The sequence below is a fragment of the Diabrotica virgifera genome, chromosome 7, assembly GCF_917563875.1.
Source record: "Diabrotica virgifera virgifera chromosome 7, PGI_DIABVI_V3a".
Classification (NCBI taxonomy): domain Eukaryota; kingdom Metazoa; phylum Arthropoda; class Insecta; order Coleoptera; family Chrysomelidae; genus Diabrotica; species Diabrotica virgifera.
In genome coordinates this window covers 245,415,003-245,559,181 of record NC_065449.1, presented here as the reverse complement: position 1 = coordinate 245,559,181, position 144,179 = coordinate 245,415,003, and the positions used below count along the sequence as shown (strand labels likewise).

The 144,179-nt window shown below is 33.2% G+C and overlaps 1 protein-coding gene across 1 annotated transcript; it reads right to left on the bottom strand.

The window, feature by feature from the left end:
- Positions 1-25,824: 25,824 nt before the first annotated feature.
- LOC114329568 (transcription factor Sox-10-like) lies at positions 25,825-105,105 on the bottom strand. The gene is made up of 3 exons (XM_028278722.2): positions 104,806-105,105; positions 72,365-72,511; positions 25,825-32,106 (listed from the first exon to the last, which is right to left on the bottom strand). The coding sequence occupies exons 1-3, from the start codon at positions 105,027-105,029 to the stop codon at positions 31,371-31,373; spliced, it is 1,107 nt and encodes a 368-aa protein (XP_028134523.2). The 5' UTR covers positions 105,030-105,105; the 3' UTR covers positions 25,825-31,370.
- Positions 105,106-144,179: the final 39,074 nt, after the last annotated feature.

Sequence of the window (144,179 nt, the reverse complement as noted above, 5' to 3'; positions counted from 1 at the left end):
ACAGTTTGATGCCAGTGATTGACACTTCGAACTACCCTCTTCTGTTGTTGAAGCGAGCCAGGATCTTTGGAAGTTGATGCTAACAAGACGAGAGTTGGTATTAAACATGTGGTAGGAATTAAAAATAATGTTATGCGGTCTTTTTAAGGGTAGTTTGACTTGCAGTGGGATGTTTTAATCCGACTAGTGTATGATAACCAAAAATAGCTGAAGATATTCTTAGCACAATATAACTTCCTCTTTCATTCAGAAAAGCGAGGACGACTTTTTTTAAATAAATACTTTTAAAAATAATAATAAAATACTGAAACAAAAACGGAAAAAATCTATCTCGCAAAAAATCGAAGATTATCAGGCAGAATTTACCCTCTAACAATACATAAATAACCATATGTATAACCACATATACATACATATACACTCTAACAATTAATTGAGAAAAAAAGAATGTGTGTGTACTTTGTACGCACGTAAGAAGTTATACTTCTATTATATGATTATATGATTATAAACGAAATTAATATACTTTTTATTTATATTTTATTTAAATATTAAATTAATTTATACTTACTACTTCTCAAACATTTTTATTAAAACAGTGCCAAAAAACACATTAAAAATGCCACAAATGATTTCTGAACATTAATTGTCGGAAATTTTTTTAACTAAATACGTATTTTCTGAAAATAAAATTATATAATAAATATACTTACAATCATAAAATGTATTAAAAAAAATAAAAAAATAAAAGTTTCTATTGGGATTCGAACCAACTTACCACGCGGCTGGTATTTGCGTTGTATTGGGATTCACCCGCATTAAAACTTCGCCACAGAGACAGCTTGTCATTATGTGCGAAGATCGTCTAACTAAACAGATTAACCTTTTGACATTTTTAACTTATGTAAATCAAATTATTTTGATTTTGAATTGAAATGATTTAGAATTGAAAAAATACAACAAAACATAGAGTAAGAAGACAATATATTAGGTGAATATTGATAGAAATTTTGATGGTAATCAAATTATGTAAATAAAAGTATTACATACTACTTATGTATTTTGGTAGGTTCAAGGTAGGTATCGGAGCCCGTATAACGACTAATAAATTTCGCAATCACTTGCGTCGTGCAAAGTGGCTATGTTCAAATATCATAACAAAATTTGATCAACTATTTATAAAACACTTACCAGTGAAAGATTCTTTAGCTTTGAATAAGCGAGATCTGCGGCACTCATACTAGGCACAGTTTGATGAGCTTTCACATTGGCATGCAACAATCATCTCTTCTATGTAAATAAGTCCAAAAATATAATATGAAAACTATTTAAAAAGGCAGTATAACCATTAACTAACTTTTTGTTTGTTGTTTCTCTTCCTACAAATTTTAAAACGCAACAAGCATACATTATAACCAAACCATGCACAGTCCCACAGCTGTGCCACAGCTGCCATATTGGATAATTTTTGTCATGTCATTTGAACATCCAATCAGAACAAAGTTATAATGCGCATGCGCCCGGTCGCTAGGTTTTCCCATATAAAATTTCACCGTCATTACGCCTGTAAAGAAGTATAACTTCAAAAATGGCGAAAAATAGACCGGTACACATAGCATTCATTGATTTAAAAAACGGGTATGACATAGTTCCCGTGAAACAACTATGGAAAATGATATGAATGAACTGAATATAGGTACAACAACAACAGAGTAAGAGTTAAAAAGACAATAAATACTCGAACGAATTTAGGACCACAAAATACTTACAGAAGGGATGCTCTACATTAGGGTGGTTAAAAAAAATCGACATATTTTTTCTTTTGGCCAAGCCAAAGAAATTGCGGTATTTATCGCTTTTTGCCTGAACGAAATAATAAAATTCATATTTCTCGTATTTGAGTGCCTTAATTTTTTCCGCAATTTTTTTTCTCTTTGAATATCATCAAACTGAATGAAAAAAATCTTTAAAAGGGTCTAGGAACACCTATATTTTTTTCGGGGGCCACTTTATATCGATTTTTTGCTAATTTTAAAGGGATTTTTAAAAAAACTTCTGGGTATACCAAGGGTGTAAAAAAAATTTCTCGTGGTAAAATTACTCTTGAAGTATGCAAAAAATGCGAAAAAAAAATGATATTGAATAGGCTATTAACCACGTATTAAATGGAGTCTCTTAAATTTGATAAAATTTTATGTGTCATTTTTTTTAGAAATTGCAGGCCTTTGTGCAATAAAAAAATATTTTCGTTACTCTTTAATAATTGGTATTACATTTTTATTAAAAGTTTATCAGAAATATTATAATTTTAACAAACTGAAATTGACTCAAAACACCGGAATCATAAAAATGATTTCAAGGCTAAAAATGTCAATGTAAATATAAAGGGGCCCTGAATAAATGTAGGTGTTCCTAAACCCTTTTAAAAAGATTTTTTTCATTTAGTTTAATAATATTCAAAGAGAAAAAAAAACGGAAAAAATCGGAAAAAATCAAGGCACTCAAATACCCTGAATATGAATTTTTTATTTCGTTTAGGCAAAAAAAAAACGAAAAATAACGCGATTTTTGAAAAAAAAAACGTTGTTAAGCGACCTCTAAAAAAATGTTTAAGGGCTGAAACTTCCAGGATGTTCTTTTTTAAGAACAAGAAAATAAAAAAAACGCTTGGGCAAAAGAAAAAATATATATCGATTTTTTTAAGCACCCTACTATACTCTACATCTCTGACATTGTTTAAGATATTCGTAGAACAAATGTTAGATCCATGGAAAAGGAAACGTGAAGGTATGGGCATACTATTATATATTGGCATAGATTAATTATTTCGTTTAGCACGTTTGCATTTGTTCTCATTCCGCCTGAGTTCCAGGAGGTTATCCTCAGGTATCCCCATTGTTCAGCGTTATTTTAACATTTTTGATGGGCTTGTTGATCCTTTTTGCGATCAACTCTACCACCATCATGGTCAGTCCTTTTTGTTGTTCTTCTATGCTGTTGTGTTTTATTATTAGTTGTTATTTGTCTGGATTCACTCCAGGCAGGTACTTTTCGGGATCCCCTGTAACTTGAAGGGTGGTGTCCTTTGCTATTAGCAGGTGTCGCTGGTTACATAAATTGCTTTATGCTTGCCCCCCTTGCGTTTTTGTAGCATGAATTTTAGGCATGGTGGAAACCATGATAGTTAAAATATTGTGTTGGTTCACTAGTTTTTCTGAGGTCTTTGATACTCTTCTGGATAATAAGTTACTAATTTTCTTTGCTTTTGGCAGTGGCGTAACAAACTTCGTCCGCCCCCCCCCCCCGCAGAATTGGTAATGGGCCCCCTTTAAAAAATTGTCTAATGCGACATGTGTGACAAATACCTATATGTGTTACAGCCCAGTAAATCAACGTAAAATATGGCGATACCGTGTAATTTTCAGTGTCACCACCGAAGTGGTCAACTCAAGATTTTTCGAGTTATTTATGAGTAAAAATGTTTATTGTTCAACAAAAAAACCACGATTTTAGGCGATTTTTGGCAAATAGTTTAAAGAGTAAATATTCGATCGAAAAGAATATTGTTAGCAAAAATGTATCTAGCTTATAAAAAAAGTGAAACAAAAATGAAGTTCATCGACTCAGTAAAGGAAAACATGTAGCTCATGAAAAGTTTTTCTTATTCGTCAAATTTCAAATCAAATATTTCAACGTGAAATAACCAAAAAATGAAATACTGTTCGGGGAGACTCATTAGAACTTTTTTAAAGTGTTTAAAAGAAGCTTTATTTTTTACAAAAGTTTCTAGCATCAAAACTAAACCAGTTACGCTCAAAATGCAGTTAATCCCATTTTTTGGTAAAAAATTGTGAAAATCTCCCCCTATTTAGCACCCCAAATGAAACTAATCGTTATCGCCTTACAAATTACCTAACTGTTTTATACGACCTGTAAGTTTCACCGGTTCAAAGTGTTTATTTTTAAAAGGGTTCTAGGTTAAGGGTTAAACGAGTCACTAATCACGACTATATGCAAATTTTAAACAGCCATGTCTTAAAAAAATTTTGTCTTACAGAAAAACAAAATAAAGCCAAAATATTTATAAAAGCAAGACCTACCTACATTTCTTTACTCTTTGAGATTTTTCGTATCACCAATACTTTTTAAGTTATTTTGAATAAAAAAGGCATTTTTCCAAAATAAAAAAACTTTTAATAAATTTTTTCACAAAAAAGAACTTCGAACCGGTCAAACTTACAGATCATATAAACAATAAATATTTAAAGTAAATGGTGAAGCGCTACTGATAAATTTTATTTGGGGTACGAAATAGGGGCAGATCTTCACGATTTTTTATACCAAAAAAGGGGCCAACTTTATTTTGAGCGAACTCGTATAGTTTTGGTGCTAGAAAGTTTTATAAAAAAATAAAAACAAAGCTTTTTTTGAAACATTTAAAAACAGTTTTAAGAGTTTTTCCCGAAAATTGCTTCATTTTTGATTATTTCAGGTTGAAATATTCGATTTGGAATTGGACAAATAAAAATAATTTTTCATGGGCTTCAACTATGCTTTCACTGTGTCGATAGACTTCATGAATAAGTACACTATTTTCTGAATCTTTTAAACAACATTTTTGCTACAAATATTTTTCGATATCTAATATTTAATACGATAAATACGTACTTATTTTTGAGTTATTTGTGAAAAACCCGTCTGAGAACGTTGTTTTTTTAATAAATATTTTCAATCGCAAATGACTCGAAAAGTATTAGCATAGATAAAGAAACTCTATAGAAGAACAAAAGTTGCTTATAATTAGTCAATTTATACATTTCCGGACTTATTTTAAACGTATGTTTTTCACCCCAAGGAGGGGTGTCACCCCCCGAAGTAAAAGCAACCAATGGCATAAATCCAACTTTGAAGTGGAGTGTAACTAGAACCTAAATCCAAATTGTCAAGCAAATACGTACGTCGTGACGCTGATAATTTCACTCCAAAACTGTCATTTACTGAGCTATTGGTGTATTCATGCATTGTTTATGACGACTTATATTTTTCATCTTTATTGGTATAGAATAACATAGAACAAAAATTACTAAATGATTACATTAGTATTATTCTATGAGATGAGCAACTTTCTTCGTGCACTATCTACTATCCGCGAATATATCAACAATTTTATTAATTCGGATGGACTACTTCATTTTCAATACTGCACTGCTTAAAAAACGTATGTATGCAAATAATATAAAAACACATTTTTACATATATTAGACAACAAGATGGGGCCCTTGACATATTGGGGCTTCATGTTGCGGGGCCTCTGTTACGACTCTGGATAATTGTATCGAAATACTAAACGTAGGTAAAGATTAAAGAGAAAACCCATTTCGGCAAATTGCAATTCTCAAATCTTTCAATAGTACACCACGTAATTTATTGCCGTTACCATAAAATTTCGGTAGGCCGGAAGGGATTAAGTTTCTAGATATTATGAGATGATTAACTTGGCAAATACGTCTATTTAGAAATTTAAGTTTTTAATTTTAAACACACACCGTAAAATAATATAACAATAACAGATTTTTACATAATATCAGATGACAAGATGGGGCCCCTAAACGATTGGGGCCCCCCGCAAGCATCATGCTGCGGGGGCCTCTGTTACGCCCCTGGCTTTTGGCATATCTTCTTTGTTGATTGCATAGCAAAGTTAACATTGAGAAGAAATCAACGAATGTTATTTCGGAAGAACAGTAAAAATTGGAAAAGTACTTTAGCCTTTGTTTCAACCAATGGTATACCTATTAAGTTTTAATATTTTGTATCATCTTTACGTCCTTTATGTACATAATATATTTAAACACTTTGTGTGTTTTGTGTATTATTATTAAATGTCAAAATATTGCCTAATTATTTCGAATTACTAAGAGGAAATTGACTCATAAATCATTCAAATAAAAAGTGTCATGGACTAGATAAATCACTGGGAATAGTTCGCGTATTATATAGTACAGTCACATAAGGTAAAAAAGGCGCCAACCAAAGGCGAAAACGAAAGATATATCCTATCATTGTTTTGTTTTGTGTCATTCTTTCTATATGTTGCTTCCATTTTTCTTTTTTTTTCCACAGGTTTATTTCGTCTATTCCATATCTTGCTCTTATTTCCTCTCTTCTTTCTCCATCTCTTAGCGTTTGGTTTGATATTTTCAGTAAGCCTTTGATTTCGGATAAGTTTGCTTAATACTCTTTGTGTTTTGGACATATTTATGCCCTTGTTTTCGCTGTGCTCAGGCCCGGCCCTAGAGATTTTGCCGCCCTGGGCAAGATCAGAAAATCCATACTTTCATCTTCAGCCTTATGGCCAAATTGTCTTTTCATTTTCCTCTTTCTGCCTATTACTGTGCATCCTTTTCGGGTTCTCAATTTCTAAATTTGATGAGCTCTTTTGCGTCTGTCAAATAGCCCTGGAATTTTAAATCACTTCTGAGAGACTTAAAATGGATTTTCGATTTTTCTAATAAACTGATAGCTTGATACGCTCCCATACCAATCCTCTGCATACGCGACTACGTTGATGTGAAGTAAAATGTCATGCCATATTACCACAGAGCAAAGAAAACTAAAATCACGGATTGGATTTGCCAAACAGCTTGTCTCATGAGCAACCATTTTATCGTTGTTTTTATTCACAGGGATTTCTACAAGAGCATCGTAAATTTCTTCAATTTGGTATCTAATGGGAGTAATTGCGTCAATTTTTCTACTCTACCATCTAGTTTCGGACAGAGGTTTCAATGTTAGGCTAGAAATATGATTTTTCAGCAAAGTCCAACGATGAATAGATCATGAGAAAAAGTTGTAAATTTTTGTCACTAAGGAAAAGAAAGAAACTGCAAACTGTGAGGCTTTAGCAGCATCGTTCACGACTAAGTTAAGCGAATGGCTAAAATATGGGACAAAAAACGCTCTAGGATTCATTTTCAAAATTCTGTTTTGAACTCCCAAGTTCTTCTCTTCCATGTTTACCCCATTATCATACCCGTATCCTCTCAAATCTTCCAAAGGTATTCCCAGTTCATTCTGGGACTCTGTAACTTCCAAGCCAGTGGTTTTCACTACAGGCACAAATCCAAGAAAATGTTCTTCAATTTTACCACTTTGTGAACAAGAACCTAAATCGACAGATACAACAATAGTTATCTGTTCCACCCCAGCAATATCAGATATACAATTTAAAATTATGCTATAATACTTTGCTGATTTCAAAAAGTTTAAAATTTTATTTTTGATTTGGTCATGGAGGAGCTGAATAATTTCGTTTTGAATACGTTTTCCCAAATAGTGATGCTGCTTGTTACTCCCATTAGTTATTCCCCTAATGTGCTCTTGTAAAACAGAATCAAAATTTTTAAAGAGCTCAAAAACCTTAAAAAATAATCATTGTTTTGATGAAAATGTTTATCAGAATCGCCCCTTAATGAAAGACACTGTTGTGCTAAGAACTGTATTATTAATATCTATAAGTGGTTGTACTTATTACATTTTTCCAATGACCAGTTTCTGAATTTAGAACTTTTTGTATTTCTTCATCTATGATTTTGCCCGATTCTAGTCTAATTGCTAGTTCTACCCACTGTCGCTGTGACTGTAGATGAGCTGGAGACTTACCGTGGCTGGACAAAGCTTCAGCCATATGTTTCTAATAATTATTATTAGGTATGTACATCCATTTTCAGTAAAGTTAATTTTAAGTGAATTTCATTGAATTTAGTTTAGTTCTAATCCTACTGTTATTATGTGATGAAGAAGAAGGCGGTGTTGTCGATTTTCCGTCGAATGAAGCTTGCAATTGTTATTGTTTCACTTACTTAATTCTCGTTTTTACAGTTGCATTTTTGCCGCTTTTGTTCATAATATTAATTTTTTATAATATTAAAAACATAAGTTATTATTTATTCAATTTCAAAAATTGGCTTTCCTCTAATATTTGCCGCTCCTGAATTTTCCGCCCTGGACGGCCGCCCAGTTCGCCCACCCCTGGGGTCGGGCCTGGCTGTGCTGCTCTCAACTTACAGATGCGTATGAATATTTTTAGGAGGTACTTCTTCTTCAGTGCCTTATCCGATCCGGATGTTGGCGATCATCAAGGCTATCATTGTTTTGTTGACTGCTCCGCGAAACAGCTCCTCTCCTGCCAAATACTTTGCCCTGCATGACAAATTGAAGAACTCGATATTTTTCTTCTTTCCGCACCACGTGGCCAAGGTACTCAAGCTTGCGTTGTTTTACTAAATTAAGCACTTCTTTTTTTTTGTCATGCGCTGTAGGACCTCAATGTTGGTGACATGGTCCACATAAGATATTTTTAGTATCCTCCTGTAGATCCAAATCTCGAAGGCTTCAATCCGCTTTTCAGTGGCTTGCGTCAGTGTCCAGGCTTCAATTCTATACAGTAGCACTGGAAGAACGTAGCACCTCACTATCCGCATCTTGGTTCCCAAACTGAGATCACTGCAGCACAGCAAGGATCTCAGCTTGATAAATGTAGACCGTGCCATTTCAATTCTGGATCTAATCTCTTGAGCGTGGTCCCATTGTGAGTTGAGGGTAGTTCCGAGGTAAGTGAATCTGTCGACTCTCTGGATCTCTTCGCTATCTGCCATTTGTGCCCCGGGATCTAAATTTACACGGCTGACAACCATGAATAGTAGGTACTCCGACATATTATTATGAAGTCACCTAGGGCTCGATAACATGGAAAGAGTACCACCAGAGCTCAATGCTTTTGATACCCTAAGAGATAAGAAATACTCAAAAGAGAATCATAGAGAGACGCTGAATGGTACCGATATTCATCAAATGACTGATAACTACGAGAACTATGTACCACATAAGAATAAAAATAATAAAACAATAAACCAAAACTACAGAACTATTAGCCTGTTAGATCACCTTTATAAATTATATACACGCTAACTCACCAACAGGATGCAAAGAAAACTCGATTTGTGTCAAACTCGAGAAAAGGCTGGATTTTGATCAGGGTATATTACAAATGTCTCAAGACTTTAATTGAAAAAACTATCGAATCTATTCTGCATTCCTCTGATGCCTTTAAGATAGCGCAATATCCACTGAGTCAAAAGTTTTTCGATAGTCTATAAAAATTAGCACAAAGGGTCTGTTATTATAACAGACCACTAATTTTTTTATCCTCTGAGACTTTCGACTCAGTGGATATTGGCGCTATCTTAAATTCATTAGAGGAATGCAGAATAGATTATCGCTACTCCAACATCATCAGAATTATTATATGAAAATACAACAGTTACTATAAATCTTCACGAGCTCACCAATGAAGTAAACATCAGCACATGAGTATGGCAAGGCGACACTATGTTCCCAAAATTATTGTTCTCATCAGTATTAGAAATTTGGACATCTTGGATTTTAAAGCACCCTATGTAACGCACAGCCGGCACAGCTGAATGTATCTGATATTTTATGTTTGTGCATCACAGTGTTGCCCTGCTGTTTTCTATATATTTCTTTCATAATTTCAATCAATGTTAAATGTACCTACAAGAATAATAAAATAATAACATTTACTTCTCCGTCATTATACTAGGTACAATGACAAATAAGGTGTCAAATTAAAGCTTATAATCCAAGGATAGTACTAAAGGTAAGAAAGTAGACCTAGGATGTCTGTACGTCTGTCTGTCTGACCGCAAATATAACTCCTCCGTTACTATACCAGGTAGAATGACAAATGAGGTGTCAAATGAAAGCTTATAATACAAGGATCGTACTAAAGGTGAGAAATTTGACATAGGCTGTCTGTCCGTCTGTCCTTCCGACCGCGAGTATAACTCATCCGTCACTATACCAGGTAGAATGACAAATGAGGTGTCAACTGAAAGTTTATAATCCAAGGATAGTAGTAAAGGTGAGAAATTAGACCTAGGTTGTCTGTCCGCAGGGCCGTAACTACCATTGGGGCAACTGGGGCAGTGCCCCGGGGCCCCCGGCCAAGGGGGGCCCCGCAGAGGCCCCCTTTTGTTTGGTCGTGCATCGTGCATAGATTTTAACGAGGAAAATAAAAATATGTAATTTAAAAGCCGATATCAACGAAATATTTTCCAGTGACACAATTTTAAAAAGATAGCAACATAAAGTCTTAATTTTTTACTGGGGAAATTAGTCTTTTCGACTAAAATGCAATTGGAACAGAACAGGGGCCCTGAGGCCTGAGCTAAGCTAGGACCCCCGAGACCTTAACATAAAAATTTTAATTATTAGTTAGGAAATTAGTTATTTCGGCGTAATAAAACCTAAAATGCCATTGGAAGAGGGGACCCGAGCTAAGCTGGAGCCCCCGAGACCTTTCGTAAAGATATAAATTGTTACTGAAAAAATTAGTTATTTTGGCGAATAAAAATTAAAATGCAATCGGAATAGGGGCCCCAGGTCCCAGCCCAGCTACTTTGTCTTAGCAATGTTCCCAGACCACATATTGGTATGTGAAAGGAACCACATGGTACCACATTTTGAAAAGAAGGGTAAGGGTAAGATAGAATGAGCACATTAGGATCAGTCCCACCAGTACACTGACCAGCTTCACTTAGTGTGTTTGGCTCACACTGCAGTTGCTTAAGGCACCTTAAAGTGCATTTACGTTTGCTTGGTAGTTCGCTTGGTTATTCGTTCGCTACAAAGTAAGACCATTTACATTGTAGCGAACGAACGCATTTGTTGATGATCCGTCCATAATGTCAGATACAGATGAAGATGTATTCATTAGCGCTGCTAATTTTATAATTATTGCAGGACATGCTGAAAAAAAAGAAAGAAGAGAGTGTGGTGTTCACACAGGAGGGAAAATGCGTTTTCAAGGGGTTAAATTCAAACATTTTTCCGGACCCCCTTCCGCTGGGGTAGAGGGCCCCCAGATTACGTTTGCCCCGGGGCCCCCAACATCGTAGTTACGGCCCTGTCTGTCCGTCTGTCTGTCTGTCCGCGAATATAACTCCTCCGTATTTGTCATTCTACCTGGTACAGTGACGAAGGAATCATAAACGCGGTCGGGCAGACAGACGGACAGACAGCCTAGGTTAAATTTCTCACCTTTAGTACCATCCTTGGATAAGCTTTCATTTGACACCTCATTTGTCATTCTACATGGTATAATGACGGAGGAGTTGAGTTTGCAAACAGACAGACAAGACGGACGGACGGACAGACGGACGTGGACAATTCAATGTTTTCACATGTTTTCAAAATTGGTGAAAACAACAACATAATAACATTAGGTACACAATATTACAAGGTTTCTAGCAAGTTAAACGTTACAATGATTTAAAATAATCAAGTAAAAACCTATATATACATACATAACATATTAGAACATACCTAAAATACACAACAATGATACATTTCACACACAAATATAATATCACAAAAAATTGTAACGTGATAGAATGGTGATAGTATGAAAAAATAGAGGATACGGCAACGGTGTTACATGTGACGGTCGGACAGAGTCGGATTCAATGCCAATATCTACACAGACATATTAGGGTGCTTTAATATCCAAGATGTCCGAATTTTCTTGGTCCACACTGGCGGTTGTCTGTACTATTCAAACCATTTTTAGAAACGTTTTCGGCTCTTATGAATAGTGTGGCCACGTTTCTGGTTATTACACCAATTCTAATCTTAGCTACAAATGCTTTTTTCCTGGCCTCAGCTCCGCTGAGTAAGGAAGTCTTGTAAGAATGTAAGATTACTAAGTTTAAGAATATAGTACCCATTTGATTCCACTAGGGTAGGAGGTAACGTCGAAGAAGAAACAGGCAATTTACCTATTTAAATTTATAACAAGATGAAAAAGACTTTATGATGCAATTTTTTTTGGTTTTGTTTCGATTGATTGCATTTTTAATCGTTATACATATTTGTATTTTTATACATACTTTCGAAATCGTTCTGTATTTAGATGTGGCCCTTTGCTGGTTTTTTAAATAATAAATATGAACTTTTTATAACGATTTTTTTCAATAATTTTTTTTTCATAATTTGTTTTATAATGACATTTTCGCTAAGAGATTGGCCTTTTTTGACCGTACTATGGTATTAGTGCGCGTAAGTTACGCAGTGGTGGCAAAAGCAGTTTACAAATCAACGCAAGGCAATTAGCTGTTAGTGAGTTATCTTCAAAGAAGTGCAATTTGTACAGAACATTGGTCCAGAACAAGTGGCTTTTGTAGGAAAGCGGACGGACGCTGATACAGATGCTTGCCAATGGTTTATGCCCGTTTTCCCGTTTTTTACTCGTTTTTGTATTTAGCTTCTTTTTCTTTTATTCACTATTCGGCTCGGTTCGAGGAATGCGTTTGTAATATCCTGAAACTATGTCAATTATAATTTGTAAAAGCGACAATCTGATTTCGATATATATGTTATAGTCAAAGCCCGAATTTCAGGCACTCCTAGGTTTGACTAGGCAATCCTCAGGTCTGACTGACGGTCTTAGTCAAAGCCCGAAATAAATTACAGTTTCGGCCTTTGACTAGTCAAACCTAGGAGAGACTAAGTTGGTCAGGCAAAGGTCGAAATTTAATTTTATGAAATCGGGGTTTGACTGGTCAAACCCCGATCAGGTATTAAAATGTCGTAATTTGTTAGATTAGGTTTAATAAAACGTCATTTTTTAATTATAATGTTTATTACTTGTTTTTATATTGTCGTAATTCAAATAAAAATATTAGTGTTTATTCTTACATGTTGAGGCATGGGCATGATGGCATTTAGAGTTACACAATACGTTAGACCTTTTACATTTACCCACTAGGAAGAATTTCCTGTAGCTGGCTGTATACCATTAATTACAAGTAAAATTTAATAAAAAATTTTGGTCTTGGTAAAAGGTATATTATTTTAAAAAGCCCTATAGGGCTACAAACATCGAACAGAACGTTTTCGCTCTAAAAAGAGCATCATCAGTGTTGCCTAAAATAAGTATAACCATATTAATTATCAAAATGTTGAACTTAAAGTGATGACCAAGGTAGAATCAAAGTTTGGTTATACTTACAAGAACATGGTGAGCCAACCAAAAAATACGAAGGTCAAAGCCTTTCAAAAATGGACTAAAAGTCACATCAAAATGCTAACATAGCAAATTCCAAAGGATGGATATAATCCCTAAGGATATGGCCCTAGGATAACATATGACTCCCACACGTTGTAAGTGGGTCAAAGGTCACCTTTGACCCACTTACAACGTGTGGGAGTCATATGTTATCCTAGGGCCATATCCTTAGGGATTATATCCATCCTTTGGAATTTGCTATGTTAGCATTTTGATGTGACTTTTAGTCCATTTTTGAAAGGCTTTGACCTTCGTATTTTTTGGTTGGCTCACCATGTTCTTGTAAGTATAACCAAACTTTGATTCTACCTTGGTCATCACTTTAAGTTCAACATTTTGATAATTAATATGGTTATACTTATTTTAGGCAACACTGATGATGCTCTTTTTAGAGCGAAAACGTTCTGTTCGATGTTTGTAGCCCTATAGGGCTTTTTAAAATAATATACCTTTTACCAAGACCAAAATTTTTTATTAAATTTTACTTTTACATTTACATAATTTTGAAGAGCATTTCTTATTGCAGTAACATTTTATAAATCCTTGTTTTCCAAATTTAGAATCTTTTGTACTAATTTCTCTTAGAGACAGCTTAACGTCTGGAACATCTTCGAAATTAAGGAAATTTTCTTTGCATTCTCTAATTTGATTTCTTGAAAAAAGTGTGTTTATTGTTCCGTATTTCCGTAATTATAATTTGTTTACGCTAAAACAAATGATAAAATTCTTCTTCTTCTTCTTCTTCAGGTGCCATCTCCGCTATGAAGGTTGGCAATCATCATAGCTATTTTAATTTTTGATGCAGTAGCTCTAAATAGTTGTTTTGAGCTGCATCCAAAATCCAAACCATTATCTCAGGTTCTTCAGCCATGAAATTCGTCTTCTTCCGATGCTTCTTCTGCCATCTATCTTTTATACTTCTCGCCCCGCATCACATGTCCGAGATACTGTAGTTTTCTTTCTTTAATTGTAAGTTCAACTTCCTTCTCTTTGCCTATTCTTCTCAGTACTTCGTTGTTCGTAGCTCTATCTACCCAGGAAACCCTCATAATTCTTCTATAGGTCCACATTTCAAAGGCGTTAAGTCGTCTCATTGTCTCTACATTTAACGTCCATGATTCCACTTCATAGTATAGTACACTGTATACGTAACATTTTGTTAGGCGTACTTTAAGAGCTAATGTTAAATCTTTGCTATATATAACCTTTTTCATTTTCATAAAATTAGAACGTGCTTTTTCGATTCTGACTTTGATTTATGCAGTGTAGTCATTATTTTCTGTTATAAGTGTTCCTAGGTAACTCTTTCGATCTGCTGGCACTCTACTATCAAGATTTCGTTAGTATTATGGTTGTTTTTACTAATTTTCATAAACTTCGTCTTTTTGATATCGAGAGAAAGTCCGTACTCCCTACTACACCTTACTATTTTACTCATGAATCTTTGCAGGTCTTGTAAACTATCGCCTATTATTACCGTATCATCTGCATATCTGATGTTGTTAACTTAGACTCCATTTACTCTTATGCCGATTGCTTCATCTTCCAGAGTTTCTCGCATGACCTCTTCAGAATAAGCGTTAAATAATAGAGGTATAGTATGCAGAGGTGATAAAATTATTTATTAATTAATAATTATTAATTATTTAAAATTATATTTTGAGGAAATAGGTTCCACAGAATTGTATGAGTTTAGTATACACTCCCAATATTTCTAAAAATTCTTCTTTTTTTAATGAAACTTTATTTGTGTTAATATTTTGAGGTAGGAAATTTTGTGTTGTACGTTTTCTACTCTGAATCTGTCAAAATTCGTCTGAGTTGAGCTAACGGAGTTTGATTATAATTATTCACACATAATTTGGTTTGACTAAGTATGTATATGAATTTTATTTTAACATAAACAGATGGAATGGGAATGCCATCGTCAACTGTGAAAGAAGATATTGCAATCGGAGAAATAACTAAGGATCTCCATAATACTAACGAAGCCCCTGGACCGTCACTAGGAGAGGAAGAAAATTGTCAAAGAATTATATTTGCCAAAAAGAGCTCTGACGCACATACGTGCATAATTTTTAATCAGATAGTACATATTGTGTGTGGTGACAGCACACTTGGTGCATACTATGAAGGTTTTGAAAGAAAAGTTACATGCATGCGTTGTGCATAGACAGAAAATATTAAAATAAATAAAGGAAGATATTCATGCCCAGGCTAATGCTATGAAACAATTAAGTAAAAAAAATTTCCTCCAATTTCGATCGGAAAAACTGTAACAATACCTATCCCCAGATTTGACAGAGCAAAAGAAGATGCTCGAAATATTATGGGTATCATACAAGATAAAACAATAATTGGCGGTTTATATAAGTTAGTACAAAATACGGAACAATAAACACACCTTTTTCAAGAAATCAGATAAGAGAATGCATAGAGAATTTTCTTAATTTCGAATATGTTCCAGACGTTAAGCTGTCTCTAAGAGAAATTAGTATAAAAGATTCTAAATTTGGAGGACAAGGCTTGATAAAATGCTACTGCAATAAGGAATGCTCTTCAAAATTATGTAAGTGTCAAAGGTGTAACGTATTGTGCAACTCCCATAGTGCCTCAACATGTGAGAATAAACACTAATTTTTTTATTTTAATTACGAGAATACAAAAATAATAAATAAAAATTAAAAAATGACGTTTTATTAAAACTAATCTAACAAATTACTACATTTTAATAGCTAATCGGGGTTTGACTAGTCAAACCCCGATTTCATAAAATTGAATTTCGACCTTTGCCTGACCAACGTAGTCTCTCCTAGGTTTGACTAGTCAAAGGCCGAAACTGTAATTTATTTCGGGCTTTGACTAAGACCGTCAGTCAGACCTGAGGATTGCCTAGTCAAACCTAGGAGTGCCTGAAATTCGGGCTTTGACTATAACATATACATACCTACAGGGTAGAGCAATATGTATTTTTGATTGTTTTGTTTGTTTTCTTCTTCTTCTTCCTCTTTATAAGCAATTTTGCTTGTTCATTGGCGGGTTGATGTTGTGCGAATTGGCGTAGTTTCCAGAACCTAGTCTTTGTGTTGTGGCTGTATCGGGCCTTGTTTCTGATGCATATATCATTATTATTGGTCTTACTGATTTTATAAATTCTTGACATCATCTCATTGTTAATATGTCGGTTTCGCCCTATATTATTATTAAGGCATCCTGCAAGTCTACGTGCTTTTTGTGCTTGATTTCTCACTTCTTTGTCCAGGTCTCCGTAGGCGGATAGTGTAATTCCGAGGTATTTTATTTCCATTACTTGTTCAATACTGATACCATAAATTTCTATTTTACGCCTTATTAACTCATTATTACTGATTGCTATTGTTTTAGTTTTCTGAGATGAAATTTTCATATTGAATTCTTTTGCTCTTTTGTAAAAACTGTGAACTAATCTTTGCAGACTATTTTCATCTTGGCCATCAGTATTACGTCGTCTGTGTACCAGAGTATTTTTACTTCTTTGTTTCCCATTCTGCATCCTCTTCCTTTGTTGGTGCTTTTGATGAATTAATCCAGATTAAATTGAAGAGCATGGGGCTCAATAAATCCCCCTATTTTATTCCTGTCTCTCTTCTTATGGTTCGTTTCAACCCAAGCTATTCGCTTCTTTTTGTTTTAGTCACCATGTCTGGTTTTCTAAACCACAGCTGCAATTCCTGGTTTCTTCTTAATCTCTAAACTTCACCGTATCTAGCTGGTCCATACAGTTTTCTGAGGATTGTTTCTCCTACCTTCTGAGCGCTTGAAGGATGCTTCTATACATCACTACTGGATGGATCACGCTTTGTATTTCTTTCTATTAACAACTCTGGACTTAAGGATTTGTAGTAGACTGAAATAATTTTTGTTAGCCGCTGTAATCATGGATTTAATCTTTTCTGTCAAAGAATTGTTTTTGGGAGACTACTACACTACTAAACTTGTCATTGTCTCCTACCTGTATCCAGTTATGGTCACTTCTTGATCTTGTGCTTCTTAGTTACTTGGCGTGAACCAGATCTTGTTTTTTCCTCTGAAAGTTTTCACATACTATCTGTATAAACGGTTTGTTAAATGGAGTTTGTTATTTTGTAGTTTTTTGGTCATTTTTTTAAACTTACCTATCTTGAACGTTGTGAGACATGCTTCCTTTAAGTTGTTGATATCATTGTAAAATTCCCGGATATTGTTTCTATTTGTATGCTTGTTATTTTATTTTCTTTTTATATGCTTGTTATGTTTTTATTATAGGCTTCTCTTTTTCATTCTTGTGAGTTTTCTTGTCTAAGCTATATACGTTGAATTGTCAATTTTTGTTGTTTGGGTATTGTAACACCCTCATTAGGGCTTTGTTTTTAGTATCTAGCATTAGTTGGCATTTCACCGAACAAAACCAAATCACATCGAAAACAGTAAGACAGCTTCTCAGAACCAACATATGGCAGTAGCCCTCATGACAGTAGTGTGCATAAATATTACTTAATTATTACAGCGTGAATAACTACGAAAATTTGTAAAATTAATAAAAAATGTACCGAGGAAAGTTATTCCCAGGGATGTATAACACATGTTCTCGGGATATCCAGCGAGTCCAAATAACTAATGCGAAACCCTTTATGCAGCTTACCATAAACCCTTAAGAAACCGTCGACTGCAGAGCAGTCCTACTTCAACAGCTGATCCAAGCTAGAGAGGAAAAATGGATCGAAAACCTGGAAAAAATTGACATGACACATAATAGCAAAATAGCATGGGATCTTGCTAAAAAATGTAGCAGTGATCCTAAACTAAGGAACATAAACGAGCTTTGTAAGGTTACAGAAAACCAAGACGCTACTTAACTTCTTGTGAATGGAAGATGGAAGAACTAAGAACCGATATTAAGACCCAAACACTAGAAGACTGAATCAGAGAGACAAACCACCTAGGAACTGGTGCTAGTATAACACTGTATAAGCAGCATTATTGCACTATAACAAGCAGTGGCGGCTCGTGACCTCAGTATACGGGTAGGCTACACATATACTTCGGGTAGGCGACAAAAAATATCCTACAGTTTGTAATACATTTTGAGCCGTCTTGCAATACTAAATGTAATCTATGAGCGCAACAATGTGTAAAAATTGCTTTTGGAGCATCTACTTTAATTTTTGATTGTAATCCGTTTAAAGAGCCAGCCATTACACTTGCACCATCGTAAAATTGAGCAATTAATTTATTTTTGTAATCATATGGCTCAAGAACGTTTGAAATTAAACTATATAGAGCGTCTGCAGATCTATTATCGCTAACATAAAAAAACCCTAAAAATCTTTCTGTTACCTGACCAACTTTGTTAACAAAACGGATTGTTAAAGTACACTGTGATTTTTCGGTTATATCAGTAGTATCGTCAGCTAGTATAGAAAAAAATTGACTTTCATTAATTTCTGTTGAAATTTCATTTTTTACGTAATCGGCAAGACAATCTATTACATCTTTTTTTATTGTTTTTGACAAACCCGTGAACACCCCTTCTATTTTTTAACATGATCCTGGATTTCCTGATCGCGTTTAACTACTAAATTAAAAATTTCTTTAAAATTACCCATGTTTGAAGAATTATCGCTCTTATCACGACCGCGAAATGTAAGTTCTTGTTTTGCTAAAAGAATTGTAACATAAATTTTTTCAACTTCTTCAATCTTTTTCAACTTCTTCATTATATATCTTATTAGATAGAGAAATATGTCCAGCGAAAGCACTGTCAGTAGTTTGTTTATTTTTTTCTAACCGTTTTAAATCTAAGCAATTGTTTAAATGTTCTTTCGAAGATTCATGTTTTTTTACACTAGCTGATAAATTTTTCAAATCTGAATATCCCTGACTCACCCAAACATTTTGCTTCAAATTTGAGAGCAACAGACAAGGCCAACAGAAAAGTGAATTTTTAAAATAACTTCCGCTTAGCCATTTATGATTTTCATACCATATTATTTTAAACGATCTCGAAAATGGTTGATTGTCTTTTATCTTATCTGTGGATAAAATTGTTAAATTTTGTAAAGGCCGGCCCATTGAAATAATTACTAATCTTTCTTGATTTTGGCGCCTTGAAAAAGGTGTCTCGATCAAACTGCATATTACATCGTTTAAAATATTCATATTCGATGACTAAAGTTTTTCCACCAATAAAACTAACACACCTACGTTTCAACAACGTCAAATATTACTTATTTTATTTATGTATCAAATAATAATTTACTATTCGAATAAATTGATAAGTTAACAATTAACCTCGCTTTAAATTTTTAATTATCTATATAATCTAATAACACATTATTCAGTTTTCATAAACAAATTTAAATTGTCCGACCTAGTTTTATTCAATACTAACCTACTAATAACAGCCAAAATCAAAACACAATTATTTTAAAACAGTTTCACAAGACACAAGAGAAGCAACTGATAACATTTTGTAGGTCCGGCTATAAGACTCTGTGCCTATCCGCCCGTTCAAAATCCGCCGGCCTGCAGCAGGCCTGCTCGCGTAAATAGAGAGAGATCGCACGTCAATTCGGTATTGGCGTCGTTCTATTTCAGGCTACGTTCCCGAGTGCCTGACCAAGGAGAATATATAGAATCTATACAGTACTATTGATACTACAAGGAGCGTACAATAATTATAACTACGGAGAAAATTTTTTGGATATTTTTAAAAATAATTTGGATAATTTTTGCTATTTTATTGTAGATATTGTGTCAAAATTTATAAATTACAACTTTGAAATAAGTAATTTATATTAATAATTTATATTATTGTACTACATTTGAAGAGGGTAGGCGGCGCCTACCTTGCCTACCCCGACGGGCCGCCCCTGATAACAAGTGCAGTACAGCTTGCAAAATTCCAACATAATAGACAAAATCTAAAATAATATACTTGTTAAAACTAGGGAAGGACCCAGAAAATCCCAGTAGCTTCAATTTTAAAAAGACATAAGTAACCCAATATAATTTGGTTATACATTTTCTCAGAATTTTTTAAAATAAGTAATCTTTTTTGAGAACGATTTCCTGAGTAGATATGGAAACCAAACGCCAAACATTAGTTAGTTAAAAATGTAATTTTCAGTAGTAATTAGACGAGAGCTCTAAAATTCTAGATTTGTATCCCGAGTAACACTACACTTTGATAGTTTTAATTTCACGACCCGAAGGGGAGTGAAATTATGTCAAGGTGTCACGAGGGCAAAACAAATCCATAATTCGAGCTCGAGAGTAATTCGGTAAGATTATTTCACAAGTAAAACTGTCTTTTTAAATCATTTTAACTAATATTTTTTTGATATCTTCGCCTTACTATTTGCTAAACGTATTCATGGTATTCTATTTGACAAGTTGTAAAACATTAATTGTCATTAATGTCATTGAATGTTCCTTTTTGCGTAGCAACGACGTGGTATTTGACGCTGGGAAATTTTCGAAAAAAATTACCGATGTAGTTTTTATTCTTGTAGCTTTATATTGGTCTGAATCTCTATGAATGAAATAAACATTATAACCAATCAACCAATAATAAGGCGATATCTCTTTTAGCCTGGGTAAATCGTATATGATTCTATTCTTTACTTTAGTCCCTCCAAAATATTATTAGCAATGATAATAATTTCACTATGCGGACACTTTAAAAGTTTGGCTAAATTGTTTATTAAACAATTTGTGAAAAAATTTGAATATTTTTCCTTCGTTTCGTTGCTAAATTTCGGCAGATATGCATTTTAAGAAAATTTCGTGAAGACAAAAAAATTTTTCAATTAGTTTAGACTTTTTTTTTGATATTCGTCTTTTTAAAAGCACATAGATACAATGTATTATTTAAATTTTTGTTTATGGGTCACGGAGGATAAAAAGCGCAACTGCAGCAGACAAATGTTTTGCATTACTCGATTGCAGCGTTAATGGTTAATGGGTGGGTTGGTCAGCAACAAGCAACACTTTTCTGTTTGTGGCCGGAAGTGCATCAGATAAGAGATTCTCTGAACTCGAGCCGCACTCACTTTATTTATATACGCGAATCGTACTAAACCAGTGGTCGATTTAACTTTCAATTATCACGTAATTGAAGACGAGCCCTATGGATTTTTCAATTTTATTTTTTGATGAAATGCAACTGCCAAAAGAAAAAAGAGAAAAAATGTTGAGCCAATTTTAATTGGTTCTTATCCATGATCTGTTTACAGGGTGTACATATACATACTATATCAATTAGAATATATTATTATTTATTGTATTTGGTATATTATATTTAACATAAAATAATAAATTTTTCCTAAGAAGTCTTATTGCAAAAGTAACTTCCTATAACTGAAGCAATATTTTCTTTTTCTTCTCCTTCTTCTTATACTTGTTGTAGATCTGTGGATCTATTAATTCCGACGTTGAAGTATTTTTTGGCGGACATAACTGCGGCCTGCGTCCTTATTTATTTGTCCTCTTAGGTCTCTGGCTGGATCACGATAACTTTATAAATCTACACCTAGATATTTGAACTGATTTAGCTGTTCTATGGGTTTTCCCTCTACCACGAGCTTGCATCTAATTCGAGTCGTCTATATGCTTGGTAGAATCGATAACATTGTCTTTAAAGTTCATCCTTATCCTCTGCAATGAGGGCTGCATCATCCGCATAGCACACTATACTGATTCTACTGTGACCGAGTCTGTATCCTAGTTGTAGCGATTACACATCTATTATTTCATCCATTAGCACATTGAATAGAAATGGGCTGAGGCTGTCTCCCTGCCTGATTTCCCTTGGTGTTAGTACGTTGGCCGTTGTGGTGCCGTTTGTTCTTTTGTTTTATGACTTCCACAATGTTTTGATACCACTGGTATCCTTTTTTTACTTCATTTTCTGTATTATATCGCTAAGTCTGACTCTGTCAAATGCTTTTGTTAGGTCCATGAAGGAAATATATGCGGGTTTGTTATATTCTATCGACTGCTCTTGCACTTGTTTCATGACAAATATTGCGTCCGTCGTCGACCTGTCTTTTCTGTTTCCTTGCTGTTATTCTCTGTTCTTTATCGGTGATTCCAATTTATCCTTGAGTAATTGAGTATGCCTGTGAATAACTTCATAGGCGTATTTAAGAGAGTTATTCCTCTGTAGTTATCTGGACATGTTCGTTGTCCTTTCTTAAAAATCGGTATTGTGATACTGGTGTGCCAATCTTGTGGTATCTCTGCTCTGTCTAAGATTTTGTTAAACAGTGTTGTGAGACAATTAGTAGTTTCAAAAATATATTTTAAAGAAGCAAATTAGGAAAAGGCCTAAGTGCCTTAGCTTTAATGAGATAAGTTTTAAGGAGTTTTTTAAGCATCTTTTCCAACCTGAAGCAGCTGTTTTATAGAAAAGTTGGTGTTCTGCTTCTTTTTCTTTTCGGGCACCCTACTCTCTGGTGTCGGTTTCATTACTGTCTGGGAAACTTTTTTGCATTTTTTGGGGTCCCAAAATTGAGATTATCAGCAAAATTCAGTTTGTTCGTCTCATTTTTAGAGATCAAACCTGACGACTGACTGGACTATGTAGCCAGTTATAACTGATTAAACTAAACTGTAATACCCAAAACAGTGCAATTTCATATTGACATTAATAATGTTACAGTGTTACAGTACATACGTTTTTATAATCTATCTATAGGGTCTTGTTTGTATCAGAGTTCAGAGTATCAGTATTAGAATCTATACCTTATTTATAATATGCACTTGTGGATGTAATAATAATTACTGATTTGCATATGTCAATTCCGTTTAAAGAATTACATTGAATACACCACCGCCTACGCCACTGATTAGAGGCTATATAGTATCTGTCAAAGCTGCGAGGTGGTATTAAATCTCAAGTAGAAATAAAACTTAAAATGTGAAAGTCATGGCGACGAACTTATGGCATCGCTTCAGTCAAAATACCGCCGTGTAAACAATCCAGAAAAGTCGAAGAACGGTCGAAGGTATAGAAAATTTAACCCACACACTTGACCCTCCATATTCATGTCACTTCATCAAATCTCGAATCATTCTTTGGCTTAAAAAGTGTTGAATACTTAATCATCGATTGCACTGATTGGGGTGCCAACGTCGAATTCTTCGGATGTTTAGAGGAACTAATTGAAGAACACACCTTCAAGATGTCTTAGCGAAATTTTATTACACGTATTCATTGGCTCGACAACTCTTTTTGAGTCTTGGCCTAATCAAGAATTCTTCTCCATTACAGTCAGAAAAATGAAAGAATACCCATGAACGAACATATAAAACACGTTGTATTTTCCTGTCACCGTGTCACAAAGAAATTTTCCCAGCTCAAGTACATGTAATAATAATTATTACATGTAGGAACTTGCGCTGGCCAATTTTTTGTGTGACACGGTGACAGGAAAATACAGCGTGTTTTATATGTTCGTTCATGGGTATTCTTTCATTTTTCCTACTGTATGTAGGTATTTAGCGCTCTCTTTTTACAATGATATACTTTTAAAATTGATATCAGTGGTGTCAATTATTGTTGTTTCAATACCCATTCTTTTCCCTATTTCGTCATTTCTTTTTCAAAACATTCTGTCATTTGTCAAACCTCAGCTCCATAAGTTGTGATGTTTTCGACTAAGGTCTTGTAGATTATGATTTATGATTTTGGTATAACTAATTTATGTAAGGAAAGACAGTTTTAGATTTAATTTGATTCAGGGGTTTTTAGAGTCTTCAGAGTTATTCAGAAGATTCTAAGAAGAAAAAACATATGTTAACCGATGGTGGTAGCCCTTGAATCAAATTAAATCTAAAGCTATATTTCCTTATTTTGTTTTACTCATATTCTTGTACTAAAGGTGCAGGATACTGTTAGATTTTTATCTAGATAAGCGGGCAGGTGATGAATGTATACTATAGATTCTCCCATGACCGCTATTTATCGGCCTGCTTGCTTTATAAATTGTAAAAAGCTCATGCAATAGATTGTTACCAAGGATTCTGCATTCCGGCCTAAAAGATAATTTTCTCTTTTTACTAAATTATGTGTTTCACAGAACGCAAGTTACGTTGTTTTGTTACCATTTCAGGCTGGACGGGGTCGAATTCGCTCCCAATGGTAAGAATTTTACCTGAACTAAAAAAGGTAGAGTCCGAATTGGCTCCCATAGACAAAATTTATTTTACCTAAACATGTCGAAAATATCACCCAGCGTTGTCACTTCTTTCAAATTTTCTCTTTTTGTTAGAAACAGGTACCTTCCTAGAAATATCTATGGGAAAGGAGGAAGACCTAACCCTTCGGTCCTAACTTAACTTTCGGGTATTAGAGTGTAGAGCGCAAACCGGCCGATTTCAGGTAAGAGCGCAAAACGGTCGAGCGCTTACCGGCCGACACCGATAATTTGTGTTAAAATTGCCACATATGCCAATGTTGAACTAAAACAAACTCTAAAAGTATTTGTCTAAAAGTATAATTTTCCTATAAAAAGTCTATATCACTATGTAAATTTCCTAAGCAGTATAAATATTACACGATTTGGCAACAATGTCTAATGTTTCCACGATTATATGAGAGCCTACCCGCATTCATGCGGGAGCCAATTCGTACCCTTCTAAAATATACCTGAACGAAGCGGAGCGAACTCGACTTCACCCTTCAGGCTCACTAGAGTCTTTTTTAATAATTGCAGTACTTGGGTGAATCAACATTTCTAATCTAGTGGTCTACGATTTCACAGTGATACAGCACTAGATTATTTCGATCTGCTCTGACAGCATTTAGATATTCGGTCTTTTCCATATTTATCGTCAAGCCCCAAGCTTTATATTATTCATCTAACTTTTGTCATATATCTTACATCAGCCTCATAATCAGCTAATATGACCTGGTCGTCAGCAAAGAGCAAAATGCAAAGTTTATCGTCATCTATTGATAATATATCCTTGTTAAAACACGTGCGTCTCCATCTTCGTAGTGCTGAATTTAAATAAATTTTAAATAAGCTTTGACCCACTGCGCAATCTTGTCTTAATCCTTTCATCATCATTAACCTGTATTCGTCCACTGCTGGACATAGGTATCCATCAGGTCTTTCTATCTGCCTGTGTCTTGTGCGTCTTGCATCCAGTTACTGACAAAACGTTTCAGTTAGTCAGTCCATCTGGTTGGTGGAAGTTCTCCTCTTTGTTGTGCTCCCTGTCGCCTCCACGCGACAAAACGTTTTCTCCATCGCTTGTCTGATAATTTGACAACGTATCCTGCCCAATTCCACTTAAGCGACGCGATGTTTTCGATAACGTCTGTTGTTTTGATTCTACAACGTATCTCTGTTGTCAGTACCAGACTTTCCATTTTGATCCTCCTCTTCTGTAATTTGGTTGTTTATTTTTTCTTTTATGATCTTGCCGTTAAGTCTACAAACAGAGAACAGAGTTTCTAGAACTTTAGTTCTTCTTTTTCTAGTTTCTTTAAAACACGTGTTTTAACATGGGTATATCTATAGATGATAGATGATGACAAACGTTTCACTTTGCACCTTGCTGACGACCAGGTCAAGTCATCGATATTAGCTGGGAATGAGGATGACGTAAGATATGTAGGTCGTTTGTTGAAAAAAGAGACACAATAGTTAGCTTAAATAGTGTTTATTTAAATCATTTTATAAAAATACTTTCTAAAAATATAACGTTTATTGAATATAAAGCAGAGTTGGCATTTAAATGTCGTAAAAATACATCTAAACAATGCCTAACGAACTGCTAAAATCTAATCTTAAACACTAATTAATAATATTAACAGTTTTTCGAACGAAAAAATATTTTAAATACATACAAAATCTTTTTAATGAATACCTCTGTACTATATCAGAGTGGATCAAATAGAAAGAAGCCTTTATACATTGAATGTCCCGAATTACTAAAAATACTAGAGGTGCGTGATTGTTTTCTCCTACTTTCTTGCGATTACTAAGCCTGTGATTTTAAGCAATATATAATATAATAGTATGTATAAATGCCTATAGGAATAAGGATGAATGTTTTAGAGATCTGTAGAAATTATTCTGCCCGTTCTTCAGATCAGGAGAACGGAGAACAACCAAGGTAACTGACGCCATTGAAAGGATAGCCAGATAAAATGGACATGGTCAGGACACATAGCCAGAATGACAGATGGGCAATGGACAAAAAGGTTATAGGAATGGAAGCTAAGGAAGACAAGAGAAGAGTTGGTCGACCACCTACAAGATGGACCGACTATTTAAGCAGGCTAAAAAAACTGAATGCGAGCGGCGCAAGATTGGAAACAGGAGGAAGATGCTTATGAATGCTCAGCGGTGGACTTTTGAGGCTGGATGATGATGCTGATTCTGCCCGTTGAAACTGGTTTAGAAATTATTAAAAGACTTTTATCTGTTTCAGTGCCACTCGTATTTTAGTTTCGCATGTAAGACAGAGAGATTCCTTCAACAGAGAAGTATAGGCGAAAAACTCGATATCAACAATTTCAGGAAATGTATAATAATCTAGTCAAAATTATCAATGAGGAAACTGAAGAAGTTTTCAATGAAGAAAAACAAAAACAAATGGTGGACAGATATGTAAAAACAAATAGTTGGGGAAAAACACCTTTATACCTTTAAAATGCCTCAGCTCATAACACAATGGGAAATACTGAAATTTATCGGAAAGAGACACTGTGTCAAAAAAACTTTGATTTTTTTACTTTGATTTCATAAATAGGTCAGCCTATAGCACAGACTTATTACCATACAGTTGGGCCTAACAAGGCAGTCATTGCTTGACAGAAATTCAAAATAAATGATGACGGTAGCGGTTTGAGATCTGATGTGCCTCCAACTTTTTTGGTTTTAAGATTAAAATATTTTCACATCGGTTTTTCCAAAGGCTTCATTCTATTTGATACACCTTGTTACACCATGAGTACGAAGACTTAAAATATGTCAGTTTCCCACGTATGTACACTTTAATGTGGATTTTGAATTATAGATAAAAATCAATTTAACACTTCATTACTAATTTTTAGCAATTATTGGCTCCAAATGAAATGAAGATTTTGAAACGAAGAAAACCACGAGGATAACTGTTGCGTTGGCTAAAAAGTAGAAACTATTTTAACACAAATCAAAATTAACAGCGCTCAACGAAAGAATTGCGTCGAAAAGTCGAAAACTACGTCGCTGTCTTTAGGATGTCATATACATATAAGGAAGCTAGGACAAATAATCCCCGGACAAATAATCCCGGACAAAAAATCCCCACAAATTATCCCTGGACAAAAAATCCCCGGACAAAAAATCCCCAAGAAATATTTGCTGCCGAATAGTTATCTAAAAGTTTTCCCGAAATTTTAACAAATTTCGAATTCCAATTGCATGCGGAAAACTTTATTTGTGTTATATTTTTGTTAACTTTATTTGTTTATACATGACAAAAAAGTGTGAGTTTTTTCAAAAATCGTGGAAAATATTGGGAATGAGCTAGGGCCACGTTTTCATGACAAGCGCTTAACGCGCATTTTGATAACGCGCGATTACAACTACATACATTTTACTTGAGACCGTTCACATTGCTAACGCGCGTTTTAAGTCATTAAAACGCGCGTTAGCATGTCAACCGTCTTCCGTAAAATGTATGTAGTTGTAATCGCGCGTTATAAAAACGCGCGTTAAGCGCCTGACATGAAAACGGGGCCTTAGCTCATTCCCCATATCTTCCAAGATTTTTGAAAAAACTCACACTCTTTTGGCATGTAAAATTTGAAGATTTCAGCATGGAATTGGAATTCGAAATTTGTCAAAATTTCGGGAAAACTTTTAGATAACTAAAATAAAAATGTGTACCATTTTTATTCGGTTGCAATGCGAAGGCAGACCAATCTTACTTTTTAATTAGAATACGGAGTGCAGTCCAGTTCCTTTAACCGCGATTTTCTGCTCTTATTGGAGCTTCATCAGAAGGAACGTAGGCACTGTTCTCCATACTCCAACTAAATTGCATCGAGAGGTTTTCCCACACATCGCAACCAAAGTGATGATAATAGGTGGCAAGCGCCATCTGGCAATTGAAAGACGAAGCAAGTTTTCAATCCTAATAGTAAATTAATAATATTGAAAAATATTAAAAATCACTAAAAGATTTTTAAATTGAAAACTTATTGGTACATTTTCATGGTAACACCTCCAAGACTTCTATAATTTGCAAGTCATATGGATGCTGCAGTGAAGACGAAAGGGAAGGAATTCTACACCTTGCAATTCACATCCCACGTCTGCAGCCGGCAAAGTTCCAACTGAAAAATGCACCTGGTTACTCTACGGAGTAATACGAAAAATAAATTAAAAATGTGTACCATTTTTATTCGGTTGCAATGCGAAGGCAGACCAATCGTACTTTTTAATTAGAATGGGGCTGCAGACGGGGGATGTGAATTGCAAGGTGTAGAATTCCTTCCCTTTCGTCTTCACTGCAGCATCCATATGACTTGCAAATTATAGAAGTCTTGGAGGTGTTACCATGAAAATGTACCAATAAGTTTTCAATTTAAAAATCTTTTAGTGATTTTTAATATTTTTCAATATTATTAATTCACTATTAGGATTGAAAACTTGCTTCGTCTTTCAATTGCCACCTATTATCATCACTTTGGTTGCGATGTGTGGGAAAACCTCTCGATGCAATTTAGTTGGAGTATGGAGAACAGTGCCTACGTTCCTTCTGATGAAGCTCCAATAAGAGCAGAAAATCGCGGTTAAAGGAACTGGACTGCACTCCGTATTCTAATTAAAAAGTAAGATTGGTCTGCCTTCGCATTGCAACCGAATAAAAATGGTACACATTTTTATTTTATTTTTCGTATTACTCCGTAGAGTAACCAGGTGCATTTTTCAGTTGGAACTTTGCCGGCTGCAGACGGGGGATGTGAATTGCAAGGTGTAGAATTCCTTCCCTTTCGTCTTCACTGCAGCATCCATATGACTTGCAAATTATAGAAGTCTTGGAGGTGTTACCATGAAAATGTACCAATAAGTTTTCAATTTAAAAATCTTTTAGTGATTTTTAATATTTTTCAATATTATTAATTCACTATTAGGATTGAAAACTTGCTTCGTCTTTCAATTGCCAGATGGCGCTTGCCACCTATTATCATCACTTTGGTTGCGATGTGTGGGAAAACCTCTCGATGCAATTTAGTTGGAGTATGGAGAACAGTGCCTACGTTCCTTCTGATGAAGCTCCAATAAGAGCAGAAAATCGCGGTTAAAGGAACTGGACTGCACTCCGTATTCTAATTAAAAAGTAAGATTGGTCTGCCTTCGCATTGCAACCGAATAAAAATGGTACACATTTTTATTTTATTTTTCGTATTACTCCGTAGAGTAACCAGGTGCATTTTTCAGTTGGAACTTTGCCGGCTGCAGACGGGGGATGTGAATTGCAAGGTGTAGAATTCCTTCCCTTTCGTCTTCACTGCAGCATCCATATGACTTGCAAATTATAGAAGTCTTGGAGGTGTTACCATGAAAATGTACCAATAAGTTTTCAATTTAAAAATCTTTTAGTGATTTTTAATATTTTTCAATATTATTAATTTACTATTAGGATTGAAAACTTGCTTCGTCTTTTAGATAACTATTCGGCAGCAAATATTTCTTGGGGATTTTTTGTCCGGGATTTTATGTGGGGATTTTTTGTCCGAGGATATTTTGTCCATGGATAATTTGTGGGGATTTTTTGTCTGGGATTATTTGTCCGGGGATTATTTGTCCGGACCCCCACATAAGACTATCTAAAAATGACCAAAAATTGTTTAAAATACCAAAAAAAGGGTATAATAGGAGTATATGAAGTAAAGCAGGTACCTATAGCTCTAAAGAATTCCAGCATGTTGCAGAGCTTTGAAACCATAGAAACAATGTCATAAATAAAGGAGAATTACTTTCTATTTCAGATTGTGATACGAATCATTTTTACATGTATAGTCTTGAAAATGGATTTGACAAACTAGGAAAAGTATGCAGACATGCTACATTTTTAGCTGCTACGTCTTGAACTATAACCAGAAAACTACGAGAAATTTGTAGAATTAATAAAAAATGTGACTAGGAAAGTTAATTCTAGGGTATTTATACAACAATATGTTCCCAGGATGTCCAGCAAGTCCTCAGAACTATTGAGAATATACGAAATCCTCTATGCAGCTGACCCTTTTAGCCAAGAAAGTTAAAAAGGAAAATTGAATCGAAATTGTAGAAAAAATGAACATGTCACATAGTAGCAAAATAGCATGCAGCCTTGTTAAAAAACTTAGCAGTGATCCTAAGGACTATAGACCACCTTGCAAGGTTACAAAAACCACATCGTCATTTAACTTTTTCGGCCACACGATTGGCCAATCTCTTAAAGACTATAAGAAAACTATTAATATGATAGAACGGGGTCGGTCCAACACTCAAACATGACAAAACGAGGGAAAATAAACCAAGATGATATAAACTGTAGCTGTGGAGAAACACAAAATACGGAATATCCTCTTACATGCAGAAACTGTCTTCATCGGTGTACCCACAGATCCACGCTGTGTAGTGGATCGCAACTAAGATGGAACCGACATATTTCGATACTGGGACGAAATTGTATGAATAACTGTCCGGCACGATAAAGTAAAGTATAGAAAAAAATAAAGAAAATGTCTAGGTTTGCAATTTAAAAATTCCACTATCTCTATCATCGAGATACAGCACCAGCTCACAAACGGTTTTTGTGATGTAAAACTTGCAAAGTTTGTAGGTATCAGAAACTTCTCCCCATTTGTCAAATTTATATTTTTTCAATATTACATAGATAATAATCAATGAATTTGAATCTGCCTCGGATCAAATGCAAATATGATAGAAAACAGTGGCAAATGTATATTTGGAGACTTATTTTAAAAACGGAGTCCAGTTATTGTAGAAACTCAATTAGAAATAAATGCATTTTTTAAATAAAACGTTTTTTATGTAGCCGAGAATTTTTCATTTGGCCCTCGTATTTTGATCCACACTGTGTACTTATACTACATACATCGCTCTGTGGGAAAATGTTGAAAAGAGAGATTTACAAAAAGAGATTCTGTGTTTATAAATCTAGGTATCACTTTATATACACAAACGCGTCACACACTATAGGGCCCCCAAGCCTCGTTGGCCCCCTCGTTGGAAAAGCCTGCGACCGTAGACGAGCCGCCAAACATAGGCCTTTGTGGCAAATATTGATAAGAAGGTAAATACTGAGCGTTGTTTGTATAGTAACCAGCAGAGGGTGACGGATACGGGTACATCGTGGAGGTACTTGACTCTACCACGTATTTTTCTGTTTTCACTACTGTGGTCGGCTGCAACTCGTGGTATCTGTTGAAGGCGTCATTTGGATTATTTAAGCCCTCTGTGCACGATCTCTTGTTTTTGTAATTGTTATTAGAGTCATCTTTGTGAAATTGCTGGTAGGTCTCGCTGGGAAGATACTGGTCAAAGTCGCTACAATCCACGCCTTCATCGGGCATGTAACTGTTGTCTATTTCTGGAATTCTCGGGTAGCTATCCAGCTCAAAGCTGTGTGGTTCACATGACTTGAGTAACTGGGAAGATATTAGTGGACTGTTGGGCTGAGACGAACAAGTAGACGGAGACGTGGAGGTGTGACTCATTGGACTACAAGGCGAGTCTTCTTGTTTCATCGGGCGATGGTAGGAAATGGTTTTTTGGTGGGTTAGATGAATCGATTCTGGGGATGTTTTGTTCTGTTTTCGTCTGCGTGGTTGGTATTTGTAGTCGGGGTGTTCGCGTTTGTGGATTACTCGGAGTCGGTCTGCTTCTTCTTTGAACGGTTTCTGATCGTTTTCACTAAGTAATCTGGAACAAAAGAAATAATATTACATATCCATAATAACTTTATCTCACATTTTATTTTAGTTTAAAGATTAAATTTAGATAAAAGGTTAAGTACGATGATTATTTCATTCATAGATATTCTGACCAATAGAAACCTACAAGACTAAAAATTACAGCGATTATTTCATTCATAGGAGATTCTGACCAATAAAAAGCTACATACATAAATCTAAATTAAATCGATTATTTTTTAATGATTTTAACTTCCAATCGTATAGTAAGATATTTGATCACGTGTTTAATTCTGTCCAATCAGATTAAAATGATACTGAGAATTATCTACTGTAGAAAATTACCGATAGAATTTTTTTAAGTAGATTGTTTCTGTTTATTGACAACCAGTTTCCTAGTTTTGACAACTGTCACATTTAAGAAAATATCCATAATATACGTATTAAAAAATAATCTTACGAATATCACACGACAGTAAGAATAAATAAGAAAATAATGCTTCATTTTTACTCAAATTTGTTGTCATTGGGCAATAGCCACTCGAGCCCTGCGGGCTCTCGTGTCTATTGCCAGACAACAAATTTTCGAAAAACTGTCGCATTATTTTCAATTTATTCTCAGTCTCTTGTGATATTATACCCGATTATTTTTTGATGATTTTAACTTCCAATCCAATAGTAAGATATTTGATCACGTGTTTAATTCTGTCCAATCAGATTAAAATTATACTGAGAATTATCCACTGTAGAAAATTACCGATAGAATTTTTTTAAGCAGATCGTTTCTGTTTAATGGCAACCAGTTTCCTAGTTTTGACAACTGTCACATTTAAGAAAATATCCATAATATACGTATTAAAAAATATTCTTACGAATATCACACGACAGTAAGAATAAATAAGAAAATAATGCTTCATTTTTACTAAAATTTGTTGTCATTGGGCAATAGCCACTCTAGCCCTGCGGGCTCTCGTGTCTATTGCCAGACAACAAATTTTCGAAAAACTGTCGCATTATTTTCAATTTATTCTCACTCTCTTGTGATATTATACCCGATAATTTTTGATAATTTCCCGTCGTCAAGTATTACGTCAGATGCCCTTCGTTGCTACGAAAAAATGAACATTCAGTGATATTAATGACAATTTATGTTTTACAACTTGCCAAAGAGAACACCGGGAACAGGTTTAGCAAATATTCAGATGAAGATATCAATAAAATATTAGTGAAAATGATTTAAAACAGTTATATTCATGAAATAATCTTATCAAATTACACTCGAACTCTTAAAAATTATCGATTTGTTTTGCCCTCGTGACACTTTGACATAATTTCTTCTTCTTTTAGTGCCCACTCGTTTCGAATATTGGCGATCATTCTGGCTATAATTATTATATTAACTGATGCTTTAAATAAATAAGTTGTTGTTGTGGAGAACCATTTCCTCAGGTTCTTTAACCATGATATTCTTCTTCTCCCAATTCCTCCCTTTCCGAATACTTTACCTTGAAAGTCGTGACATTAAAACTGTCAAAGTGTCACTCAGGATACAAATCGATAATTTTAGAACTTTCGTGTAACTACCGAAAATTAATAAGAACATTTGTTGTATGTTTATATTTTCTTTGTATACACAATAATAAACACACACAGCACTAAATACTTGTATGTAACCTTTCCGGAAATATTTCGGAAGTAAAATGAGCCTCCGTTCGGATCTCCGGGTGAGGACTATCTCAGGAGGAACACCATTACAGGTTAGAAAAATCAGGATAGGGCTTGGAATCTTGGTAGTCACAGATAAGAGTCTGGAGTTAGTGGATGCGCTCAAGCTAAGAAGAGTTCAAATTGCTTGTATTCAAGAAATTAGGTGAAAAGGACAAAGGGCGAGAGAACTAGGTGAAGGATACAAATTGTGGTATGTAGGGAGTAGTAACACTAGAAATGGAGTTGGTATAATTGCTGATAGTGAAATGAAAGATAACGTAATAGAAGTTGTAAGAACGAGTGATAGAATGATGTCAGTGAAATTTGTAATTGATAAAGAGGTATTGAATGTTGTGTGTGTGTGTGTGTGTGTGTGTGTGTGTATGCTCCTCAAACAGGTCTGGGTGAAAATGAAGGAAGAGCTTTCTATAACCAATTAGGAGACGCACTGAGTGATATTCCAGCAGAGGAGAAAGTTATAATAGGAGGTGATTTCAATGCACATGTGGGCCAAGCCAAGACAGGATATGAAACAATATATGGGGGATCAGGCTTTGGAACTAGAAATTAAGTTGGAGACGACATGCTTGAATTAGCAACAGCATTGGATATGGCGATTGTTAACGCATTCTTTAAAAAGAGAGAAACTCAACTTATTACCTACAAAAGTGGACAACATCAATCCCAAATAGACTACTTCATGATAAGGAAAGAAGACATACGTGAATGCAAGGACTGCAAGGTAATAGTTAGTGAAACAGTAAGCCAACAACATAAGCTGCTTGTTCTGGACATCGAAGTAAAAAAGCGAAACTAAACAAAAATATCGCAGAGGACCACACAAAATAAGTGGTGAATGCTAAAAGATGAGAAAGAAGGTCTATTCAGGGAAATAATAGTAGAAAAAATCTGTTGGAACATGAAAGAAAGCCGTAAGAGACTTAGAACAAAAACTGGAACAGTGGAGACAAGCTCTGGAGGAAAAAGGTTTAAAACTTAGTAGGACAAAAACAGAGTATTTGGAATGTTCATTTAAAGATGGAGTTACTACAACTAAAATGGTATCTTTAAATGGTGAAATGATTGTGAAAAGCAATAGTTTTAAGTACCTAGGATCGGTATTACAGAGTAATGGAGAAATAGATGGAGATGCATACAGTAGAATTAGGGCTGGATGGATGAAGTGGAAAGAAGCGAGTGGTGTGTTGTGTGACAGAAAAATTCCAATGAAGCTGAAGGGAAAATTCTATAAAACAGCCATAAGACCGGCTATGATGTACGGAACTGAATGTTGGGAAGTGAAAAAGAAAGAGGAACAACGAATGAATGTGGCGGAAATGAGAATGCTTAGATGGATTAGTGGAGTGACAAAGAAGGATAAAATTAGAAATGAGTATATTAGGGGAAGTCTAGGTGTGGCACCAATTGATGCCAAAATGAGAGAGCATAGGTTAAGATGGTTTGGTCATGTTCAACGTCGAGACGTTAATCACCCAATACGAAGAATAGCTGAAGTGCAGATTCCTGGAAGGAGTAGGAGAGGAAGACCAAAGGAGACCTGGGGGGAGACGATAAGGCAGGACATGTTGGTAAAGTAAAGGGGATTAACATTGATATGACCCAAGATAGCATTGTGTGGAGAAATGTAATTAGGGAAGCCGACCCCGTGTAGGGATAAGGCAAAGAGAATGATGATGATCACTAAATACTTGTAAGCTACATCAATAAAAGTACAGATGAGACAAGCAGAGAGGACTGAAGAATCATCTCAGCATATGTGAGGCCAAGAGACATACTAGATGACTATAACCTAGATATCCTGGATGCGTTCCTTAACACAGTAGAACAATCCATAAGCATATAGGAAACCTAAACGCCAGATTTTCAAATTGAAATGATAGAGTTGCAAACAGAAACGAAAGAATATTGAAGAACTATATTGAAAATATAGAATATAGAAGATACCATGGTGATTGCTCCCATCGAACCAACACACTACACACTACCAAGGCGAAAATACCATACCCAGCTAGCATTGCCAAAAATCTAGCACTACAAACAGAAATACAGTCGTTAGACGAAGGAACAGAAAACCAAAATCTCATTCTCCTAGAAATATTAGAGATGCATCAAGTCAAACTAGTTTGATTTTATTCAACAAACTTGACTTGACTTGAAAACCAAACGTTTTTTGTAAAAAAGTTTGATTTCAATATCTTTAGGTTTGACTTGAAATCAAACTTCTTCAATCAGTTTGAATATCATATTGAGTAACGTGTTTATTTCCAATAATTCTAATTGAGAGCGTACCGACTTTTGTTTTGAGTTATTTGGATATGTCTGAATCTGCTACTCCGCAAATTAGTTTGTAGTTCATATTATTAAGAAGTATATGCTTGGCTTGTTTATTACGTTCGTTTTGAAGTGTGTGCTTTATGAAATAATATCTGAACCTGAATATTTTTCGGCTCAGAATAAGTACCAGATCAAATTGAGTCTGATTTTGAAGGTATTCCCAGTGCAAAAATTAAGAGAAAAAATCTGCATACTTATGTATGCATTATGTAAAAATAAAGAACAGCGTTATAAAATGACAAATAGTGAACTAATTCTTTAAGACGACATTTGCAAAGTCGCAAAAAATTCATTAAACCTACAAGTAGGCTACTTTATAGAAAATATAATATTTTTTTGTTCCTTCATAAATCTTTGTTAAAGGGGGCCGTTCAAGTATTACGAAACGCAATTTTTGAAGCTCTTACAACCTCTTTATCCCATCTGTATCTTTTCATCTTTTGTTGTGAGGAAAGGCCCAGCTATTTATTGCAAACACGTGTTTACTGTGCTTGATTTGGTTAATACAAATTTTAAGATTTTTTCACTTGAATACAATCCAGGGGTTCTATGTAAAATATAAACGAAAGTTGAAAAGTTATGAGATTGTGATTCCGTAGTTTTTTTATTTAAGTATAAAACAATGTTACGTAACGCGCTGTTCGAACCCCCCCCCTGTATAACGCGCCGTAACGTTTACATGGCCCCCTCCCCCAACTTGCGTTACGTAATACTTGAAAGCTTCCAAAGTAGATTAAATTACACTTGGTATGATAAAAACACTATCCAACGAATTCTTTGTTTTAATCTAGTAAGACTCAAATAGTATAAAAAAGTTATATCAATAAAATGAAACTTGCCAGCAAGCAATTCTAAGCATACAGGAATCATTTTCAAAAAATTACCCTATTTTGATTATAATCGCTTCCTGTATCAAGGATACTTTTATGTGGCACTCATTGTATTATTAATTCTTTTATCTTAATTGGCAACTAACATGTCAATTTCGACAAAAAAGTATATCTACTACATAAATTATTTTTCAAACTCTTTCAAACTAGTTTGACAAACAGTTTGAATTTTCAAACCTCTACGATTGACCAGCTTGACTTGGCTTGAATTATTTGTCGGAAGGATTGACTTGAGTTTGACTTGAAATTAAGTCAAACTCAAGTCAAGTTTAAACATTCAAGTCAAACTTGTGCAACTCTAAGAAATATGAACATGGGAAGTGGAACGAACACCCAACAACAAGGAAAAAGAAAAAAACAAATTGTGCAAAATTCAAGATATTAATAACTACCAGAGACAAACATCGATTCATAGGAGTAAGTTTAGAGAAATAAATCAGAAACTGAAAATCAGAATCAGAAAATAAAAAGAGGAATAAGGGAAAAGAGCAGATCCAGACGAACAAGAATCCAGGAAAACCGGAAAAGGCAAACCGACTACATGGATAAGTCAAACAGGCAGTAATAGAATATGTAAGCAAAAAATGGGACGAGCACGTAAAAGAAATGGAAAATGGAAGAACAATGACACAAAATGAAAGAAATATAGAGGCCACTCCAAGGTAAAAACGGATTCGTGTAATCTGTTGCAAAAAAGAAGAAATCAATGAGGAGGACTCTCGAGGGAGTGTATATTAAATTTTCACAGAGATGAAGATATTGACTTTATCTAGGTCGAAGAGGTCGAAGAACTACAAGAGAACATGCCCGAAGACCAAGAGGGCTGAGGGCATAATCAACCCAACACATCATGGGAAATAAGCAAGTTAATCAGGAAAAGCTAAATAAAAACACCTGGACAGATGCAACCAACAGGGATCTAAAGTACATCCCAATCAAAGTCATAGCTTGTTTAGCAAATATAAAAAAATGCATTATTGGGATCAACACACTTGATTCCCATGAAGGTTTAACTATTTCTCGGTAACCTGCTCATATTAGTTATTATCAATGTCATAACAAACAGTTAGTGTACATCATCTAAAGATAAGTAAATAGACAGATCAATAAATAAATTGGATGAAAATCTCATTAATACTTCTTGATTATTGACCCGAAACATTTTTAATGCTTATAGAAACACTAATTTCCATTGCAGTATAAAATATAAGCTTGTAGGCTTGTTCAAAATTAAATTAAATTGAATCTAATAAAACAAAAAATATTACTACTTGAGACACTTCATAATTCTTACAGTGACTTAGATTTGACTTAAATCTTTCGACTTAATTCGACTAATAGGGAACTTGCACATTTTTTTTTATTACATAATATTGGTCAGTTTTGTTTAAAAATGAGATTTCAAAAATTTTACGCTTCAAAAACTCATAATAACGTAGAAGTACAAATTTAAAATCTTCCGTGGTTTACAAAAGTTCAAACGACCCGTGACGTCACATAGTTGAACTTTATGATTATATTTATATCTATGGTTATATTTAGGTATATTCTTCTTTTCTTCTTTAGTTTATTGGCCTCCACCTACTTGGGTATTTGACCAGCTCATCGTCGCGGAATAACGGAAAAATATTTATATTCTAATGACATTTATTGTATGTTATTGTAATAATATATACCACTTGGTTGGGTTGGAGTTGGATACAGTTTTTGAAGGAAAGGAAAGAAGGTTTACTATGGAAAATAAAAGAAAACACGATAAGTGTTGTTTAGTGCCATTTTGTAAAAGTACAAGTTTTCTATGTATTTATAGTACATTCTTTCACGGTTTTTGCTCTAAATTTTAAAGAACCGCTTGGATTGACATGAAATTTGACATACGCATAGCTTACATGTCAAAGGAAAAAAGTGATATTGTGCGGATGTGTGCTTTTGCCCTGGGGGTGACTTTCACCCCCTCTTGGGGGTGAAAAAATATATGTCCAAAATAAGTCCAGAAATGGGTAAACTGACTAATTTTAAGTAACTTTTGTTCTATAGAGTTTTTTCGCCAAGTCAACACTTTTCGAGTTATTTGCGAGGGAATATGTTCATTTTTCAACAAAATAACCACATTTTTAGACGGTTTTTCGCAAATAACTCAAAAAGTAAGTATTTTGTCGAAAAAAACGTTCTTAGTAAAAATATAGCCTGAAAAAAAGTAAAAAAAATGGTGTACGCGTTCGGTCTCTGGACCTCGTTGAACCAGAGTTATAGCCAATGAAAAATAGATTCATATTCACCAAATTTCAAATAGAATATTTCGACGTGAAATATCCAAAAAATTAAGCACTTTTTGGGGAAAACACATTATAACTTTTTTAAAGTATTTAAAAAAAGCTTTATTTCTGTTTTTATAAAAAGTTTCAAGCATTAAATTTAAGCAAGTTGCGCTCAAAATAAAGTTGGTCCCTTTTGTTTTGGCAAAAAAAAAATCGGGAGGACCACCCCCTAATTAGCAACTTAAATGACGTTAATCGTTACCGCTCCACAAATTATTTTACTTATGTTGTGTTTATATGATCTGTAAGTTTCATCGATTCAAAGTGCTTATTTTTGAAAAAATTTGGTTTTAAAGTAAAATTTTTAAAAATTTTAATTTTGAAAAATATGCTTTTTTTCAAAATAACTTAAAAATTGTTAGAGATACCAAAAATCTCGAAAAACAAAAAAAGTCAGCATTGCTTTTCGGAATATCATGTATTTTTTTGTTTTTCTGTTAGACCAAAATTAATTAAGATTTGGTGTTTCTAAATTTGCATACATTCGTGATCAGTGACTCGTTCAATCCCTTTTAACTACAGCCCTTTCAAAAATAAGGACTTTGAACCGATGAAACTTACAGATCATATAAACAATACATACACGAGTAAAGAAACTTGTGAAGTCGTAACGATTAAGTTCATTTGAGATACTAATTTGTGGGTGATTTTCCCGATTTTTTTACTAAAAAAAGGGAATAACTTTATTTTGAGCGTAACTTGTTTACTTTTGATGTTAGAAATTTTTTTATAAAACAAAAATGAAGCTTTTTTTAAACACTTTAAATGTTGTAATGAGTTTTCCCAGAAATGTGCTTCATTTTTTGTTATTTCACGTTAAAGTATTCCATTTGGAATTTGACGAATATGAACTTATTTTTCATTAGCTATAACTCTGCTTCTACTAGGTATAGAGACGTGATATATACACCATTTTTTTTTAAATTTTTCACAGGATATATTTTTGCTAAAAATGTTTTTTCGACAAAATACTTACTATTTGAGTTATTTGCGAAAAACCGTCTAAAAGCATGGTTATTTTGTTGAAAAAATGAACATATTCACTGGCAAGTAACTCGTATTGTCTTAGTGAAAAGACTCTATGGAACAAAAGTTATTTAAATTAGTTAGTTTATACATTTCCGGACTTACTTTGGACGAATATTTTATCATCCCCAAGAGGGGGTGAAATCCACCCCCAGGGAAAAAGCAAATTGACATATCGGCACAATATCACTTTTTTATTTGACTTTTTAGCTGTGTATGCCAAATTTCATGTCAATCCAAGCGGTTCTTTAAAATTTAGAGGTTTTGCAATATTTTACCGATAAAGAACGTACTATTAAAATAGTTCAAACGGTAAAACGTATTTTCTGTTGACGTTTATGATGTCTAATTTAAAATTATATAGGTACAATGTTGTTTACTTTGTTGGTGCAGAATGTAAACATTCAACCATATGACGTCACTATGCGTTTTGGGCTAGCTGCAACAATTTGAATTTAGAATCGTCTTTAGGGGCCAAACGGAACACAAAAACAACTTTTTTATTTTTGATACATGTTTTAAATTATGTTCTGTTGTGATTTATAACATTTTTTTCGAATTTAAAATTTTATGCAAGTTCCATATTGTCAAGGTCCAACTAATGCTTCCAGAATCTTTCCTACTTCAGTGGTTAGCGTAGAGAGGCGCCATCTACTTTTATGGGAATAAACGAAAGAGATTAAATAAAATCATTAATGTTCTAATTGCAATTTTTGTATGAAACCCGTGAAATCTTGACTTAATTTAATCTTAAACTTAGCCTATAACCGTCCCTGTACACTATTTACTCACGTGAGACCACGATTTATACCTTAATAATCGGAAATTAGTGTGACATTTATATCATTTTCCCTAAATGTGACTTAACCGGAACCAGATGTTAATCGGCAATCTTCTTTTATTTAATTAGAGTCAAGATAAGATAATTTTTGTTTTATCTGCTGAGGAAGGCTGTTAAGAAACTACAGATAATTTGTAACAGATTTTTAACTATTTAAAACTAACTACTTAAAAGTACCTACTTAAAAATGAAATATACAGTACATAAACTTCTTTCTTCTTCTTTAAGTGCCATCTTTCAATTAGAGGTTGGATATAATCATCACTATCTTTGTATCTTTACTCTATCTACCGCTGGTCTGAAAAGTTGTATAGAACTGCATTTAAACTAAGTCCCGTAATTTTTTTCAACCCTGACACTCTCCTTCTTAATATACTCCTTCATTCACTTATTTTCCCCTGTTATATCAGTTTTAGCATTTCATATCGCTCTCCCCTCGTGTTTAAGATATTTAACTTTATTATTTTTATTATGTTGATTGTTTCGTATTTTTGCCCATTTCTCGCAATACTTCAATATTTCCGTGTTCGTTTTCTTCTGTGTCCATGCTATTCTAAGCATCCTTCTGTAACACCACAGTTTAAATGACGCTAGCTTATTTATGACATGGGTTCCTGCTTCAGTGTCCAGCTGAGAGCTCTTACTTTTACAGTTCTAATCTAAGGTCTTTATTGCAGAGAATTGTTTCCATTTTTAAAAACTCACCTGTTGCTATATTATCTACTCTGGACCTTATTTCTATTGTCTCGTTGGAACTTTACCGCGCTGAGCAGATGGGACGTGAATTATAAATTGTAAAATTCCCTCATCTTCCGTAGTCTCAGCATCCGTATGGCTGGCAAATTGTAGAAGCCTCGGAGGTGTAGCCAGAGAAGGTTCCCATTGTTTTCAGTCTGGTATGTAGAGTAACAGTTTTGGATGTTGTTTTATATGCTATTAGATTGAAAACTCAGTTTTTTTGTTTTTGAAGTTATACTTCTTTAGGAACGAGGGTGAATTTTACATTCCCAGGCGCATGCGCACACCGACAGTATGTTGTTAGTTGCTAAATCATCCAAGTTATGTATGTATCAGCGCAACTAAGGTTTGAAAATAATATATTAGTGTTTTTAGTAAATATTTTTATTATAATTTTTGTGTCTTTGGATTTGTCTTCATTGGGAGTAAAATAATAAGTATTTTAAACATTTTTATATTTACTACTTCACTTGATCTATTTGTCACTGTCATTTGTAATTACGTCCCAGAAGCCGTAAAAACAAAACCCTGATGGGATATTGGTAGAGCATTCGACTACATAACGCGAAGGTCCCGGGTTCAAATCCTAACACGGACGATTGTTATCCTTTTTTTTAAATTTTGGTGTTTTTTAATAAAAAAAAATTTGAAAGTGGTATTATCAAAATTAGTTTATTAATTAAATAAAATACAAATAAACTTTTAAGTATCTTTATTTCGTTGAAATCATATAGAAGTATAACTTCTTTCGTGCGTACAAAGTACACACACATTCTTTTTTTTCTTATTTCTATTGTTTAATCATTTATGCATTTTAAGCTTTCTACTCGGATTTGCTCTGGGCCTACTGCTTTGACATTTATGCTGTTTTAATGCCATTTTAATTTTCTATTTTAATATTTTTTTAAATCACACAGTCTTCTACTTCTACTTCCATTTGTTCTGCTCTATTGTCTGTGAACAATTTATTGATGTATTCTGTCCAACTCTCTAATTTTTCGTTAGTATTAAACGTAACATTTCCATTTGTATCTTTCATTATTCCTGGTTTTCTTTTTCTACTGCTGTGAGTTAATTCTTTAATTTTTTTTATATTTGTTAAAACTATCATGTCTTTCCTGGTATTCTTTTATTTCTGCGAATTGTTCTTTTAACCATTCTTCTTCCGTCTGCTTAATTTTGCAACCTTAAGACTATTTTTGTTACTGTCGTCCGCGCAGTTGAAAGAACTGGATATGGATTTTGAACTCACTAACAATATAATTTTATCACATTAACACCTTCATAAAAAATTTCATCTTCTACTATATCGATAGCAGATTTACGATTCATATATGAACACACCAATATTTTTTCAATATTTGCTTTAAAAATGGACCTATTGTGATTACAATTTGCCCTTATTTTGGTAAATTTATTTAAATCTAAACTACCAGTATTTCATCACACATAATCGCATCCAATCCAGACGTAATAAAAAATCCAAAAGTCCCGTAATTATTCCTGCAAATCCTGCTTTAATTTAAACAGACATTAGCCCAGCAGACTGTCTACGAGGTTTATTACGTTATCAACATCAGATCGAAATGAGTTTAATTAGTATCTGATGCATCGTTTCATCATTTCATCTCCTCGTCGTGGGTTTCAATTCTTGGAAGTTCATGAAGTCAGTCGTAATGTGCACAGCTTATTTGCATTTTTTAATAGATTTTTATTCAATGTTGCAATTTCATACACTCCCTGTCCTTGACAATTTGTTGTTTTCTAAATAGTTAACAGTTGAGTTGACAAAAACCAATTGGAGAATATTTCAATAAAATTTAGATATACGTAAGAAAAAGAGGGAATTTTTTACAATTATTTTAAACAATTTCCTAGAAATTTAATATTTTCGACAACAAGTTTTAGATGAAAGATAAATCAGTGAGATATGGAATTAAAGATGAAACAATAATTATTGTTGAGTTTAAAACAGAAAATATATGGTCCGTAGCGTTTTTAATAATTAAGGGCATCGAAGAGATTAAGATATCATCGAAATTTTTTATTCGTTTAAAGGAACTCTCGATGCCATTATATGTGGAATGTGGAATCCTTCCTTCTTACTCTGCTTTTCACCTTTCAGGGGTCTCTGTTCCTTACTCTTCTTCGCCATTTATTTCTGTCCATCGGGTCGTCTTCACCTAAACCTTTCTCTCTCAAATCCCCTGTCACACCAAGGGCGGATCCAGGACCGATTTTCGGGAGGGGCCATGAACTTTTTTTGGGGAGCGGAACAGAGGTACGGGGGATAATTTTTAAAAATTAAGGTTACAATGATGAGTTTTAAGTTTTAAGGCACTTTTCACACACTTTTACCATGTGTGAGAAGTGCCTTAAAACTTACCATTCCTGCCGTAGTACCGATACCTACACACTTCTTCGGATCCAAGTGCAGTTCGTTCAACAAGTTTAATACTATTTTCCCAATGCTTCTCCTGTTAGGCCTTGTTGTTTCCCTCTTTTTTGATCTTCACTAATTATTTTTAGGTTCTCATAAACGTCAATGAATTTGACAAATTATTCACGAATGTTGTTATTGTGTATACTCAAATTTAGAGAAAGTTGTTCAACGTGGGATACTTCGGTCGTTTCGTCAAATATGACAGAGTAATAATTTGTATTTTGAACGTGATTCATTATTTGTTCAATTATTTCTTCACCACAACATGTTATTAATTGATTTTGACTGGTGCTAATAATGTATGTATGTTGCTCAGGAAGATGCTGTGGATAGGAGTTTTTTAAGAGTTTTATCTCCTGATGCTAGTTTAAACCCTAACAATTCTCCTCATTGCTATGTCCAGCATCTTCGTCCAGAAGCAGAAGGCCATCGTCACGATGGTCTCTTAAAGGAATATTTTGTCGACCTAAGAACACTATAGACTCTACTATTGGTCGTAGTCTTTCTTTATTTTTTTGTATCTGTTTAGACCTCTGAGAGTCTATCTAGTTAACGACTGACTTTTGGGGGTTGCGATATGCGATAACTTTGTAGAGAATCCAGCTCAACCTAAACGCACTCCTTGTGGTATGTTTTTTCATGGGTTTGTATGGCTCCGTCTTTGCTCATGAGTTTGGCGAAAGATGTTAAAGGTTTCGTTACAAGGCTTTGAGCTGTCATCCCTTTATTGTGACTATATTTTCCATTAGAAAAATAAAACGCAATACTTGTAAAAGAATTCCTTCTGACTGTGCAAATATACCAACCAACTCCATTGTTCTAAGTGGTGATGACCCAAGTAACGCTTTCTTTTTTATTCTTGGTGTGTATAGAAAATGGAAATTGATACGACTTTGGCGGCTGTCAAGGTCGTTCTAACAATTCGCAGTTTGTAAAATTATCAACATTTAGATTTATAAAACATCCTTTGTCATTTTTGAAGCTTCCGTTACTGCCTTTGTCAATTCTAGTTCAGAAAACATATTATACTGAATTCGCTCTATCGAGATTCACTTTGACACTGACGTTAGTAATTTCTTTTTTGGGAAGTTCAGTTGTCAGAATTGACTGGAACTACACAACCAACGCACCTGCACATAGGCAATATTTATTATTAATAGTAAACAGACATAAAAATAACATAAACCTTACGCCAATCAATAATTATTTATTTACACCAATATAATGTATTGATAACAAATGACAAAATTATTTATTGTACAAAATAAAAATATTTTGTAGAAATAAACTCCACAAAATTTTATGAGATTAGTAGACACTCCCACTATTTCTAATAATTCTTCTTTTTTTAATGAAAGATTAAGTTGATTTTAGCAGTTAATAGTGTGAGGTAGGAATTTTTGTGTTGTATGTTTCCTATTCCGAATGTGTCAAAGTGAATCTCGGTAGAGCGAATTCAGTATATCCCCTGTTTTGTACATATCAATTAAAAACATTTGACCTGCAAACATTTAAATTTAAATTTTTTTAAATTCTCGGAGGGGGCCATGGCCCCCGTGGCCCCCTCCCTGGATCCGCCCTTGTGTCACACAGTACTTTCATTTCTCCTCGGATCCGTCCATCTACTCTATCCTTCGTCCCAAATAGTTATCATTTCTACGTCTGACGTAACCAAACCTTTGCAGTTTTTGTTTTTGAATTTTTTTGAGATTGTAGTCACCTTTGCCTAATTAAGTCGTTGCTGATCATATTCCTTCTAGTCTTACCCAGCATCCACTATATTCAGCTACCCCTTTTCTTTTCCTGAATCTTCTTTACAGGCCACACCTCACCATCGTACACCAACGCAGGTCGCACCACACTCTTGTATATCACTCTTGTATATCACTCTTGTATATCTTTCCTTTCAGCCCTTCCCAGATTTTTCGATCACAGAGTACCCCGCTCATTTGCTTCCATTTAAACCAACCTGCACGTATCTTGTGGAAAATTTCTTGATCTAGTATCCCATTTTCCGTTATGTAGGAGTCAAGGTATTTAATTTCTTCCTCATATATCCTATTTATCATTTGCCACAAAATATCAACCCCTTTCTCTCCTAGAGCCTTCCAAACAGCCATAGGTATTCCATCAAGTCCTACTGCCTTACTATTCATCATTCTATTAAACGCATCGGCAACCTTGTCTCTCGCTATTCCCGATATTACATTCTCATTTTAGATCCTGCATTTTCTGTCTCTCTTCTGGTGTTTTTCGTTTGACAACTTTGTAAAGTACTCATACCATATTTGCTTTATTTCAACTTCGATTCTTAACACTCTTCCATCCGCAACTTTAATCTACCGTACATGAGATAAGACCTTTGATAACTTGTTCCTTGCAATAGCAATATGTACTGTATAACTCTAATCTGATCCCCTCGGTTGGGTGCTTCCAACAACTCTTCATGCAGCTATAAAGCCGATATTTACTTAGCAGTAGCTACAGCGTGCTTTGTTTTTCTTTTTGCTACCTTGTATATCACATTATCTTCCACTGTTTTAGACTTGTCATACCTTTCTCTAGCCTTGAAGAGAACAACAATAGGTACCATAAATAAAAGGCTTATTAGAAAAAAACTAATGGGACACGACATAGAGACAACATTACAGCATTTTAAACAACCAACACACATACCTAACTATGATCAAAGAAAGATACAAAAACTCTATTTATGAATTACCATGTCAATATGGCAATTTTTATCTACTTACAATCTGAACAGAGAAGATAACAAAAATGAGAGTAGATATAAAGGACAAAAAATGTTAAACGGGTGCAACAAAAAAATGAAAGTAATTTAACAATAACAGAAATTGAATTTTAAATCATGTTCAAAAATAATGCTCAAATAATAAAATATGCTTTTGGGCATCGTTGGAAGTGGTAGAAGCTAAAATAATAGGCAAGAAAGGAAAGGCAGACCAAGAAATTGTTGATTTAATGAGAAATAGGCCAGGGTAATAAGACAAAAATATACCCTGTTCGTGACACTTCAGCAGCCAGGGCACTGAAGCATTTTTTCGACAGGTAATACCTATAGGAATAAATTATAACTATTTCCTGCGTAGGATCTGGCGGCCATTTTTATTTATAAACAATTAACTGTCAAAAAATGGCATTTTCCCCTTTTTTTTCAAATCAACGGAAAACAGTGAAACTTATGGTTTTTTTAGTACAAATATCCTCGAGATTATGAAAAGAGCTTTAAAATGACGTATCACAAAGTTTGATATACTAATTTTTTGTTAATATAATTGCGAAAAAAGGTCGGAATTGCAAAAAAAATATTTTCTCAATAACTGTTGTAAAAATTAGTGTACAGCTTTGAAATTTTTGTCAAATGAGGGTTCTTTGGTGCTTAATATGTGATAAAAACTTCAAAGCGATTCATTCAATTGTTTAAATTTTATTCAAATTGTTTATCCCAGAGAGCACTTTTTTGCAGTAACATAAGTCAGAAAAAAATGACCTTAGAACCATTCCACAGATGTCAAATGAAAGAGCATGAGCTACATTTTCAACATGGTTTAAAAAAGTGAATAAAAAATGCATTTATTAGTAATAAATAATTATGCAAAAGTATCGTCAATTTTTCTTTATAAACTTTTTGAATAACTTTTTCCAAAAAAATTAACTTTTTTACTCTGTTTTAAGTGCACAACTACCAAGTAATGTTATCTATATCATTATTGATAAAAAATGGTAATAAATATGTATAATTTCTTATATAACAAAATAAAAAGTTTATAAGGAAAGATTTACGATACTTTTACATAATTATTTATTACTAATAAATGCATTTTTTATTCACTCTTTTTAAACCAAGTTGAAAATATAGCTCCTGCTCTTTCATTTGACACCTGTGGAATGGTTCTAACGTCATTTTCTTCTGACTTATTTTATGGAAAAAAAATGCTCTCTGGGATAAACAATTTGAATAAAATTTAAACAATTGAATGAATCGCTTTGAAATTTTTATCACATATTAAGCACCAAAGAACCCTTATTTGACAAAAAATTTCAAAGCTGTACACTCATTTTTACAACAGTTATTGCGAAAATAATTTTTTTTGCAATTCCGAAATTTTTTCGCAATTATACGAGTATTAACAATAAATGAGTATTTCAAACTTTGTATACGTCATTTTAAAGCTTTTTCCATAATCTCGAAGATATTTGTACTAAAAAAACCATAAGTTTCCCTGTTTTCCATTGATTTGAAAAAAAGTGAAAAATGCAATTTTTTGACACTTAATTGTTTATAAATAAAAATGGCCGCCAGATCCTACGCAGGAAATAGTTACAATTTGCTCTTATAGGTATTACCTGTCGAAAAAACGCTTCAGTACCCTGGCTGTTCAAGTGTCATGCAAAAAACCTTATTACCCTGGATAGGTCTGGATCCCGCGTATGAAAAAAAAATTGATTAATAGCAAGCTAAAAATTTGTTAATGGCTTAAGGGTGTATAGTCGGACAAACCTTGATATATGGGAACACTGGAACAGGGGAAGTTTTAATTGTGGAACAGCTTAAAAATTTGGAACGGTCAGACCACGAAAACGGCACATGTATTTTGTCCGACAGAACAGACCTAAACTCTCCGAACAGAGATTAAACTCTCATGCAAAAATCAGACTGCTATTTATCACCAAATGGGCGTTTTAATGAGTGGAACATGTAGAATATGTCAAATGACAGGAATTATGACAGGTGATAAATAGCAGTCTGATTTTTGCATGAGAGTTTAATCTCTGTTCGGAGAGTTTAAGTCTCTTCTGTCGGACAAAATAAATGTGCCGTTTTCGTGGTCTGACCGTTCCAAATTTTTAACCTGTTCCACAATTAAAACTGCCCTTGTTACAGTGTCCCCATATATCAAAGTTTATCCGACTAGACACCCTTAAGGTATTAACAAATGTTCAGCTTGCTATTAATCAACAATTTTTCATACGCGGGATCCAGACCTAGGACTAAAAGCTAGAAGCTTTTGAGATGTGGCTTTTTAGGAGAATGTTGAAAATACCATGGACCGATAATATTATGAACGAAATGGTGTTGCACAGAATGGGAAGAGACAGATAACTTTTGATCACCATAAAAAGGAGAAAGATTCCAGGTAGACGACAAATATCCTGGCTGAAAAACATTCGCGACTAGACCAGGTTAAACACACAGACGCTTTTAATAAAAGCAGAAGGTAGAGAAGAATTTGCAATGGTTATAGCTAACCTTCATTAGTGAGTCGGTACTAGAAGAAGAAGAAGAAGAAGAAGAAGAAGATCAAGAAATAACTGCAAAAATAGAAAAGGTGAAAAAAGTTCTCTTGAAACCTTGTGAAAATTCCGAATATACCAAATATGGATATGAGTAAGCACTAGCTGAAGCCTACTCTGTCCTGACAAGATTGTCAATAAGTCCCATACGGATTTGCAGCAACGAACTTAACCCTTATCGTTTCGTAAAAAAAATTAACCGGATGTGTAAATATTTAAACTAACAGGAAATTGTTCAATAATAAATAAAATAAAATACCGATTATCTCCGAACATAATATTTCAATCTGAAATAATTAATCTCAATTTAATAAATTAGTGATACAGTCATTAAATCGATTTGATTACCAATTAATTCTTTGAAGAGGGATTATGGATAGTTGAAGAGTTCAACCTCGATGATATGGCTTTATCTGAAGATCCGAAATTTTTCTGATAACCTCTGAGAGAGACGGCCGAGTTGATGCTGCAGGAAAGTTGGAATTGTCAATCTTACACATGACGATAAGGCATAACTTAATGGGTTACTTTTTATTGTACTTAATAGGATTTACTAGTTGTTTGATTATCAAGCAATTTTCAATACGAGGATGTTCGATAATTATGTTATTACCCAACACATTATACAGAGAAAGCTAAGCACGAAGTGCATAAAACAGAGCTCACAAGACAACGAGGAATAAGAACAAAGTTTAAGCTAAAACAAACAAAACCATGTGAGTTACTAACAAGACCAACAGATGATAATAGAGAAGCTTACCGTAGAATTAGAACAGAAACGAGAAAAGTGTTAAATAAAGAAGAAAAAACAATATCTATAAAATTTAATAAACCAACTTGAGAGCAGCCACAGAACCGGTCAGTCTAGGTAGTTTGATAAGGAAATAAAAAAACTAAAGGGCTATCAGATACATAGTCCTGGATTCATAGAAGATGATAGAGGACAACTTCTAACGAAGAATACAGACATAAGCCGAAAATAGGGAGAGTATTTCAAACTACTGTAAATACTGTTAAATAGCAGTCTGATTTTTGAATGAGAGTTTAATCTCTGTTCGGAGAGTTTAAGTCTGTTCTGTCGGACAAAATAAATGTGCCGTTTTCGTGGTGTGACCGTTCCAAATTTTTAACCTGTTCCACAATTAAAACTGCCCCTGTTCCAGTGTTCCCATATATCAAAGTTTATCCGACTAGACACCCTTAAGCTATTAACAAATTTTCAGCTTGCTATTAATCAACTTTTTTTTCATACGCGGAATCCAGACCTATATTTCCTACTATTTATTTCCCCACAGCATATGTCTATCATCACTTTTTCAACATCACGCCACCGTTTAGCGGGGGTGGCCCCCCAAAGTTGACAAGTTTTTAAAAAAGATTTTAACTATTTATAATGGGAAATAAACCACAATATTATTAAAAAATGATTTTTATCAACGTTTCGACGCCCAAATCGGGTCCCGTTGTCAAAGTAAAGTCGTCCCAGGAACGCAACTCATAAATATTGGCAATATCATTTTAAAGTCTTCTACTTTAAAATGTATCATATGTATATGAATTGCCGATATAAATGAGTCAAATTAAATAAATTATTAGAAGAATTTTTTTTACTAAGCAACAACATTTTTGTTTATGTTAGTAGTATTTTGTATTTTGACAACGGCACCCGATTTGGGCGTCGAAACGTTAATAAAAATCATTTTTTAATAATATTGTGGCTTATTTTCGATTATAAATAGTTAAAATTGTAAAAATGCCACAAGAAAATAGCTTCAGAACAACATTTAAAAAAGATGTTTTTAAAAAAAATAATGTGTGTGTACTTTGTACGCACGTAAGAAGTTATACTTCTATTATATGATTTAAACGAAATTAATATACTTTTTATTTATATTTTATTTAAATATTAAACTGATTTATACTTACTACTTCTCAAACATTTTTATTAAAACAGTGCCAAAAATTAAAATAATAAAAGAATAAAACACACACAAACACATTAAAAATGCCACAAATGATTTCTGAACATTAATTGTCGGAAAATTGTTTAACTAAATACGTATTTTCTGAAAATAAAATTATATAATAAATATACTTACAATCATAAAATGTATAAAAAAAAATAAAAAAATAAAAGTTTTTATTGGGATTCGAACCAGCTAGCAGCGCGGTTGGTATATTGTTGGGTTCATTCGCCTTAAACGCTTCGCCACGGAGGCAATGTGTCATTATGTGCGAAGATCGACTAACTAAACGGATTAAGCTTTTGATATTTTTGAATTAAATTAAATTATTTTGATTTTGAATTGAAATGATTTATAATTGAAAAAAATACAACAAAACATAGAGTAAGAAAACAATATATTAGGTGAACATTAATAGAAATTTTGATGGTAATCAAATTATGTAAATAAAAGTATTACATACTATGTATTTTGGTAGGTTCAAATAGGTAGCTATCTATGATACATTTACAATTATTACGTACCTGTTGCTTTTAAAAACTATTTAAATGTCACTACAATTATAAACTTTTTTGTTTCTGTCCTCACAACAATAAAACTAATATATTATAATATTTGTTTACCTTCATATTGAACAATTATTTATTATTGATAGATCATTTCAACACCCAATCAGAGCCCGTATAACGACTAATACCATACTGTCGGTGTGCGCATGCACGCAGATCAATATAAATTCACCCTCAATCTCAATCGCGCCTAAAGAAGTATAACTTAAAAAAATTATTCCTCCCCAACTGTAATGAAAATTAAGAAGGAACCCTGGGAAGATTAATCACATAGAAGTGGCTGATTTTTTGGTATAGGTTTTATTTAAGGGCAATTGCCCGTTATTTAATTACAGGGTGTTACATTTTAAAAACCCCTTTTAATACCATCTGAACCGCCTATGCTAGAGTAACAAATTCGCTGGAAATTGACTGCAGGAAACTGAACCGACAGGACTGGAAGAAATTAGGGGATGATGGATGGATGATGATGACTTTACCAATAGATTTTAGTAATGCTAGGCAATCCTAATCCTCTCTGAGCAATCCATAGGTATTAAAATAAATGGTGTTAGATTAAACAATCTGAGATTTGCCGACGACACCGTTCTGATCGCAGAAACACTTGAAGAGCTACAGACATTGGTGAATAAGATAGCAGACTGCAGCGAAGAATATGGACTATCTTTGAACATAAAGAAAACTAAATTTATGGTAATATCGAAATCAACACGAAATATCCAAAATTTATATTTACACAATGAAATTATCGATCGAGTTAGCAAATACAAATATTTAGGCACTTTAATAAATGAAGACAACGATAGCTCAGCAGAAATCAAATTAGGAATAGAAAAAGCCAGATCCATATTCACTAAAATGAAGAGAGTGTTCTGTGGAAGAGATTTGAGCCTTGAAATTAAACTTCGCCTGATGAGATGTTACGTACTTTCTGTGCTGGTCTACGGAATGGAGTCATGGACGCTGAAAAAGATTGATACCAAAAAATTAGAGGCATTTGAACTGTGGATGTATCGCAGAATCTTGAGAATATCATGGACGGAGAGAGTCACAAACGTCGAGGTCTTGAGAAGAAAGAATAAAAAAAGGAAGTCATATTTACGATCAAAAAACGAAAACTGCAATACTTGGGACACATTAGAAGAGGCGAAAGATATGAACTGCTCCGAATAATTATGCAGGGGAAGATAGCAGGAAAAAGGTCCATAGGAAGAAGACGAAACTCCTGGCTAAAGAATCTACGGGAATGGTATAGCTGTAGCAATAACGAATTGTTTCGGTCAGCAGTTTCGAAAATACGTATAGCCCTGATGATCGCCAACCTTCGGAACGAAGATGGCACTTAAAGAAGAAGGGAATCAGAAAAAATTACAGTATTAGATAAATCAAGTACAGCTATACAGGGTGTCCCGAAAATATTGGTCATAAATTATACTACACATTCTGGGGTCAAAAATAGTTCGATTGACCCTAACTTACCATAGTACAAAAATTTGCTTATAAAAAAGTTACAGCCCTGTGAAGTTACAAAATGAAAATAGATTTTTTCAAAATATCGAAAACTGTTAAAGATTTTTTATTGAAAATTGACATGTATCATTCCTATGGCAGGAACATCTTAAAACAAAATTATAGTGAAGTTTGTCCACCCCATAAAAATTGTATGGGGGTTTTGTTCCCTTAAACCCCCCAAACTTTTGTGTACGTTCCAATTAATTCATTATTGTGGTACCATTAGTTAAACACAACGTTTTTAAAACTTTTGTGCCTTTTAGTAATGGTTCGATAAACCAGTTTTTATCGAGATGCGGCTTCTTTTTTAATGTATTAACATAAAAATTTTATGGGGGTTTTGTTCCTTTAAACTCCCCAAATGTTTGTGTAGGTTCCAATTAAACTATTATTGTCGTACTATTAGTTAAACACAGTATTTTAAAAGTTTCTTGCCTCTTAGTCTTTTTTTTGACAAGTCACCTTTTATGAAGATGTGGCTTCTTTTTCAAAATAATTCTAAAAATGTAAATTATAAATAAATTTTCATATTATTAACAGTACCATATACAAAATATGTGATGGATTCGACAAATATTCAAAATATGTCGATATACACTGGTTTATCGAAAAAGTACTAAGAGGCAAAAAAGTTTTAAAAACATTGTGTTTAACTAATGGTGCCACAATAATAATTTAATTGGAACGTACACAAAAGTTTGGGGGGTTTAAAGGAACAAAATCCCCATAAAATTTTTAGGGGTTCACAAATTTCACTTTAATTTTTTTTAAGATGTTGCTGCCATAATAATGCCACATGTCCATTTTCAATAAAAAAATCTCTAAGAGCTTTTGATATATGAAAAAAAATATATTTTCATTTTATAACTTTAAAGGGCTGTAACTTTTTGTGTGTGCACTATTGTATATAGGTAAGTGAGGTGCAATCAACCTATTTTTGATCCCAAAATCTGTGGTATAATTTATGACCAATCTTTTCGGGACACCCTGTATACAATAAAGCTTCATATATTTTAATAGCTTCTACTGTATAAATCGAAGTCTCAGGTTTAAGCTTAATGCAAGAAAATTACTAGAAGCAATTATTGAAAAAATAAATAACCAATTAATAAAGATGATACTTTTGTTTAGAATAAGTTTTGTTGTTATCTTTAAGTTCAATGCACTATTGTCCGTGTCTGTCATATTTTGTTTACTGCATTCCGTCAAAAAAATTCATTATTCTTCGGCAGAATAAAAAGAACCGATCATTTTCTCGAATATTTTCATCGTAAAAGTTGTAACAGACTCGTTACCCATAAATTTCATTCATAAATGTCGCAGACCAGTAAATCAACGTTAAATACGGCGATACCGCGGAATTTTCCGTGTCACCATCAAATTTGGATTTAGGTTCTATTTACCCTGAACTTCACTTTTGAACTTGTGTCGTTGGTTGCTTTTTATTTTTTAGCGATGCAAACTACCCCTATTAAAAGAAACTTTCAAACGACCCTTTTTGTTTGAAATATACGTCCCAGATCTCAAGAATTTCAGTAATAAAATAGAAAAAATACATCTATTTTTATCTATTTTGATATTAAATAGGTATTACGAATGTATTATATTATACCTTTGGGTGTATATAGGCCTGGAACATGCGTACCAAAAAAAGTTGATTAATAGCAAGCTGAAAATTTGTTAATAGCTTAACGGTGTCTACTCGGACAAACTTTGATATACGGGAACACTGGAACAGGGGAAGTTTTAATTGAGGAACGTAATTTTAATTGTGAAACGTGTCATCCTGACAAGTTTATAATTGTGAAAACTAGCAGGTTATTTTTAAGTTTATTCAATAGCAAACTGTATATGTATAATATAATACAGTGCGGTGGAATAAGTGTTGCCCCCCCCCCTGTTAAGTTGTTTATTTTAAGAATATAAGCAAAACGCTCGGACAGATCGATTTTTAAACTAACCATAGTATATTATAGCATCAACGTCTCGAACTTTACGCGATCCCTCTTCAGGTGACAGCCATAACTTTGATTTTTTTAAATGGGAAAGTACATCATGTGACACCTCATTTAAATCTCTTAAAATATTGATTTCAAAAATGTATAAGAATTTAATCCTGTTTGAGAGCGTAGGCGCAGAATTTCGGTCGAATTCTTTCTAAATGCAATCATTTTTTTCGAATCCTGAAAAAACTAATAAATATTTTTGAAAAATTTAAACGCAGAATGAAATATTACAGTATTTTCGATCGTCCAAAGTCCCTGAGAACTCCTATAATGTTTATTTTAATAAGTCATAGTGAGTAAAAAAGAGAAAATTTAGTGTGATTTTTAATGTCAAATATATCATTTAAAAGAAACTTTTTGTTTATTCTAAAGGACTGTCAGCCCTCGGTAATAATCTAATCTTTCATTCTGCGTTTAAATTTTTCAAAAATACTTATTAGTTTTCTCAGAATTCGAAAAAAAATAAATACGTTTAAAAAGAGTTCGACCGAAATTTTGCGCCTACGATCTCAAAAAGGATTAAAGTATTATACATTTTTAAAATCAGTATTTCAAAAGCTGTTAAATGAGGTGTCACATGATGTACTTTACCATTTAAAAAAATCAAAGTTGCCTGTCACCTGAAGACGGATTGCGTAAAGTTCGAAACGTTGATGCTATAATATACTATGGTTAGTTTAAAAATCGACCTGTCCGAGAGTTTTGCTTATGTTCTTAAAATAAATAAGTTAACAGGGGGGGCAACACTAATTCCACCGCACTGTATATGAAAAAATGTTTGTCCGACAAATATGTTGGGCATTTTAATAAGTCCGACACGTAGAACATTTCAAATGACAGGAATTATATTGGTGGTAAATAGCAGTCTGATCTTTGCATGAGAGTTTAATGAAACTCTAACAAATCAATTGGAAGTTCTGTCCGACAAAATACATGGAACGTTTTCGTAGTCTGACGTTCGAAACCTGCAACCTGTTCCACAATTAAAACTTCTCCTGTTCCAGTGTTCCCGTACATCAAAGTTTGTGAGACTAGACACCGTTAAGCTATTAACAAATTTTCAGTTTGCTAACTTTTTTTTTGGTACGCTGGATCCAGGCCTAATACACGATCTGATATCTCCTGCAAAATGTGATCGGGTTTTACTCATAACTCCGTTAATTTTTAAGCTACATATAAGTGCTTAATTATTTTGTAGGTTTTTTAAAGGTCAATAAGAGCATGTAAATTAACTTTTTTAAACCTTTATTTTTGAAAGGGTTGTAGTTGAAAGAGCTTGAACGAGCCATTAATCATTAATGTCTTAACCACATTTTACATAAAAACAAAAAAAAACAAAATATTCAAAAAAGCAAGATCTACATTTTTTACTCCGAAATATTTCGTATCCCTAATACTTTGTAAGTAATTTTGAAAAAAATGCATTTTTTTCAAAATTAAAAAAAAAAGCTTTAAAACCTCGTGTTTTTAAAAAATAAGCACTTTGAAAAGACACTCTTTAAACCGGTGAAACTTACAGATCATAAAAACATTACATAAATATACCTAGTAAATTGTAAAGCGATAACGATTAATTTTATTTGGGTGCTAATTAGGGGTGATTTTCACGATTTGATTACCAAAAAAGGGACCAACTTTATTTTGGGCTTAACTCTATTAGTTTTGATGCTATTAGAAACTTTTATAAAAATGTATAAAAATAAATCTTTTTTTAAACACTTTAAAGACTTTTGATGAGTTTTCCCCGAAGAGTGCTTCATTTTTTGGTTATTTCAAGTTGAAATATCTAATTAGGAATTTGACGAATGAAAAATTTTCATTCGCAAATAACTTGACTTAGTGAAAAAACTCTACAAAATAAAAGTTGTTTCGAATTAATCAATTTATCCATTTGCCTGCTTATTTTGAACATAATTATGTTTTTTCACCCCTGAGATTGGGTGACCTTCACTCTCCAATTAAAAACACCCCTGGGCTCAAGTCCAAAAGTGAAGTGGAGGGTAAGACGAACCTAAATCCAAATTTTCAAGCAAATCCGTCACGACGCTGAAAATTACACTCCAAAACGTTCATTTACTGTCCTATCGATGTATGTTGGCAACTCTGACGAAAAGTCACTATTACAAACCGATCATTGACCGTGAATGGTGCGTCGCGCATCTGTTGGAAATAACCCTTTCTTGACCCCGTAATATGTGATACATGTTTCTTAATAATAACTAAAAATAATATTGATTATTTATGGACGATAATGATGTTTTGTTATTGATCTAACCGAAAGAGAAAAACTCACTTATCGCCAGTTGCGCTTTAAAGGGCTGGGAAGAATTAATGAGTCAGCAAAATCAGCTAAAAAATATAAGTTATTTGTTAATAACAATTTTTTCGTGCTTTTAGGTTGAGGACTACCGTTTTTCGTCTACAAGAAGCCTTCAAAATTGAACAATTTCTTAGCCGACAATAGTTAATTCTTTGATGGTTTTTATAAAACTATACTCATCTTTACCATACGAGTGACCATATACTCCTCATTCCTTGATTACTTGTCAGGGAGTGGTTACACACTAAATATTGCTAGCTTGTGGTGTCCATTGGTTGCGATACTGAGCCAGATGTACGGCTTTATGTAAGGATTTTCCCACCAGAGTCCTCATTTGGTATGTCCATCGTGTTGGAGATCTCCCTTGATCTTTGACCTTCTATATTTCCTTCTACTACTAATAGTTTCATGGTCTACTTTCTTCTGGCTATGTGGTCGAGTTAATTTAGGTATGATCGGTTTACTTTTTTAACAACCTGTCTCTTTATAATGAAGCTTCTTTTTCTCCCCCACTTGTTTCTTCTCCTGGTACGAATTCGTATTCTTATTCAAATATCTCAGGAAGTAGAAAGTTCTTTAGCCGTTCATTGATTATATTATGTAGAACGATTTTGCTTTAGAAGAATAAGGGAAATGGTACTGTAATTGCTGCATACGGTTAGTGATCCTTTTTATGAATAGGAATAAAAGTTTATTCGTACCACATACTACCCATCAGGCCTTTCACCTGTGATCCTTATGATAACCATCTTCCGCCATAGACCATCAAGACCATACACTAATAATACATAGCAAAATTAATGCAAGCATCACCGATCATCATCATCATTCTCTTTGCCTTGTCCCTATGCGGGGTCGGCTTCCCTAATTGCATTTCTCCACGCAATTCTATCTTGGGTCATATCAATGTTAATCCCCTTTACCAACATGTCCAACCCTATAGTCTCCCCCAGGTCTTCTTTGGTCTTCCTCTCCTATTTCTTCCAGGAATCTGCACTTCAGCTATTTTTCGTATTGGGTGATTAACGTCTCGACGTTGAACATGACCAAACCATCTTAACCTATGCTCTCTCATTTTGCCATCAATTGGTGCCACACCTAGACTTCCCCTAATATACTCATTTCTAATTTTATCCTTCTTTGTCACTCCACTCATCCATCTAAGCATTCTCATTTCAGTCACATGCATTCGTTGTTCCTCTTTCTTTTTCACTGCCCAACATTCAGTTCTGTACATCATATATATTCAATACATCAATTCTTTTCCTACGGATACAAACTTTTCTACCAGTTGTTGCAAAACAAAAAGGTTATCTGTACAAGATCTGCCTGGTGTGAATCCACTCTGATCTTCTCCTATTTCATGACCTATGTTCTGTCTATTTTTTTTATAATTTTATTGTTTAATATTTTGCTAAACAGGTGGCACTTAGTAGTGTTTACACTTAAGCCTCGATAACAGTTTGAGTCTTTTCTATTACCCTTTTGAAAAATAGAAACTAAATGAGCCTTCTTCCACTCAGATGGTATCTGTATTTGGTTGTTGCAGCAATTCATCTATCTTTCTATCTATCTATCTAATCAGCCCTAAACATCCATCCTTGGATATAGGCCTCCTCTTCCTTCTTCCATGCCTCTCTATCTTGGGCAATTTGCATCCAATTTGACCCAGTGTGTTTCTTCTGTTTATCAGACATGGGCCTCCTGCCTTCAGAAGTTCGACAGGTATGTTTCCTAGACCAGGTGATCGGCCATTTTTCATTCTGAATAACGCTATCCTTGATTCCTCTTCTGATATATTGATACTTCTATATATTTCTGTGTTACTTGATTGGGGGTTCGTACTTGTGTATTCTGGTCTATTTTCGGTAAGCAATTTTTCATAGTGGTTACTCCATTCTGGTATAGGGATTAAATCTGTGATTACTTTGTTCATTGCATTCGTTGTAATTGTATATATGTACTTACTTCTTATAATTTCATTCCGTGGAGCTTGCGGTACGTCAAAGGACTACCCAAGGAATATCAAATATCATCATATGTACAGTACGTTTTCCCATAGTAATTTGGGAATATTATATCAGTAAAAGACAGAGCGTCACTATATTTATTCATCGTAAAAATTGCAAGTCCCTGAAATCAGTACCATCGCATAGATGGCATATTTGCACATACTTATCAATTAACATCTTCCTCTGTTTATGATTGTAACATTGTTGCACTTGTTGATAAATCAGCAGATGCATCTGTCACTTCAGCGATTTAGTTTGATAGTCTCACCGGTACCTTCTCGGTAATTTGCGAATTAAGTATTATCGTTTTTGTAAACAAAATTTGTTTGTGCAATGTTCATAATTGTACTTAAATATTGTATTTGAATTTGTTTAATTCATTATTTAGTCCGGGTAGTATGGGCACACTGGCTAGGAAAAATATTCTCATTCCACATTTTTGCATACTCTTACTTGAAATAGTCCCCTTATAACAAAAGTGCAGATTGCCAAGAGGAAATAATAGTCAAAAATTGTTTAAACAAAGTTCTTAAACAAATTGTAAAATTTAATTTTTTTGTCTGGAACAAGTAGGTATAAGGTTAATTTGCTTATTCTGAGCAAAAAAGGTAGGCACTTAATAACGTTTCCCTAAAATCAGAAAAAGCGCGAAAATGGTCATTTTCAAGGCTCGATAACTTGATAACTACTACAACAAACCACTTAAACATAGGTGTATTAATCGCGAATATTTGCAATTAACTGTCTGACATTACTCTTTAGTACATTCTTTCACGATTTTTGCTGTAAATTTTAAAGAACCACTTGGATTGACATGAAATTTGGCATACGCATAGCTAACATGTCAAAGAAAAAAGTGATATGGCGCCGATGTGTGCTTTTGCCTTGGGGGTGAGTTTCACCCCATCTCGGGGGTGAAAAAATATATGTCCAAGATAGGTCCCGAAATGGATAAACTGACTAATTTTAAGCAACTTTTGTTTTTTCACCAAATCAATACTTCTCGAGTTATTTGCAAGTGAATATGTTCATTTTTCAACAAAATAACCACGTTTTTGGACGGTTTTTCGCAAATAACACAAAACGTAAGCATTTTGTCAAAAAAAATATTCTTAGCAAAACTATAGCCTATAAAAAAGTGAAAAAAATGGTGTTTATATTAGGTCTCTATACCTAGCAAAAGCAGAGTTATAGCTAATGAAAAATAGCTTCATATTCGAAAAATCCCAAATAGAATAATTCAATGTGAAATATCCAAATAATGAATCATTCTTGGGGAAAACACGTTACAACTTTTTTAAAGTGTTTTAAAAAAGCTTTTTTCTGTTTTTATAAAAAAAAATTCTATCATCAAATGTAAGCAAGTTGCGCTCAAAATACAATTGGTCCCTTTTGTTTTGGCAAAAAAAAAATCAGGAAGATCACCCCCAATTAGCAACTTAAATGAAATTAATCGCTACCGCTTCACAAGTTACTTTACTTATGTTGTGTTTATATGATCTGTAAGTTTCATCGATTCAAAGTGCTTATTTTTGAAAAAAATTGGTTTTAAATTAAAATTTTTAAAAATTTTAATTTTGAAAAAATGCTTTTTTCAAAATAACTTAAAAGTTGTTAAAGATACCAAAAATCTTAAACAATAAAAAAAGTCAGCTTTACTTTTCTGAATATTTTGTATTTTTTTGTTTTTCTGTAAGAAAAAATTGGTTAAGATTCGGTGTTTCTAAATTTGCATACACTCGTGATAAGTGACTCGTTCAAGCCCTTTTAACTACAGCTCTTTCAAAAATAAGGACTTTGAACCGATGAAACTTCAGAGAAACAGATCATATGATTAATACATACCCGAGTAAAAAACTTGTGAAGTGGTAACAATTAAGTTCATTTGAAATGCTAATTAGGGGGTGATTTTCCCGATTTCTTACCAAAAAAGGGACCAATTTTATTTTGAGCGTAACTTGTTTACTTTTGATGCTAAATTTTTTTTAACAAAAATAAGCATTTTTTAAACACTTTAAAAAAGTTAAAATAAGTTTTCTCCAAAAAAGTGCTTCGTTTTTTGGTTATGGCTTATGACGTTAAATATTCGATTTGGAATTTGACGAATATGAACCTATTGTTCATTAGCTATAACTCTGCTTCTACTAGATATAGTGACCTAATATATACACCATGTTTTTCAATCTTTTACGTGCTATGTTTTTGATAAGAATTTTTTTATACCAAATAAGTACTTACTTTTTGAGTTATTTGCGAAAAACCGTCTAAAAACGTGGTTATTTCTTATTTTGTAGAAAAATTAACATATTCACTCGCAAATAACTCGAAAAGTATTAACTTTTTGAAAAAACTTTATAGAACAAAAATTGCTTAGAATTAGTCATTTTATCCATTCCCTGACTTATTTCGAACATATATTTCTCACCCCCAAAAGGGGGTGAAACTCACCCCTAGGGTAAAAGCAGACATCGGCACAATATCACTTTTTTCTTTGACTTGTTAGCTATGTGTATGCCAAATTTCATGTCAATCCAAGCGGTTCTTTAAAATTTAGAGGTTTTGCAATATTTTACCTATAAAGAACGGACTACTTGTACCTTTTACTGGAGCAAATCCCGTTTTCCCCTGAGATATGTGGCAACAGATAGGCAGTCTTTTATGTATCCTTATTTGCGTGTGATATTAAGAATACCGTTCTATATCTGCTGCAGTTTAGTGGAGTTCCTTTGTTGAAGATATTATGAATGAAAGTAGACGATGTCCAGTCATCAGGACCCTCTCCTGTTGCCCAACTCTTTCTACATATCAAGTGCATAACTTAGATTCCAACTCCTTCTGTTGCTTTTATAACCTCTGCTGATATCTGGTCTACGTCAGGAGATTTTCGACTCTTTAGGGCTTTTATTGCTTTATCCACCTCGATAGCCAAAATATAGGGCTGTCTTCATCTTAAATCCGACACACTATATATAGGTCATTTCCTTTCGTAAATGATTTGGTTGTTGAACCATAGAAGGATAGACCGTTCTTGGACATAAATTTAATTGTTGCTATTATTCGTTGAAAAACGTTTCTCCAATGTTCCTTTTCTTCTAAATAACTTTTTTCCATTTATGCTACAATTTGTTCTGCTGTACTACTTCTCTTGACTAACGTTTCAATTGATGAATATGTTCAGGTGATCGCTAATGTTGAATAACTGTCCTATTGATATTTTTCCAGTCATTATACCCATCGAAAGTTAGAACAACAATAATTTTCGTGGAAGACAGTTTACAAACGTAACAATAAACACGGCTACATTTAGGACTGTACACTAACCCAGCGGTTCTCAACCTTTTTTACTCAGCGACGCACTAACGTACTCCTTGCAGATTCGCGATACCCTTATATGTACAAATTTTTGCTAGTGGTAGGTAAGTACAGATGAATATATTAGGAAACAATTACGGATTGGTACTTTATTGATTGGTATAACGTGGTATATACCTAATAGTTAAAAAAATGGTTGAATGCATGATTGGTATATTATAACAAGTAAAAAAATATAAATAAATATATCATATTCGTAAATCTCGCGACACACCTGATAGGTTCTTCCGGCACACCAGTGTGTCGCGACACGGTGGTTGAGAACCGCTGCACTAACCACTCGCGAAGAATTTTTCCCCATTAAGTAGCTTTCATTTTATAAAAAATCGCACTTTGCAAATGTCTGGTTTTATTATTATCCAGTTGTTGTTGTGTAACACATTCACTAATTTTATCAATACATATATTGATTCGGTCGATTATTTATAAAATATTGTTGAAATTCCAGATTTAAATGTTTTGTCCAATCCCTTATATCGCTAGGAAGAGTTATTGACATTGTCGTTTTCTATAGGAGATGACGGAGATGTACTTGTGACAAGTGAAGTCGCTTGAAAATCAACAGTGGAGTCATCATTTATCATTTCCTGTTCGTAAAATGAAAGAAAAGAATTTTTATTGCAATAAAAAATTTTTTTTGGGATCTTTCCGGGCCCCATTAAAACGCGGGCCCGAGGCAGGTGCCTCACGGGCCTAGTGGTAAAATAGGCCCTGCATTGTTGGTGTGGTTGTTTTAAATTCTCTAGCAAGATATCGAAATTTATTGTACAATATAGATAGTATTACATAAATTCTATTTTTAACCGAAGTCGTTTTTTCATTTTCGTTTTTATTTCACTGTATTCGAGGTGTGCAAGTACTTGGAAGGGGAAACGAGAAACGACCCTGCGCGAGTCGTAGAGAAATATTGCAACTATCTTAAATAATTCATATTGTCAATTGAAATTGTCAAATTGACGTATATTTCATACCTTCTGTCAATGAAGCAGAAAAATTATATATTGCTCCACAATATTGATATGATATGCAATTATTATATAAAGGTAAATTTAATTAATTTTATTTTGCTTGCAGTACTGCATTTTAATAACTAATTTTATTTACTACATACAATTGTTGACGTTTTCATAACATAACCTGAATCTTATTTTTTCTTCTTATTATTTTTTTGGACTATGGCCTTGACAATTATCCAGTAACCAGGACTAATATAATTGGCCAACATAATTAAAAGTGCGAATTTTAGTATAGAGCGTAGAAATAGGGGTCGCTTTGCCGAACTTGCACGGTCCCAATAATAGGCCAAAAAATGTCGTGACCCGTGTTCTTAATTTAACTCCGACAATCATTATTGAAGTATTTAAAAATGTGTCTCAGAACGCTCGAGGCGCATTATTGCGAAAGGTACCGCCCCAGTCATGGTTCCTAATGACCCACAGAACCATAGACACCGCTGGTTCTGGTATGGGCATGCGACTCTCCGGGTCTATCGTGAACGAATCTAGAGGGCCAAATTAATATCCGCGCCACATTACGAAGCATTGGCGGGCGGGCGGTTTCTTTGACCTGGCCCCCCGCAGAGAACTCACTCGGCTCTTGGCTCTTGGAGTATTTTGAAATGATTATGCATATTGTATTTCGTTAGTTCTATAAACATTATTTAACGCATTTGCTTGAAAATATACTGTGACCGATAATCAATACGATGGTACACCATTGGTACCGTATGTTTTGGGAGAAAATAGGTGCGACGGTTCAATTAGTGAATTTTTTCTGTCGTCTGTGCGTTTATGACGTACATTAATTTACAAATCATACTTAATTAATGACCTCTCTATTCATACATGCAGAAAAATTATGGGGCCGATAAAAATAAGAATAAGAAATGAGAAGAAGAATGAACCATAAAATAAGACATACTGAAGGGAGAAGAACCGAGAACAACGATGTGTAGAGATAAGGAAGGTAATATATTGACAGAACAGCAAGAGATACTAAGAAGATGGACATAACATTTTACGGAAAAGCTTGAAGGAGGTGGGAGTGAAACGAACTACCATGAATTAGACCAAGCAGACAACAGAGAAAAGAGTCCACCAACAATAGCCGAGATTAGAACAGCAGTAGATAAATTAAAGAACAATAAATCATCGGGATCGGATCAAGTAGCATCGGAATTACTGAAGGAAGGAAGACACGCACTACAGAAAACAATACATGAATTGATAACAAAGATATGGTCAAATAAACAGCTACCAGCGGAGTGGAATAGCGGTATTATTGTACCATTACATAAAAAAGGAAATCAGTTAGAGTTAGAATGTGGAAACTACCGTGGAATCACGGTGCTGAATGCAGCATACAAAATAATGTCCAACATCATTTATGAAAGACTTAGACCACACGCTGAAAAAATAGTTGGCAAATACCAAAGTGGCTTCTGTAGACAGAAGTCAACAATAGACCAGATATTTGTTCTGCGACAGATCCTCGAAAAAACAAGTGAACATAACATCGACACACATCATCTCTTCATAGACTTCGAAAGCGCATATGACAATATAAACCGAGAATTCTTAATAAAAGCAATGAAAGAATTTAATATACCAACACAACTAATAGAACTGATAAAAGAATCTCTAAAAGTAGAAAGTAAAATCCGGATACAAAACGAACTAACGGAAACAATAGATGTGAAAAAGGGACTACGCCAGGGAGACGCTCTATCATGCATCTTGTTCAACATCGTACTCGAGAAAATAATGAGGGACACAACAGTCAATACTCGAGGAACAATCATTAATAAAAGCGTGCAAATACTAGCATTTGCAGATGATGTTGACATAATCGCAAGATCAAGAAGAGAAATGATAGAGACATTCAATCAAATACAACGAGCTGCACAAAATAGTGGCCTTAAAATCAACCAGAACAAAACATAATATATGCAGGTAAGTAAAAACGCAGAAATAAGGCAGCCACAAAATATAACAATAGGAGAATACAACATTGAGGGGGTAAAAAACTTTACATACTTGGGATCCCTAGTCACGTCTGATAATAACGTAGCGGGAGAAGTGAAGAGGCGAATATTTATTGCCAATAAAAATTACCATGGCGTAATTCGGCAACTAAGATCAGATAACGTCGCAAGAAAAACAAAATGCCAAATATACAAAACCTTAATAAGACCGGTACTCACATACGGCTCAGAAACCTGGACACTCTAGCCACCTTTGAAAGAAAAATCTTGCGACACATATATAAGGGCACAAAAGAAAACGGAATTTGGCGAAGAAGGTACAACTTTGAACTATACAAAATATACCAGGATCCGGATATCATAACATTCATTAAAATAGGACGGCTGCGTTGGATAGGACATGTAGAAAGAATGGAAGAAGGCGAAATACCAAACAAAATTTTTAAACAGATGCCAGTAGGAGAAGGAACAAGAGGAAGACCGAAGCTGAGATATTTAGAATAAATAGAAAATGATATAATAACCTTAAAAATAAAAAACTGGAGAAAAAAAGCACGAAACAGATCAGAATGGAGAAGAAACCTGGAACAGGCCAAGACCCAGAAAATGTTGTCGAGCCAGTGCTGATGAAGATGATGAAGGGAGAAGATATAGTTAGATTTTAAAAGTACAGATACTGAGATGGATGTGACACATAGAAAGAAAAAATGATCAAGGGGAAGACCTTCTTTTTCTTCTGACACTGGAAGTTGTCTAAAACCGTACCAGGTTGAAATATGACCTAGCGTGTGTTGGATTCACAGGGGAGGAGTACTTTCATGCTCATTTCCCACTAGAAAGAAGGCCTGCAAAAGTATGCTTTCCTGTTATTTCGCCTACCAACTAAAACTACCCTCTCCTAGTGGACTGTCGCACGTACCTTACTCCGAAAGCAGGATGGCTTTTCGGAGAACCCTGTTCTTTTATCTAGATGTTATCTCTGTCGTTGGTCCAGCTGCGTCTTCTATTCACCTTCCTGCGCAAATGTAATAAATTGTGCATGCTATTCCATTCCTCCTTACTTCCCGTCATCTTCGTGATCATCTATTTCAGTCACTGGGTTCATACCTATTTCTCTATGCATTCTGCTTCTCTTCACTGTCCATCTATTACACTTCAGCATTGTGTGAGTATCAGTCTCAAAGTATTCGCAGTGTAGTCATTTGTCTGTATCTGCCTTTCCGAACTTAGACTGAGAAGATACACCCTAAAACACCCGTGCCCTGTAAGCACTTGTATTAGGAAGTAATCCAGTCGCTTGTGATTACAGTCCACCCAGTCCCTTAAACTCGGGATCAGCATCTTAGTCCACTGGGCAACATCTTCCATGTTGTTCCCCTCTTCTTGACATCTTTCCATTAATCTTTCACTTTCTTCTTTTCTTATGGTTGTAGTCAAATGCTCTCTTTTCTCATAGATAGTAGATACGTCTTCTTCCTACTGATAAAACATGCAGAGGAACCAGTTGACAATGATAATGCACAAGACCGCCGCAGATACAGTCCTGTAGGCTCATGCTACTTGCAACAGACTTGTCTGTCCAAAGGGAAGACCTATAGAGAGAGATGGGAGAACCAGGTCATGCATGAGAGATGTCAAGACCCCGAAAGTGAGAAACTGGAGGGACCTATGCACAGACCGAAATCAGTAGAAGAAAATTGTAACGAAAGCCAAGTCATCCAACAAATTTTGACAATACGCAAGAAGAATTCAGCGCAATAATAGCGAATTAAAGAGTTCTAAGTAAGAGCAGCAAACATTCCATTAGGAATAAAAAGCCTTGATGATGACAGGTAGTTCGTAAAAAAAATCAAAATATTCAGGGCAATATACCTACAGTTCTTGAAAATTTCAGAATAATAATTCCATGTGATTGTAAAATACTTTATATTTTGGCTGGAAGTCAATATTATGGATCTCAATTTCATTTATGAGGGGTTCTCAATCTGTGGTAATGTACCACTGGTGTTACATATCATTATTTGCGATGGTACACAAAACACAATAACAACCAAAATCCAGCATATTTGTAGTTAGTTAGATTACCTAGCTCAATTTAGTCGAATTCGGGACAAAACTGAAAAAACTACCTAAAATCCGGGACTTTTCAATGAAAATCGGGCCATTTTTTTTTAAATATAAAACTATAATATATCATCATTTTATTAATTATTTAACATTTTTATGTTGACAAAAATTTTTTTGATAGAATGGGTTGTAATGATAATTACATTTTTGTTAGTTTTTGACGTTTCGACTTCCAATCCGGAAATCGTACTCAAAAAACGAAAAATTAGAAAATCAACGAATGTTGGATTTCCATGTAAATTGAACCTTGGGTTAAAATATAATCATCATTATTTGATATTCATGTTTTTAAATCGTCTTTTCAGAAGACGATAATTAAAATACAGAAACCGGAAAAAGTCAAGAGTTTGAGTTTTCGTAGAACTATTACGGCGATATAAAATGCATGCGTTTTGGATGTGGTATTAGTATAACAGTCTAGAAATTGTCGACTTTTTCGTCCCACCAATTCAATTTGATGTGAATTCTTAGAAGAATGATGTATTCAAAATTTTAAAATGGAATTTTACCGAAACGTTGAAAATTCGGATGGCCCGGAAGCCTTGTCCGGGACGCCGGGACACGACTTCGTAATTCGGGCCATGTCCCGGATTTTTCGGGCTAGTTGGTTACACTATACATGACTCAAAAACATTGAAAACCGCTTGTTTAAATGCTTCTTCGAGTCGCAATTTCTTTTGTTTACTAAGCGTTTGTGAGAAACAGTTTACGGAGATCTATATATGTATAATTATCTCCCCTTTCTATAAAATATCTAACATTTGATAACGCCAAGTACGAAGGGTTAACCCTTTATTTATCTACGTGATCTTATTCCATGTGAGGAATGCGTTCGCACCTGGGGCCTTCGGTTTATATAAACGATATTCCTTAATCTAAATATCTAAACAATGTAAAATTTATCATACTGATTTACAATATCAATTATACGGGATCTGTGATAGTAGTATGTGTCTGTGCAAAAATCAAAATATGTATTAGTATAAACTTAACTGCAAAAGTTTTGCACCACCAAAAATTATGCTCATTTTGATAGTTCTCGAAATATGCTCATTACTAATTTGTGGCTTAGAAAACTTTTACGTTCTAAGAGTTCCTAATTTTCAATAAATGTTAATAACTATTTTAAGAATGAACATACAACCTTAATATTGCGCAGAAAGTTAGGTCTTCTGGAACAGAAAAGGAGAAAGTGGCAAAACACACGCATCTATTGACAAACAAATACCTAAACAGCATTACAGAAGGCTTAAAAATTTATTAATGAAGAAAAAACTTGAAAAAGTTGATACCGTACAAAGATACAAACTATTTTTTAAGACGCTAATTTTTTTTTCCTGTAAAAAATGCTGAACGTAAATTGGCAAGAACAGGCACAGAAGAAACCGAGATATTTGCAAAACATCTTTTCGCAGTAATTAGACAGTTTACCAGAGTACTGCCTCTAGAAGAAGAATACCCAATTCATTGGCGTTAATTGTTTAGACGGTTCTTCGCCAATAGTAGTATAGCAAAAAACATATTCAGTAGAACAACGTTTGCGCGCCATTTTTCTATTCCAAATATAAATACCTAATTTCAGAATCTGTTTTCGTTTACATACGAATTCAAATACAAACTAACTAATAGCACCAAGTTGCATAAACATATTTTTATCTCGGTTTGATCGAAAGATTACATAGATTTAGTACGCCAACGTTATTAATATACGTTACTGACACGTTAAAGTTTTTAAAATAAATGGACAGCTTCCCAGAAACAGACCTTGTTTCAACGAGATTTGTGCCAAAATTTATTAGAAATATTAGTAAATACTTTTGCTAGGAATTCGTATACTACAATAAGTTACGAATACATAGTTTGAAGAATTGGCTTAGCATTCTTCTTCTTCTTCTTCTTTTTGCCCTAATTCGTCCAATTTTGAACATAGGCTTCCCCCAGCTTCCTCCATTCGTTTCTGTTTTGTGTTTTCTGTTTCCAGTGTCTTCGTGTTCCTCCTATCTTTCTAATATCATATCCCCATCTCATCTGGGGTGGTCCTCTTGCTCTCTTTCCTTTCCTTGGTTTCCATTGTTGTATCGTGGTATTCCACCTGTTGTCCGTTTGTCTGGCGTTATTACCTGCGAATCTCCATTTTAGCCTGGCTACATGTTGTCCTGCGTCTTTAACTTTTGTTTTATTTCTTATCCAGTTGTTTTGCTTTTTGTCTTTTAATTTTACTCCTAACATTGCTCTCTCCATGGCTCTTTGTGTCTTCATTATTTTATCCATATTTGCTTTGGCGAAGGTCCATGTTTGGCATGCGTCTGTGAGAATTCGGAGTATGCATGGTCAAACACTCTTGTTTTTAAGCATTGTTGTATTTTTTTATTCTTTAACACCCATTTTAATTTCCCAAATCCTGCCCAGGCTAATATGACCCTTCTTTTTACCTTTTGCCTCCGCTGTTTGGTTCTCCTTATTTATTTTTATTACCTGTCCATTCTATCTATATTTATTATATATCTTCCTTATCTATTGTGGGTTCGTTTAGTATTACGTTTCTATTATCTTGTGTGTTTGTCATTGTTGTTGTTTTGGTAAAATTAATTTTTAGATCTATTTGTTCGGACTCCTTTGCTAGTTCGGTTAACATGGTTTGTAAGCATGACTTAGTATTACCAGTATCAATTTTATGTTTTTGAGAGTTCTTCCTGTCTTTCCTCCTTTCGATACAAAGATAACACGATGCCGCCGAAGAAATCCCCGTAATTTCATTTTCTCCTCCTCATTTAGGGACTGGCCAGCAACTGCAACCAAGTTCATACTTTTTGTCCCTTTCTTGATGGTTACTTGGTACTCATTGACATTAATAAGTCTTACAGGAATTTTTTTAGCAGAAGTAACAAATTCCTTTTCAATTAGGTTCCATAATAATAGGTGTTTCTTCTTTCACAATTCCCCTCAACCACGCTACTATGATCGTTTCATAAACACGAACACTTCGCTTCACGAATATAAAGAAATATAAACAAAGAAATATAAACACAAAGAAATAAAAAATAAAATTAAAGGGAAATCCCAGTAGCTGTCTGTATACCATAGTTAAAAAACTAATACAGAAGTAAAAACTTCAATTTATATATTGGTATAAAAATTTTTATTAAAACTTTTTGAAAAGTGTCGTCCAAATGGATTAAAGCATAACGTTTTCGATCTTATTCAGATCATCCTCAGTGCATTCCGTTACGTACATGAAACTAGCACACTAATGTTAGTGGTGACATCAAAATATATGGTTTACTTATAACATTTGTAGTAAATAATGTGACTCTTCGTCAATAGAAATGGATTTAATTTTAATACTCAAAGAGCAACATGGTTCCTTGCTCGTTGCTCGACTGTTCTTCCAGTTCAAAAGACTATGTTGAAAGTTGGTCTGTGTCTTTTGAACTGGAAGGAACCACGTGTTCCAGTCGAGCAAGGAACCATGTTGCTCTTTGACCAAGGGTCACATTATTGTAAACCATAGGTATATTTTGATGTCACCACTATGATTAGTGTGCTAGTTTTATGTACGTAACGGAATGCCCTGAGGATGATCTGAATCAGATCGAAAACGTTATGCTTTAATCCATTTGGACGAGACTTTTTAAAAAGATTTTTATACCAATATACAAATAGAAGTTTTTACTTCTGTATTAGTTTTTTACAAAGAAATAAATCTGAACAGTCAAATGTAATATAAACGTAAACTAATTATTGTTGATTTCATAAAAATGTTTCTTACTTCCAAAGTCTGCCCAAAGTTTTCGATAATTCAGCATTGTGAAGTTGTGGATACTGATCTGCAAGTTTTCGTCTGGCCGCTTGAGCCCATACCATAAAAGCATTCATGGGTCTCTTGACGTGGAGTTTTCTTTTATCAGATGCGGCTCTGGAAAACGAAGAAAATAAACGTGTTAAACTTATTAGATAATGATAATAGTCAATTGTATGTACATATTAAGTAATGATAATGATATATATTATGTAAGGCAGAAAAAATACCAGCAGAGTGGCTCAAATCTGAGTTCGTACCATTCCCCGAAAAAACCAGAAGCAAAAGTTTGTGAAGACTATAGGATCATAAGCCTAATGAGCCATCTGCTGAATCTGTTTTTAATTAATAGTCATCCACAAAAGAATTTACCGAAAATGCAAAGAACAAAAAATTGCTCCCAATCAGTTTTGATTTGCAAACGCCGTTGGTACGAGGGAGGCTTTATTTAGCGTGCAGGTGTTGTTTCAGAAATATAGAGATGTCAGCTGTGATGTTTTTGTATGCCTGATTCACTGCAAGAAGGCTTTCGATAGAGTCAGGCATGAACAAATGATGGAAGTGCCGAAGAGGACAGGGATTAATGGAAGAGACCTAAAAATAATAGCTAACCTGTATTGGAATCAATCAGCAGTGCTTCGAATAAATGGAGAATATACAGATGAGGTCAAAATCTTAAGGGGAGTCAGACAGGGGTGCATAATTTCACTGCTGATATTCAATCTGTACTCAGAGCACATTTTTGAAGAGGCTCTAAAAGATATTGATGAAGGCATTTCAATAAATGGAGTCAAGCTCAGTAACCTGCGGTATGCAGATGATACAATAGTAATAGTGTTTTCCAATACCATAGAAGGGCTGCAAAACTTAATGAACAAAATAACGGAAACAAGTAGAACATATGGACTAGATATAAACACCAGCAAAACCAAGCTAATGATCATCAGCAAGCAAAACATAACTGGAGCAAATCTGTATGTGAACCAAATGAGAATTGAACGTGTCTCACAATACAACTAGTTGAGAACTATAATCATTGAGTCGTGAGACAATACCTAAGAGATTAGATGTATCATCGGAAAAGAAGTGCATTCTTGACTATGAGCTCTGTGTTCAAAAGCCATGACGTCACCCTAGAAACAAAAATAAGGCTCCTTAAATGTTCCGTGTACTCAGTGCTTCTATACGGAGTAGAAACGTGGACATTGAGGGCGGAAACTTCAGGCTTTTGAGCTATGATTGTACAGAAGAATCCCGAAGATACTATGGCCAGATAAAGTCACGAATGAAGAAGTACTACGGAGGGTGAACACAACCGTAGATTTGGTCAACATCGTGAAGGGCCGGAAGCTGCAGTAATTGGGACATATAATGAGAAATCAAGGCAGATACGAGCTACTCCAATGCATTTTGCAAGGTAAAATTGAAGGGAAAATGGCACCAGGACAAAGAAGAATATCTTGGCTTGCAAACCTGAGAGCATGGTATAGAAAGACCTCAACAGATCTATTCCGTATAGCAACCAACAAAATCATCATAGCCAGAATAATCGCCAACGTTCGGAAGGGACGGGCACCCTAAGAAGACGAATTTTATTAGACATTGAAGTAACTGTGCAAAAATGGAGTACAAAACCATCGTCATCAATAGCCACCAGAATTGAGCATTTAAAAATTGTTGAATTTCTTTGGTTAACTCATTGTAGGTACTACACTATATATTAAAATTTTACCATTCAATACTCCTTTTAACTGCTTACTAATAGTGTTTTAAAAGCAGTTTCCGTCTATTATATCATGGCGCTTCTCCGTGTCGCAAACGAGTCTTAATGTTGCTAGGTTCTAATTAGACAACAGTTCTAGTTAATTGGTTCTGAGTGTCTTTGGTTTACTGTACCAATTAGTTAGACTTATTAAATGTGTATAGATACTTTCCAATATTTGCGTAAAATATTCGGTAACCCTTTGAACACTCTTGTGATCCAAAATAGTCTTAACCGCATACAAAAATATTGAACATGTTTGTGTATATTATGTATATAGTTAGGTTAGAGTAAATAATAGTGAGTCAGTGGTAAAGCTGTTATCGTGTTAGTATATTCATAAATTGTTTTATTTATTATAAAATATTTTTAATATTATATTATTTATTTTAAAGATTTTAATGGCTAGTATTATTCACACGAGTTCGCAAGCGACATCTGCTGAGAATAGCAGATACATGCAAAAAATATTGACAAGCTTTTGCAATACATATTTCGATATAATGATATGTAATAACTCTTCAAAATAGAATAGAATAGAAATATGCTTTATTGTCGTTAAAAATTGTCCAATTTTATAGACAAAGCTTACAAACAGTCAGAAAAACAAAACAATAACGAAAACAATTTACTAAAATTATATAAATCGTCAATATAAATAAAAAAATTAAGTAGAAAAAAAACAATCTATTGTAAAATTCAAATAAATTGCGAATAATTAACTTTAGGAACTAATAAGTTTAATAAGTTAAGATGCTGTATATACGTAATACAAAAATATAGATAAAAATACTACTTGTACAGTTGAGTCTGGGAATCTTTACCCGTGCGTCATCATTTAAAGCATACGAAATAAGTCGATGATAAGTCGGAAATTGAAATTTACTAAACGCAACAACAAGTCACTTACTGTCACTTGCTGTTGCGTTTAGTAAATTTCAATTTCCGACTTATCATCGACTTATTTCGTATGCTTTAAATGATGGCGCACGGGTAAAGATTTCCGTACTCAACTGTATATGAGGGTACTGTAATTCTTAGTTATTGATTAAGATACTGTTGTACTGAATAATAATATGGTCTTTCAGATAGATAGGCTTTTGTCATTTTACGAAACTTGAACAAATATATTGCAGATTTACCTAAGTTGTAGAGGGAGATAGTTGTACAGTTTTTTTGCGGAATATAATATAGATTTCTTTACTAACTCAGAGGACAGGATCGGTAAATAGACGTCAAAGATATAATTTCTGGTGGAATAGTCATGATTAGGTCTTGCTGGAAAGATATGTAGATGTTTATGAATTACGAATTAAGCAATTTCTAAAATTTATAAAAAAGGTAGTGTTAAAATCCTGTGATCTTTGAAGTAGCTTCTGCAATGTGTTATTCTACTGAGGCCAAACAGATATCTTATTGCTCTTTTTTGTAATTTGAAAATAACATCGGATTGGGCAGCTGTACCAGAATCCCAAAAAGGAAGACCATATCGAAGATGCGACTCGAACAAAGAAAAATATGTTATTTTGGAAAATGCTAAATTGAGTTCCTTCGATCTTAGAGCATAGCAAGCTGAAGATAGTGTCTTCCTTAACAAATCGATATGAAGGAACCAAGTAGATCAGAAGTTATAGTAGCATGAAGAGTTGCAATATTTGAGTTGCTCCAAGTGATACTGGTATCATCAGCAAAAAAAAAGATTTTTTCCATCGCTTTTTAAACTAGTGATGTCATTAATAAAGATAAAGAAAAGTAGATTACCCAATACTGAACCTTGAGGTACCCCACATACAATGTTTTTGAGACTAGAGTCTATCATTTTTTGCCCCAATCAGTTGTTTCCTATTGTTCAAGTAAGATTGGAACCAATTCAAAGAAATACCTCGAATTCCGTAGAAATTTAGTTTTTTTTATCAAAATGTCGTGATTTACACAAGCAAACAAGATTTAGACAAGCTTTGGCGTAGTCACAAAAACGGTGGCAGTGTGAAGATTATTGTTTCTGTGCTTTATAAACATCATGTAGTACAGAAAACATGGCATCAGGGGTACATTTATTATTTAAATATTTTTAATGTAATCGTAAACCTATTTAATTTGTTACATATTTTTACACATTTTCCCATTGTTATGAAATTAACACAAATATTTCCGAATCTCAAACTGTTCTTGTGAAACTTTCTGTTAGCACCTTCTTTTTTCTTCGTTCTAGCGATGTGTATGTTCCCAATTTTCTATATTTAAACCCGTTTGAATTTTGCCGCTAACAAAAAGTCTCAAAACTGTCTAATTGCGCGTGTTAATTAAATTACACCTAAAACTGTTAATTAGTCGTCCTCTTTTTATCTTGGTTATCTGTGAGATGCATATTTGTTACACTTTATATGTATGTACAGTGATTATCATTTAACATCAAAATCCTAAAAAAAATCAAAACAAAAATAAAAAATACCTAAACAACAGAAAGATTTTTCTGGTACCTATTTCAGGAAGTTTTAGTGAATATTGTAGATTATTTTGGACATATCTAGAAGCCCCTTATCCTAACTTTTCGTATATTAATTGTCATCAGTCATCATCATCTTTATGTGAACATTATTTCACGAAAGAGGAACGAGATGACTCTAAGTCTCTGTTCTGGGTGTATCAAACATACGTCAAGAACACAGACTTCGAGAAATACCGGATTTGGAGACATGCCTCGGACAACAAGCACAGAGTACAATGGAAAGATACATCAATAATCATGAAAGAAACAGACATGAAAAGGAGAGACATCAACAAAGAAGTAGCGCTCATCTTACTAAACGAAGAAACATGTGTAGCAAACTCATCAGCAGAGTGCAGCAGGATTTGGTTGCCAATACTAAAAGAAGAAGTCAACAACAAGAATATACCAAAAATAGCTGAGTAAAGAAGTCGAAGAACAAATCATCGACAATCTCATACACAATATATAATATACAACACCCTTAAAAAATTTTTTTCAACGATAAATTTGCTGTGGCCTACAAGATCTGAACTAAATACGTTAATTTTTGAAAAGACACACATCATAACCTATTAAAAATATATACGCTCTTCTAGTGCGACAGATTCGTGCAAATATTATAAGAATTGTGCATTTAATGATAGAAGCATATAATTTAGACCACATATACTACACATATAAAGGTTCAAAATTAGATATGAGGCCATCTCAGATTTTACCTTTTACAAAAATGGCGGGCATTCAAAATGGTGACGATACATATGTGACTAATAGCACGATAACTTTTAAACGAGATGTCAGATTTCAACCAAATTTGGTATATAGGTTCTCTTTTTGATGTATAAGACCGAGCTTCTGAACTGGAAGAATCAGTTCACCAGAAGTTGTGTTTTCCTGATTTTTTATGTAAAAATATGTTGTTTTTTTTTTCAATTCTTTCGCGATGTATATATTAATTTTTTAAAAAGGTAACACCGGCGTTGAAAAGTGCGTAAAAATAATTGTTAGGAAATATTTTGAACTTTTTAGTTATGTTAATTACCATGTAATAAATGCATAACTTATCTTCACATGTTCCTATGTGCTGCAGATTCGTGCAAATATTATAAGAATTATTGTGCATTTAATGGTAGAAGTAGAAGCATATAATTTGGACCACATATACTACACATAAAAAGATTCAAATTTAGATATGAGGCCATCTCAGATTTTGACTTTTACAAAAAAGGCGGGAATTCAAAATGGCGACTATTCATATGTGACTAATATCACGATAACTTTTGAAGGAAAAGTCCGATTTCAACCAAGTTTGTTATATATGTAGGTTCTTTTTTTAATGTATAAGATCGAGCTCTTGAACCGGAAGAATCGGTTTAACAGAAGTTGGTTTTCTTGATTTTTTTTTTTTTTTTGTAAAAATATGTTGTTTATTTTTTCAATTCTTTCACCCTGTAATATATTAATTTTTCAAAAAGGTAATACCGGCGTTGAAAAGAGCGTAAAAATATTTTTAAGGAAATATTTTTAACTCTTTGGTTATATTAATTACCATTTAATAAATGCATAACGTGTCTTCACAATGTAGGTACTGATGTGCGGCAGATTCGTGCAAATAATAATATAAGAATTATTGTGCATGTAATGGTAGAAGCATTTAATTTGGACCACACATACTACACATACAAAGATTCAAATTTAGATATGAGGCCATCTTAAGTCTTTTACAAAAATGGCGGGCATTCAAATTGAATCTACCGCCCATAGATACGTGTGAACATACATTATGCATTTATTAAATGGTAATTAACACAACTGAAAGGTTCAAAACATTTCCTAAAAAATATTTTTACTGTTTTCAATGGCGGTATTACCTTTTTGAAAAATTTATATATACAGGGTGAAAGAATTGAAAAAGAAACAATAAATTTTTATATAAAAAAAACAGTAAAAACAGAAATTCTGGTAATATAATTCTTCCGGTTCAAGACCTTGATATTATTCATCAAAAAAAGAACCTATATACCAAATTTGGTTGAAATCTGACGTCTCGTTCAAAAGTTATCGTGCTATTAGTCACATATGTATAGTCGCCATTTTGAATGCCCGACATTGTAAAAGGAACAAAAACTGAGATGGCCTCGTATCTAAATTTGAACCTTTATATGTGTAGTATATGTGGTCCAAATTATATGCTTCTACCATTAAATACACAATAATTCTTATAATATTTGCACGAATCTGCCGCACATATGTACATGTGAATGTGAAGATACGTTTTGCATTTATTAAATGGGAATTAACATATACATACTACATTCGCTCTCGCGAGATTTTTTTTGACACTGACGTTAGTAATTTCTTTTTTGAAAAATTCAGTTGTCAGAAGTGACTGGAAATTACTACAAAACCAACGCACCTGCTCATATCCAATATTATTAATAGTAAACAGACATAAAAATAACATAAACCTTACGCCAATCAATATTTATTTATTTAAACCATTATAATGTATTGATAGCAAATGAGAAAATTATTTATTGTACAAAATAAAAATATTTTGTAGAAATAAACTTCACAAAATGTTATGAGATTAGTAGACACTCCCACTATTTCTAATAATTCTTCTTTTTTTAATGAAAGATTAAGTTGATTTGAGTTGATTTTAGCAGTTAATAGTGTGAGGTAGGAATTTTTGTGTTGTACGTTTCCTATTCCGAATGTCTCAAAAAAAATCTCGCTAGAGTGAATATAGTATAACTAAAAAGTTAAAAATATTTCCTAAATACAATTTTACGCTTTTTTCAATGACGGAATTAACTTTTTGAAAAATTAGTACATACAGAGTGAAAGAATTGAAAAAAAAACAACATATTTTTACATAAAAACCAGGAAAAACACAACTTCTGCTAAACCTATTCTTCCGGTTCAAAACCTCGATCTTATACATCAAAAAAAGAACCTATATACTAAATTTGGTTGAAATCTGAAGTCTCATTCAAAAGTTATCGTGCTATTAGTCACATATGTATTGTCGCCATTTTGAATCTCCGCCATTTTTGTAAAGGCAAAATCTGAGATGGCCTCATATCTAAATTTAAACCTTTATATGTGTAGTATATGTGGTCCAAATTATATACTTACTTCTATTATTAAATGCACAATTGTTTCACATATCGGCTGCACTATTCCCGGAATTTTTAGAATAATCTTTTTGAGAACCATTTCCGCAGTGAAAATCGAAATGTCAAACATTAGTTAAGAGTATAGGAGCAAAATTTGCTTGCGATGCTATTTAAACGCATTAATTTTTTCGAATCCTGAAAAAAGTATTTTTTTAAAATTTAAACACAGATTAAAGACTGCATTATTACCGAGGGCCGAACTTCTTTTAAATAAGATATTTTAAAATAAAAATTACATTCAATTTTTTCTTTTTTTTTTCACCCCTGTAACGTATTCAAACAAATATTAGAGGTTTTCAAGGATTTTCGGTCCTCGGTAATAGTGTAATCTTTTATTCTTTGTTTAAATTTTTCAAAAATAGGAATTCGTTTTCTCAGGATTTGAAAAAAATGAATACTTACATTTAAAAAGCATTGCAAGCAAATTTTGCGCCTACTTACTTAAATAATTAAAAGTGTAATTTTCACTTCACTAATAATCATTGGGGCTCAATCCCATATAAACATGTTCGAAAGGAGGAACAAATAGGATATGGTATTCCTTGGAGGAGCGAAGTTTGATGCCACATCAGGCAAAAAAATTAGTGTACATCAATTAAAACATAATATGCCACAAGAAAACAGTCGAAGAACAATATTAATTCCCATCACATTATCATTCTCATTATTTACTTGCGAAATTCAAATATAAAGTATCTAGATTTGTACATACTTCCTCCACTGAAAAATAAATCTGAAGTTCTGATATTATACCTGCATTATCTGACGGTGCGCTTTTTCAGAAAGGAGCCTCCTAGACATACTATTTGTCTGGTTTATGGGGTGCGACAAAAATATTCGTTCACAAATATTTGATATCACAGGTGAATATAAATAAACATGGCCTGTTACGATCATGGGAATAAATTTCCTCTTGTTTCTTCGAAATTATATTTTTCTTTGCTCTAATTTTATTACGATCGATTAAACAACTATACCAGGTAACTTGGATGATATAAAATCTTGGGATTTTGAAAAACCATCTCAAAGGGTAAAGACTAGTCAAATTCTTACACGAGAAAAATTTACTATTATGAACTACCAGAAAATTTTATCCATGTTGAACTCTTTTTTCAACGTAAAAAGCCTCAACGTAAATAGACATGGATGACCCCAGATAGCAGTGTCAAAAATGATAGGATTAAGTTTCAAATTGAAAAGAACAAAGATAATCTAAAAAATCCGAAAGAAGAAATTTTGAATGACTAACGTTTTGCACTCGATACAGTAGATAATAATGAGACAACAATGATTTACAGAACGTAAACAAGGCTATCATGGATTCGGCTGAAGATGAATTTGAAGAAAATTCAATGGATGATCATTACTGAATCAGCAGATGTAAACATTCAATAATTGATTATTGAAGATACTGTACCTAATTCACAGTGTGGATACCTACAAATACTAAGGAATATGGATAAAATAAAATGTAGACCAAACCAAAGAAATTAGTAGACACCTATTGAAATAACACGTGTACCTATCATTTATTAAACTTACCTATAAATAGGTCTAAGGAGGTTTCGGTATTACTTGTTCTGTACTCATGTTTACGGCTTGAAAGCAAGGACATTTAAACAAGTTCATGTAAATAAGTTTGAATTTTAGTGTTGTCCTGTTGTTTAGTGTTATAGTGTTCGAAAATCTTACGAATATCTTGAATTCAAAGGATGTCGAACGTGGAAGTAACTAGAAAGGTAAAAATGAAAAAGAAATATTAATTGTAAAAAGCCGAAACCTTGAGTACATGTGATGACTGATGAGACGGCAAAAGTACTCATTGCAATTTATTATGCAGGGCCAAATTCGAGGAAACCGAAATGTTGGAAGATAAAGAATATCCTGACTTAAGAACCGGAAGAAATGATTTGAATGCAGTAGTTCAAAACTATTTAGAGCAGCAGTCCACAGGGTCCATATCATCATCATCAGGGCTTTTCATTCCAGGTGGAATGTTTGCCGCTCTTACTTAGAGCTCTCAGATTCGCTTATTGCGGTGAATCACTCCGCATTCCACTTGTATGTTGTCAAAGTTTGTTGTATGACTTGGCTTTCGTTACTATTTTCTTCCACTCATTTCGATATGTGCATAGTTCCCTCCAGTTTCTCACTTCCAGAATTTTGATATCTCTCATGACCTGGTCCTCCCATCTCTCTCTGGGTCTTCCTCTTGGTCTTTCAGTTGCCGGTTTCCATCTGGTGATCTTCTTAATCAGTCGGTCGTTTTTCCTTCTTTCTATGTGTCTAACTATATCTTCTCCCTTCATTATGTCTCTTAGTTCATGGTTCATTCTTCTTCTCATTTCTCCGTTGTCCATTCTTATCGGGCCCATGATGCGTCTGAGGATTTTCCTTTCGAATATTCTCAATTTTTCTTCATCTTTTTCCGTGAGGCACATTGTCTCAGCTGCGTACGTAACTACTGGTCTGATTGCAACTCTGTATATTTTCAGTTTTGTATTTCTGGATAAGTTCTTGTCCTTCATAAGCCTATGATATCTCCAGTATGTTTTGTTGCCTGTTAGTATTCGTTCCGTTACTTCTTCACTTCTCTTGTTTTGGCCATTCACTATTACTCCCAAATATTTAAATTGTTGGACTCTTTCAAAAGTGTAGTTTTCTATTTTGATTTCTCTCATCCTGTTATCTTCTCTTCTAGAGTAGATATTTTATTTTTCCTTCGTTAATTTCTAGACCTCTTTTCCGTGCTTCTTTTGCCAGGATTGTTACTGCTTCTTTTAATCTTTCCTTGTCTCTTCCCATAAGAACTAAATCATCTGCATATGCAACTATTTGTGTTGAGGAGTGGGCTATAGTTCCTTTAATTTTGCTGGCCTTGACTGTTCCTTCTAGTGCTATGTTGAATAATGTGGTTGACTGGGATTCGCCTTGTCGCACTCCTGTTTCTATTGCAATTGATTTTGTGCTACCTTCTTCTGTTGTTACTTTGGCTCGAGCTCCATCGATGGTCATTTTTGTTAATCTGATTAATTTTGCTGGTATATCTTGATTTTTCATTTCAATAAATAATTTATTTCTTCCAATACAGTCAAAGGCTTGTCTGAAGTCTATGTCGCTATGTTGTGTTCGTGGCATTTTTCGATTGTTTGTGTAACTATGTGGATCGCATCTAGCCATAGTAATTTCCAATCTTCGATAGAAGAAGGAACTTGATAAAGAAGATTATGTTCCCTACCAATCAGCTATGATCATAGTACATAAATGATCAAGAACAATGATGTATTATTTAGAGCTTAGATTATGAACACCTGAACTGAAGATAAGCAATCAAAGGCAATTTTATTTAACAGATCTAAGTTTTATACCTAAATGGAAGAATAAAAATTGTCTTGTTGTCATAATCAGCTGATGATTATTAATACTTCCTTTCTTTTAGTATATAGGTAGGTATTCATAGTCTCAGTATTAAGTTTCAAAAGACACATTGTTTGGGCGTCGGCACACGTTAAAATAGATAACAAAAGCTTGATTTGTTTAAAAATGTAATCGAATACTGCAGACGAATGGTGGGTTAAATCCGTTAAACCTCATTGAAGACAGTCACTTAATAGATACCTTTGACACATTCAACTTTGCCGGTATTCGCAAATGCTTCGATGACACCACCGTACCTGATAGTTACTGATAACATTCGGCTCGTGCCTTTGTTTTGTCTGGAAAATTGCCCATAAAACGAAATTTATTACAAGATATAACAGACGACTCTGTAGACTGTGTAGACTATCTTATCGCTATTTTTGGTAATTTACAATGTATTACAATCATTGACAAATAACGGATTTACCTTTTATTTTTGCTTACAGAGTAGTTTTATAGAAAGACGAGGTTTAAACTACTTATAGTTGATAAATTATAATAATTTCAATTTTTAAATAAAATTACTAAATCTAATAAGAATTATTATTAAGGACAAGAATTAATTGGAATATTCAACAATTATTATTTCATTATATTTATGTACGGTATCAGCTTCGTTATTACATTTCTTCGTCAGTTTCTATCGTAATGTTGTTCTGAAGCTATTTCCTTGTGGCATTTTTATAATCAACTATTTATAATGGGAAATAAGCCACAATTTTACCAAAAAAGAGATTTTTTCTACAACCGTGTTAAAAATGCAATTTTTAGCACTCCATACGAGCGTTAAAAATGCTACTTTAAGGCACTAGTGCTTTAAAATATTTTTAAGGCACTGCAGTTCGTATTGACCGTATAGGCAATTTTGATGTAATGTCAAAAAAATATAAAAATGGAATGTCAGTCAAGTTCAAGTAAAAGTTTTTGTAGATATTGTCCTGTAATTACGTTTGTAGAAAAAATATTGTATGATATGCGTGTTAAAAAGTACATTTTTAAGGCACCCATGTGAATTGCAGAACTCGCTATCGCTCATTCTGCAAACGTTCACATGCGTGCCTTAAACGTGTACTTTTAACACTTATATCATAAATAACTATTATTAACGATTCGAAGCCCAAATCGGGTTTCGTTGTCAAAATACAAAATACTACTCTGTTTCGTTGTCAAAATACAGTAGTACTTTGTATTTTGTCAACGAAACCCGATTTGGGCTTCGAAACGTTAATAAAATCTTTTTTTGGTAAAATTGTGGCTTATTTCCCATTATAAATAGTTGATCAGTTTCTATCGTCAGTGATACCAATATTAACTCCCTTTACCGAGATGTCCTGACTAAGGGTCTCCCCTAGGTCTTCTTTCCTACTCCTCCCAGAAACCGGCAAATCAGCAATTCTTCTTATTAGGTGATTAACTTTTCGACTTTAAATATGACTAAATTATCTTAATCTATGCTTTCTCATTTTAGCATTAATTGGTGCCACCCTTAGACTTCCCCTAATATAGGTCGTCATCATGCAATCTTCGCTTGTCCACTTCTGGACATAGATCTCCCTCATAATTTTCCATCTATTTCGATATTGTGCCTCTTGCATCCAGTTTCTATGACAACGTTTTAGATCATCAGTCCAACGTGTTGGTGCACGACCTCTGCTTCGGTAGGCATAATCTCTTGGTCTCCATACCAGTCCAGTATCCAGATAATAGATGGACAAAGCGGATACCTAATGTAGGTACTCACTCTATATTTTATCCTTTTTTGTCACTACATTCATTCATATAAGCATTATCATTTCCTCCACATGCACTCGTTGTTCCTCTTTCTTCTTAACTGCCCAACATTTAGTTCCGTTCATCATAGTTGGTCTACGGCTATTTTATAGAACGTTCCCTTCAGTTTTATAGTAATGTTTCTGTCACACTCTGTAATACCGATCGTAGATACTTAAAACTATTACTTTCCACAATCGTTACACAAACCAAAAAACGATTGATAAATATAAATACATAGGAACCTGGATTTCATACAATAATGATCAAACAACATAAATAAGGGTTAGTAGGATAGAAATAGCAAGAAATGCGTTTACAAAAAATGAAAACAAGTCTCTGCAACAAAGACCTTAGATTAGAACTGAGAGTAAAAGCTTTGAAATGCCTCGTGTTTTCGGTACTGCAATGTGGATGGTACTATGGAAAGCTGGACATTGAAGCAAGTAGGTACACATTAATAATTTACACTCATTTGAAATGTGGTGTTACCGAAGGATGCTTAGAATAGCATGGACACAGAAGAAAACGAACACAGTATTGCGAGAAATGAGCAAAGAATAGGAAATGATAAACACAATAAAAATAAGAAAGTTACAATATCTGGGACACGTAATGAGGGGACAGCGACAGCGATATGAAGTTTTAAGACTGATAATACAGGAAAAGATAAGAGGAGGAGGGAGTATAGGAAGAAGGAGAGTGTCATGGTTGAAGAATTTAAGGGACTGGTTTAAATACAGTTCTATAGAACTCTTTAGAGCAGCAATAGATAGAGTAAAGATAGTGATAATGTTATCCAACCTCCGATTTGGAAACGGCACTTAAGGAAGAAGACACCATCCAAAAATATCAGTTTATTTGTAGTAAGTCCATCTTTAAATGAACATTACAAATACTCTGTTTTGTTTATCTGCTTAAGTAGTCTATCTGGTTTCTTACGATTTTATGCTCTGTATCCTGACGCTACTTCCAGATATCTTGGTGGACTCTTGTGTATAACGTTTTTGTTAATAACATTTCTTTTTCTTGGACAAATTTGACCAACCTTTGTCATCTTTCATTGCGCTCGCAAAGTCCATGCTTTATGTTCTCCAATTAAATCTTCACATTTTCCTTTACCAACCTTGGCATTGAGATCACCCATTATAATAAACATTTCATGTTTTTAACATATTTTAATACTTTCAGTACAAATATCCACAAGGAAGACTTTCCTGTAGCTGGCTGTATACCTACCATTAATTACAAGTAAATTTAATGAAAAATTCCTCTTGGTAAAAGGTATATTAATTTAAACAGCCCCTGGAAGGGCTACAAATATAAAAACAAAACGTTTTCGCTCTGTAATCAGTGTTACAAGAACATGGTGAGCCACCCAAAAATACAAAGGTTAAAACCTTTCAAAAATAGACGAAAAGTCTTACATAAATGTAAATATGGTAAAATCCAAAGGATGGATATAATTTCTATGGATACGGCCCTAGGGCAATATATGACTCCCACACGTGGTAAGTGGGTTACTAGGTAATAATTAATTAGGTCATTATTTTACAAGAGATGATAGGAAACTGTTCCTGTTCAGTATTTTAATACTTCTTGAATATGACCATAGAATTCTTCGATATCCTTGTCTTCACTCCGACCTTTAAGTACACAGACTTGTATGTACTACATTCATTTTAATTTTTGGGGTATGAAGGAATTACCTTATTACTCTTTCTGATAGAGGAATAGAGCCAGTGATTGATCTATTGGTAATTTTATCCACCAAAATTCCGACTCCGTTTGGATGGGTCTGCTGATTGTTGCTTCTCATTGCAGTATCCCGTTTCTTGGGAGCATTTACCATTACCGGCCAGCTATTTTTCTGGCTAGAGTATGTAACTTAACAGCCTGAAAAACACTTCTTGTGTTACAGGTTCCAATTTTTAAATTCCGATTATAATAGAATGGAGTACCTAGTTTCCCGTTGCTTTCGCTCAGTCTAAAAGTCATTAATAAATATACTTATTTAATGACTAGAAGTATACAGGGTGTCTAGAAACTCTCTCACCTAGTCCAAAAATGCTTCCTAAGGGAGCATATTTATCTACCAGAGATAAATCGATTCCACCAATTGCGAATTTCAAGTACTGGTCACAGGCGTCCGTTTTGGGTAGGGCAACGGTTATTTTATCGCATAACTTTTTATCTTTAACCTTTAAACATTTTTGACACTAGATTATTAAATTATAAACTAATCTAGTACTAAAAGTTACTCTTGTTTTAGGTCTGTAAAATACACGTTTTTTTTTAATTTTTTTTTTCATTTTTTCTTTAGTTAAAAAACGAAAAATTTTCAAATCGTGTTTTCTAGAAAACGGTGTATCCTACCAACCTAGAGCAAGAGTACCTTTAGTAGTACTAGAATACCTCACAATTTAATAATCCAGTGTCAACAATGCTTAAACGTTAAAGACATGCATTTTAAACAAATTTGTGAGTAAGAAACTCATAAATCGTATAAAAAACTTCAAAATGGCGTTCGCTGAATATGTCTATCCTTATTGGTTGCTTAGAAAATTGCAAAATAAATCATACATTTTGAGTTTTTATAAATATTCATAACTTATGTAAAAATTAACTTAGAACCTTCTTATTACATGGAATCTGAGACTTCTGGTGCTTAAATCATGCCCTAAATTTCAAAGCAATTGGTTAAATAGTTTAAAAGTTATTTAATTTGTTTTTCCCAAATTATTTTTTTTGCAACACTTATGCCCGGTTGCACCAACAGATCTTAAGCTTAAGTCGAGAATATCATAAGAATTAATATAATATAATTATAATATATTACAATAAGAATACCATAATATAATAATAGATATAACTGATAGGTATTAAGGTAAGAATCTAAAATTATGGTGCAACGTAAGTGATACTCAAGGAGGCCCTATCTATAAGTAGAGCTTAGCTAAGCTGGGGCTTAAGATCTGTTGGTGCAACCAGGCATTAAAGTCAGGAAATGAGGAGGTTACAGTAATACTTCGGACAGTTTATGAAAGAAGAATATTTATACTATTAACTTAATTAAAAAAAATGACAAAAAGTAATTTTAAACAGTGTAAAATTATTTTGCAAAAACATGTCGATTTTTTGCTTACTTATAAACACTTAGAATAACTTTTTAACTGTTACCCGTAGAAAATTTGTTTTTTCATATTTAGAAAGACTGAATTTTTATATACACATTTAGAAAGAAAAACAATTGTCGTAGGACAATTAGGCACGAAGTTAGTCCTCCACCCTTTTTTTTATTCACATGTTCTTGCAAAATAATTTTGCAATATTTAGAATTATTTTTTGTCATTTTTTGAAGTTATACTTCTTTACCGGCGATAGAGGGTGATTTTTTTATATGTTAAAACCTATCAGCCCGGCGCATGCGCATTATAACTTTGTTCTGATTGGATGTTCAAATGACATGTCAAAAATTATCCGATATGGCAGCTGTGGTTTGGAGGTAAAGGCAAAGGTAAACAAATGTATATTATAATATATTAGTTTTATTGTTGTGAGGACAGAAACAAAAAAAGTTTATAATATTGTAGTGACTTTTAAATAGTTTTGAAAAGCAACAGGTACGTAATAATTGTTAATGTATCATGGGTATAAACCTACCTATTTGATCTGCCAAAATACATAGTATGTAATACTTTTATTTATATAATTTGATTACCATCAAAATTTCTATCAATATTCACCTAATATATTGTTTTTTACTCTATGTTTTGTTGTATTTTTTCAATTCTAAATCATTTCAATTCAAAATTAAAATAATTTGATCAATTTTCAAAATATCAAAATATCACAAGTTTAATCCGTTTAGTTAGTCGATCTTCGTAAATAATGACACATAGTGTCCGTGGCTAAGCGGAGAAGGCGAATGAATTCCAATACCAACCGCTCTTATCAGCGCTGGTTCGAGTCCCAATAGAAACTTTCTTTTTTGTTTTTTTTTAATACATTTTATGATTGTAAGTATATTTATTATATAATTGTATTTTCAGAAAATACGTATTTAGTTAAAAAATTTTCGACAATTAATGTTCAGACATCATTTGTGGCTTGTTTAATGTGTTTGTGTGTGTTTCATTCTTTTATTATTTTAATTTTTGGCACTGTTCTAATAAAAATGTTTGAGAAGTAGTAAGTATAAATTAGTTTAATATTTAAACAAAATATAAATAAAAAGTATATTAATTTCGTTTAAATCATATAATAGAAGTATAACTTCTTACGTGCGTACAAAGTACACACGCATTCTTTTTTTTTTAATTAAATTAATAGTGTAAATCTTCTTCTTTCATGAACTATCCAAAGTAGTACTGTAACTTCATCATTTTCTGACTTGTAGTGTTGCAAAAAAATGAATTTGGGATAAACAAATTAAATAACTTTTAAACTATTTGACCAATTGCTTTGAAATTTAGGGTATGATTTAAGCACAGAAGTCTCAGCATTCCTTATAATAAGAAGTTTCTAAGTTAATTTTTACATAAGTTATGAATATTTATAAAAACTCAAAATTTATGATTTACATATTTTGCAATTTTCTAAGCAACCAATGAGGATATACATATTCAGAGAACGCCATATTGAAGTATTTATACGATTTATGAGTTTCTTACTCTCAAATTTGTTTAAAATGCTTAACTTTTTGGTAATAGACGAAAAAAGCGAAAATTTACTTCATTTGTACATAACTATCTATGTATATCATCAAAATCGGCTACAGGAAAAATATAGGTTATTATTATAGATGTCCATACTACTCAAAAAATTTGGTTTCGGCCTGAAGGGGGTTGTGTCACCAAGAGGATAATTTTTTTCCTTATTTCTCTGAACTATTAGAAATTGATAAATTTGTCAATGCTGGCAATCATATAAATGGGAATAAATATCGTATCAATATAAACAAACTTATCAGAGATCCCCTGTACGCAAGACAAATTGTCATACTTTAATTTAATGAGTTGTTAATTTTAAAAGCGAAAAAAACGCCGATTGCACTTAACTAAATATGAATTTTTCCGTACAATAATGAACACTTTTTATAATTATGCCATTTTAACCATCTCGTGCACCATCTGAAAATTTTACGAATCATGTTCCATCTGTTTCCTTGATAACACTTCCAACATGTTGCTAAATTCAGCACTACATTTTTTTATGTAGAAACGCATCGATAAAGTAATTAGTGTTTTTAAGGTCGTGGAAAAAATGTTTAACGGCTTAAATAGCGTTGAATCATGTTGATATATGAGACGTAAAACATTTTTAAAAATCTATAAATTTTGTTTTATTACTTTTAATTTTTAACACATTGTTCAACATAGCTTATTAAATTTATGTTTCGATTTAGAAATCATTTTGTATTGTGATGCGAAGCAGTGCAGTGTGAAATTGTCGTAGCATTTTTTGAAGGTCGGCATGGTTTGCTATAATTATGGCATCATGTGCATAGCATACAACTTTTAGCTCCTTTGTTCTCATTCTTGTTGATCTCAAACGATACTCTACTGTAGGTAAAAACATGGAAATCTCTTCAACTTTTACTAGAAGATATAAACAAACAACATCATCATTATCCAGCCTTCTGCGTCCAAAGCTGAACATAGGACTCCCCTAATATCTTCCAGTTTCTTCCCTTGTAAATTCTTCAATATTCAATTCTCACTCTCGTGGTTTTAGTTTGTCTGCTATGACATTATTTTATGTTAAAGGTATTTCATGTTTACCTTATTATTTCATTTTAATTTTTTTATTCGTCCCCCTCTTGGCGGTGAAAAAATATTCGTCCAAAGAAAGTCAGGAAATGGATAAACTGGCTAATTTTAAGTAACTTTTGTTCTATAGAGTTTTTTCACTAAGTCAATACTTTTCGAGGTATTTGGCAGTGAATATGTTCATATTTTCAGCAAAATAACCACGCTTTTAGACGGTTTTTCGCAAATAACTCAAAGATTCGTAGCAAAAATATAGCCTGTAAAAAATTTTAAAAAATGGTGTATATATTACGTCTCTACACCTAGTAAAAGCAGAATTATAGCTAATGAAAAATAGGTTCATATTCGTCAAATTCCAAATGGAATACTTTAACGTGAAATAACCCAAAAATGAAGCACATTTCGGGGAAAACTCATTACAACTTATTTAAAGCGTTTAAAAAAGCTTCATTTTTGTTTTACAAAAAAAATTCAAGCATCAAAATTAAACAAGTTACGCTCAAAATAAAGTTAGTCCCTTTTGGTTTTGGTAAAAAAATCGAGAAAATCACCCCGTAATTAGTATCTTAAATGAACTTAATCGTTACGACTTCACAAGTTTATTGACTCGTGTATATATTGTTTATATGATCTGTAAGTTTCATCGGTTCAAAGTCTTTATTATTGAAAGGGCTGTAGTTAAAAGAGGTTGAACGAGTCACTGATCACGAATGTATGCAAATTTAGAAACACCAAATCTCAATCAATTTTTGTCTAACAGAAAAAAAACAAAAAAATACGTGATATTCATAAAAGCAAATCTGACTTTTTTTGTTTTTCGAGATTTTTGGTATCTCTAACAATTTTCAAGTTATTTTGAAAAAAAGCATATTTTTCAAAATTTAAATTTTTAAAACTTTTACTTTGAAACCAAATTTTTTCAAAATTAAGCACTTTGAATAGATGAAACTTACAGATCATATAAACACAACATAAGTAAAATAATTTGTGGAGCGGTAACGATTAATTTCATTTAAGTTGCTAATTAAAGCTAGTTGCTAATTAATTTTTTTTTGCAAAAAACAAAATGGACCAACTTTATTTTGAGCGTAACTTGACCAAGTTATAATGGGTTTTTCCCAAAAAGTGCTTAATTTTTTGGATATTTCACGTCGAAATATTCTATTTGAAATTTGGTGAATATGAATCTATTTTTCATTGGCTATAACTGTGGTTCTACGAGATCCAGAGACCTAACGTGTACACCATTTTTTTTTTTACTTCTTTATAGGCTATATTTTTGCTAAGATCGTTTTTTTTCGACAAAATACTTACTTTTTGAGTTATTTGCGAAAAACCGTCTAAAAATGTGGTTATTTTGTTGAAAAATGAACATATTCACTCGCAAATAACTCAAAAAGTGTTGACTTAGCGAAAAAGCTCTATAGAACAAAAGTTACTTAAAATTAGTCAGTTTACCCATTTCCGGACTTATTTTGGACATATATTTTTTCACCCCCCAGAGGGGGTGAAAGTCACCCCCAGGGCAAAAGCACACATCGGCACAATATCCCTTTTTTTCTTTGACATGTAAGCTATACGTATGCCAAATTTCATGTCAATCCAAGCGGTTCTTTAAAATTTAGAGCAAAGACCGTGAAAGAATGGACTATAAGGCTTTTTAGGTAGATACACGAAGATATGCTTATAACGAACATTACTAAATTGGACAGAAAAAGCATTGAACAGAAGAAAATTGAAAGAAATATGTAGTAAAAAGATATGATTAAATTATAAAATAAACTTAATAATACAATACCTTCAAGTGCACATTATTAGACATATTAGACGTTTAGGTCACTATCAGGAATGATGCGGACTGTCGTAACAAATATAGAGCAAAGTGGATGGAAAGAGAAGTTCCGAAAGTCAAAAATTTCGTGACTGAAAAACCTTAGTACCTACTTGGCATAACACAACTGGAGGATTGTTTAGTTAATGATAAAAATGGATTAAACATTGTCATAATGATCATCAATATCAGAAAGGGATAGGCACGGATAGGAGAAGACTTTAAACGACTCTCTCTCTCTCTCTCTCTCTCTCTCTCTCTCTCTCTCTCTCTCTCTCTCTCTCTCTCTCTCTCTCTCTCTCTCTCTCTCTCTCTCTCTCTCTCTCTCTCTCTCTCTCTGTCTCTCTCTTTATTTAGATCTGACCCCCTGGAGGGAGTGTAGTGGTCATTGTGATCTCATGTATTGTCCGTCTCTGGATATTTCTTTAAACTCACGCATAGGTATTTTGCTTCTTCCTTTTTCTTTACGTGCCATCACCAGTATTTCCCTGCTGTTCTCTATTCTTCTTAGAATCTGATATTTTGGTAGGTCTTTTGCATATTCCCGTAATGTGATCGATCCATCTTGTTGGGGATCATCTTCGTGATCTTGGGTCTGCTACCTTTCCTTGGATAATAAGTCTTTTCCTGTTTTCTGTGCCTGCTCTCATAACATATCCAAAGGATTTTATTATCAGAGAAGGTCTGCAAATTATATTTAATGAAGACAATTCAGTAGTTAATTTCATGGACTTATCACACGTAGACAGACAATATCGGTTTCAAATAAAAATGCCGCACTTATTCCAAAACAGCTCGGCCGTTAAACTATCACTAAAATACAGCGGCGGATTCAGCATCGTTAAGAGGGGGGGCCGATTGGCTAAAATGAAAATCGGATCGAAGAACTGAAAAGTACCTGTTCAACAATTTTTAAAAATATATCGAATGACACCAAATACGACCCCCTACTCCAACCCCTAGAGGTGGGGTGGGGCTCAATTTAAAATCGTAAATGGAAACTCCCAGTTTTTATTGCAGATTTGGATTCCTTATGTAAAAGTAAGCAACTTTTATTCGAGACATTTTTTCTATTATATAGAAATAGAATAATATAGAAATAGCCTCTCTCGAGAAATACACTTCCAAATAAAAAACTAAAAAACACATGTTTAATAGATATTTTTCAAAAACCTATCGAATGACACCGTGTCGTGTTTGGTGGCATTCGATTCGATAGGATTTTGAAAAATATTCAACTTGTGTTTTTTGATTTTTCATATGAGAATGTGTTTCTATAGATATTAAGTATCACGATAAATCGTTTTTCCGATTATAGCGCCATCTATCCAGAATTCTAAAAAATGTCTCGAATAAAAGTTGCTTACTTTTACGTAAGGAATCCAAATCTGCAATTAAAACTGGGGGTCTCCATTAAATATTTTAAAGTTACCCCCATCCCACGTAGGGGGTCGTGTTTATTATCATTTGATAGATTTTAAAAAATTATTGAACACATATTTTTCACTTTTTCGATCCGATGTTCATTTCGCGAAATATGCAACGGTTCCGCTACTTTTGGGTTGGGGCACCCTATATATAAAGTTGACGAAATAAAAATTAATATATGTAGTGAATTATCATTAAAATTTAAAAAACCTACAAAATGAGACTTTATAAGTTAAGAACTTACAGTAGTTTCGGAAATGTAATAATGAATTAACCGAATGTAATTTTCAAAAAATCAGAATACTTTACTTTTTTCAAGGCAAAAAAATTCATGTCGAAATAGTTTTAATTTTATTTCGTAATGGGAAAGTACATCATGTGACACCTCATTTAAAATCGTTTGAAATACTGATTACAAAAATGTATAATGATGACGTCACTAGTATTCCATATGTGCCACAATATCATAACTTAAAAATAAAAAAAAGACCTGTTTCAGCATTTTTCCTTAAAGTCGCCGGTTTACGAAATAACGAAGTTATTCCTTTCATTTGCACCATACTGTCGGTGGAAAATAGTGTCGCGCACGCTTGATTAGAAATTAAAAAACAAAGTTTTTTTGAATATTGTATTGCAAAAAACTCTTCGGGATTTCATCAATCGATGTTTAAAGAATATCTACCTACCTTGGCAACATTCAAATTTTCAGTTTTTCATATAGTTTTTGAGGGTTAAAAATGGCCGATTTCTCAATTTTTCAATTTTTAATCGCTTATATGACAAAAACTATCATTTTTAGAGAAAAATCACTAAAAACCTTTTCTGTTTGGAATGATCCAAAAAACCTAAAAAGAACTTTTTTCCATGCAAAAAAAATAATTTTAGGAAAAAAAAACAAAAAAAAAAAACGTTTAAAAAATTTTTGACCACCTTTTGGTCCTGGCAACATGCAAATTTGTTAAAAGGAGTCCTTTTTGAGTAAGATTGTGCAAAAAATCCGAATCAGAATATTTTTCCTAGCGGATGCGCAGTGGCCTTCTGGACTACTTGTACATATTTATTATTATCATTACTATTAATATTATCACCCAAATTATTTCACAATGGGAGAATCGACAATTGCTAGGCAACGTGACGTCGTGACGTCACTAAAATAGAATTCTATTTGGCGTGCTCTCACACCAGGTGCGGGAGCATGCCAAATAGAATTCTATTTTAGTGACGTCACGTTGCCTAGCAACCGTCGATTCTCCCATTATAAAATTCTATTTTGTGACGTCAGCAAAATAGAATTTTATAATGGGAGAATCGACGGTTGCTAGGCAACGTGACGACACTAAAATAGAATTCTATTTGGCGTGCTCCCACAGCTGATATTATATCTGCAAACAATTTTATAATTATACGTGGAGATGCTTAAGTTGCGTTCACAGTATATAGCATTACATATTTTTTTAAATATGCTTATTGTGATCATTTTTAATTCTTAATTTATAAGGATTATAAATTACTCATTTCCAAATACACTGGCGTCAGGCCCGTTTTAGCCAAGTCCCATACTAATAAAATATATTTATATGTAATTTATAATTCATATAATATTGTAATTTTGACATGTATAATTATGACATTTGAAAAAATAAATAAATATTATTTTAATCTTTATATTATAATTAAAAAAAATAAATCACTTGGGTTGAGAGGGGGGGCCGATCGCCCCCATCGCCCCCCCCTGGATCCGCCACTGCTAAAATAAAGATTATAAAGCTAACTAATGTTTCAAATGCCTAATAGTGCAAAATAATGTAGAATTTTTATAACGAACTCGTGTCAAGATTCCGACTGAACGATAAAATTAGTCATTTGCAATGAGTAACTAATAATTGTCAATCAAATGCTTAGTTATCATTGAAAAAGATAGTCTTGATGGGCCAAGTATCAAATTATTCAATGTCAATTTAATTCCTTAAACTTTAGATTAAATTAAATTTTAACATCAAACCCGATCTGTAGTAACCAATAAGCAAATAATTAATAAATAATTGAAAACTGATCATTGAAAGAATTTAGCCCCAGCATAATGTTGGTATTTTGAAGTCCATGGACTGTTACAACAGAGAAATTTAGATCACTGGAAAATATTTAAAACCTAAGTTTGCTGATTATAATATTAGTATGTAATAGTAGCAATTAAAGAAAAACTAAGCGCAATCGCAAGGATATGATATCAGGAAAGGCATCACTAATAAAAGGACTAAGACTAACAGGAAAGTGAAGGGGTAAAGTTAAGTATTAAATAAGACGGAAAAAGCGAAGAAATTTAAGGTGAAATTAGAGTGTGGCACGTGAATCCATAAGTTAGAGTGGACTGCCTTGTGAAGACTGCTTGGATGTCATGTAGGCTACTACCATATTCGCTATTGTGACTTTATTGATAACAGCTCTAATCTCATGTATTCGATTTTGCGTTCTATTGTATTAGATTTAGATTTTTCAGCTAGACTGTTATTCTATTATTCTCTTATTATATCAGTACTACCTTGGATCTTTCCCTGAAAATGAAATACAAAAGTTCCTCTTTTTCAAGATGTCTCATATGACTGAAGTAATCAAGCTTGCGCCTCTTTATTACATTGACCAGTTGTGATGTTTGCTTCAGACGTCCAAGGACCTCCTCTTCTTATTCTTTTTCTAAGGTCCTAGACATTTGCCTTGGGAGGGGAAATTTGCCTTTAGGGGGGGAACTTCCAAGGAATTAAGTTCCCTTAATTTTTTTAAACACGCTAGGTAGTTCCCTACCTAGCGTGTTTATTGGGTTGAATTTGCCTGTTTGTGGTTTAAGTTTCCATAGGCGTAACCAGGGGGGGTTTTGGGGGTTGTAACCCCCCATTGGGATGTACTTTGAGCTCTATACGCTTAACACCATAGCCCTCAGAGACCTTCCAGTAGTTGTAACCCCCCCCTTTTAGGTAGTTGTAACCCCCCCCCTTAGGATCATCCTGGTTACGCCTATGTAAGTTTCATGTCAGCTAATATATTTTTGTTTTAACAAATTTTTTCTTTAATTTCGGACCTTGTTAGGGGGGGGAAATTTCCCCTGTTTCCCTCCCCGTAGATCCGCCACTGCCTCATTTTTACAAATGTAGCTCGGATTCAATAATGTTTAGCAGAACTTACCAATTGAAAAACTACTAAAGTACTAAAAGAGGACCTGTTAAACAACATCAGGTAAATATAATGTAGATGACACCAAAGTATTTGCGGATAATCTAAAAGATATATACCTAAGTCCTTATGAACAAAATTACGTACCACATAGTCAACAATATGGTCTCAACTTAAACATAAAGGAGACAAAGCTTATGATAGTTAGCAAGAAAAAGATAACAGAAGATTAACTTTACGTCAACCAAACCGCCAAACCCCAGTGTATGAGTAAGCACTTCAATTACCTCGGCACCATAATAAATGAAGAATAAACTAACAACCAGGAGTTAAGAGCGTACCTACTTCGGAAAAGCTAGATCCACCGTCAACCAGAAAGGGAACTTCTACAAGAGCTACAATTTTTTGATGAAAGTAAAAATGTTACGATGCTACGTCTCCTCTGTTCTGTTTTGTTGTGATAAATCATGGACCTTGAACGAATATATGTGCAAGAGAGATTGGAAGCGTTTGAGATGTGGCCGTATCGAAGAATACTTAAGATCTCGTGGACTGGATCTCGAAAGATACAGTACTTCGAACACATTATGCGTAATGAATCCAGATATGCTTCCCTACAAGCCATTCTGTAAGGAAAAGTATTTGGAAAGCGTTATACAGAAAGAAGATTGCTGCGGACAAGATAAAGATTGCCATGATGACTCCCGACATTCATCACAAATATGCAAACAAGTATTAAGACAAGTTTGTGGATTTATTTTTTCACAAACTTCAAGTGACTCCGAGAGCTATAGACCAAGAGGCAGCGCTGAAAAATCTATTTCAATTTACTAAAGCTAAATTTTTCACAGTTGATTACTGTGAGTGTGTAGAGAAACATACTGCGGTCGGTCAAGCGAAACGTAGAACAGGGGTTACTGAGAGGGTATCAAAGTTGCTTTCCTACGAAGGCAATTTTTTCCATTTACTAAGGCTGAAAATCATTACATACATTCTAAATTAAATAAGAATAAAAGTTATTCTAGTTGGTCAGCTGTATGACGGGACAGAGCCGGTCGGTCGGCCCCAATAGTCGATTGAGGAAATGAAGCATTTTGGCTCGCAATTTTTTCGTCCAGCATGGATTTACTTGAAATTTTCACAGAAGGAAGGGAATAGTCCAAGGATCATTTTATATTGTATATCATGCCGATATCATACGCTAAATCCTTGGGGGTGGTTGCCACCCCATCTCGGGGGTGGGAATTTTTTTTATTACATATTAACCATGAATTCGATGGAAAAAGTGATTCTAAGAAAAAAATGTTTTTTACATTTTCTTCGTAAAACTAATATTTTTCGAGTTATTCGCGCTTGAAAATAACAGTTTTTCGACGAAAACATCGACTTTTTTAGAGGGTATTTTGAAAATACCTCGAAAAATATGCATTTAATAAAAAAAAACTGTAGATGTCGAAATTGTATCTTTTAGTAACACAAATCAAATTCTTTTACTATAACATCTTTAGGACCAATACAAACCGAGATACGGCATGTTAAAGGTTAGCTTTTTTCGTCAAATGTATAATTTGAAATATTCAAAGCCAAATAATGGGAAAAATTTGCATTTTTCGAGGAAAACTTAAATAATCCTTCTTCAAGTATACAATTAGACCTTTCAAAAAATAATAATAAAAAGTTTCTAGCATGAAAATTAAGCGACTTACAAAAAAAAAGTCGGTACCTGCTTTTCTCTACGAAAAAATCAGTGAAAACAACCCCGTAACTACCTTCCTAATTCAAAATTGGTCTTCACCTTTCTATAGTTCCTTTTATATTTATATTACCAATACACTCAAGGAGTTTGACCTATTTAAAATGCCTAACTTTGGAAAAATTGGAGTTTCAAGAAAAATTGATTTTTTGCAATTTGGTATTTTTCACCTTTTACTTCAAAATACCTCCGAAAATACTGAAGATATGAAAAAAATTATAAACTACTAAGCTTTTTTAATGACTAAAATTACCATGTGCATAGATTTTCGTTACAGTGAATAGTTAGCCAGATATAGCTGTTTAAATCCTTTATTTACCAGCAAACACCCCCTTATTCGAGCCCTTTAAACCCGCCCCAATTAAAAACTAAGGCATCTTACGGAATTTAATTTACACAGTCTTATAGCTCTTTAAAAATACTACAAAATCATTTTTGAGGGGTCTCATTACTGAGAGGGTATCAAAGTTGCTTTCCTACGAAGGTAATTAAATCCATTTACTAAGGCTGAAAATCAGTACACAGTTAGATATAAAATTTTTCCAAAGTTAGGCATTTTAATTAGGTCAAACTCCTTGAGTGTATCGATAATATAAATATAAAAGGAACTACAGAAAGGCGAAGACCAATTTTGAATTAGGAAGGTAGTTAGGGGGTTGCTTTCACTGATTTTTTCGTAGAGAAAAACAGGTACCGACATTTTTTTGATTATAAGTCGCTTAATTTTCATGCTAGAAACTTTTTATTATTATTTTTTGAAAGGTCTTATTGTATACTTGAAAAAAGATTATTTAAGTTTTTCTCGAAAAATGCAAATTTTTCCCATTATTTGGCTTTGAATATTTCAAATTATGCATTTGACAAAAAAATCTAACCTTTAACATGCCGTATCTCGGTTTGTGTTGGTCTTAAAAATATTATTGGAAAAGAGTTTGGTTTGTGTTACTAAGGGCCGGTTGTTCGAACGTTATTCAAAACTGATCATTATCAAATATTTAATTACAATTATTATATTTGATTAAGCGTACTTCTGACAGATGTCGCATTTTGAGGTTATGTTGACTGATTTATTTTATTATTTTGGTTTTAATTTAAAATAAAACATAATTAATCTCTTTCTAATGTTAATTTCTTGTTTTTACTTACAAATCAATAATAATAATAAGCAATTTTTAATAATTTAAGAGCTGCGGCTATATTTTAATTACTGTTTTACCTACAATCAATAACTGATTAGTGTTTTACATGTATTTTTCATGTCGCGGTTTGATTCCCATCAAGAAAATTGATTACAATAAATGATTGATAATAATCAACTTCTTGATTAGCGTTCGAACAACCGGCCCTAAAAGATACAATTTTGATATCTACAGTTCTTTTGATTAAATGCATATTTTTCGAGGTATTCTCAAAAAACCTACTAAAATTCACTTTGTTTTTCGTCGAAAAACTGTTATTTTCATTGGCGAATAACTCGAAAAATATTAGTTTCACGAAGAAAATGTAAAAAACATTTTTTTCTTAGAATCACTTTTTGCATCGAATTACATCGTTAAAATGTAATAAAAAATTCCCACCCCCGAGATGGGGTGGCAACCACCCCCAAGGTTTTAGCGTATGATAGCGGCATGATATAGAAAATGATCCTTGGACTATTCCCTACCTTCCGTGAAAATTTCAAGTAAAAGTAACAGATGTGATCCAGAAGATTGCCATGTTAAAATGGAACTGGGCAGGGGAGCGTTCAAGTATTACGTAACGCGATTTTTGAAGATTTTTGACCCCCCTCCCACCTGCGTTACGTAATACTTGAACGGTCCCCAGGACACATAGAAAGAATGGAAGACAACCGTTGGACAAAGCGAATTCTCGAGTGGCGACCAAGAGTAAGCAAAAGAAGTAGAGGCAAAACAAGATGGACTGATGACTGCGACTGGCCACGAATGGATGCAAAAAACAGCAAACAGATTTTATATGAATGGACACATCTAAGGGAGGCTTACATCCGATGATGGATGTATAATTGTTGATGATGATGATGATGATGATGATGATCAAGAAAAATAAATACAATGTTATATATTAAATAACATCTTCTTCTTTAAGTGCCGTGTGCCGTCTCCCAATAGGAGCTTGAATATAATCACCAGTATCTTAACTCCATGGACCGCTGCTCTTAAGAGTTCTATAGAATTGCATTTAAACCAGTCCTAAAGACTGGTCCTAAGAACTAAAAATGATAACAAATGAAAGAAAAACAATTTAAAATAATCTGCTGTGCAAACGATGCAATACTAATCTCTCAAAGTGAAGGTGATTTACAACGTATGCTACACCAATCTCATACAACCACCAAAAAATTTGACATATTAATTTCCACAAAAAAGAGAAAATTCATGATAATAACAGTAGGTATAGGTAAATCCTTAAGTTATAAATTAGAGCTGGAGGGGAAGGGTCGGTCAGATAATAGAACATGTGATGCCTGTGCAGAGCCGGATTTAAGCCTGTGGGGGTCCCTGGCTAGAATTGGTGTGGGGGCCCTACCTCCTACCATTAAAAAAATATTGATCTACTTTTATAAATATAATTTTAAATAATAAAAAGTACAAGAGCTGTAACTTGTTACAGTAAAATACTAAAAATAATAGTAAGATGTATGGTTAAAGTCCGGGAACTTTTCGAGATATTTTAATTAAAAATTTCTTGATTATGTGGGACATAAGTTGCATTTAGACATCGAGGCCAATGCTCATTGTAGAGAGATGAGTCTAACACTCTTGGCCCATCATAAACCGAAGTCGATTTTTAATTAACTTAAATTTTAAGAATGATCTCTAACCACTGCAGTTAGTTAGCATCAGACCTAAATATTAACAAAGTGTCACCTCAACATTTGGAAAAGCATCATTCATATTCTTTTTTTTTTAGCAGTTGGTACATTTGAAATTCTTTGCTTATATTTGATGAGCTGATTTCATTGTAGAGAGATGAGTCTAACACTCTTGGCCCATCATAAACCGAAGTCGATTTTTAATTAACTTAAATTTTAAGAATGATCTCTAACCACTGCAGTTAGTTAGCATCAGACCTAAATATTAACAAAGTGTCACCTCAACATTTGGAAAAGCATCATTCATATTCTTTTTTTTTTAGCAGTTGGTACATTTGAAATTCTTTGCTTATATTTGATGAGCTGATTTCCTCTTTAAATGAATTAAAGAATCTTACAAACTGTACCAGATGGACACATAAGTTTTCATCTAAATCATTGCTATAAATGTTGGTAAGCTTTAGTGAGTGAGCTTCAATTTCATTCAGAGTTAAATTTTCCAATTTTCCAAAATGATGTAAAAATCCAAAATTGGAATGGATGGAATCCTATGCAGAAAGCCTCTGATTTAGACGTAATCTATAATACCGATAAAATTTTGAGTTATAAAATTCCCCGATGTTCTCATATCTTTCGAAATTGTCACGTCTTGACTGTAAAATTTGTATAAGTGATCTAAGTGCTGCCACTCCTGAATTAAGGTTAATATTTGGATCTTGAAGAATACGACTTGTGCTGTTTGTCCTCCCTGATATCCTCTCTGTTTCCAGTAAACGCATTCGATTATAGGTACAACAAACCATTTGCAATGAGTTTTAGATTGTTGCTCATAGTCTTCCGAAATTTTGGATATTGCTCCTTTAATCTGAATATAACCTTTAACTAGTTCTTTTGCGGCATTACCTCGATGACCATCTAGTAGTATTTGCTCTTTTAGGAACAATAATAGGTATTTTTGGTACGGTCTGTATTGCTGTCGCTTTAAGACGCAGCTTTAAAACATTCTGTTAAGTTGTATCTATATGTAGAGTAAGTGAAAAATATATATAAGCTAGTTCTTCTAAGAAATTAAATAATGCGGTTGTATGCTAATGCGTGATAACACTCAGTTGGAGCTTTTGAAACTAAATTTAGAGAGTGGGCGGCACAAGGAATCCACAACTCCAAGATGTTAAGGTACGTATCCATACATGGGTGCTCCGTGCTCGGTGTAGCAGCTCCACATAGTAGATACGTTGGTGATCGCCAACCAGTGATTTAACCGGTTTGCTGTTTACATGTAGGGGAGCGCACGCCGTATCCATTTAAGCAGCTACACCGAGCACGGAGCACCCACGTATGGATATGTACCCTTTTGTTCTATAATTTCAGCCTAAACACCATTGTATTTTCCACTGATATCTGACGCATTAACGTAGAACGGTCTCCTGCAGTTTTTCAGATCGATATCATGTTCTTGCAAAAATGTCATTAGATAATTAAATATATCTTCTGCTTTATGACGGCGATTTGGCAAAAATATGGTAAACCTTTCAACAGGAGTGAAACCTTCTATGTAACGAAATGTCACAGTTTGCATTTGTATGCATTGCATTTGTATGCATTTGTTTGCAGATTTGTATGAACTAAATAATATTTGGACTTCTTAATCCTTGAAACTACTTCATTTAATACGTTTTGACCCATCAGATGTACAATTTCCTCACATATGGTTGATGAAAGATAGTTGACATGTCCGCTTCCAGGATTTGAATATTTATTAAAATATGGTGCTTCAAAAATTGCTCATATTCAGCTAATAACTGGATTATTTTCAAATAATTTTCATTTTGTGATGAACTCGACAACTCCTTTTCGCTGCGAAATGCTAAATCTCGTTCACAAATAAACTTTATAACTCTAAAATTAGTCTTTGAGTTACCATTTTCCAATAATTCTTTAATTCTTCGGTCTGTTTTGCTACTTCAGTATCAATACGCAATACGCCCAATTCTTTCGTGTGCTTTAGACATTTCGTGATCCATAAGCCTACTATCTGCATCTAGGTACATGTTTCCTATCACAAAATTCTCTTCTCATCACTTCATAAGAATTTACAAACGAAGCAATACACCCACCTGGTGGAAGGTCAAAAACATAACCATGAACAATGCAATATTATCACTCCTTCGCTCCTTCATTTTATACTTGTCATACATTGTTCCTGTATCTCCTGCCAATATCTGTTTAAATGAATCTCTTATGTTTGGGACTTTGTGGGGGCCCCGGACAGCTGCCCATCCTGCCCTCCCTTAAATCCGGCCCTGTGCCTGTGATGGAGTTTAAATATCTAGGCGTCACCCTATCTTGCTATGGAAAGCTCTAAACAGAAGTGGAACAGAAGTGAATAGAGCAAACAGAGCCTGAGGTTGTCTGAATGAAACAATATGAAGAAAGAAATAAAAATATCGGGAAAGAAATGAAAGGCAGAATTTACAAAAAAAAATAATCAGACTATCTGACCAATAATGACATAAAAATAGCAGAGATGAAAACCCTTCGAAAAATCTATGGTAAGACACTATGGGACAGAGCTAGAACTAGAACTCCAGATATATGACAGAAATCATTGGTTAAGAACTGCGTAGGAAACAGAGGAGCAGAATAAGACAACCACATACCACATAAGACGAATTACAACAAATAGATTAGTGAAGATGGCCTGATGGCGAGAGACGGTTCTCAATAGAAAGGCCACGAAAACGATGGAAAGACAACTTTACAGTAGGCACATTGAAAAACAGACAGTCATGCCTACACAAAAAGATGAAAAAGCAGAAGAAAAAAATTAAAAAACATTCTAATTTTTAGAGTATTAAAACAGCATAAAAGAAAAATCGGTCACTTTTATGGAAAAATGCTTCAATAGTTACATAGTTTCAAATTCTAGTTTTATTTTTCAAAATCAAAATTAGGTAATTAAAAACAGACTATAGACTTAGGACATGGTTGTACTTTGTACTTACTTGGAGGCAATAGGCACCAGGGTCCAATCGTACCCCTGCAGCACTTTGGTAACGGCATCGTTAATCCCACTTTTGTCCAATTCTTTGCCATTTGTCCCCGAAGCGACACTTAGCAAATTGTGCGGCGCAACCGTCGTAACTAGCGAAGGCGTCGCGATGCCGACTGTCGACGACGTCGTCGATACATTCACTGACGTAGACCGAGAAATCGAACTAGACATCATTTAGCAAAGATAAATAAAGTACTCAGTAACTGAACAATGACGTCGTCCTGCCGCGAATGAGTTACATCAAAGAATGCTTTGAAATCCTTGTAGCAGTCCGTTAGTGAGTAGGCTGTGGTCGTAGATTCTCCGATACCGTCTTAAGGCGATCTTCTGTCTCTCTCGTTCTAATTGGAGATCGTGAGGGTGGGAAAGAGAGTGGTGCAACCAATGGAGGTTGACGGTAGTGGGTTAAGTCCGCCTTGCGTTCACATTGGTTGAGAGGAAGTGAGATTTTTAATTAAATTATTTTGAGTTTGGAATTAGATTTGACACGTCGTAAGAGAGTTTGGATGTTTAAATATTTTGATAGTTTTTTGGGCTGTTAAATAATGATTTTGTAGATGTTATAACTAATTAGTTTATACCAGGTGTGTCAGATATGTTCGGTAAAAAATTAAAAACGAAAAAAATGTGCTTATTTATTTGTTGCATCTTGGGTTTTGTCCTAGTAGAGTTAATAGATACACTAAATAATTATTGCCTTAGTTATCAGACTAAATAACAAATATTTTATTTTTCTTTAACATTTTCGATCACAGATTGATATCTTTTACGGTAAAAATAATAGAAAAAAAAGTGTGACAATAAAGACACATATGATGGTCAAACGAAGTTCACGAAAAAATAATAGCCCGATCAAAGAACAAGATGACTAAAAAAATAAAGGAAGAATTTAAATTTGGGAATAGGTAGTTGAAATTGCCTATTATATAATTATATTATAGGTATAAGGAAAAGTTTACAATTCTACATCCACTCCATTTTACAAAAATGGATGGGAATTGGAAATGCCCCTTCTCGAGGGTGAAAAATATACATTCAAAATAAGTCCGGACTTTGATAAAATGACTAATTCTAAGCAACTTTTGTTCTATAGAGTTTTTTCCCCAAGTCAATATATTTCGAGATATTTGCGAGTGAATATGTTCAGTTTTAACAAAAAAAAACATGAAGAGAAGTATCCATTCTCAAATGTGGTCTCGAGGTAAGAAAGTAGAAAACTCAAAGAGGTACCACAAAAATGTATATTATAAAAATGTCATACAAGGACGCGTTTCGGCTCTTACCGAGCCATCATCAGCTTGAAATACAGGAGCAAAGTCTAAAACTGTCCTACAATATAAAAAGGAAATTTTTAAGCATGTGGTGATCACGCCCACCTCGGCAAAGGAACTTACCAGACCAGGAAGGAGGAAGAATCTAATGGCTTACATTATATTGGGTTCTTTAGGTTTCATTCTAAGTTATAAGTAGTGTATTAGACATTAAGGGTATAAATTCATTTTAAGATTTAAATGACTTCCTCTTTGAGAGAAACCATCTGTTCGCAAGATGGTTTCTCTCAAAGAGGAAGTCATTTAAATCTTAAAATGAATTTATACATGTCTAATACACTACTTATAACTTAGAATGAAACCTAAAGAACCCAATACAATGTAAGCCATTAGATTCTTCCTCCTTCCTGGTCTGGTAAGTTCCTTTGCCGAGGTGGGCGTGATCACCACATGCTTAAAAATTTCCTTTTTATATTGTAGGACAGTTTTAGACTTTGCTCCTGTATTTCAAGCTGATGATGGCTCGGTAAGAGCCGAAACGCGTCCTTGTATGACATTTTTATAATATACATTTTTGTGGTACCTCTTTGAGTTTTCTACTTTCTTAGAAAAAACATGATTGTGGGCGGTTTTTGGCAAATAACTCAAAAAGTAAGTATCTTATCGAAAAAAAATATTCTTAGCAAAAATGTAGCTTATAAAAAAGTGAAAAAAATGGTGTATGCATGAAGTCTATAGACCAGGGGTGGCCAAGCTCCTTGATAGTCCGAGCCACTTTTCACAAGTTGAAATTTTTCGCGAGCCGCCATTATATAGATATGTATTCAAAAAGTAAAAAAGAAGGTATTTGTAGGTATACAAATTTTTTTAACAGAAATTTTATTTATTGAAAGTTAAAATAAAATTACGTAACATTAAAACATTTTCAAATTTTTCAAATTTTGTTCAAAAATATGTGTGTACAACATTTTACATTTATTTTCCTTCTTTTGATAATTTTTTAAAATTTGGTGAATAATTTGTGGCAGCACTTCCCAGTAATTCTTTCAGGCTTTTTAGTTCAGCAGCTAAATGCTGATTAGTTAATACTAATCGGTGTTTTGATATCACGGATTTTAAAATGGAATAAAATGGTCCACACAAATACAAGCATCCTTTTTTAATTTAGGGTACTTCGATTCTGGTACTTTCCAAAATTCGGTAATTGGCGTCGACTTATAGTTTTATTTTCGAGCTTGATCTTCTTGTGTTTCTATTAATTTTTATCCTCCATGTGTTGTTCGGGTCATATATTGGTAATAAAAAAATTCGTCTTATGAACTATGTTAATTTCAAATGAATTCAGAAAAAATGAAGAGATGATTTAAAATATTTTAAGTCTTGAAATCTATTTTGGAGTTTGGTCAATATTCCTTCTGGCTTTTTTATATATGTACTCGTTAATTAAGTTTTTCTAGTTTATTATTGTAACAATTTTTTATGTCGATAAAATGACTAAAATGTGTAATCCAAATTACAAATAATTTTGCATATATCCGTAGCAAGAGTTATACAAATCGGCCTGGAGTCGGCTGATTACTGACTTTTATGTCGCGCCAGTTTTAATGTTCGTTCGGGCAGTTTTCGATCTGCCATATCATTCTTAGCTTGAATGAAAATGGAATTTGTTACAAAGTTACATTTGGTCTTTCATATTAGTTGTCAGTAATTAAGAAGACATTTTGTAACATATGCAACGATAATAAATTTTTTTAAATATAATACATAAATACAAAATTGAAAAGGAACTCGGGACATTGATCGAGAGCCACAAGTAATCCTTCAAAGAGCCGCATGTGGCTCGCGAGCCACAGTTTGGCCACCCCTGCTATAGACCTACCATAAGCAAAGTTGTAGCTAATGAAAAGTAGGTTCTTCTTCGTCAAATTCCAAATCGAATATTTCAACGTGAAATAACCAAAAAACGAAGCACTTTTCGGGGAAAACTCGTTACAACTTTTTAAAGTGTTTAAAAAAAGGTTTATTTTTGTTTTTTAAAAAAACTTCTAACGTTAAAAGTAAGTGGATATCTCAAAATATTGTTGGCCCCTTTTATTTTTTGGTAAAAGGAATCGCGAAATCACCCCCTTAGCCCATTAGCATCCCAAATAAATTTAATCGTTACCGATTCACAAGTTACTTTTCTTATGTATTCTTTGTATATGATGTGTAAGTTTCATCGGTTTAAAGTGCTTATTTTTGGAAAGGCTGTAGTTAAAATGGATTGAACGAGTAACTAATCACGAGTTTATGCCAATTTTGAACAGCCATAGCATAACCAATTTTTGTCTAACAAGCAAACAAAAAATCCAAAATATTCAAAAAAGCAAAACGTACCTACCTACATTTTATTACTCTTTGAGATTTTTGGTATTACTAATAGTTTTAAGTTATTTTTGAAAAAAAAAATGAATTTTTCTCAAAATTAAAAAAAAGCGTATATTTTAAAACCAATTTTGTTTCACTTACGGATTAAACTTTTGACATTTTTGAATTAAATCAAATTATTTTGATTTTGAATTGAAATGATTTAGAATTGAAAAACTACAACAAAACATAGATTAAAAAAAACAATATATTAGGTGAATATTGATAGAAATTTTGATGATAATCAAATTATGTAAATAAAAGTATTACATACTCTGTATTTTGGTAGGTTCAAATAATTAGGTACCTATGATACATTTACAATTATTACGTACCTGTTGCTTTTAAAAACTATTTAAAAGTCACTACAATTATAAACTTTTTTGTTTCTGTCCTCACAACAATAAAACTAATATATTATACAACATTTGTTTACCTTCATATTGAACAATTATTTATTATTGACAGATCATTTCAACACCCAATCAGAGCCCGTATAACGACTAATACCATACTGTCGGTGTGCGCATGCGCTCAGATTAATATAAATTCACCCTCAATCTCAATCGCGCCTAAAGAAGTATAACTTCAAAAATACTTAAGTAAAGTAACTTGTGAAGCAGTAACGATTAATTTTATTTGGGATGCTAATTAGGGGGTGATTTTCGCGATTTTTTTACCAAAAAATAAAAAGGGACCAACAATATTTTGAGCGTAGCTCACTTACTTTTAATGTTAGACGTTTTTTTAAAAAACAAAATTAAACCTTTTTTTAAACACTTTAAAAAAGTTATAATGAGTTTTCCCCGAAAAGTTCTCCGTTTTTTGGTTATTTCACGTTGAAATATTCGATTTGGAATTTGACGAACAAGAACCTACTTTTCATTAGCTACAACTCTGCTTCTACTGAATCTACAGACTTCATGCATACACCATTTTTTTCACTTTTTTATAAGCTATATTTTGTTAAAAATGAACAGTCACTCGCAAATAACTCGAAAAGTATTGACTTAGTGAAAAAACTCTATAGAACAAAAGTTGCTTAGAATAAGTCATTTTATCCAATTCCGGACTTATTTTGAATGCAGGTATATTTTTCACCCCCGAGAAAATATTTTTCACCCCGTATTTCCCAATTTTTGGAAAATGGACGGGATGTAAAATTGTAAACTTTTTCTTATATAATAATAGACAATTTAAACTACCTATTCCCAAATTTTCATCCTTCCTTTATTTATTTTTTTGTAGGTTTTCGGAAAATTGTGTGTGTGCTTTGATCGGGCTATAAAGGGAAAGAGCGTACAAACACTGTTTAAAATTAAAAAGTGACAATAAACTAATATTTTGATTGGCGTCCTAATAGACGGTGTCCTAATGAAAATTTGTACCCCCTGCCCAAAATAGCAACAAAATAAATGTGTTGACACAAACTCAAAATTTGGCCAACCTTTATATCGAGAGAGACCAATTTTTATGCAAAAATAATTTTTGCTCCTATGGGGCTGTTAACATGTATAATTTTAAATGGGACGAGGGGTCAAATTACTCATAAATAATTTATTTTTAATAAATATATATAAATTTTTTTTATATAAATTATTTTTTTTAATCGATTCACCGTACGAATTGTTAGTTTTGAGTGAAGTTACATAATATCTAACATTTTATGTTGTGTAGATAGGTATCAGGTATCCTTCAAGCTTCTATGAGTTCGTCAGATGACCCATTGCCCAAATTTATCATCATCACTCAGCCATTCTCGTCCATTGCTTATTGCTTAACATAGGACTTCGCCAACTTCTACATATTCCGATCTTGAGCGCTGTTTATCCAGTTGCTTGTTATCCTCTTTATATCGTCAATCGTCGTTCCATCTGGTTGGTGGTCTACCTCTACTTGTTTTATTCTCTCCTCTGGGTCTCCATATAATTGATAATTATTGGCCTTCTGTTTTTTAATTAAATGATTTTTGAGTTTGGAATTGCATTTGACACGTCGTCATAATATATAAGAGAGTTTCAGTATTTAAATATTTTGATAGTTTTTTGGGCTGTTAAAAAATAATGATTTTGTAGATGTTATAACTAATTCGTTTATACCAGGTGTGTCACATATGTTCGGTAAAAAATTTAAAAAGGATAAAAATATCCTTGTTTATTTGTGGTATCTTGGGTTTGTTTTGTTGTTATGGTTAATGTATTAAGTAATTTTTTTGGTTATCGGGTAACTATCAGTAATAATTGCACGAGAGCTCTAAAATTATCGATTTGTTTCTCGAGTGAGACTGACAGTTTTAAAATTATGTCAAAGTGTCACGATGGCAACAAGTCGATAATACTTAATTTTAGAGATCGAGTGGAATTCGCCGAGATTATTTCATGAAAACTGTCTTTTTAAATCATTTTAACTAATATTTTATTGATATCTTCACCTGAATCTGAATACTTGCTAAACCTGTTTCTTGGTGTTGTCTGTGACAAGTTGTAAAACATTAATTGTCAATAATGTCACCGAATGTTCATTTTTTCGTAGCAACGAAGGGCATCTGACGTAATACCTACTTGACGATGGGAAATTATCAAAAAGTATCGCTGTAATTTTTATTTCTGTACCTTTCTATTGGTCAGAATCTCTATGAATGAAATAATCAAAAAAATTATATTTCTTAACATTTTCGATCACAGATATCTTTTAGACATAAATAATAGAAAAAGAAGTTTGGGGTTCAAAAGACGTTTGAAGTTCTTCGAGATCTTCGAAACTATAAGGTCATCATATCATAAAGAAAATAAAGTAGCAGTATCAGATAGAGCTGCACAAGTTTGATTTGAATGTTTGAACTTGACTTGAGTTTGACTTAATTTCAAGTCAAACCAGGGCCTATTTTACCACTAGGCTCGTGAGGCACCTGCTTCGGGCCCGCGTTTTAAAGGGGCCCGGAAAGATCACATTTTTGTTTTAATAAAATAAAAATTCCATTATTATTTAGTTGCAATGCGAAGACAAAACTGTCTTATTTTTCACTTAGAACAGGGAGTGCAAACCAGCACTCTGATTATATGAATATATGAATACTATGAATTTATTGCAGTAACATAATAAATTTTCAAAATTCTTTCATTTTACGAACAGGAAATGATAAATGATTACTCCACTGTTGATTTTCTAGCGACTTCACCTGTCACAAGTACATCTTCGTCATCTCGTATAGAAAACGACAATGCTAATAACTCTTATAATATAATCAACCGAATCAATATATTGATAAAATTAGTAAATGTGTTTTACAACTCTATAATAATAAAACCAGACATTTGCAAAGTGCGATTTTTTATACAATGAAAGCTAATGGGGGGAAAATTCTTCGCGAGTGGTTATGGTGTACATTTTTAATTGTAGCCGTGTTTATTGTTACGTTTGTAAACTGATTTCCACCAAAATTATTGTTTTTCTACCTTTCGATGAGTATAATGACTGGAAAAATATCAATAGGACAGTTATTCAACATGAGCGATCTTCTGAACATATTTCATCAATTGGTACGGTATTCAAGGGAAGTAGTACAGCAGGACAAATTGTAACATTAATGGAAAAAAGCTTTTAGAAGAAAAAGAACATTGGAGAAACGTTCGTCAACGAATAATAGCAACCATTAAATTTTTGTCCAGGAAGGGTCTATCCTTTTATGGTTCAACAACAAAATTATTTACAAAAGGAAATGACATACATGTACGCAGTGTGTTGTATTTAAGATGAAGACTATATTTTGGCTATCAAAATAAATACAGATTTGAAGTTTTGCACAGTCATACAAGTTAAATGTTCACATTTTTGATACTCAGCTGAAGTGAGTATCAAACAGGGTGAGTTTTTTATAGTTTGCTTCGCATTACAGATATTGGAAAAGCCTTCTTGAAAAAGTTGCTCCAAATATTATTATTACCCCACATACAAAGTTTCATGACAAAATTCGCACTTTTAGGTTTTTCATTATTTGTAATCAGGACCCTAAAACTTAAAATTGGCTGGCCCGAGATGCATCTCAGGACAGCTGAGATGTCTTGACTACAAAAATGTCTTTAGGGTCATGACTACAAATACCGAAAATACTAAGAAGTGCAAATTTTGTCATGCAATTTGGTATGTGGAGTTAGAATAAGATTTGGAAGTACTTTTTCAAATAACTTTTTTCAATATATGTATCTATAACACGAAGTAAAATATTAAAAATATATCCTGCTTGTGGATTTGCAGTAGGCCGCGATTAAAATTTAAATTTCAGTTTAGTATCTTAAAAAATGTAAACCTTCAACCTGTATGACTGTGCAAAACTATAAATCTGTTTTTACTTTAATAGCCGAAATATAGAGCTGTCTTTATCTTAAATGCGATATACTGTATTTAAACAATGTTTAATTGTTTAAATATAAATTTTATTTATCGTTAATAAAAATTTAAATTTCTGTTGCAACTACATCTCTGTTAAATAATAAATTCATTTAAAAAAGTTATTATTATTATTAAATCATATTTAGAGGCCCGAAAATTATGTAGTGCCTCAGGCCTTATTTGAAGTAAAATAGGCTCTGAGTCAAACTCAAGTCAATCCTTCTGACAAATATTTCAAGTCAAGTCAAACTGGTCAATCGTACAGGTTTGAAAATTCAAACTGTTTGTCAAACTAGTTTGAAAGAGTTTGAAAAATAATTTATTTAGTAGATATACTGTTTTGTCGAGATCGACATGTTAGTTGCCAATTAAGCTAAGAAAATTAATAATACAATGAGTGCCACATAAAAGTCAAAATTTTCAATGTGTTTTAATTTAAAACTTTTAAATGTAGATATTTATTTTTTTCGAATCCTGAGAAAACTAATAAGTATTTATGAAAAATTTAAACGCAGAATGAAAGATTGCGTTATTACCGAGGGCCGAAAGTCTCTTAGAATAAATAAAAAGTTTCTTTTGAATGAAATATTTGCAATTAATAATAACACTAAATTTTCCTTTTTATGTTCACCTCCTTAACTTATTAATATAAACATTATAGAAGTTTTCAGGGATGTTCGACCCTCAGAAATAATGTAATCTTTCATGCTGCGTTTAAATTTTTTTTTAATTCTGATTAGTTTTCTCAGGATTTGAGAAAAATTAATACATTTAAAACTCATTGAACATTTTGATAAGCGACATGTTACGCATATGACCTTAAGGGTTACAATAAAATAAAACTATTTGGTTTTTCAATGGACAGCTCAAAATAAAATGATTTGGAATTTTTATGACTTTCTTTATTAAAAAAGACATTTATTTATCTTAGGGCCAGTTCGAAAAAACATGTGGTACCAAGCTGCTAGCTCACTCGAAAATATGTATCACAGTACAAAAAATAGTATTGCTGTATATATTCGTTGGTATTTCTTTAAAATTCAAAATTAACCATAGGGTTATTAGACCTGGATCCCGCGTACCAAAAAAAAAGTTGATTAATAGCAAGCGGAAAATTTGTTAATAATAGCTTAACGGTGTCCAGTCGGACAAACTTTGATGTACGGGAACACTGGAACAGGGTAAGTTTTAATTGTGGAACAGTTTAAAAATTTGGAACGTCAGATTACGAAATCGTCCCATGTATTTTGTCGGTCAGAACATCCAATTGATTTGTTACCCTTTCATTAAACTCTCATACAAAAATCAGACTGCTATTACTAACCAACATGATTCCTGTCATTTGACATGTTCTTCGTGTTCCACTCATTAAAATGCCCAATTGGTGATAAACACCAGTCTAATTTTTGCATGAGAGTTTAATGAAATGGTAACAAATTAATTGGAAGTTCTGTCCGACAATATACATGGAACGTTTACGTAGTCTGACGTTCCAAATTTTTAACCTTTTCCACAATTAAAACTTCTTCTGTTCCAGTGTTCTAATACATCAAAGTTTGTCTGACCAGACACCGTTAAGCTATTAACAAATTTTCAGCTTGCTATTAATCAACTTTTTTTTTTGGTACGCGGGATCCAGGTCTATATGGTTTTATATCTACAATTTAAATTTTTTTCGGATACAGGCTACAAATGTTGGGTTTAAATTTTAAAAAAATTAATAGATAGATAGATATTTATTTATTTATCATAATAGATAATACACAAAACAGAAACATTGCACTCCACACCTGTACAAATTACATAAGAATTGTCAAGGCAAGGAGCGCTGTATAATTATTATAAAGTATTACAAAAAATTTTTACAAAAATTAAAAACATGAGACTAAACAAATAAAGAAATAAGCATTGTCAAATTAAATTAATCAGAAACATTCAATATATAAACAAAAAAAAAGAAAAAATAAAATAAAAATAAAAACAAAAACACTGGAAGTACAACAAACATTGCCAATTGGACAATTGGTTTCTAGGTCTTAGTTTTAATATAATGGACTAATAATCTCTTAAAGATAGTTGCATTATGGCTATTTTTAATGTGATAAGGTATATTATTGAACTGTACAATTCCTTTATGAAACAAGCTTTTCATTGAACTGGACATTGTTGGTTGTTCTAACATAAAAATTTATTGAATTTGCAGCTCTAGTGCTATGCTCATGAACATTTGCTATCGGGACCAACTGACTGTTCAAATACTCAGGCAATAAATGGTTTACCATCTTAAATAAGAATGTCATAGATTGGACATACATAAAATGTTCAACTTTTAACCAATTTAAAGTTTTCAGCATATCTTGAATTCGAGTATATCGATTGTATCTCAATATTACTCGCATAGCCTTATTTTGGAGAATTTGAAGCCTGTCATAATTAGAACATCCTGTATAAATCAATGAACAACAATATAAAAAATGAGGTAATATTAACGAATTATAAATTGTTAATTTAGTTTGAAATGTCAAAAATGGTGATACTCTTCGAAAAAAACCTATTTTTTTCCCTCTCTTTCTGCAAATGTAATCAACATGTTTACTAAAAGTTAGTTCCCTATCCAATATGAATCCCAAATACTTTATTTCCTGAACCATTTCAATTTTTTCATTATTTAATTTAATGTGAACATCCAAACTTAAGAATTTCCCGAAAAGAGTATTATTACCAATAAACATGTATTTGGATTTTAACTCATTGACTTTCAATTTGTTTAACTTAAATCTTTCAGTTAATAAATGCAATTCACGATTCATCGTGTCCACTACATCAACAAAATCTTCCCCATAAAAATTAATGTGTCATCAGCAAAAAGATGAATTTTACATTTGCTTAATACGTTTCCCAAATCATTAATGTATAATATGAAAAGTAGAGGTCCAAGTACACTGCCTTGCGGCACACCAATATCATTTAACTTTGGATTTGACATTTCACTATTTAATTTAGTCCTTTGGTACCTATTTGACAGATAATTTTCCAGCCAATTAAAAACTGTCCCGTTAAAACCATATTTCTTTAATTTCAAAAGAAGTATATGACGATCTATTGTTTCAAATGCTCTTTTGAGATCTATAAAAACTGCGCATATACCGACCCCTGTCGTATCTAAAATACTTTTCATATCTGAGACAACTAACTGTAATGCGGTCTCACATGAATGAGAATTTCTAAATCCAGACTGGTAATTATACAGGATATTATTTGAAGTAATAAATTTAATCAGCTGATTGTACACCACAATTTCTAAAACTTTTTCACTAATGTATAATATGCATTAAGTTTTCTTAATAATTATCCTAACTGGCGCGTTTATTGGGTTTTATTTGTCTGTCTGCGGTTTAAATATCGTATCAGCCAATACATTTCTATGTTCATTGAAATTTGTCAAAAAAAATTTTTTTGACCTTGTTGGAAGAGGGGGAATTTCCCCTACCCCTCCCCTCCCACCGTTAATCTGCCACTGAACAAATAAAGGCGTAGGCGGTCTCATTTAAAATTGAAAATAAACACGTGGCGTAATATTCAAACTTTTCAAACTGTTTATAGATGTTTGAATTCAAGTCAAACCTAAAGATGTCGAAATCAAGTCAAGTCAAGTCAAGTTTGTTAAGTAAAATCAAACTAGTTTGACTTGATGCATCTCTAGTAGCAGAAGCTAAACAAGAAACAAAATATTATTCCCATTCCCATTTATTGACATGGCCTGCCTATGCGTCTCCACCCAGATCTTCTTTGGTCTTCCTCTCCTACCTACTCTTTCTAGGAAATCGCAGATCAGCAATTCTTTCTATTGGATGATTAACGTCTCGATGACTTCCTTATGTGTCTCACAATATTTACATATTCGACGGGGATTCCTTTCTGATTGAGTGCCCACCACAGAATCTCTCGAGGAACTCTACCATATGCTATCTCAAGATCAATGAATATCATATGAGCGTTTGTTTCTTTATTCCTCTTTTTGTCATGAACTGCCTTGTATCAAAATTTCATCTATTGTTGAACTGATTTGTATTAAGGAAGGAGAAGGTGTAGTTTAATAATAAGGAGAAAGAGTAGAATAAAGGAGAAATGTAGTGATCTAGCAAGAGCACAATCCAGAGTAATACAGGCAATGTTATCCAATCATAATAAAGCCAACGAACAGAACTACAAACAAAAACGAAGAGAGTTGAAAAATGCAGAGCATTAAAACCAATACAATGAAAGAAAAATCCTAGATATCAAAGAAAAGTTCCGGAACAAAGAAATTAAGTCGTTCTACCAGAAAGTAAAGAAGAAAAAAAAGGTTATCAGTGGTGTCCCAAGTCCAGGATGAGAAAGAAGGATGGTTAAGCAAGGGGCTAACTATTCCTTTTTGTAAGAAAAACAACCAGTTATGAAAACGAAATACGTGCCTCGGATAAGGACAAAAGCGACGACAAAGGACAATGAATATAAGAACCTTTAACGTAGTGAGCCTATAGCGGTCTAGATCCCTAACTCAGGCGTTCAAAGAAATTGAATCCAGAGACACAACTGCCCTACAAGAGATTAGATGGACTGAAAAAGGCATACTAAAAACTAATAAATCTTGTAGTGCACTAATTTTTCAGAGGAAATTAACAGTAGCACCAATTCGGCAGTGGCTTCATAGTCACGGAAAGTCTTGTGGGGTCAGTCATAACCATCAAACTCCTTAATGAAAGACTTTGTTATATCAGTCTAAAAGGAAAATTGCATAACTATTCTCTAATTGCTGTCCATGCACCGTCTGAAGAGGAAAAGGAATAGCAAGTAAAAGACAACTTCTTTGAGAAACTAGAGGAACTGAGAAATAATCTCCCCAAACAGGGCATGCATATTATCTTGGGAGATTTCAATGCAAAGATAGGAAAGGAAGCAGCATACAGATCAAAAATAGCAGGAAAAGGAATAGCAAGTAAAAGACAACTTCTTTGAGAAACTAGAGGAACTGACAAATAATCTCCCCAAACAGGACATGCATATTATTTTGGGAGATTTCAATGCAAATATTGGAAAGGAAGCAGCATACAGACCAAGAATAGGTAACCATAGGGTGCGTTCGGACGACCACAGCGGCTGGACAGCTGAGCCAGCAATAGCTGTCAGACGTCACCGCTGGAAGTCAGCCGCTGAGAGATTTACTAAGCTTTCCCTGCCAGCGCTGGATACAACCACTCAGCCGATAACTGTTCTGACGACTTCGTAACTTTTCCCATCCGGTGCAAAACAACTTCGTTACTAACTCTATCCACCCAACATATTCGTAGGATTCTCCGATACACCCAGATTTCACAGGCTTCCAGTTTCTTGAGAAGTGTATCCGTTAAAGTCCAACCTTCGACACCATACAAAAGAGTAGAGAACACATAATATCTGACTAATATAATTTTCAGACTCAAAGTACATAATATTGTTTGAACATAACAGTTTCTTCATATTAAATAATACAGCTCTAGCCTTCTCTATAGGTAGGCATTCTAATTTCTTTGCTCATGTCCCATTTCTCATTTAGATTACAACCAATGTAGGTGATACTGTTAGTTCTCTCCAGTTGTTCACCATAAGTTGTTATCACTTCCGGCTGTATTGGCGTTTTACTGACAACCATCACCTTTGTATTTGCGACGTTTAGCTTAAGTCCCTATTCATCACACATTGTGGTAATCCTATTAATCAGATGTTGAAGCTCTTCGTAATTGCTTGCAAATAACACCGTGTCATCCGCATAGAAGTGCATACAGCTGAACTATAAGACCAATCCCCGACATACGAAGAAGTAATCCAGGGAATTAAAAAATTTAAAAATAATAAAGCACCAGGCAGCGATGGTATAACCGCAGAGTGCTGCACACTATAGTAAAGAGTGGTATAACCGCAGAGTGTTTGGGGCTCAGGAGGCTGAGATCCTGGAAGCCCTGAAGAAGACGTCAGAGAAAATGTCGAAAGCTCTTCCCTGTGATATCGACGCGCTTCAACCCGGAAACTTGGTTATTTTCATATTCTTCTTTTTGTTCTTCCTACTTTCTTAATAGGCTCGCGCCTCTTCCATCTTCGGATGCCTCCTCATCAGATATCCAGGTTGTCACTCCATATCTTCCTTGGCCTTCCTATACTCCTTCGCCCGTTTGGTGATCTGTATCGTGCTGTGCTATTTTACTTACCAATCTTCCTTTTCCTATTCTGCTTATATGGCTATACCAATATTTTTTCTTTTCAGTGTTCAGTCATTTATGTTCTCTATATTTAGACCAGGACGCATCTGTAAAAATATTAGTACATTTGGACTTTAAGAGGTGACTCAATTTTTTTTGCAGAAATTGCTTGAAAACAACTCAACTAATAATATTTGAGTTATCCTCCCTCTCAAAAAGGTCCGGAACATTGTTGAAATAATCAAAATGTCAAAAAATAAAGGAAAAATTCAATTTTTTTCTTCGTTTTTTGATTATTACTTTAAAAGTATTCATTTCGCAGAAAAGTTGTACTGACATAAAAGTTGCAAAATTAAATTTACTACAATATAGAATTGACTAAGAATTTAAAAAATAGTCACCTTTGTTGCAAAATGGCAATAACTGCGAAAAAAACCATACAAAAACAAGTATTCGCATTATACGTTTTTCGACCATTTGTGCTGCACTTAGGACCTTCATATTTCACCCAGAAAAACTCTATGATACAGTAAAACAATACTGTAAATTTCATTAATATCGGTTCAATTAAATAAATTTTGCAATCCAGCTTTCGCAAAAAAAATCATTTTTTCAAAATGTTACAGGACTGAAAATAAAGCAGATAGCAAGTTGAATTTTTTTTTGCATATAGAAGTGTACTGTACCTTTCATCTACAATTTGCAAAATTAAAATCGATTAACTACCACGGCGTCTGGAATTTTTTTAAATAAACATTAATTATGGGTGCTACGCGCAGGACAGTGGATAGTTTGGTCTGATCGGGCATTCCAATGACCTTTGATAATGATTGATACATTTTAATTAATAATTAATAAATTTGTTTATTGTAAAATAAAAATACATACTCTATCCTTTGAATAACACTTTTTTTTAGCAAAAACTTTCTTTGTTCATATATTTTAACTTAGAGAATAAAATTTTATTATTTTTAAACATATGCAATTATTTAAACAATATTTCACAAACAATAATAAAATTAGTTTGATTTTTGTGGAATTAAAATATTAAAATACAACAAAATATAAAGTAAGAAGATAATATATTAGATAAAGATTGGAAGAAATTTTGGTGGAAATCAACTTGTGTGAACCGAACACCGCTGTCCTGCGCGTAGCACCAAAAATTAATGTTTATTTAAAAAAATTTCTGACGCCGTGGTAATTAGTCGATTTTAATTTTGCATATTGCAAATTAAAGTTACAGTACCTACACTTCTATAAACAAAAAAAAGAATGTGTGTGTACTTTGTACGCACGTAAGAAGTTATACTTCTACTACATATTATGTGATTTTTAAGACAATACCAAAAATTTAAAAAAATAAAAGAATAAAACGCACACAAACACATTGAAAAATGCCACAAAGAAAAAATTATTTCTGAACGATAATAATTGTTGGCAAAAATTTTAAATAGGCATTTTCTGAAAAAAAAAATTATATAACAAATATACTTACAATCATAAAATGCATAAAAAAATAAAAACTTGCATCGGGAATCGAACCCGTGAATTTCGAGGCGCTTTGATTCGTAATCGAAGCCTAGACTCACTCGTCCAATTCCACATTATTTGTCATGTGGAAAAATAGGGTAACTGAACGTGTTACTGTTTGACACTTGTTTTGAATATAATTAAATTATGTAGTTTAAATTTTGTGGAAGAAAATATTAAAATATAACAAAACAGTAAGAAAACAATATATAAGATGAAGATTGGTAGAACTTTTGTTGGTAATCAAATTAAGTATGTAAATCAAAGCATTACATACCTACTAGATAAATAAATCTACGCCAAAAAATCATAATTTAAAAATAAAAATCGAACCTAATTTGGGATTTCTCTCTAAAATCCCCATTCTTGAGAAAATAAATGTATGTCAAAAATGAATAACCATTTTCAATTTCGTTGCAAAACGAAAATACAGCCGAACCATATTCTAGTCTAATCAGAGAGTGCATCAAGCACCTCTACCGGTTTCGAAACTTATTTTAGTCTCTCATCAGGAGGCACATATGCTGCTCTCCCTGATTCAACCAAAACAAAACCCCAGCGTGCAGTCCCGGATTGCAACGAACGAAATGGCATAGATGCCCTAGCGGCAACTGCTAGCAAAAAGACTAAGTTTTCACTCTAATGGCATATAAAACAACATAATGCTATTCTACACCCCACCAGAATGAAATTGTGCTATTCTACACACAATAAATGTATGTATTCCAACCTAATCCAGATGTATAATTACAATATGATTATAATAAAAACTACTTACCAAATTAGAATGAGTTTTCCTTGTCCAAAATAGTCCAAAAGTCCAAAAATATAGGTATATGAAAACTATTTAAAAAGGCAGTATAACTTTTAACTAACTTTGTTTCTTTTCCCACAAATTTCAAAACGCAACAACCATAAATAATCAAACTACGTACAGCCAGAGGCGGCTCTAGCCCATGTAGCGCCCGTGTGCAGTCGATGCCCTAGCGCCCTTTGGTAGACGCACAGTCAAAATGGAATAGTCGAATAGGTACCTACCTAGTTCTTGTACATAGGGTATTAGGTACTCTTATAATGTAAACAAAAATCCAGATGCAAATTGTGCAATATTAAATGATGTCGGAGCCAATAGATATTCACGTCGTCAGAATAACCTACCCAAATCTGTTAAAAATATTTAATTAAAAATGTACTTTTTATCTATGAGGTAAGGTTGAAAATTGGTTGAGGTTGATAAAATGATGAACTACATACTACGTATTTTCAGTATTACTTAAAAAACCAACAACAAATTGTTAATATGGATAATTTTTGAGGAGCTCTGACTCCGCTGAAAGTCGCAATAATTGTGGTAGTCTTCTTCGTATGGTGCCTGTCCGTTCCGAACGTTGGTGATCATTCTGGCTATGATGACTTTGTTGGTTGCTATACAGAATAGTTGTGTTGAGGTCTTTCTATACCATGCTCTCATGTTAGCAAATCAGGATATTCTTCTTCGTCCTGGGGCCCTTTTTCCTTCCATTTTATTTTGTAAAATGCATTGGAGTAGCTCGTATCTGCCTCGATTTCTCATTATATGTCCAAATTACTGCAGCTTACGGGCCTTAACGATGTTGACTAAATCTGCGGTTGTGTTCATTCTCCGTAGTACTTCTTCATTGGTGACTTTGTCTGAACATGGTATCTTCAGGATCCTTCTGTACAACCATAGCTCGCAAGCCTGAAGTTTCGATAGAGTTTCTACCTTCAATGTCCACGTTTCTACTTCGTATAGACGCACTGAGTACACGTAACATTTAACGAGCCTTATTTTTGTTTTTAGGGTGAGGTCATGGCTCTTAAACACAGAGCTAATAGTCAAGAATGCACTTTTTGCCTTTCCGATGCGACATCTAATCTCTTGAGTATTGTCCCATGACTCATTGATTATAGTTCCTATAGTTCCCAAGTAGTTGTATTGTGAGACACTTTCAATTCTCATTTGGTTCACACATGGATTTACTCCAGTTATGTTTTGCTTGCTGATGATCATTAGCTTGGATTTGTTGGTGTTTATATCTAATCCATATTTTCTACTTGTTTCCGTTACTTTGTTCATTTGCAGCCCTTATATGGTATTGGAAAACACTATTGTATCATCTGCATACCGCAGGTTACTGAGCTTGATTCCATTTTTAATCAGGTGCCTTCATCAATATCTTTTAGAGTTTAGAGCCTCTTCAAAAATGTGCTTTGAGTACAGATTGAACATCAGCGGTGAAATTATGCATTCCTGTCTCACTCCCCTTAAGATTTTGACCTATATATTCTCCATCATACAGGTTAGCTATTATTTTCAGGTCTCCTCCGTCAATCCCTGTCCTCTTCAGCACTTCCATCATTTGTTCTTGCCCGACTCTATCGAAAGCCTTCTTTTAGTCAATCAGGCATGCAAAAACATCACAGCTGACATCTCTACATTTCTTAAACAACACCTGCACGCTAAATAAAGCCTCCTTCGTACCAACAGCGTTCACAAATCCAAACTGATTGGGCGCAATTTGTTCTTCGCATTTTCGGTAAATTGTGGTAGTAATAAAAGAAAATCTTCCTTTTAAATAATTTTAATCAAATGAAAAGCCGCTTTACTTTATATTTACATGTTAACTTAAATAAAATACTTAATCCATTCCGTCAAAGCTTATTTCGCAAAATTATCCCGCGAAATCTGTACAAACGCCTTTGAAAATGTCCGACAAGTCCCAAGCAATTTGAGCTTTATAGGTTCCACAACAGATTTCGGAACCATTGTCGCTATGTCTTCAAACGAATCAAAAGATCGCCGTCCGTCCGTTAGACGGACAGCCGGGCGGGCGGCAATCTATAAATCACGCTTAAGTGCCAATGTAATTTTTCATTAATCGTTTTAAAGTATATTTTATGTAGAAACAAAGTAAAAGACCCGCTCTTTGGCGATCGGTAAAGCCGCCCCTGCGTACAGCTGTGCCACAGCCGCCATATTGAATAATTTTTGACATGTCATTTGAACATCCAATCAGAACAAAGTTATAATGCGCATGCGCCGGGATCATAGGTTTTAACATATAAAAATTCACCCTCATATCGCCGGTAAAGAAGTATAACTTAAAAAAAATCAACTTGCTATCTGCTTTATTTTCAGTCCTGCAACATTTAAAAAAAATGAATTTTTTTTGCGAAAGCTGGATTGCAAAATCTTTTTTGCAAAATCTATTAAACCGATCTTAATGAAATTTACAGAGTTGTTTTACTATATCAAGTTTTTTTGGGTAAAATATGAAGGTCCTAAGTGTAGCACAAATGGTTGAAAAACGTAAAATGCGAATACTTGGTTTTGTATATGGTTTTTTTTTTCGCAATTATTGCTATTTTGCAACAAGGGTGACTATTTTTGAAATTTTTACCAATTCTATATCGTAGGAAATTTAATTACGCAACTTTTTTGTCAGTACAACTTTTCTCAGAAATAAATATTTTTAAATAATCAAAAAACCAATAAAAAAAATCGAATTCTTCCTTCATATTTTGACATTTTGATTATTTAAACAATGTTCCGGACTATTTTGAGTGGGAGGATAACTGAAATATTATTATTTGAGTTATTTTCAAGCAATTTCTGCAAAAAAAAATTGAGTCGCGTCTCAACGTCCATCTCAAAACAGATGCGCCCTGGACTAATTACAGCTTTGCCTGAGGTCTGTGCTACGTTGTCTGTCCCATAATAATTTTCCTGTGATATCTCGGACTATTTTTATTTCACTCGTTTCCATCAGTATTTTTGTCTTTGTGGTATCAGGTCTTGTTTCAGCAGTGTAAGTCATAATTGGCCTAGCTACTGTCCTATAGATCTTGGCTTTTGTTTCTGTTCGTAGATGTGTGTTACGCCAGATAGTGTGTTTAAGACATCCTGCTATTCTGTTAGCTTTGTTTATTTGTTGGGCAACTTCCGCTTCTGTGTCTTCATAACTGTGCATTAGTACTTCCAAGTAGCTGATACTTCTTTCTTGCTGGAATATTTTGCTGTCCACTTCCAGCTTGGACCTTATTGGATCTTTCTTATATTACCATACTTTTTGTCTTATTTGGTGATATTATCATGTTGAACTTTCTTGCTGTTATATGTATTAAATTTATATAAAAGTCTCTGAAGGTCATCTTCACTATCTGCAATAAATATGGCATCATCTGCATAGCAAACTATAGAGATAATTTCTTCACCCATTCTCTACACACTCAGGCTTTTCACTTTATGAATAATTTCATCCATGATGAGGTTAAACAGCAGCGGGCTCAATGAGTCTCCTTGACGTATACCACTTTCCACTGGTATCGGCTGTGTTAGTTTGTTATTAATTCTGGCCTGTATGTTATTTCTGCTGTAATGTTTTCGATATAGTTTTGATAATATCTGATGGTATGTTTCGTTTATATAACAGGTGTATTACGTCATTCAGCTCAACACGGTCGAATGCCTTTTGTAGATATATGAACCAACAGTAATATTTCATATTAATTTTTATAGTAGTAATAATCTTAGTGTATCAGTTTTTTATTTTCAGCAGCCTGGTTTTTACAGACGTACAACTTTGATTCACTTTATATTAGTGAATTCTCAGTTTTGTAACAAAATGTTTTATCTCAGTGCAAATCTATTTTTAATTACTTGAATAGACGTAGAGGATAGTAATTCATATAATTCATATTCTTTTAACACCAACCTAATGTTTTTCATCCACGATTCGTTTCAAATGGTACTAATTAACACAAATTTCTAATTTATTGGCGAAGGTGCCAGAAGTTTGGCAAAGAAAATCCGAAAAATGCTAAGATTGATGCCGTCGATGGTATCGCAGATAGTGCAGAGTTCTATTTAAACAGTCATTAGTGGTAGAGAGATGCAGGTAAGGATAGCGACGAACGACTGGGGACGACATGCGTCACGGCGCGCGATACGCCCCATAAATGCCACATATGCACCGGCAGTGTAGTGATGTTGATTATAGTTACTTTCGAGTAATCAATACAAATCGTTACTTTTGAATAAAGTAATCATTTCAAGTATTCGTTACTTTGATTACTTTGATTACTTTTGTATTGAGTATTTTTCGGTAGATAGATATTTTGTGTAGATATTCGGATATAACAAGTAATCATTTACAGTATTCGTTACTTTGATTACTATGATTACTTTCGTTACTTTTGTATTTGAGTACCGGTAATCGTACCGAGAAGCGTATTTCTCGGTAGATAGGTATTTTTTATAGGTATTCGGATGTAATAAGTAATCATTTACAGTATTCGTTACTTTGATTACTATGATTACTTTTGTATTTGAGTACCGGTAATCATATCGAGAATCGTATTTCTCAGGAGGTAGGTAGGTAGGTAGGTATTTTGTACAGGTATTCGGATATAACAAGTAATCATTTACAGTATTCGTTACTTTGATTACTATGATTACTTTCGTTACTTTTGTATTTGAGTACCGGTAATCATATCGAGAATCGTATTTCTCAGTAGGTAGGTATTTTGTATAGGTATTCCCATATAACAAGTAATCATTTACACTATTCGTTACTTTGATTACTTTTGTATTTGAGTACCGGTAATCATATCGAGAATCGTATTTCTCGGTAGGTAGGTATGTTTTATAGGTATTCCGATATAACAACGACCTTCACCGATCTGTTTAAGGGATAAAAATGATTTGATTACTATGATTACTTTTGTTACTTTTGTATTTGAGTACCGGTAATCATATCGAGAATCGTATTTCTCAGTAGGTAGGTATTTTGTATAGGTATTCAGATATAACAATGACCTTCACCGATCTGTTTAATGGATAAAATGATTATATGTAAAATAGGAGATGATTGAATGCTCGAATAAATGAAATTTATGGAAATAAAAGGCAGATATCACCTAGTTGCTCGATATTTGCCTTTTATTTTCATAAATTTGATATGTAATTTATGATTTTAAAAATTACAAATAACAATAGGGGCGCCTGATATAATTTTGACCAGACTACTTAGTTATCTAATAATTAAAAAATGACTTTGTTTATAAATTCTTATTAAATTTTTTCGGCCCGTGTAGGTATTTATTAGAATTTTAGATTTTTGAATCATTCGAAACAAAAAAGGTGTTTTGTAATTTTTCTCTTGTTGATAATTTTCGAGTTAAACACAAATTAAAACCAAAAAAAAGGAAAATGGCAATTTTTAAGGCTAAAAACATAGTTAAAAAATAACATTTTTGAAATTACGAAGTACCTAAATTGAATTCAAACCTTCTTCTATCAGTTCTCGAAAGGATTTTGGGCTTATTTCATTTAAAAACTTTGTTTTTTAGTTATTAATGCAGTTTTGCAGGTTCGTAACAATTAAAAAAAATATTTTAGAATAAATCTTGCCAAAAATTGAGACCCGATAGAAAAAAGTTTAAGTAATTTGAATTTAGATACTTGATGATTACAACAATAATATATTTTACTTGTGTTTTTGGGTCTTGAAAATCGTCATTTGTGGTTTTTTTTCAGTTTTAAATTGTTTATAGCTCGAAAACGATCAATTTAAAAGAAAAATTACAAAATACCTTTTTTGTTTCAAATGATCCAGAAAATATACAATAATATCTTACCGGGCCGAAAAAATTTTAGTAGAATTTATTAAAAAACGTCATTTTTGATTATTAATTAATTAATGTCTGTACAAAATTATATCGGGCACATTTTGCTTTTTATAATTTTTAACAGAATAAATTCTATATCAAATAATTGTAGATAAACAAGTTTTAAATTAAATTAGGTTTTCTAACAAATGTAAACATATTTTAAGTTTTTTATTTTTATTTAAGCTATTTATAATACAAAAATAAAAACAATAAAATAAAATAATACATATAATACAATACAATAAAATACAATAATACAATTCAATATAATACAATAACATACAATAATAAGAATAATACAATACGATACAGTATGCAGGGGTCGGCAACTTTGGCCCGCGGGCCGCATGCGGCCCTTTGCGCCTTTTTGAAGGCCCGCCAAAGCACCAATATAATTTTAGAAAAAATCAAAAAACTTAGTGTCATGCCGAAATGTGGCCGATGGCAACAATGCGGGCTAACAGAATAATGGGAAGGTGTATTTCACTACAACGACAGTAGATACTTAATGAGTAGATACGTAATACAAGTTATTTTTAATTTGGTAAAATAATTCAGGTCTTATCATAGAAAAAATAAATAAAATGCCACAGAAAAAAAAATTAATGAGAAAAAGTGTGAATTTAATGAAAAGTTAATTAATAAAGAAAAAAATATTTAATTGAAAATGGTTATTCATTTTTAAAAAAATATTTCTTTATATAATTTTATTAAAGCACTATGCTTAATTTGCAAAGAATCTATAAGAGTACGTATTCAAAGAAATTACGTTTGCCTCACCACTACATGAAACACAAAATTGAATGTGATAAATTTGAATCTCAATTCAGACAAAATAAAATTGGCTCTTTACAAGACTCATTAGACGGATAACAAAGCGCTTTTAAAAAATGTAAAGAACACAATTCAGCATTAAGTAATCAAAAAGTCCTTAATATTTCAAAATAGATTGCTTAACATAACAAACCATTTACGGAAGGGTAGTTCATTAAAAAATCTATCAAAGGGAAAGGAACAAAATGCAAAATTTTGACGCCTGCCAAAATTTTCAATGTATTTTAAATATAATAATTTTTTTCGAATCTTGAGAAAACTAATAAGTACCTATTTTTGAAAAATTTAAACGCAGAATGAAAGATTACTTTATTGCCGAGAGCCGAAAGTCCCTTAGAATGAATATAAAGTTTCTTTTGGGTGAGATATTTGAAATTAAAAATCACACCAAATTTTCTCCTTTTTTTTTCGCCCCTGTAACTTATTAAAATAAACATTATAGAAGTTTACAGGGACCTTCGCCTTCGGTAATAACGTAATATTTCATTCTGCGTTTTAATTTTTCAAAAATACTTATTAGTTTTCTCAGGATTCGAAAAAAATGAATCCCATTTAAATAGCATTGAAACCGAAAGTTCGTACCCATCCCCTTAACGCAATTTGACCAAAACAATTTTAAAAATTTGAAGATTTTAAATTGTCTGTACGCAGAGCAGTTCAATGTATTGAAATTATATCAATGTTTATTACAACAACAATGTTTCTTAAATTAAAAGAAAATTGTTCACAATTTAAGTACTTTTCATTGGCACTTACTTAATTAAAGTAACAATATAACTAACACTGCTCAATTGTTGATTGTTTTTGAATTAAAAAAATTGTGTAACAGAAGAACTTGTTACATTAGAAAGTCTCCATCGAAATACAAGAAGTAAAAATATATTTTTACAACTATTAAATTAGTAGATTTTTTCAATCTACTATCTCAAGTGTGGAAAATTAAAAAATAATCCTTTATCCTTTTGTCCATTGTATTTCGATGGTCAAAAAGCACACATATGGTTCCCATAATATGGGACATATGGCTCATTCGTTACAACTTTTCTCGAAATTCGGAATAATACACAATTGACAAGACAAGACAAATAACTTTATCACACACACTACACTAATTCAAAAAAGTACTTCAACTTCCTTTGTAACGGGCACAACTAGACCTGTCGCTCAGTTGTAAGTCCATATTATGTTGTAATAGAAATTTATGAGGGGCTTTTGAATTTTCAAAAACCACTTTTGTTAATGCGTAACCATAAATAAAAGTAGATATTTAACTCAACACAAGAACGTGTCAAGGAAGTTCGTGGAACTTTACGACTCGCAATTTCTCGGTACTAAACTATTTTAACACGTTAACTGCCTCATAGACGTTTATTTATTAATTTTTGGAGAAGTCAGAATAAGGTAAATATTTTTAAATTAAACGTACATAGAGGTATAGAAGAAGGGTTGGTGGTGAATAAGGGTTTTATCTATGGTGAGTGAATCCATACATAAAAATTATAAACATGTTTTTTTGTTTGTACAAAAGGATGTATCTATCTATAAATTTGGATTTGTTATCCAGTGATAACAATAACTCCAATAGTCTCTTAGATTATTGAAATGTGCCTTTAACACTAAGTACTTCGCTTAGAACCTAAGAACCTATATGGTAGCTCCAATGGTTTGTGGCTCTTCAGTTTCCGAGTCTGTTGCCACCGATGCCATGTTTTCTGTACCACATGAGGTTTATCAAGCATTAAACAATAATCTCCACACTGCCACTGTTTTTTGTGATTATGCCAAAGCTTTTGATTGTGTAAATCACGACATTTTGATAAAAAAACTAGATTTCTATGGAATTCGAGGTATTTCTTTGAACTGGTTTCAATCTTACTTGGAAAATAGGAAACAACTGGTTAGAGCAAATGATACAGACTCTAGTCTCAAAAATGTTGTATGTGGGGTACCGCAAGGTTCAGTATTGGGTCCTCTACTTTTCCTTATCTTTATTAATGACATCACTAGTTTAAAAATCGATGGAAAAGTTTTTCTTTTTGCTGACGATACCAGTATCACTTGGAGCAACTCAAATATCGCAACTCTTCATGCTACTATAACTTCTGATCTACTCACAATAAAATCCTGGTCAGATTCTAATTTACTCTCTTTTAACGTAGATAAAACAGTAGCATTACCCTATAAAGGAACTCTTCAACCCTTACCTCTTCATAACAGCCAGATCAGTATCGTTGATTCTGTAAAGTTTCTTGGTATTTTTTTAGATAGCAACCTTAAATGGTCCCTTCATATCGATGTGTTAAGCAAGAAACTATCCTCAGCTTGCTTTGCAATAAGATCTGTCTCTAAGGAAATGGATTTAGCCTCTTCCAAAATAACATACTTTTCATTGTTCGAGTCCCATCTTCGATATGGTCTGCCTTTTTGGGGTTTTGGTACAGCTGCCCAATCCGATGTTATTTTTAAATTGCAAAAAAGAGCAATCAGATATCTGTTTGGCCTCAGAAGAACAACACATTGCAGAAGCTACTTCAAAGATCACAGAATTCTAACATTACCTTCTTTATATATTTTAGAAACTGTTTGCTTAATTCGTAAACATCTACATGTTTTTCCAGAAAGACCTAGACATGACTATTCCACCAGAAATTCTACTTTTGACATCTATTTACCGATCCCGTCCAGTGAGTTAATAAAGAAATCTATATTATATTCTGCAAAAAAACTATACAAGCATCTCCCTCTACAACTTAAATCTGCAACATCTTTCCCCAAGTTCCGTAAAATGACTAAAGCCTATTTATCTGAAAGACCATATTATTCAATAGCAGAGTTTCTTAACCAATAACTAAGAAATTACAGTATTGTTATGTATAAGTAGAATCTTAATCTATATTTGAGTGTCATATGCAGCAGCATAACTTATTAAATAACTTATTAAATTTCTTATTAAATTTCTTAAGGTAGATTACGCAATTTGCAATTTTTTTTTAATTTTGCAATAGATTGTTACTGATTTTTATTTGACTTTATTATGTTGTATTTATATTGACGATTTGTATAATTTTAGTAAATTGTATTTGTTATTGTATTTGTTATTGTTTTTATTTATGATTCTTGTAAACTTTGTCTATAAAATTGTTAAATTTTTTCAAGACAATAAAGCATATTTCTATTCTATTATATTCTATTCTATTCAGTGCTCACTATTATCTATCAGGATTAGTGCAAGATTGTTTGGGTGGTTTTTCAATTTCACCAAATAGCGGCTGCTGTATTCACTTACTATTTCCTTAACTGTGCCTACTTGGGATCGTCTCGGACTTCCCTGTTTGATATAAACCAAGAAGATGCATTTGTTATGGTCCGTAGTACTTTCGACTGAAAGCGTATAGTTGTACATGTACACTTGTTTATATGTTTATGAATATATGTTTCTGTTTATAAATATATCATAAACTGGACATATACATAAATTAATGATACGCGATTTGGGTTTCGCAAAGGCCTGGGAACTCGTGAAGCTCTTTTTTCACTTAACATACTTATACAAAGGTGCCTGGACGTCAATCAAGATATATATGCGTGTTTTATTGACTATAATAAATTATTTGACAAAGTACGACATTAACAATTAATGCATGTCCTGGAATCAAAGAACATAGACCACAAATGACCTCAGGATTATATCGAATTTATACTATAAGCATTGAGCAAAAGTACGTGTTAACGTAGAGATAACGAGACAGGGATGCATGTTGTCGCCAATTCTTTTTAATGCCTACTCGGAAGAGATCTTGAAGTAAGCTCTTGAGGGTGCAACAGCTGGAATAAAGGTAAACGGTGTTCCCATTAACAACATTAGATATGCGAATGACACTGTCATCTTAGCTGAAAATATTGGGGATTTTCAGAGGCTAGTGACCAGAATATCGGAGTTTGGACAAGAATACGGGTTAACAATAAATGTCAAGAAGATAAAGTTTATGAGAATATCGAAAACTCAAAGAAATAACGAAAATCTCTTCATAAACGGATCCAATATCGAACGAGTCGACCAATATGCATACCTTGGAACAATGATCAACTCCACAGGAGATTACTTACAGGAAATCAAAATCAGAATAGAAAAGGCTAGAGCAAATTTTAACAAAATGCGAAAAGTGCTCTGCACAAGAGATTTGAAGTTGGAGCTAAGAGTTACTTTGGCTAGGTGCTACGTTTTCTCGACTTTGCTTTATGGAATGGAAGCTTGGACCTTGAATGCTGCATCAATGAAAAAACTAGAATCATTCGAGCTGTTGGTGTACAGAAGAATTCTGAAAATATCGTGGACAGAACACGTCACAAACAAAGAGGTTCTGAGAAAGATGAATAAAGGGATGGAAATCCTAAATACCATCAAAATAAGAAAATTGGAATATCTCGGACATATGTCACGTGGAGAGAGATACAGCTTGCTTAAATTGTTTATGGAGGGAAATATTCAAGGAAAGAGAAGCATAGGGAGACGCAGAATATCATGGCTGCGCAACCTGAGAGAGTGGTAAGGATGTACATCAAATGAACTTTTCAGAGCAACCGTCTCTAAAATACGAATAGCTATGATGATTGCCGACCTCCGCAGCGGAGATGGTGGCATTTAAAGAAGATCGTAAAAACCCTCGAGTAATCTGTTTGCATCAATTAAGTGACAAAAACCCTCTAAACTCTAGATGACGTACCTTTGAATAACCCTGGATACCAGAGGTACTTCGGAGGTCAGTTCTGATTGCATATTCCATGTTCAGTGACCCCAAAAACCCCCCGAATAACAAAATCTGACCGTATACTGATTTTGACATGTTTATGCACTTTTGGATGCATTTTATACATTTTCAAATGCACTTATGCATTTCTAATTCCTACCCATTTTCCTATTGTAACCTTTTTCTTGAGTTCATGCTGAACACAACGCAAAAAGTCGCAAGTCTCTAGGTGCTCTATTTAAAAATCAATTTATTCTGGTGCTTTTAGTGATAAATGCCCTGGTCTAATTCTAATAAAACCAATGCAACGCATACAAAATTAAAGTTGTTGATCATTGAACATACTGTAAAAACATTATCATTTCCACATTTTTACGGTCAGTCTAGAAAGTATGAAAGTAATCAAGTGTAATGGTTGTAGATACAATAATCGTTACTCACTCTTCTGATACGATTGGTACGAAGTAACGAAGTAATCAGAGTAATCAAAGTAGATACTCGCTCTGTCGATACTCGATCTGATACGATTGGTATGAAGTAACGAAGTAATCAGAGTAATCAAAGTAAACGGAGTAATCAGAGTAATCACAGTATTCAAAGTATTCAACGATTGGTACGAAGTAACGAAGTAATCAGAGTAATCAAAGTAATCAGAGTAATCAAAGTAATCAGAGTAATCAGAGTAATCAAAGTAATCAGAGTAATCAAAGTAATTAGAGTAATCAAAGTAATCAGAGTAATCAGAGTAATCAAAGTAATCAGGGTAATCGAAATAATCAGAGTAATCAAAGTAATCAGAGTAATCAAAGTAATCAAAGTAATCAGAGTAATCAAAGTAATCAGAGTAATCAAAGTAATCAGAGTAATCAAAGTAATCAACGATTGGTACGAAGTAATCAGAGTAATCAAAGTAACGATTTGTTTCTCTGAATAGTAATCGTTACTTTCGGTATTCGCAAGTAACGAGTACTTTGTAACGAATAGTTACTTTTTCAACATCACTACGGCAGTGCAGACAGCGGCGGTCCCATAGAATAGACATCCGTCCCCGTCATTAATTTCTTGTACCATTTGGTTGAAGAGTTCGGGAAATGCGGAAGGGTGCAAAGGAGTTTCTTAATTGTTCGACATTGGTGTAGGAGTAAAAATATTTCCTAGAAGCACAATAAAAAATACATGGAAGAGGTTATTTACATAAATTTTGTGTACTAAGAATTTCCAAAGTTTTCGGTACATTCCATGTCAAATCACTAAGGCAAAAAATTTTGGTTTTCCGATTTGTCTGAAAATTGGTATATAGCTTCTGCGGGACATAAAAATAAGATATTTAAGGTCAAAAATCTTCTTCTTCTTTTTTTCTCAAAATGTTATTTTATGCGATTTTACAGTGATTTGGTGTTTATTTAAACAAATTTGCATTTTCTGTCGTAAAGTATCGATGAAAAACATAATATTTTAATAGAAAGGACTCAAAAATGTCATTATATGGCATTATAACAAGTTATTTTGAATCAAAACCAGTTTTTGATCAAATTTTATGGTGTAAAAAACGTTAAAATACCGTTTTTTGCATTTTCCTCCATTCCCAAAATACATTATCATCGATTTGCCTGAAAATTTACCCACAGATAGCCAAAAGATAGGACTTTAAGTGGTTAGAAGGATTTGAATTATATTACAATACCAAAAAATTACATGCAGTAATGGGATAAAATTTGACCTTGAATGCCGAGCTGCCCAAAATTTTATTTTTCTGATCTTTAGGGGAGTCAATAGTAGCCTAAATTTAAAATCATGAATGAATTCCTCCGTTACGTTAGCAGCCATCTTGATTTTAAAGGAGAACCTGTTTTGCTCAATATCTCCGCCATTTTTAAATTTTCGACAAAAATGGTAGGAACTGAAATTGTTCCAAATAAATCGTATTTACAACTATTACAATTTCTTTTTAACAATTTTTGTCGTGAGGTCGATATTTTCGAGTTAATTGTACTTACAGTAGACGCCTATATTTTGACTATAATATTGCATGTAACTTTTTTGGTATTGTAATATAATTCAAATCCTTCTCACCACTTAAAGTCCTATGTTTTATCTATCTGTGGGCAAATTTTCAGCCAAATCGATTATGATGTATTTTGGGAATGGAGAAAAATGTAAAAAACGGTATTTTAACGTTTTCTACACTATAAAATTTGATCAAAAGCTTGTTTTGAATCAAAGTAACTTGTTATAATGCCATATAATGACATTTTTTAGTCCCTTCTATTAAAATATTATGTTTTCCATTGATACTTTACGATAGAAAATGCAAATTTGTATAAATAAACACCAAATCACTGTAAAATCGCATAAAATAACATTTTGAGAAAAAAAGAAGAAGAAAATTTTTTGACCTTAAATATCTTATTTTTACGTCCCGTAGAAGCTATATAGCAATTTTCAGACAAATCGGAGGTCCAAAATTTTTTTTTGCTCCAAAATTGAGTGATTTGAAATGAAATGGCCCTTTCACAGTATTCCTTCACTCAACCGTTTTCTTTAATTCTTTCTGTTTTGACAGTCCCCTTCCTGCAGATTTCTTCCTTAAATTGCTTCATACACTTCATCTTCGACGGGTCTGCCTCTTTTCCTTCTTCCTATCGGGCTCCACTCTGTTATTATGTTTATCCAACGTTTTTTTGTCTGCTCTTCTGACATGTCCGTACTAGGCTAATCTCCTCTGTTCTATGTAGTCTATTATATATCTGAGTTCATTCCCATTATTTTCTTAATCTCTATGTTATTTAATGTATCTCTTCTTGTTAGCCTGCAGCTTCTCCTTAGGAATTCCATATCTGTTTCTCTTATTTTGTTTTTGGGTTTCTTATTTATTATCCAATTTTCACACCCATAAGTGAGGGTACTTCTTGTCATGGTGTTATACAAATATTCTTCTTTTTGTTTTTATTCTGATGTTCTTATCCCACAGTATCGGATTCAATTTTCGTATGCAGTTTGCCCTAATCTATTTTTTATATCTCTTTCAGTTGTTCCTTTGTTTGATATTATGAAACCTAAGTACATGTACCTACTTGTTTATTCCTTAGATTTCTTAGTCTTGTTTGATCACTATTTGGCCATCATCAAAACCTAGATAGGTATTCGTTTCTTACTGGTGGTGGGCCCATTCCTTCGCATTTTCTTTTCCATTGTTTCAGGGTTTTTTTGCAGGAATATTTTGAACAGGGTAGGAGATGTGGAGCAGCCCTGTAGCAGTCCCTTTGTAGTCTTAAGTAGACTGCCTTTTCATCTCGAACGGTTGTTCATTATAGTTGAGTCAGTGGGTAGCCCCATTGTTCTTAAATCTAACCATATATTATCCTTCCATATGCGTTCGTGGACGGTCTAAGGGCCTTCTTCGTCTGGGTCCTTCCTGTCAGATTAACTTGGTAAGGCGATTATTAAGGGGCCTATGGACATGGCCAGCCCATCTTAGATGTTGAAATTTCATCTCTTGGACTACATCGCTAGTCGTATACATCTGCTTAACCTCAGCATTTGTTCTAATTCGGTATTGGTTAATATTCGGTTTGTGATTGGGTGCAAAGATGTTTCTGAGGATTTTTCTCTCATAACATCTCAGTTTTCTTACCATTGCCTTTGTCAGCGCCTACGTCTCACACTCATACATGAGTATCGGTCTAATCTGTTTTATATATCCTGATTTTTGATGTTCGTCTTAGGCTTTAATAGTGTTGTGGAGGCTATAATATATCTATATCTATTTGCTGCTTGAATTCTCTCATTTATTTTTTCTGTGATATAGTTATCTGCAGTGACTGTCGCTAGCAATAATTTTGGTCCATTTACTTTCAGTAGTTCTATTTTAATTTATGCTATTCTTCCCTCTTTCTCCAGGTTTATATTAAAAGGAGAATCAACTTCTTATAGCCTATTTTTGTCTGTTCCCTTGACTTTTTTCTTCTTTTGCTATTATTTTGCTATTTTAACTATTTCTTTTGTATTCCCTTTTCTTTTAATGTCAGATCATTATTTATGTAGATACGATCTTTATGGTACTTAAAGCTTACTTTTCTTATTTAATATTTCAGTTTTATTCTTGAAGGTTTCTATGGCGCAGATTATTATTTAGTTATTCTCCCATTTTTGTTGCTTTCCTTATATTAATTCTATTTACATTTGCAGTTCTTTTGTTTAGTTTCTTATCATCTTTTGTATTTATTTTCAATCTCGATATAATCAAACTTTTTTTTTTTTGCTTGTTTCCTCCAGTTTTTAATTCTGTCATGTAGTTATTTAATTTCGTTTTTTAATTTTTGAAGTTATACTTCTTTACGCGCGATAGGAGGGTGAATTTTTATATGTTAAAACCTACGATCCCGGCGCATGCGCATTATAACTTTGTTCTGATTGGATGTTCAAATGACATGTCAAAAATTATCCAATATGGCAGCTGTAGCGCAGCTGTGGTTAGGACGGTTGACGGTTTGTTTATGTATGGTTGTTGCGTTTTAAAATTTTGTGGGAAGAGAAACAACAAAGGTTAGTTAATAGTTATACCGCCTTTTTAAATAGTTTTTATATTATATTTTTGAAGTTATACTTCAAAATGTTTTAATTTATGTATGTATCAGTCCAGAAAAGGTGTGAAAAGAATATATTAAGTAGTGTTTTTAAATATTTTTTCTACAAACGTGTTAAAAATGCAATTTTTAGGACTCCATAGGAGCGTTAAAAATGCTACTTTAAGGCACTAGTGCTTTAAAATTTTTAAGGCACTGCAGTTAAAAGTGAATTCTCAAATTGTGAAACGTCAAAATATTTATATTTCATTTATTAACATTAATATTAATAATACAACTTGCGCAATTTGAAAAAGGTGGTTTAAAAGGTTTTTTATTATAATTTTGTGTCTTTGGATTTGTCTTTCTTGGGCGTAAAATAATAAAACATCTATTTTTATATTTCACTTGTCACCGTGATGTATAATTATGTATATCTGAAAGGTAAGTGCATACGGCTTGATGGCCTTGTTGGTAGAGCATTAGACCAGAGATCATAAAATCGCGAGATTGCGGGTTCAAATCCCGGACGATTCATATTTTTGTCTTTTTTTTTTTAATATTTGGCATTGTTAAGTTTTGGTTCATTTTTGGTAATTATTGTTAATTGTTTGTATTGTAACTGTTAAGTAGGTATATTTATTTCGTTGAAATTATATTATAATAGAAGTATAACTTCTTACGTGCATACAAAGTACACTCACATTCTTTTTTTTGTTTTAAATTGCAAATCAATAATTAAAAAATATAGATATAGAAATATATATTTATTCTATTCTGTTTAATGAATTTTTTTTTCTGGAAAACTTCTTTTTTAGTTTGTATATTATATTTTTTATATATTTAAATAAACAATACCTAATTCATATAATTTAACTACGTCCCTGGTGGAAAAAGATTGAGAAACTATAACACTTTTTTGGGTTTGTTGATTAATGTGACGTACCATGCAGTGAGTAGGGGTTCACTTTGTTGGCACTAGCTCCGACTTAATTACTATTAACTCGTCGAAATAATTTGCTACCTATTTATCGTTCGAGACTCATTTAATGTGAGAGATCTTTTTTTGATTCACTACATGATCAAAATAGACTGTTTTCGCACTTTTTCAGGACAATATCGATTTTTAAAATTTGGTTGGTGCCAGCTACCACATTTTAGTCAAAATATATATTTACTTGAAATAGTATTTTCTTAAAAAAAATTTATTAAAGAATCCTTTATATAAGGAATATTTATTTAAAAGAACCCTTCCGGGGTTAAATTTATTTAACTATTCGCGGTATTAATAAATATACCTTTTATAAAGGATTCTGTTTGTAAAAAAAATTGTGATATATGGTAATACATACTTACTAAGTGTATAACATAGTGAACAACCGACCACAGGAAATGAACTTTTCCATGTGGAGCTTTTTTTTCTTCATTTTATCATTTGTGATATCTAGCAAAATAATGTAACAAAATCCAATATATTATAATACATAATAATAAAAAAGAAACAGTTATATGAAGTCTAATAGTTTCATCAACATTCACGTCCAACACTCAACACACATTAATATTCTTATATGATCTCAAAGTATAATTTGTCAGATATCACCGATAATTACGATTTAACGTGACGTGGTGTCGAAAAGAACGGCGTGATTTGGTATTTGTGGATAACAATGAGACTAATGAAGCGACTTCGACTTCACCTGCTCTTACCAATGGATGTTGGCGAAGGAGTGACTCAAGCCATAACACAGGTGGTAGAAGGGATATGGATGGGTATATCGTTGAACTCGAGCTAACGTACTGCTAAATGCTGATTTAATGTTTGTTAGAATTTTAGTTAAGAATTTTAAAAATTATCAATAACAGAAAATTTTCTGTAATCAATAATACCTACAATAATTAGTGCCCAGATTAGCAAGTGCAGATGAATTTAAAAATAAATCCGCCGTATTAACCCTAGTAAAGTTTTAGTTGGATGCGTGCTATGATGGGCAGTATTCGTTTTTTTCGGAAGATGGAAGACCGCAAATCAGTTCAGCTGGCTAAAGGCTTTTTAGGAGATTTAAATGATTTTGAGTTTACATTTTTAGCAACAGTTTTTAGCGACATTTTTCATATTATAACAGATGTTTTATATGAGGTTCTTCAAAAAAAAACGTCCCTAGATATTCATTTTTGTTTAAACTAGATAAAAAGGACTCGTCAATTAATACATGATAAAAGAAGCGAATAATTTTTTAATTCTATTTTTGACAAAGCAAGCACAATGACCGTCATTAATACTTTGAACAGATCTAGGTGTGATGATGGTGTGAGCACGGATTGCAAATTCTACCCAATACAGAGCATTACTTTTTTTATTTAATATTTGATCATATTTTAATGGAAATGGATGTACATTTTCAGGATTGTGATGAATTAAAATTCGTAAGCTTAGCAGATACAACAAAGTTCGGGTCATACAGTTTGGTCATTCCTTCCAACGCTGTTCAAAATTTATTTTGAGTTTTTGGCAAAAAATTTACTAAAATTCAAAGACTTAAAAGAGAGCTCTGCCTTTTTATGCTGACGGAAATTTAAAAAATGGTAATTTGCAAGAATTGGTTATAGAATTACAACTAATTAAAGACATTGTCACCGAAGACTATAATTTGTTTTGTTTATTTCTGACAATTCTATCGAATACCGTATCTGTATAAAGAAGTTTTTCGTGCTTAAAAAGGCTAAAAACTTTTAGTTTGACTCAGGGGCGGTTTCTCCATTGGTTCACTTGTGCAGTGAACACCCAATGAAATTTCATTAAAATACATATTTTTAAAAATCTCATAAATATCATTAAAATATTTTTTCTTAAATCTCATAAATATCATAGTGTCATTAAAATATAACTGTATTTATTAATCACATAATTTGTTTGCACAACACCGCTACACTAGATGCACGTGGTAAGTGCAGAATTTAAATTGAACCCAGCCACTATACAGTAACCCTATAGAAGAACGAGAGCTCTTAAATCCGTGAACCAGGGATTCTCCTATCTTAAAGCATTGACCATTTGTGCACTGCACACAGAGACCGGGGCGAAGCGTTTCGATTCACAGTTTGGCATTTTCTGTTGTGGGATTTTATTAAATACAATATTGGTAGGTAGTTTTTTTTAGGATGGTGGAGCCTTATTCAGTGAAGTTTATAAAAGAAAATGCAAATAGTTTTGAAAATCGACTTCTTATAAAAAGAATGGACTAACTTGGCCGGAGATATACTTGGTACAAGAATGTGCAATAAGAAACAAAAAGTTTAAACATTGTTTTAAAGTTGAACAATATAGAAAAACTTAGTGATTATGTGGGTGTGATAAACTACATTCTTTATTTTGTTTTCCATGTTTAGTATTTTCAAAGAATAAAACTATAATTTCAATCTCGGTCTTTGGATGCCGTTAAAATAAACGGATTTTTAAACAGTTTTGACAAAGCCATTTCATTATTCGTAACTTCTGCCTCCACCTTCACCACCGAAGAAGTGCCATCATTCAGTAGGTATCATATTCTGCACAAAACAAAAAAGTGTGTGACATCCTGACTAAACGGGTCAAAGATAGGTTTCATTTTACAGAACATCTTTTGGCGAGGCCCCAAAAATTTTTCGCCTGCGGCGCGTATTCACCGTTCGTATAATTACATTCTTTAATTGAACACCCTCCTTAAATTACCACGAGCCGCCACTGGTTTGACTGTTATCGCGCTCATAGAGAACTGTTAAATAATAAACTTATGCACAAGCATCCTTTCTACGAGGTTATCATTGATAGATTTGCTTCCATAAACGATCAAGACTCGACTTGATTTATAAAAATTAATTAAGTCACTTTTATTAATCTATCTAATACATACTGCTTTTTTGCTTAATTATTTTTTCATCCTCGTCTCTAATAAAAGTACCATAAAAAAGTTTTCAAATTGTTAGGGTCCTAAACTCTAAACATTTTTTAAAGAATTTTTAATGAGATTTGGGCGCGTTATAGGTATGAGTATAAGTATACCGAAATTTCTTTTGGGTCCAGCAGACGTTCCTCATCTTCTTCACCACTTTTTTAGGTCACGAGCCGCCGCTGACTTATTTCACTGGTCAAGGTTCTTCCAACTAACCTGGTACCATGTTATTGTATACTGAGTATAACTTTATTACTTTATTTATTTATCATAAAACAACTGTGGTACATTTCAGATGCTATGTTACATTGTTGCCCTTTCCAATCTTTCCATGTCAAGTGCCGTTCCTCAGGAAGGCGGTCAGACACACGGTTGACACTAACAGACACAGTGTTCACTGTTCTCAACCTTCTTCTTTTCTTAAAGATCACTTCTCATGCTTACTTTCTTACTTGTGACAAAATCAATTATATTACTGTTAGAGAATTTTCCTATTCGGCTGTTGAAGTCACCCAACCCAACTTTCTTTCTAGAGTTCAGAGTTCCCAATTTCAGAGGTAATCATTTTATCTTTCAAAAATTGTGTAATTCGCATAGATCAAAATGTTTCTGTAGATCCTGTTTTTCCCTTCTGGGGAAAACCCCACAGTGTTCACTCTTCAGTAAACTACTAACGAATATTTTTGTGTCGCTAATAACCCTTGTCATAAATATTGTTTTAAAAAATATTTTTAAGATTTGAGATGGTTAAACAAGGTTGTTAAACTAAATCGTCTTGATCTTGACAGAATGATAAAAACTATACACTTATTACTTATTTACAGTAGCCAGAAAGTTCTTTTTCTTTAGTTGAGCTTGATGTTTTTGTTGCAATATCGTGTTTCACGTAATTGCTTTTAGTGGTAACCGAATATTTTGAAGTGGACATAAAAACATAAAAAGCCTAACCACGGCGGCATCTTCTACTGTCGTTTAAAACCGACGTCCACGTCCAGAGATCTGAAGAGGCAGATTGAAGTTTTTGATATGACGGACGTCAACAAGCAACTGGACTTTGTGCTTATAATGATTCTGATTTTAGAGACAAAAATGTACCTAGATAGTTTTTATAGTATCTATTAACATTTATTTTAATTGCTAGACGCTTTATTGAAGCAATAAGAGCTTAAAATTAAATAAAGGATCAAAGTTCAATAAATAAAAATTAGCAAAAAACCAAAAAAAAAAATACTCAAAAATATTATGTGCTAATTTAATGCTTTCTGATAATAGTACATTGTTTACCGGGTAGGAAAAGCTTAACATTCCTGGACGACTGTGAAGATTGCTAAGTCGAGGCGCAAGCCGAGACTTAGCAACACAGAGTCCAGGAATGTGGCTTTTCCTACGAGGTAAACATACTATTTTTCCGCAAATCGTTTAAAATTCGACAGATATTGATTGATTTAAAAAAAACGCGATAATTTTATTCCCAAATAAATGGTGCTTTGAAATTCCTAATAAAATTACTTGGGTTACTATGGAAACGTATTGAGGTTGAATTGTCAAACTTGACGCTTATAAATTTAATTGCTGGTGTTCTCGAAAGTAAAATGATAAGTGATGATGAAATTTCCATTCCTGGGACTCCTCCAGAGCTGGTTGAGGCAGTGAATACTGCTTCATTAGAATTATTGCCAAAGATATCAAGAGAAAAGTACGAAAATGCATACAGACGTTTTATGGATTATCGCATGAGTAAAAATACGAGTTCTTTCTCAGAAAATGTTGTAATGGCATACTTCCTAGACCTTTGTTTAAAGATGAAATCTTCAACATTATGGGCCAATTATTCAATGCTGAAGTCAACCCTTGCACTTAAACACAATGTAGATATATCTACATACTCAAAACTTCGTTCTTTATTGAAACGGCAAGCTCAAGGTTATAGGGCAAAGAAATCTAAGATTTTAACGAAGGAAGAAATTGAAAAATTTATCCAGGAAGCTCCAGATAAAGAAAATTTAATGATTAAGGTAATTTACAAGGTTTTAATAGCAATGTGTTTTCTATCATTTATGTAGAACACTAACAACTGTACGGAAATATCATTTCCTTACAGTAAGGAAATGACATTTCCTTACAGTAAGGAAGTCCTGACTTTTTCTTCAAGAAATTTTGACAGGAATGTCAAAATTTCCTGGCGATTTGCGGAAAACAATATTTTTTTGCGGTGCGTAAATATACAACTATCACTATGACGTTTTACTATCCACAGTTTAAACTTCCAACGGTTTGCCTTGCATATTGTTTATCGTCATTACAAAATCTAAAAATCTAAAGCACAGGAAATTTTAAAAGCTTAAAATTAAATGGTAAGTCCGATGGAATCATCGGTATACGCAATTATATATTTTTATTAGCAATTAACCACAATTTAAGTCCAATTTATTTCTCATTGAATGAATGTCCGATTTTCAAGTAGGTAGACGATTTTAAAATAATATCAATATTTTTAAGCTGCGTTCCTGGGATGACTTTATTGAAGGGTAGGTCATTCGATAATTAATTTTAACTTTTAACTTTAACAAAAAATCGTAGCATGTGATTTGCCCTTAAACATATATCTTCTTCTTAACGTGCCCTATCAAGTTCCCTTGACGTTGGCGATTAACTTATGTCTCTGTCTCGAGCTATTCTAAATAGTTGGTCTATTTCTTTATGCCTGTCCCCTCCCTGATATTCTTCAACCAAGAGGC

Bases quoted from the DNA above. Each gene is read 5' to 3' on its own strand.
- LOC114329568 (XM_028278722.2), bottom strand. From the start codon at position 105,029: ATGATGTCTAGTTCGATTTCTCGGTCTACGTCAGTGAATGTATCGACG. The intron at 72,512-104,805 runs GTAAGTACAAAG...TTCGTTTTCCAG, and splicing joins CTGGTGCCTATTGCCTCCAA to AGCCGCATCTGATAAAAGAA. The intron at 32,107-72,364 runs GTAAGAAACATT...CTTTTGTTCCAG, and splicing joins ACTTTGGGCAGACTTTGGAA to ATTACTTAGTGAAAACGATC.